Source organism: Buteo buteo, chromosome 19, assembly GCF_964188355.1.
Source record: "Buteo buteo chromosome 19, bButBut1.hap1.1, whole genome shotgun sequence".
In the NCBI taxonomy this organism is placed as follows: domain Eukaryota; kingdom Metazoa; phylum Chordata; class Aves; order Accipitriformes; family Accipitridae; genus Buteo; species Buteo buteo.
In genome coordinates, this window is record NC_134189.1 from 10,081,061 (window position 1) to 10,216,274 (window position 135,214).

Genomic DNA, 135,214 nt, shown 5'->3' on the forward strand with positions numbered 1-135,214 from the left:
CAGCATGCAGAAATATGTAGACACACGTATCTGCACAATCTACATGTACACACATGCATATAGCCATTCTTCATAGTTACCTGCAAAGAAGTAAGATATATAACTACAATGATGTCTTCATTTGATTTTGCAAGCAATAGAGATAACCTTTGAGTATATAGGCACTGGTTTATGATGAATGTACAGAACAACGCACTGAGAGTACACGTACCCTTCCATAGATCCAGAAGGTGTCATTGCTGCTTTATAATGTCAGGTCAGGATAGCGTCCTGACCTCTTCACCACTGGCAGATCAAGTCTACCTGAATTAACGAAAAACTTATCCATAGATCTCCAAGCACTTTATAAAGATGGCTCGGTATTATTTCAACATACAGATATGTAGAAGATAGGCCTAAACTCATGCAGAGAGCTTAAAGTATTTCACCACAAGCAACTAATCGTGCCGTCCTTCACGCAACAACCCTAATTGAGATCTGGTCCTGAAATCCCATTTAGTTTCTCTTTGTGCTGCACTCTCTTAACCCTGAGGTAGTCTTAAATCTGTGCTCACCTCTTTCCTGGCTGCCAAACGTTAAGAAGTGAATTGAAATCCCTCCGGTCGCGGGAGGAGACTCAATTCCCGAAGATAACCACTAGAGGTCAGGCAGGATATAATATAATTTATGGCCACAGAGAGACGGGAGGTTTTTCCAAGAGTGCCTTTAGCAAAAGGAATGAGTGACCAGAGGGACACTTACATAAGAAGATTTTAATATTCGCTACTTTTCATGCCAGAAAGCAAAACTGCGCTCTTGGAAACTAATATATTCAAGGCAGATCACATGCACTGGCATGAAGGCAATGGTGAGGAAATAGTTTTATTAGATAGAAAACAGGTGTGCAGTTAAATACGGGACATTCTATATAAACAGAAGTTGGTCACAGGAAACATCTCACTCAGCAAGTGTTCAAATCTACCTAAAGTTTACTTCATTACTGGATCTTCAGTTGCCACCTGAAGCAGTTTTTCCACATTGCTTTCATTATAGGTGTGTGTGGGGAGGAGAATATGAAGTAGAAAAACACTATAATACTCTATTTTTCTTGGCTGAATGAGAAATGCAGTCCCAGCCTTGGAACACATGCAGAATATCATACTGAAATATTCAAAATAGTTCAGCAGCTCCTGCCCTGAACCACCCACTCAGTTGTCACTGTTTTGGTGAGCTCCTCAGGGACATCTATTCCTTCAGTGGAAATAGATGAGTTAAGCTCAGTGGGTGCACAGACGACCACTTCTTGTCACGAAACCCGTTGCACCACTCAGTGGGAGAGCTGATCTGCAGCTGCCAGGGCCTCCTTTGCCTCACAGGCTTTTCCTGTCCACAAAAGTGCTATTTCTGATCAAAATGCCTCTCCCCTCCAATATACATGCTCATATTCCCTTGCAGCCCATATAGGGCTATAAGCTCAAAGGTTAGGTACCAATTTGTACTTCACAGAGTATGTTTTAGAGAACTTCCTCAAATAATTGTTTCTTTTTCCCATATACCACTTCACTGCCTGGTGTGCTCATTATCCTGCCTGATCTGCAGCTGAGTGCTCTGACAGCACTTCTGTATTTCCTAGAAGCTCATTTTCTTGGAAGCATTTAAAGTAATTCCACCAACACTGACATTGAAGTAGGCTCAGTTATCCAAAAAAAGGCTACAGTGGCTTTGGTTTGCTTACTCACTTGCAAATAGCTATGTTTATCAGATACCATACCCAGAGTGAACAGAAGAAATGATTGAAAAGTCTGCAACATTTACAAAACTTCACATCTAAAACTGTATCTCCTACATTCCTAATTTGGTATAGATTTGTAAATGTATACCTAGAGATACCTGTCTCTGATAGCTCTGTCAAAACCAGCACATCTACCAGAGCTATCACTTTATTCAGGTTAGCCAAAATCTGTATAGGTACTTGCCATCTACTGGACTGTGAGATAGTTGTGTTAAGTATGTAAGTCCTTAGTGGTATTAGGCAAAAAGAGATACAAAAAATTTAGACATACTTGCCACAATATGATAGGAAATAAAAAAGGAAAGACTTGTGTAATATGTATTACTAGTTAAAAGAGAATCTGCTAATCTTTCAATACTTGTTGATTTCTGATAAACCTTTTCTTCCGACAACAGCTGATATCATCTATAACAGATATTAAAACCTAAGTCCTACATCTTCTATGCAGCTGCTTCAATGTCAGGACTGCCCTCACACAAAGCGGGAAAAACTAAGAACCCTTCTGCTCTGGATTTGTATCTGAACAGATAAACAAAAATTAATGTCTAATTGCTACTTGTAATGGTGCAAGCTTGTTTCTGCAACTGTGGCTCATACTGACTTGCTTATTTATAGTAGGAGTGATCTACCTCTTACTACTATGAATAGGGACTACAGAAGTAAACTGAAATGTGGCATGAAAGTCTGTTCTGATTCCTGTGTCCCTATATATTTTATATCTGTGACATCACTGTTTTAATAAGTCTATACCATATGCATAGACAAATACTTACATATCCTTCAGTTTCCTTAGATTTGTCAAAAAAAAACCATAAAAAGAGAGGGCCAAGCGCTCATCAGTTTCCATGGAGAGGAACAAGAAAATATAAAGACACAGGAAAATTCACTGTTTGTCTCTTGTTTTTATTTCTGCCTCCACTGCAAAGCTTCAAATTTCACATCACATAGCAGTTAGAAATTGGAGAGTAACACCTGGTGGATGGAGAGAGAAATAAATGTCACAGCTCTGTGCATGGGACAGTACAAGCTTTATTATTAGCACGTACACAATGTAATCTGCAATCACCTTTCAAATGGGAATTGTAAGAGAAAACACTTCAAATACTCAATAAGGTGCTATTAGTGATTCTGCAATTTAACAAAGACCGCACCAGAAACAGAGGACAGATATGGAATGAGGTATACACAGTACGTGGTCAGTATGTGTCGATTTATCCAGAGAGGCTGTATTGGCACGCTGCTTCTATACTCCATCCCCTCTGGCAGAAACAGAGTACGTATCTTCACAAGAGTAGTGACAAAGCTCCTGAGCGTATTGACTGAATGGAGCAAAGCATGGATAACAAGCAGCTATGCAAACTCATGGTAGAAGAGCACAAAGCTTTATAAACAACTATGGCTGCAGAAATACTCTGGGCATAGGACTCGCCGTCTCCTTTTCCATGTTGAAACTTTATATTCTCATGGATCTGCTAAGAAATTAAACAAAGGTGTTCATTAACACATGCACGGTTAATTAAAAGTACAAATAAACTGTAAGTGGCAGAATCAGGAGGGGCTACGATATATGCAGTCTTTTCCAGGTAATGCAGAAACTTTGGGAGGCACTGACACCTGAGCTGGCTCCGCTGCTCCAGCAAAGCATCTCCTAGGATAAGAAAGAGCAATCCAGATGTTTATGTGTAAAGTGTATATGGGTAATGGAAGAGTTAGAGTCTGTTAAGAGAAATGATGGCTGCATACTATGTCACTGTACCTATCACCACAAACATTAGCAGCTATGTTTCTGAAGTGTGACACATACAGGACATAAGCAATCTGACAGAATACACTGAGCATCACTCAGCTATCCTGTTGAGACTATCGTGAGGCTCCTGCAGGTTTGCCAGGGCCTTCAGTAACTGCACTATTAAGGTGAAAGATATAATTTTAAGCTGTTTAAAGTTAGGATGTCATTTATTCCTCCACTCACCTGCTAAGACCATGGAGAATAAGGCAAAAACATACCTGGGGAGGATGGAAGGGGCATCATTGCTACACAACACCACTCCAGACTGTACTGCACTGGAGATCCTCACCAAATTGAGAGCAAAATGTTTCAGAATCCATACAATCCATGTAACAAGAAAAGATATACACCCACTCAAGGAAGCTATTCCCTTTTGCAAAAGAAGGAGAATCTAGCCCAAACTGTTACATAAATAGATTATGGTAAGAGCATTACCACAGTTCTGCCTCTGTTAATATGAAGGGACAGTCCATGTATTAAATAGCAAATGGACAAGAGAAAGAGAAAAATATGGAAAGAAAGAAATAAATCAAGAGTGAAAAGGACAAAGCTAAAAACCCAAGTTTTTCCTTCAGACTAAGGAAAAGGTTGCCAATTAAAACTGAACACCAAGTCACATGGGTACCTGAAAAACACTGAAAAGAGACCACAAACACAGCATTTTTAGTTGATGTATCCTGTCCATATTTTTACAAGAAAGACACAAATGGAGACATGATTGCAATATAAATGATGTAAGAATATGGAAAATTGTTGTGAAAGAAGAACATTCTTGTTAATGTAGAAACCCAAACTTTTTCAGTGCTGTACCAGTAACAAGTATCTGTAGTGCAGCTAAGGCCTTTCTTACATCTATTTCCAAACACCTATTTTTTGACAAAAACAGCCTGCAAAAGCAGGATATGTTCCATTTTTGTGAAGAAATCTACTTTTCAACAAAGCATCCTAACTCTTTTTTTTTTTTTAATTCTTCTCCAGAGATGAGTCGTAACAATCATAACTGATTCCTTACACTTATCTATCCTGCATCTTGGCGTATGATTGTCAGGAACAACCCCATCAACCATATATTTACAATACTTTTTCACTGATATAGCATCCTTCATCTGAGATTCTCAAGAGTCTTCACAATTGTAGAAAAGTATTGGATTGTGGATGAGAAAATGAAGGCATAGGAAATGATGGTTTGGACAACAGTGTCTCCCTGTGGCACCGTAACTGTTACTGTTATTGCTTGTTGTTTGTTAAACATCACTAGTGAACAATGCAAAACCCAAGAAAATAAGGAAGTTATTGTCCTTGCCCTTACATTTATAAGCAGAGACTCGCTTTATCAAACACATCAGAATATATAAAATATTCTTCAAAGTATTAAAGTATTTAAATCAGTACAAACATACATAACTGAATGAGTTTTGCTATATTATATTGAAGGTCTTTTGTTTATCGTCTGATGCTCACAGGACAACCAGTGTATCTGTGAACAACCTACATAAAGCCAGGACCATACTGGTCTGAAATGGTACATCTCAGGGTGGAACCAGTGGTCCCAATTTTATTATGGTACTGAATGGAATATTAACATACATGTTTCATCAGTGTCTTCAAATGTTCAAATACAAAATTCCCCGTATATAATCTATATGATTCATTTGGACATTCTAAACTTGAAAACTGTGGGTTTGATTAAAGAAGATTTATTCCACGCTTCATAATCACAACCTAGGTACTTCCTAGAACAATGATAGCTTTCTATAAACACACAGTAAAATACACTGTAAAATCTGTGTACAATACTCAGGCAGTTGCATGTGCTTCTGCTGCTTACAGCTAGATCCATAAATATTGTTCCATAAAACATCCAAAGAGCAGAAATACAGCATATTTCAGCTTTTTTTTTATGTGTGATATAAATGCTCATGTCTAATTTTCATTTTGTAACTTGGGATGCTGAACTGAAGTTGTTCATTTTCTGATTTGTGTTGAAAGCGGAGGGTTTCAGACAGTGCTTAAAGCACTAAAAAAATGATGAGACTGTTCCAAAATGAACAAGATTTGGAAGCCAGCAGTCAATGTCTCTCCCGGTTGCAAAATATTGCTACCATGAAAAAAAGGGGGTCTCAAGAAATTCTCAGCTTACTAAGGGTAAGGAAACCCTAACGCATGCTGAATTACACAGTCCATGAGTGGAAAATTGCAGATCTAACAAGCAAAGGCTCCAGAGGCAGCTTTCTCTGCTGTGAAGAAACTCAGAAGGGTTCAGCAGCATCTTTGTAGGTTTTTCAGGCAGAGCTGTTTCCTACTAAATGCAGACCTATGACTATTCTCTAAATAAAAACCTGGAAGATTGCATACAACTGTCTGTTATCTCAAGGCACTGATCTGGACGGGAATGCAAATGGCAACAAAGAAAGGTTTAAGTATAAAATACTTTATTCTGGCTTATCTTGAAACTTTTAAACATTTTTTGTTTGTTTTTTTCTACTTCTGGTATTATGCAACCTCCCCAGACTTTCACTCACTCAACATGTCGGTTACACCAATTTACACTCACTTTCCAAACTGTAACTTTCACACAGACACCCTCTCTGAATTAGGGTAAAAATGCATGAATAGATGTCATTTTTTTCTCAATGGCTGTCATTTCTACAAAAGGCAGAATTCCGCTATCTGCAATTCTTCCCTATAAAGCTGGGCAATTTCAGTTTTCTAACTTTTTCTAAAATCCTTGAATTTCACCTACAGTATTATAATTTAGAATTATCCCTATGCAGCTAAGGAAGTTCAAAGACCATTTATTTTCATTTAACTAGAAAATCACATTGGTATCACTTTTAGTAGTCAGCTGTTTATTGCTTTAACAAGGAGTACTGTGAGAAAAATGATGTTGCTTGTGTTTCCTCTTTGTTAGTATCAGACTCTAATGCACCCAGCTCTCATTTGCTTACTAGCAAAAGATTTCACCTTTGTCAGCACGGCAAAGCCCATACTGTTGTGAAAAAGCAAACTGCAACCTATTCAGACTCTTGCACCATCAGCAAAGCTTTGGGCTAAGTTCTCCTGATTGTGATGCTCAGCTATACTGAACAGTCCCTTGCTTTGGAACAGAGACTGCGTTGTCACTCACACCAGCATGAACTCTCCAGTGTTTAACCCTTCATTGCAACAATTCGCTTGAAGGCAATTTCAGCCTTCAAAGGAATAATCAGTAATCAGTGATTGATCCTTTCTACTCATCACTTGTGAGGCTGCAGATGAAGTACTGCTTCCAGTTTCGGGTTCCCCAGAGTAAAAAAGACATTGACATACTGGAGTCAGTCTGTTAGAAGACGACCAAGATGATAAGCTGACTTAAGCAAACGACATATGACAAAAAGCTGAAAGAAATTGGCTTATTCAGCCCTGAGATGACAAGGTTAAGGTGGGGGGAGAGGGACCTTACTGCTGTCTTCAACTACCTCATGAGAATATAGAGAGAAGAAGAGCCAAACTCTTCTTGAAGAGGTAGGTATAGGATAAGAGGTAACAAATATAAACTTACATCAGGGAAATTTTGATTAGATATAAGGATTTTTTGTTCGTTTGTTTTGTGAAAGCAGTCAAACATTGGAATATGTTGACAGGAAAAGTTGTGGCTTCATCACACTTTGAGATATTCAGAACTTCACCAGAAAAGGCCCTGAGCAACCTCATCTAAGTTAGCCCCGCTTTGAGAAGGGAATAGATCAGATGACCTCCAGAGGTTCCTTCCAACCTAAATTATTCTGCATTTCTATAATTTTATGATTTTAATTTTAGAGAATTAACTGAGATTATCAAGAGATAATTTCTTAAACTTCCATTTCCTGTGAACTGCTCCTGAAAAGAGAAATAAGGTTATAGAAAAAAGGTATCTTCTCTTGCGTGAAGGCACAAAGATTTTAGTTCGTTTTAGTCATGGAGACAGTAATAATGACTTATATCTGTACTCTTGGAAATAAAAGAAGAGAAGATAGAGCACTTAAATGTGAAATAAAGAAACCTATAAAAACCTACTGGCATCTACAAATGATGCTGAAAGAGAGAAAGCCTACAGCCAAAAGGAGATTTGTACTCTGTGTTAATAAATAAGCCCAGCCTGGTTATTTATGGGTCAAACCTCCAAACCATTATTTACCTTCTGATCTTGCTGAGAGTATTTGCCAACACTGATACACTCCTTGCTGCAGTTCTCAGAGCCAGCCCCTTGTTTAGCAATTGCTAAACTGACTGCTCCATCATGTTTACTAAATAGTGTACAAGGAAAAGCCTCACTGGGATTCATGAACAGGTTCCAAAGAACTGGAGCTATATGTCTGATTTTGTCTGCTTCCCCTGTTATTTCAAGTACCACAATGAATACATTCAACAATTGCTGGGTTTCCTTGTCTGCAAGCTTTGCTTGACCTCAGGAGGTCAAAAATAACCCTTATTTCCCTTTCCTTTCCACTCTCTCTTCCTTCAGATACTTCGTATCACAGACAGGCAAAGCAAAACCTGGCCCTGCTTTTCAAATATTTGCACAGATTTTCTAAAGGTTAGGAAGAAATTTATTTGCAGTCATCTCAGCACAAGCACATACTAAACTATTTCACCAAAGATTCACACAGCTAAAGAAAGAACTCTGGGAGACAGAATATACTTGCCTGTCATATCCCATACAATAAGGTTTGAGAAGCATGGGCCAAAACCCACAACTTGTTTGGCTAAGATGAAGTAAAACTGTTGCTGGATTCAAAAAGGAAGAGGAAAATAGCAGTGCTTCTTCTCTGGTAACCTCCACGGCAGACAAACTGCATCAAATAGTGTAAATATGACCAACTAATAAACAGAAAGCCAATCAATTGTCCAATTTTCACCTGTTGTTCCTCGATCTCTTGTGTCAGTTCCGTAACTTTATCTAGTCTGCTGTTAACTTTATTATTTTCTCCTCAATAGAATGCATTCTATATGATGATATTTTATATTACTGCTTGGCTATTGTTGCTGAACTAACAGCTGTTGTGCAAGAGTTATTTGGCATTACACAAAGGGAATATAGTAAGTATGAGATCAAGCATGCGTTTTTAAATAAAACCTGCAAGGGTACCAGTATGTATTCAAGTCTCCTTCCTGGGTTTTTATGTTGTTCTTTTTTTTTTTAATTCGGATAGCTATATTCATTGGATTGTCTTGTATTCTAGACTATTTGTGTTCTGCATTTATGATTTATACAAGCATATGCATTATATAATAGTAACATTGTAAACTGAATACAACAATGAATTATAATTTCTTTGTTGAAACAGATAATGCAAAACTACATTTATATGAAAAAGTATATAGGCAAATATACGAATATACATGCAAAAAATAACGATGTTTATATTCCATGAGATTCACTTACGGAAGTGAAGCTCTAGTCAGCAGACTAGGATGAGTCAATGGGACACTTTAGCAGTTATGCAGGCCTTCAAAACAGGGCTTACCCAGTAAGCAGATAGGTTAATTTTTTCTCAGCAGGAATAACTGGACTAGAGAAGGCACAGTGTGTTGATCTAGCAGTCTTCCTAGACCTTAGCTCATTATCACTCACTGTCTCCTCCAGCCATTCAAATGACATGGGGCAATGCACCTTGTGCTTCTTCTCAAATTTTCTGGAGGATGCAGAATAGAAATAACCAGGTTTTAATCAGAAAATGAAGCACAGATTCATAGAGAACATACAAAGATATGCTATGCTGATTGGGATAATGTCCATTCTTGCTTGTAATACATTTGGCTTATATCTCTATCAAAATACAAATGGCATTTCTTTTAGGGGTCTTCTTTATACTGTAACTCTTCTGGAGCATGACTTGCATGTTGTGTTGAATCTACTGCTGTTGAGACTAAAATTTTATTTTGAAGTGGGGAACATCACCAGGTGAAGGCTTATATACGAGAAGCCAGCGTAAACTCTATGGTTAACAATTAGGACTCCCTCTCAACGATCAACTAATACTCCAAACAGTGAAACTGCAACCAGCCTAGAGTTTTGGCTACTACAGTTAAAGACAGTACAAAGAGGAAATCCTTTCCACAAATGGAAGGTGATTCTACTCTGCTTACAAGACAGACAAGTTAAGCAGAGATATGTAAAAGCAGTTCCTAGTTTAATGATTATAATCAAGCCCAGGTCTCACAGTCTTTGTATGTTTAGTCCTGCATTTCTTTTCAAATACCTGTAACTTTATAGTGCTTTCAAGAGAAAAAATTCTGTTTAAGAAATTCCTTTGCTAAAAGTTTATTCACTGCATTTCTTTCGCTTTTTTTTTCTGATTAATATGTCTAAGAACCAAAGTTCTTACATGTAAACAGACTTCTAGGAGTTGGAACTAAGCTCGAGAAAAGTAAAAGGAAAAGAAAGAGGGCTAAGGCAGTGCATGCACCTTTTAAGGCATATATGATAGCATCCCAAAGTTAGAAAATGGTATCAGGTATGGGTTTTTATTTCTGGGTGCATGCCTGAGAGATACAGTATTAGTTACTAAGCAGACAAAAGCCATTTAGAATTTGGGCCTGAAGCTAACCAATGAATGTACCTCTAGAAAAGGCATGTATCAGGTAGAAGGGGAGAAATGTCCCACTAAACCATGTACTTTAGGTAACAGAACTTGTAGAGAAAGAGGGAAGTGTGAAAGTTTTTCTGCTTCAGTGATGAGACAGGAGTAAGGATAACACAGGCAAACTGTTGATAAAATTGAAAGATTGGATTCACAGGCTAGTGACTACAAATATGGTAACAGAAGTGTCCAGCAACATTTTAAAAAATATGGTCACAACTTGGCTCCTTAATGCATATTCAAATACCTAAGTAAGTATCCAGAATGTGAAATATGTTTTCACCAGACTTATTAACTCAGGATTATTTAGTCTCCTTAAAAAAGGAAGAAATTCGACTTAGCTTATTAAAAAAATCCAAACTGACGTTTCGTTTCTGCAGACTGAAAATTAAGCCCTGAAAATTCATATTTATGCATGTACTGGGAGCATTTACAAAACAATGCAAAGGCACTGGACAGTTTGTCTTTCACAGCTTTTTTTTTTCTTTTTTCTTTAATGACATTAGGAAAAGGAACAAGGACAAAATCACGTGTTTCAAAACTTCTCAGTTTGCAAGTGAAATGAGCAATTACTCCAGCTTGAAAGGTTATAGATTTTTATTTCCTTGCAATTAACATTCTAGCTATTTCAATTAAATACCATCTAATCCCTGACAAAAATCTGCAAAGCCCTACATATTTAACATTTCTGTGGTTCAGAAATACAAAGAAAACACTGAAAAATCACGAGCTGTATGGCACCACCGCCACCCCCCCCCCCTTACAAATTTTCTTTGGCTGTATGGGGGAGTGCCCCCTCCTTCTCGGTAATAAGAGCATTGCTGCCCTTAACCGGTATCTGTACATTTTCATACTGGTGCCAGACTGGGTACGGCCACAGCAGAGCAGCTCTAGCTCCAGGGGTGTTCAGGATGATGCTTGCCAGAGGGGCTTAGGAAGAGCGGCTGCCTGCTCGCAGTCAACACAAGCATGAGTCACACAACAGGCTGCATGTTCCATACGCAAAACATGCGGTTTCAGAAAAACAGATGCAACCACCGAGGGCCAACATATTAATTAATTACCACATACTTCCTTTTATGTCTCCCCACTCGTGTTTTGGAAGCATGATGATAATTATGCACAGCGTGTTCGGTGCCTCGGGTTTTGCAGAACAGCTATCTAGACACTTCGTTCCCTCAGCGGGAACAGATCCTTAAACACTTAGTTCCCTCAGCCGGTTTGGAGGCAGAGGCCAGCGGCCCGTCGCCCTCCCCCGCCGGCAGCCCAGCGCGGCCTGCCGCAGCCTCCCGGGCAGAGACGCAACGCCCCACGCACATCCTCCGCAGGGTCCCGGGCACCGGGTGAGGTAAGCGTAAAGGCTGAGTTTCACAGGGCTCACCTCCCAGCCCGCGGCGGGCTCAGCGGCCCCGCCGGCGAGCTTGGCGAGACGGTCGGCGGGGCCCGGCGCAGGCCGCGGTGCCATGGCAACCCCCGGGCAACCGGGGGCGGGGCCGCCGGCGGGGCGAGGCCGCGGGAGCTTAGAGCGCATGCGCCGTCAGCCCCCCTCCCCCCCCCCGCCCCGCGGTAGCTGCGGGAACACGGGGACGCTTACGGTGGGCGCATGCGCAGAGCGGCGGGCGGCGGGCGGCGCATGCGCCCCGCGCCCCCCCCTCGCTTTCCCGCGTGGGTGTCTCGGTGGGGTGGGGAGGGGACCGCGGGGGAGGGGAGCGGAATGGAAACCGGAAGCGGAAGCGCCGCGCGCAAGTAAACCGCTTTTCCCTTCAGTCAGGCGGATTCTCCGGTGCTCCCCGCTGCCCGCGTGCCCGGCCTCGCTCCCCGCCGCGCCGACTGCCGCCGCCCCGCCCCGCCCCGCCGCCGGCAGCGAGAGAGAGCGCGGAGAGAGCGGCGAGCGAGCGGCCGCCAGCCGGGGGAGGGGCTCCTGCCCTCCGCGCCGCCGCCCTCGCTCCGTGGAGGTGCTGCCGGCCCCTCGCCGCCTCGCCCGCCCGCCTCCCTGCTCGGCGGCCGCGATGTCCGACAAGGAATTCATGTGGGCCCTCAAAAACGGAGACCTGGATGAGGTGAAGGACTACGTGGCCAAGGTAGGAGGCGGCGGCGAGGACCTGGGGTGGGCGAGGCGGCGCTGCGGGGGGGGGGGGGGGGGGGGACGACGTGCAGCGGGCCCCCTCCGTTCGGGGGTCGGCCGGATGGGGACGGGCCTGGGGACGGGCCGTGGGCTTCCCGCGGCGGTGAGGGTCCCGGCGGTAGGGCGCGCTTCCCCTCCTCCTCCTCGCGGCCCGCTCGTCTCCGGGGCTTCCTCCTTCCTCACCCGCCGGCCTGCGCCCCTCCTGCCCCCCGGCCCGGCCTCCTGCGTGCCGGTGAAGTTACCGGGTGTCAGGACGTGGAACTTTCTGCCTCGACGGCCGATAGCCTAGCCCTGCCTCGGCGATCTTGGGTGTACATGCTTATGTGTGGCCTCGGTTTGGTTACCCTTCCTCTCCGTGCCGCAGGGCTCATCCTTAATAGGGTGATGCTAAGCTGCCGGGTGTGTTGAGGCTTAATTCATTAACCTTCTGTGAAGTGTTTTGATATCTAGTTAGGGTGAGTGCTACAGGAACAGTAGGCACCTGTATAGTGGGCGAGAAGCCTGCAGGTACATTGTAGTATTTGGAGGCTGGATTCTGTCCACGTTTGCCTTCAGTTATCAGTGAGGTTTGTGGGAAAAGTGCGTATACACAAGGGCAAGATTCTGCTTCGGTGAGTCCTTCGTGTTCGGGAATATTGTCTAGAAACTGTTGCGTCAGAGCAGAAGTTTACGTGTAATTTAGCTGTAATTACTTAGATCTACGAACAAGTTAATCGTTGTCTTTGGGAGCTTTACACATGTTGACATATCTTGCTGTGATGACTTAAGTTCTTCCTACTCCAGTTGTCAACTTTGGTTGAAAGTTACCCAAACTTGTAGTGCTCTTGGCAAAAAGAAATGTGTGCAAGTACTTCCAGCTGCTTTAGTACAAAGTCCAACGGCTTAGCTTGAATAGTCTTCTCTGACAGTTTCAGCTAAGCTACTGGACTTTGCATCAAAGTGGCTGTGCACTCACATGCTCTGCTCTGTCTACAAAGTGCCAGAGGTAATAACCGGGAGTAATACAATCATCCCACTTCAGCTGTTTGTTGGGTTGTGTACCTATGTCTGTGTAATAAAGTTGGATACTACATTGATGTGTCTTATTTCTTCTCAGCTTTGGGGGCCTCCAGAGTGTTTCAGCAACAGATTTGGATTCTTGCTACAGCTTTTACAGGAATTCCATATATATCTAGAGAACTCGCTGCACACGGATCCTTGTGTATCTATTGCTGCGGCAGAAACTTTGGCAGTAACCATCTTGAGGCAGTTTATATCTACAAGATCACTGCAGTACTAATTGCAAAGCTTTTTTAATATTCCCACTCTTCCTGAGTGGCACTGCAACTCATGTAGCAAATGGATTTATGTGATCACTCTTCATCCTCTTCAGCACAAAGTCAAATACTTAGTTCCATCTGCTACTGAAAGAGGTGTGAGCTAGCCTGGATGATGCTATAGTAAAGAGGCTGAAGGGCATCACCTAACTCCACTAATGAGGTAGAAATCCTTGAAAGACAGATAATGTCTGTGGTTAGATGATTACAGTAAAAGAAGCCTACAATCCTTGAGCATTCTAGAACTGTTTCTGTTTCACTGTAGAAGGTGAATAAACTAAGGGAATTTTCTGCTTATTTGTGACCTAATCTTGTTCATTCTTTTGCCCCTCTTGCAAATTGCTTTCTGCCATCAGCTGTTAAGCATCCTACTTGCCAGTAACGCAAGAAGTCTAATGTTTTCTTTTCAGTTCATTATGTTTTCCTGACATATTGTGGGCTATTAAATTTTTAGCCTGGTTTCCTGTGGAGACAAAGCTTATATGAGCAAGTTTTGACTGACCCCCTTCCTTCCTAATTGTTTGTTATTTTTTTTGCTACTTTTGATAAGTTTTACAGGGGTACAGATAGATACTGGGCGGGTTATGAAACTAAATGAAGTAGAGGGAGGTACATTTATGAAACTAAATGAAGTAGAGGGAGGTACCTTGAGGGAAGAAAAGAGTACAAGGAGCTTATGTTTTACTGCACAACAGGAAATGTGCATTGAGGAGGGGCAAGAGAACCCTATAAATCCTCTGACTGTAGGAGAAACCTCAGTTGGAACTTCACATTTTTGTTACCTAAATTAATGAAATATGCGAGGGCAAATCATGCTTTGATAGTTACAGTTCTCAGAAAAGTATCTGTTCTGTGCTGCATGTTCTCTTTTGACTGTGTTCCTTATCAGTTATATGGCTTCTGCTCCCTGCTGCTTTCCTGTTCTAAGTATGATTTAATGTTCAGGAATTTTACTTATATAAACTTTGCAGTAGTAGAAACTTCCTCTCCCTGTAGCGTGTGAGGTAGTCATACGTCTTGCAGTCCGCATCTTCATAAAATTCTTTCTTGTCTGTCTTCCTGAAACTTTTGATTTCCAACTTCTCATTTCTTTTGTTTCTTCTTCTAGTCCTGTTTCATTGTTAGTTGATTGGAAACAATACAGCCTTTAATGATAATCTTGCAGTTTTGCTGCCAATTACAACATAAAGCATTTGACCTGTGATTTTGTTTCATATCTGAATGGCGGGGCTTGAAATGCTAGCTAGATGACCCTGGGCACTTTAATAGTATAAATGGATTGCATCAGTGAGGCTATAAGAGTTGAACTCCGGTAATCATCCATGGTTTTTCTTCACTTGTGTGTAATAAGCTGTGGAGGTTCTGTCTTTGGAGTCATTATCTTGTTTTGTCATCTCAGATTTGGTTAGTAGGTACCAAGAAGAAGATGGCTTAATGGCTCTCAGACTTTGATTCAGACAGCAGGTGAAACTTAAGGTATAATGTAAAAACCTTCCTTTTCAATAATATAGTTTATTCTCTTTAAGTAGTGAAAGTTTCTGCCACTTCAACAGTTCTTGGACAAAGAAAGGATACAGAGGCAGGAGGAAGAGTCTCCATTTCCATTTTATGTATTTCTATGTAAAGAGATCTTGCATTCTCCTAAAGATACTTTCTTCAGAAAGAATCTTTCACAGAAACAGTAGTTCTGAGGGGTGGCAATGAAACAGACAAATGCCAAATGATACTGCTTTGTGGCTTAGCAAAAGAGATCTTAGTGTTGCCAGTTTGTGCATTTGGAAGACATTGTTGGCTTCTACTTGATAAAAATGTGAAAGGTTATTTGTATAGTTTGAATAGTCCTACAGGATGTATTTCTTTTTTTGTAAGAAACATTTTATTAGTCTGTACATTTCTTGACTTGTAATTGTGTCAACTTCTTTATGGTAAATGTTAATTTCTACTAAAGTACTGTAGTTAGTGTGTTATGCTAGCGGTTAAGTATGGTGTAATCTATTTTTATGATGACTAAATTAAAAAGTAGTTTTTACTGTTTGCTTTCTTTGATGTCTTACTTTTGAATATAGCCGGCATATGTTGGCTTCAGAGGTGTCTTTGCAGGAGTTGAAGGGATTGAAGGAATTCTGCACTCTTCCCACGTACATCCACTCAAATTTTTTAAATTCCCCAAGAAAGCAGAAGCTTTCATGGGAACAGATGAATCAAGCAATTAAATGGGTGAGGAGGACCCACGCAGATTAGAGAAATTTGGTTCCCTCAAGGGAGGGAACAGGGTTAAAAAGTACTAGTTAGACTAAGAGCAGGGTATATTAAGCCTGCAGAACTTCTTAATGTGAATGGTGTTTGCACTTTTTCCTTTTCTTTATCCTTCTGATAAGCTGTACAATTACTTAAAAAGACTTTTCTATCAACATGTACATGTAATGTTTCTAATCAGCGGTGGATTTCTCAGGCTAAGTATAATTCCTGTTCAGTCACCAGGCAGAAAGTTTTTGGCAAGATAAACTTAGATTTGTAAGAAAGAAGTTTCAATAAATGGTTGTTCTTAAGTAATTTCATCTCCCATAGCTTAACTGAGAATTCCTTACTTCATGAGCTGCTGTAATCCCCTGCATGGTTGCTTCCTAAAATTACCACTGCTTATAGTTACGTTTGGTAAATCAACTAACGTAATACTGTAAGAAGGTAGGACAGTCAACAAAACTGGAAGCACTGGATTTTTATTGCTGAGGACTGGGAGGCTGAAGTGATGGTAGGCTGTGAAATGAATGTTTTTAGAAAGTATGTATATGCTGTGCTTGCCTAGGAGGCATTTCTGTTGTGGAGTCTTGTTTTTTAAATAAAAAAACAAACCACCAAAACAAATAAACCAAATCCCTAGAGGACCTTCAATAACTCAGCTAGAAAACAGCGTCTACCTGTGTATCCTTCACAAAATTTTGGTACTTCAAACAGTCTTGTGGTTCTTTGGGATATAATGATGTTTGAATACAAGCCTTGATAAATGCGGAAAACTTGACTACTGCAAAACTAACTGGAGTGACTAAAACAAAAACATCGTTTAGAAATTTCTTTCTGAAATAGAGGTAGCTGTCAGGGTATAGTTAAGGTCTAAGTGTTGCGAAAAAGAGACGAGACTTAAATATGTCTGCAAGAAGAATGATTACAATGGAGAAATAAATAGCTTTTACCTTTTGAGGGGTAACCTCTATTCTTTTGAGTGTCTATTGAAATGACTTCTGTTCCTTCAGGAACAACACAAATGAAAATGAATACTTAAATGGTCATTATATATGGGTGGATTATTTGAGTTACAGATTAACCATACCATGGATACATTGAAATTCACCTTGTCTCACTATGATGAATGCTGAAGTGCACTTCATTATTATGAGTACATTGATATCTGGATTGCCTCTGGTTTGGAAGCAGTTTTCTTGCTCTTAAGTGACAGGGAGCCTGAAAGCCTGGCTGGATTACAGTGCAGTGTGAGTATACCTCAGTAGTTTTTCCAGGAGCATATGAGGGCTTGCACTGACCTGGGAGCTGCTGGACTGAGTTTATCCCCTGTGGGGCCTCTTGGATATCTCCGTATTGTAACTCCTCAGTGTTATGCCAACACTTGTAGGATGTAGGTTTTTCTTTATCTGGAGTATTCTAGGCCTTCTGTTATTTTTCCTTTTGATTACTGTTGAGTGTGCTGGAGTGTGATTGCTAAAGATACAGTTTTGTTTTACTGCTTAGTTCTACTTAAGCTTGGTGTTCAATTTAGATTTCGCAGATTTGAACATCATGACCTAAACCTTTCTTTTATGAAACAAGACAGTTGCTACTGTAACCTGCTGTTAGCAGGTTCCATATTTATGGTAGAGTTACTCTTAACTAAAATGCCATGAATATACTAGAAGAACTTTCAGAAGAACACAGCATGGCAGCTACTTTTTAGTGGGGGGTACAAGAAGACATATTAACTTGATGAAAAACACCTTTTCAGGATGGCTAATTAATTTTCCCAGTCTGATCCAAAAGAGCCTGAGGACATGTGGCAAAGAATTGCTCACAAATATTAATAACTTGTGCATCAGTTCTTTAAGTAGTTTATAGGAACAGCATGGAGTAACAAACTCACCTGTAAACCTGTCATTGTGGTGGAATGTATGACTTGGTGACTGAATGAACATCCCAGAATTCTCAAATCTGTCCTTTTTGTGAAGGTACAGATATAACTGATTCAGAGGCCATTTTCATCTGAAATGTAAATGGAGTTCATTATAAGACTGATCACAAATCTGGAATTGCTAAATGTAGTAGTATCTTACTGAGATGTTGATGTCGGGCCTATGATCATTTTGTTCATTCAGTTGGCTTCTGTGCTCTGAAACTCGGTGGATTTAAGAGATTGCCCAAGTATTTGACTCGTGTTTGACTTTTGTGTGCTTAAATAAAAATCAAGTACTTCCTTATTTGTTTCTGTTTGGGCTAATTGGTGTTTGCTGCAAAAAGTAGAGAGAGTGATCAAAATCAGATTTTAATAAGACAATGAATTTAAATTTTTGTTGCTGAAAGTTTTATTACTGTATTCCATTCCCTAAATTGAAAGCAAATTTTACCTATATGAACATATCCTGTTTTGTCCGAGTTTGTGGTCATTAGCATATGCATTACTAAGTATGACAATACAAAGTTAGGAATAGGTTATGAATAACAAGCAGAGAATTCAGTGGTGTGTGGAAAATATTTACTTATAGTACTGCTCCTTTTCTTCTCACCCTTTCTTATTCTAACCTCAGTTTTCCCTCTTGTATCACTTTTATCTTTACTAAATCCTTGTTTTTCAAGCCTAGCTCTTGCCTTCCAATTTAGTTAGTTAATTTTGATTTCAACAGAAGGGCATATGGAAGATGAGCTAAGCTTTCTAAAAGTCCAAGAGAACAGTTCTGCAGTGGTTTGTATTCTGTCTCCATTTGGAATAATATGTGGAAAGTTGTGTTAGTTGTGAAGGTTATGCATTGAATGTTGACTTGGGTACTGTGGAATTGGTGAGTCATGCAGGCCACGTAAGTAAAAATAGTGAATGAATGGATCTTGCAGCAGTATCAAAGTGTGTAAATAAGGAATCCCCTGGACAGTTCACAATAGACCAAACAATTTCTGTATGCTTACTCTGAAGGAACATATGCTTAGCTGTTAAGATATCAGGATTTGAAGGTCAAATATTCTACCCAAGTTTAAGCAGAACACAGTGGACTCAAACACAGGATTCTCAAGTCCAAGAATTTTTATGAGACTGAAAAGCACTGTAAGGGTGTAGGTGAAAGCTTGGAAGAGAAAATTTAGGAAGGATACAGAAAGCCAGCAGATATATATAATTGTATTGCTTAAGTCACATATTTGGTTTTTTATGTGCATACCCAGCCAAGTGTTCTTAGCAGGTTTTTTATGGCTTTATGTTTATGCTTGTTTGAACTTCTGAATATGCGTCCAGACAAAAGTGTGAACAAAATTACTTCTTTGTACCTAATTTGTACACTTAGGAAGTTGAAAGTTTGTATTAAGTTATTCTTAATTTTTCTTCCCTCCCTAGCAAAAACTCCACCTTGAATGTTGTATTTACCAGCCAATACAGTTATGTAGAAAGAGGCGGTTGTCATTTGTGTAGACAGATTTCCTATTACTAGGACAAAAGCATTAGCTGGAATTAATAAGTGCCAATAACTGACCAGTTGGTTATACAACAATTGTTTTTCTTACAAGTTGCAGTTTCAGCAGTTTTGAACAATTAGATGTTTATCTGCTTTAGCTCATTACGAGGAGGAGTAGGTACAAATGAGCACAACTCGAAGTTTGAAATCTTTATTGGATGCTGGATATGCTATTGGCTCTTTTTACTGCAGATAGATGCTAAACCCTATGTTGATTGCAACCACCAATGGCAAATTCTGCAATCACATGCCAGAGAGGGGAGGGAAACAATAGTTTCCTGTAAATGTTTAAGGGACTAGTGTCTGTGTTACGCTCTCACACAGTGAAGATCTGTAGCTCTCTGACTTAGAAAGCAATGGGTATTAATAAGTCCCACTGAACAAGCTACAGTTCTTGTCTTAGTTCTGTTTGACTGTAATGCACTTGTGCATGGCTTGTTTTTTTGGTTGTGGTTTTTTTTAAATAAAAAAAAAGGACAGCAAATAACTTGATGTTATCCTGAAAGCAGTTGAAATCCTGATGAGGGAGAGTAGGAAGAGAAGGAGAAATATGGTTTTATAAACACATAATGTATATGCATATGAATATGGCTTTTGAAGTAGCTTGGGGGACTTGGGTTTTGGTGTTTTTTAGCACTTTGCCCGTTTTTACAGTCTTTATTAGTCTTTTGTATGCAGTGTAATTCTGTCGTTCAGTACAGATATGTAATATGCCAAGGGTTATTACATTTCTCCAAAGAAAGAATTTTTGTAACTTTCTTGCTGCAACAAGAATTAGAGTCTAGATTTTTGTCTTTGCGTATATACATTGCTGCCTTCCTCACGGGGTACAGGCCAAGAGGGGGAAACGGTGAAATCATTTTACTTAGCCTTCAGCTACACTTTGAAAATCAAATAGAGTAATTGCATGCAGTGGCTAATAAGCTGAACAGACCAAAACATCACTAGAAAGGTATTCTGGAGATTTGCCTGTCATACTTCCAGCCAAAGTTCAAAGAATATTCTAAATTGTATCTAATTATGGAGTCAGTTTATAAAACAGAATTGTGTGTTCAAAGTTTACGAGCTAAGATCAAGTCTTGATAATTATTGTTGAATGACTGATACTTTCTTTCCCCAAACTCCAGTAATTTATGAACTTGCTTTTTAATATGCTTGCGGCTTATAAATTAGTTATTAGCTTCAAGGAGGAAAGATGAGCTGGAAGGCCATTTGAGACAAAAGATAAAGCTGTCCATAGAACAGTTATCATCAACATCTCTTCTAAGCTGATTTGTTAATGATGCTATTAATGCAAATACCATAGGCAATAAACGTTTAAAAAGGATTTCTGTGTTTGCTCAAAACCAGTTCCAGTACTTGATTCAGGTAATGCAATTGGGAGGAGGAGGTTTCAAGTCCTTATATAAAAACGACGGGTCAGGAGAGTTCGTGTGGGGTGAGATCTGCATTTCTATGTTTGCCCTGTATAAAAAAATTTGCAGGATCCTTTGTATTCAAGTGAGGCATTTGAGAGAATCTTTATTTCTTGGATTGCAGACTTCTCAATAACTTCAATAATAGTATTAACTCTTCTTGGCTAAAGGGATGGATATTTAGTATGGTTTAAAAAACTTGAATTTGGCCTGTAATAAAGCATTAATTATCTGTTACTTAAATTTATCTTGGAGATAGTAACTCAACAGTAAATACATTTCATTACAAAGTATGGTTCCTTTAATTAGAGTTTACCATGAAATACAGTCTTTAGTTCCATTCTTGTGACAGGCTAGTAGACTGTATTTACTAAAGCATTTTCAACAGTAATTCCTGGTGAAATCTGGAGAAAATAGCTTAGCTTTTGTAGATGGATTATTTAAATCATAAGAGTGCAATTTCAATATTGGTAAGTTTTAATGGAAGTATTACAGTGAAGCTGAATACTCCAAGTGTATATAATTGGTTTACAGGGCCATTCTGTGCATGTTAATGCATGTGGTTTTTTAAGTATATACTGCTTAGAAAGCAGCATTTATTTTATGGATTTAAAAATAGCTTTTCTGCTCAAGTCTTTTACTTCCATGTTTTGTTTCTCCATGATTCCAATTATCAACTGCTTCAGCATGTCAACAAAAATCTGTGTTAAGGCACAAAACTTCTAGAATTCATTAATACTGCTTTTGATATTTCATATCTTTTTATGCATTGCTGTGTGAAGAAAATGTAAACTCAATGTGCACAGGAAAAGAATGCCTGTTAATCTTACATGAAAACTTATTTAGAAGCTAAGCTTCATTGCTTTGGGTTTGATGGAACAGTTGATCTTGCCTTGGACATATCCTTTGTTCAGATTCTAGAGAAGTAAGTTGTGCTTATGATGCTAAGCCCCAATTATAATATTTAAATTCAGTATTTTTTTAAACTATAGCAGTAGTTTTTGGAAGATATACTCGTCTTCCTGTTTATCCTCTCATATCTTCGTGATGGAGCACTACCTTAACTTCGAGAACTCATATTTATTATTGTGTGGGGTTTTTTTCATTATTGTTAGTTTTTAGGTCACACATAGAAGTCAAAATATGAAGCTGGCATCTACTGAAACTGAAACCCAATAGCTGGTGCCTACTGTTCTCCTAGAAGGAAAATGGACACTTCCTGTGCAATCTTTGGACAGCATGTACTGAGGGTTTTAGTACAGATGTTGATGTTGGTGCTCTTACAGTAAATGAAAATGCTTTAATTCAGAGCTAGCAACTAAGTGCAGATTGGATAGTAATAGCTTTTATTCTTTCCTCTGCCGGTTAACTTTTGGAGCAATGATCTAATGATGGAAATAGCCTGAATCCTATTACTAAACCTTTGGATTGCCTTATCCTTGAACTTAATATCTTACTCTAATACAAACTTAGTGGCACCAAGGAAGTGAAGCATGGTACAGTGTATTTTTATGTGTCCAAATTTGCTTTCAGCATTCTATGACTAGATGATCTGACATATTAAGCTTGAGTTTGTGTGAAACTATATGGACAGGTGTTTTGTAGATTATTCTGTTTTAACAGTGTCATCCGTTGTCAGTCTGCTGATGGTATAGTACTGAATTACTGAAGACCTCATCTGATTTCTGGTTTAAGTGTGGTTGATGTCTGCTGTTTAGCAGTGTATCTGGCACCCATGTGGGCTGGAATATTCTCTGCTTTGTATACCCTTAAAGTGGGTATCATCCAAACCAAATCAAAATGCAGGAGTGTTAAATCATGGAGTCTGGCCAATCACTTCTGGAAGCGAAACCCTTTCAGGCAGCTCAGTGTTACCTGTGAAAATGGACACTGTGTGCTGTGTTCAACAGATACAGTACTTAACACATCTCTTTAGAGTGAACATTGGTTTATGTCAAATTAAGGTATACAGTCATTCAATAATGCACATATTTGACACGTCTCTGAAGCTGGGATTGTAGCACAAGTTTCTAGAAGCAGTAGCTAGGAAACAATAGGTTCATTACTGTTCTACAGAACAACTTGTGTGCCAGGTTTGTTTGTCTCTAAAAATGCTGATACAACAACTGAAGCACAGATGGCTCAGTAGTTCAGTTTATTTAGCAGTTGTTTCTGGAATTGTTTTCTTTTGACTGAGACAAAGGACTTCAGATTGCATTTGATTATGGTGGATAAGCTAGATACTTGTTTACCACTAAAAACAAGCATACTTTTCACATTTTATTTAAGTACCATTTTTTGGCTTAAGCCAGAATAAGCGTAGGGGTGCTTATAAAAGCTTTTCAGAGTACTTTAAATGCCATATCAAGACAGGCAAAATCCACCATCAGGTTCATAATTGATTTTCTTAACTTGTGTAGACCAAATATTGGTGTTACCATTAGCAGGTGAGGCTTCTATCAAAGTAGAGAATTGCAAAGTAGATGCCCATTTTAAACACAGATAGACATCTACATCTGTCTGTTCTGATTGTAGAACTTGCTGCAAAATCCCAACTGGAGAGACTTATGCTATCATCAGGACGGATACCTCTTTTTGATAAACCAGTGAGGGCCTTTTAGCAGGAATGTTATGCTGAAATTCTTTGAGTATCCTTTTTTCAGCTTTTTAAATACTGAAGCTCAGATAGATGTGGCAAGCAAAACTAATAGCAAAGACTAGATGTGGATCCAGAATAGCAACGAAAACTTGCTGCTGCTGTCTGCAGCCTCTTCCACAGAGATTTACTTTCCATATTCAACAAGTTCCCTTGTCAACATCTGTTAACTTGATTTTGCTTTTTGATCTTTATCTACAGGATTTCTTGTGGATGTTTTTGCTATTTCTGTTTGTTTCAGTAAGATGCAATGAGAGGAAGGTGTAAAGACAGCTTGTCCCAAATATTCCCCAAAGCTTACAAGGTAGAGAGAAGACAGCTGGGAGAAAATTCCTTGTTGCTCCACACTATGAAATTTAGAGGACGGGGAATAAAAAAGCCGACAGTGTCAAAAAGGCATTGTTAAATATCTCTTACTGTGACACAAAGATAATTAGCAGAAAGGCTTAGCTAATGCATTGCTCTCAGCTGTTAAACAAAAACCAAAGAAATTCTAGATCTCTAAGTGGAAAGTAGTTATCCCATACAAGAAATCTAGGTCATTTGCTTCTGTTCAGTTGTCCACAGACGACTGTGGTCCACTCAGCCTGCAGCTGGAAAACTACTGGAAGGGTCAGAATTTGCTGAACCACTGAGCAACAGCAGCAGTAGTTTCTCTGTGGCAGGCAAGTAATTTTTGAAAATATAGAGGATTTAAATGAAAACTTGGATCCTGCACAAAATTTTTACAGTTGCCATGGGAAACTGCCTACTTGCAGTTACAAATGAGTTGATTTCTCAGCTTTGGCAGGAACTTTTTCTGGTTTTTAACTGAAGAAATCTGCTTCAAAATCATCAACAATTCACAAGTTACAACACTTAATCTTTTTCCTTCCCTTTCTGCTCTTTGGACTTAACTCAGCCTTTGAGTTATTAGTTACTTCACCATGTTCCACTCTTGTTCCCCTTGACCATGGGCAACAGGGTCATTCTTGTGAATCAGAAGATAGAGACAAGAAAACTTGAGACTCAATAATCTTGCTGAGCAGAATATATAGAAAACTTTGCTTCTCCTTAGGCGTCTTGCATTGTTTGAGTAGTTTTTTCAATGCATCAGGTTGAGTGGAAACGTGGAATTTATCTTTTTCATCTGCTCTGCCCAATCCTTAGTTCTGCAATCCCTGAAGCATCATGTGTCAAGAGTTTTTTCCTCTTACAGGAAAAAAAAAAATATACAAAAGTTTAAATAATATGCTGTACTGACTTGTGTTTCAAGCTGGTAATTTGAATTGTTCTTGTTTCTAGTTAGTAAAGATGGTCAGGAATCTGAAAATGGCATGTTAGTCTAGGGTTATGATGAAATACCCAGAAGCTTACAAAAATGGTTTCCTTGTCTAAAGTACTAGACTAGTGGTTCAGTTATCTTCAGGTTTGTATTAAGACAGCTGATGTGAGGATATTTAATCTTTCTGCTCTACCCATCAGAAGCTCCTTCAAGGCTAGTGTTCCATTTCAGTTACCATGACAAAGTTTCTAGAGAAAACTGTATAACCAGCTTGGAAGAAGGGATTAATTTATTGTCCCTACCACTTGAAGGTGTTTAACACTTGAAAACTAGAAATAAATTTTTTAGGAAAAGCCATTATGCCTGAATTCATTTTAAGGGTGTTTCTATCAGTAATCTCCAAGGACCTGTGAAAGTGCTAGTGTGGATTTCAGTCGGCTAAATCAGTTTATATCTTGACAGGAATGAAAACTACGTTTTCAAAGTCAATGCTGCTTTTTAGACCCTGAGACTATTCTATAGGGGGGCAGAAAACTCAGCTGGACAACAACACAACTTCAAAAAACTGAAATGTTGTGAGATCATTGAACTGAAGGCCTGAAGTGCAGACCAGGTGAATACGTTTATATAGTGAGCTCTGTTAAGAACTGGTGTTCTATAATGCTGTCAGATTTCTTCAATGTATTTTACAGAAATACATATATTGAACAAAAGACACCTACAAATCCAACATTGAGTTAAGGTTAGCAGTATGTGAATCAGCTCTTTGGCAGTCATAAGTTGAGAACTAGGGTTACAGAACAGAATAAATATGGAACCACTCCAGAGGCAGACTGAGGAGGATGAAAGCATTCTCCATCAGGTCATATGAGGAATCTGGGCTCTCTGCACATAAGCCCAAGGAATGTTTCAATGGTGAGAAGATTTCAGTAGTAAGAAAACTGATGCAGTAGCACTTGGCTTTTCAGTGGTAAACCTCAGCTTAGATTCTCTGCTGACAAAAGTAAAAAATGAGAGCGTTTTTGTGTTTGAACTCATAGTGTTCAGTTTTAGTTCTTCTCAAGTCTTTAAAGAAAGTTAATTGAAACCCAGGGTATTTGAGGCTCTGATTCTGTGCTTAAGCAACTAACTGATTGGTGGAAGAAGTCAGGGGAGGCAAGCTATAAAATCCTGTTTCTATGATGGAAGATCAGATTGCCTTTTTTTGGTGTTATTTGAATATAGATGAGATGATAGTGCCACCTGTCTAAAGTAAAGAAGGTTAAGGTATTTCAGGGGCCTTTCTTTGCATTCTGGAACTCGATCATGACAGCATGAGAAATGTTGAGTTGAGAGAGCGCTTTTCAAGGCTATTACTTGGACATACAACTTATGTCCTTGGTCACATGTTTTGAGGAATCTGTAACCAATACACAGAGTTACACAGAAGGTGAAAGCAAAGTGGTCCACTGGAAGGAATGTAGAAACATTGCACAAATGTGGAGGGGTGGAGGTATGACATCCAAAGTTTAGCTGAAGTTGAAACTAGCAAGGAATCTCAAGGGTAGTAGAAGAGGCTAGTGCACTGATAATGAAAGGAAGGCAGAGGAAGAAAGAGGAATGTACCCGATGAATCTGAGAAGGCAAATGTCACACTCATGTTCAGGAGTAGTGAAAAGGAAGATCTGGGGAACTGTAGGTAGGTCAGCTTAGCCTCGGTCTCTGGGAAGGCTGTGGAGCAAATTCTCCTCCTCCTCTTAGAACACATTTGACACTGTAAGGCTGCAGTGAGGGACCAAGTTGAAGTTTGTGGTACGTGGACTGGGTAAGTGGACGGTAAGGTTGGTGGAAAATAGGCTAGGCCGTTAGACTCAAAGGGTTGCTATCAGCAACATCACTTCTTCGTGGTGCCTGGTTACCAGTGGCATCTATCAGGGGTTGGTATGGGTAGTATTGCTTAATATTTTTATTGGTGACCTAGGCAATGGGTTGTCTTTACCAGTCAGGACAATAGAAAGAAGTAAACTCATGCACCTGTACAAACTGAGGACTAGTTGGCTAGGTAGGAGCTTTTTAGAAAAGGACTTCAGTGTCCTGGTGGCCATCAAGCTGCAGATGAGTCTGCAGTGTGCCCTTGCATTATTGAAGGCCAGCAGCATACTTGGCTATATTAGCAAGAAAACAGCCAGTGAGCTGAAAAAAATTTTTCCTTTCTTACCACTTCTGAGGCAGCATGCGAGTACTGTGTCCAGTTCTGAGCTTCCTAGTACAAGAAAGGCGTTGACATATTGGAATATGTTCAGAGTCGAGCTTGGGGGCCATCAGAATTGCTGAGAACACACAAGGAGATGCTGTTAGAATTGTGGTGATTTGGGGGTTTTTGTTTGTTTTGGTTTGTTTTTTCTCCTGTAGAAGAAAAGATAAAAGGAAGATTTTATTGTTGTTTTTTTGTACCAAGGGCAGGATATAGAGAAGGTTGCTTAGAGGTGCACAGTGAAAGAGGCAACAGTTCCAGTTGGAATGTGAGAAATTCCAGTTAGGTATAAGAGCAAAATATTTCACTGTGAGGATGGTTAAGCCCTGGGAAGGGCTTTTGCCCAGAGAGCTTGTGGAATCCTCCATCCTCAGAGGTGTATGGAACTGGGTTGGGCAATGTCCAGAACAGCCTGATCTGATTAGACCTACTTTGAGCAGATGTTGGACTAGATAACCTTCAGGGTTCCCTTTCAGTCTTAAATAGTCTGTGATTCCAGGAGTTGGTGGACTTAGAAGCTTGTAGAATTTAACTGCCCTTGTATTTTTAGATTTAGTCAGGTCTCAGGAAGCATGGTATTTGAGTTTTCCCTCATTACTGCCAGTGTTTATGACCCATGGATTGGTTACGTAAAAACAACATCTTACGTTTTTACTCTTAGAGCAAGTAGAATAAGGGCAGAAGTTTTTGTTTGACTTGCAGTATTCTTAAGTTCACAATTATTTTAGAAATTGTAGAATGATTGACCTTGAAGAACAAAGTATGTAGAAAGGGGCTTTTTTCAGTTTCAGCTGTATTGTTTTTAAGGATTCTTAATCAAGGTGTTTAGATATGCAGTGCTAGAGAGGTAACATTTAGATTAGATGAGCCCCAGAGCTGACATGATATAGCAGTAAACAGTTGAAAAATATATGAACATACAACTGAAACACAGGTTAAGCAGTGAACTTTGGCTTAGATACTTAAAATACAACCATTTTGAGAATATCAGTAGAATGACAAAGATAGCTGCATGTATTTTTATCTTCAGAGTACTTTTGTTTTGTTTTTTTTTAAAAGAAGTCTTTCCAGAGATGAATGAATCTGGAAAAAGTTAATACTGGAGAATGATTGCAGGGGTGTGACCTGACTCAAACTTTGAGAAAAGGGAGGAGAGTATTAGGGGATTATTAATACACATTAGTTCCTCCATACCTCCCACATCCCCATTGTGGAAGTGCAAGATTGTCTGCTAAACCCAGTTTTAGTATATAGCTAATAATTTTTCTCAAGCTGTGGTTTGTCCAAGCTTGCTCTCCCTTCAGAAGGGAGAAGGAATACATTTCTCTTAAGTGATTTCAAAGCTGAAGTTATCTATGTTCCACTTAAACCCTTAAAACTTACTCTTTCAGGCCATTAGTTAGGTGTAAAAAAAAAAAAAAAAAAAAAAAAAAAATTCGTTAGATTGGAAGGAAAGTTTTCATTCAGTGGATACCAATATAGTTTCTGTTATGGCAAAATAGGTCTTCAGATTGTATCCAACAGTGTAAATTACAGTTTACTTCTGCCAGTTTCACTTTACAAAGTTAAAATTAAATTGGGACACCTGACTGGTATTTTCAATCAGAGGGAGAATCTCTGGGTTCAGAATATCACAATGTAAGAAAGATTTTTACATTTCAGTTATGCCTCTATCATTGCTATTGGGTGTGTCAAAGCTTACCTAGCTATCTACTAGGATTTTTTTTTTGGAGAGTTGTCATGAAGACAAACATAGAAAGCAGATTCTGCACTGAATTTCATCTGTTTGTTTTCAAATGTTTCTTTTGCCATAAAATCCTAGGAGGATGATTTTTGTTGTTATACTATGCACTTTAAAGTGAAGAATGTTGCTAACGTTGCATAAAGGAATGTTACACATGTGACCCTTCTGATATGAAGCCATGCACTGTGATGTGACAAAGAAACAAAACCATACAATACTTGAATTTTACTTTCCTCTTTCATCTGCGTGTATTTGCCTATTGTTCTATGCCTGAGGAATACAAATGCTCAAAACCTGAGACATTTCTGCGTTCCACAAGTTGAATCCTTAACATCTTTTGCTATGGACCTGTACAATAAGATTGGTTGGAAATATGTCTGATGAACTATCTCACTTAATCTCTTTGTTGAATTTTTAAAAACAAATACAACCAGCGTGAACAAAGGCCTGAGGGAAAGATAGTAAAATATGAAATGTTCAGAAGTAGTATTCTCAATATGCAGTAAGATATTCCAAATATCTCATCCATAGGACTTAAGTTTTTCTTTATAGAAAGAGGATTTTTCACTCTTCCTCTTTTCCACTTAGACAACAACAATAAAGTTATTGCTATATTTAAAATGTCAGTTATCTAATAATGTATAAGAATGGCCATCCTTTGTATGCGAAGAGATGGAAGGAATACAACAGACTGTACAGTGAGTTCATCTTTTTTCACAATAATGGAGACAGGAATTACCCAGTAGTGTAGCTCCTGTAGGATGCTTCCCTGTGCTCTAAGGATATCTGACTGCATGGAATCTGCTTTCCTTCATTAAAACCGGAATGAAAGGAGTGCATGAAATGGGGAGATGAAGTTATTTCTGCATGGGCAGGATAAGTACAGATGGGGATATGGAGTTGTTTCTAAATCCGAAAGAGCATTTTAATGCCACCAATATTACAGTTACTACTCTACTAATACAGTTAACCTATGCAATAGGATTTAATGAGGTCACAATGTAAGTCCCAGCTACTTATTTCTGGTGTGTTCAGGTGCCAAGGGGTGAATCAGATGAAGGAACAGATTCAGCTGGAAAGAAGAAAATGATCAAGTTAATTCTCAGACTGACTAGTTCCCTTATTGGATTCATCATTCAGCCACTAATTCTGATGCAGGGATGGGAAGGATCGAACTGTTGCTACCAGTAGTGATACTGTAACTGCTACACAGGAGAAAATTGATGCTAAACTGATGGGTGAGCTGTGACATTAATAGTGTGGCAGTAAAGTTCTAGAGCAACACTGCTGGCAAATTACAGTGCCCAAGTGAATAGCTGGCTCAGATTCTGTTTCAGTTGGTGTGCCACTGCAAAGTAAGCCTGTGACTGAAGCACATGGAATATGCTGTAGGGATGCTAGAGTGGCACAAGATGAGTTTAGTTTAGCTCATTTGGCTTTAAGTGTTGATGCCTTTGAAACTGGCAGGAACTGGGAAAGGAGGAAGTTAGCAGGTAAAGTTAGACCAAGAGAATACACTCTGTGTAATAGAGCCTACAGAAAAGGTGAGGGCTGTTCAAAGACAGTGTCAATTTGGTGTGGTTAAATAATCTGCCTGGAAAATAGCGAGCTTTAGAGCTTGTAATTTATGACTAAACTTGTTCATTCAACATTTTCAATGAGCTGATGTCATAATGTGCACTAGGGACAAAAGTCGGTGAAATCTGATTAATTCTCTTAATTAGGGCTGCAAAAGAATAAGGAATTAAATTTGGCAGAACTTATTCAAGGCAGCTGTTAAGGTGCAGATCCTTCCAGATTACTCTGGGATATCCAGCAGCTGTGACAGGAGGGCAGCTTGGCTGTCAGGGAACTCCTCTCTGAGCTCAGGTACGAAGAGGGCGACCATGAAGAGTGCAATTTGGGGTGGGTGCCCAAGAAGAATGTAGGTGCTTTCCCAGGATGTGCAGGGATGTAACTAAAAAAGCCAAAGCTTGGCTGGAGTTAAACTGGAAAAGGACATGAGATACAACGTAGGTTTTTGTGTAGGTATATTGGCAAGAAAATGTAGAGCAAGGAAAATGTTTGAGATAGAGGGTGGTGGAAGAATTAAGTTCAAGAGTAACTAATTTTGACAGTACTCACTTAAGAAATTAGTTAGAACAGATCTTTTTTATGGATTGAATTACTCCGTTATGGAAAGTGGGTGATAGTTGCATTCAGAGGACACTATAATGAACCATACTATTAGTTCTTTAAAATGCAGAGTTTTGAAAGTATTTAGAACTGAGCTTGAAGTTTTTATTTTCCTGTCATTCAGTGAAAAGTTGATAGCCAGCTTTCAACTGAAGCTGAACTTAGTCCTTCTAATTGAATATTCTGCTGTTATCCATGTATGTGACTTTTCTAAGTAGGACATAAGATCAGTGTTATAAAAATCTTCTTTCATGCTGTCTAGTAATTGGGGATTCATAGAGAGGCTTTTCTTTACCTGTAATCAGATTTTAATAGAGGGCATTAAAGCAGACACCTGCTAACTGCTGGTTCTGATGTTTATGTGTTGTACTGGTTTTTAATGTTATTGCATAGCTGGTGCCCTAGGTCTTTGATCTGCAACAAAAAATATTACTGATACGGCTTATGCCAGACTTAGCTGTAAATGTCTAACTTGGTAAACTCAGTGTGTCCTGGAAGGTCATTAAAGAGGTGATCATGTCTTTCCTTTTGCAAGGGCAAATTCTCTTCTGAGGCTTTGCATAAACATTTGTACAATTGTTAGCGAATCTGTAGGTCTAGTCTAGAAAGTGGTAATAAATAATCTTCTTACAGGATAGGTGTGGCCTTTGAAGGTATATTTTATTTTGAAGTTGATATGATTCTTTGATTCTGGCTTAATTACATCTGCTTCAGAGTACCTGTCATGAGTGAATGATTTATATCACTTAATCACTGTCAAAGGTATTAGCAAAAGTGATTTTAATATGATGTTGTAAAAGTGTGACTTAACAAGGTTCGATGGCAAGGTTTACTCTATTAATCACTGCATGGAAGAATCATACAAAGGAAAATGGAGTTAGAATTGATTTAGAATTACTTACACAGAGAACAGAGACGAATAGGCAACGGAAACCATCCTGTTGAGTTACGAGATTCGGAGTGGACCTCCTTCCTTTCTGAACTCCTTCTCAGGAAGGAGTCTAGGTGCAGCTGGATCCAGACTTAGTCCCAGACTTGGTTGATGGTTTATGTCTAATGGAATTAATATAAAGGGTAAGGAGAACCTCCTGTTGAGTTACTATGCCAATTTGTCAGGGAATGAGTGATTATGGATCCTACACAACTTTGAGGTAGCAGCCATTTAAGATTTATTAGCCCTATTATGGTAAATCACAAGATTAGGTCATGTGATTTTTAACAATACTTAATCATCAACCAATTATCAAAGTGATTTAATAAAACTTGCTATAATCAACACTGTAAAACTTCCTAAATCGAATCTCTCACACACACAGATATTGAGGTTAACCCATTATCAAGATTTCTGTCTGCCAATTGTAGTAAATTATTGGTACCAAAAGATATTTGAAACTTCATGAAATCTAATTGTAATGAATCAGTCACTACTGTCCTTTGTCAGCAGATGATCTTTGACCCCTTCTTCATAGGCATCTATCAGTAGACAGTCTTGGAAATCCTTGCAAACTCTACCCTGAGAGGCATCCTAGATACTGGGTCACAGCCTGTTGTGATCCTGGAGAGCTCAAAGGGTCTCACTTGTGATCCTATAAATAGCAATCCTAAGATGATAGACTTTGGTCAGTATATCTCCATTCTGGCCACAATTCTTGTCAGGTAATTCTGGCACCTTCCAGGGCGGGCCACCGTCGAGGCAGCAGGAGTTTCAGGTATGGTTGGGGAGTGCCTAATCATCCTAACTTACTGTACCATAACCAGGACAAGAAAGGACCAGATTGTCCCAACTCACTGCGCTTGTAGCCAAAATAAAAACACAATGTTGGCTGGTCCTGACATCACGATGTGGACCAGGGGGTCTGTACCACTGCAGCACACTCATAACTCTTAACCTTGTTGCTGCTCTGTTAGACTCTAGAAGATGGCAAAAGTCTCATAAAACTTCCTGGGAGAATTGTTCTGTCACTTTTTGTCTAATAAACATAAGATTTTGTTCCTGCGGGTGCAAAGAAAAAATCTTGCTGCTCTTTGGCAGTTCATGTGGGTTCTGAACCATATGCTTGTGCAGGGTATGGTCTTTTTTTAAAGAAAGCCTTTAGCAGCTATTTAGTACAGTTTTAGTTTCAGCCTACCAAAATACTGGTTACTTTGCTGTCTCAGAGGTCAGTACTGAGAATTGTCACCTGATAAGATTGCTGATACCGAAGTTCATAACATTCAGTATGATGTCTTTGGCAAATATTATTCAAAACCACAGTAATTTCAGAAAACTTTACATAGAGAGAACTCCTTTCTTTGAATCTTCCTGTGCTGTTCCTGCCTCAGCCTGTTATAGACCTTGAGAGACCACTTTGTCTCATTCTGTTGGCATAATTAGCCACACTTTCACCTGAGCTGCTGTATTATGAGAGGGGGCTCAAATCTTGACCTTATGCTTAGATTTTCTTTTATCATATGAAGATGTGAATTGGCATTTGGAGCTTGTCGCTATAGTTACAATATATAATTTCTTTGCTAATGTGAATCCTTGAATTCTCTAGTGCTTAGTCAATCACTTTTTAGATGTCTCCATATAGAGAAAACATGTTTCCTATACAAAATGTTGTCTGTCGTGGCTGGGCAGTCTATAAAACTGCTGACATGCATCAACATCTCTCCCTAGCTTAGCTGAACAGAATACTTCAAGTGGAAGAGCAAGAGAATCCAACTTGGAGTGCTCATCCAGTGAAGACAAAAATCAACACTCACAAGACTGGACATCCTAAGCTTAAAGGAGAAGAGCAGCTTGTTTAGATGGTCTTTGACAACTTTATCTAGGATGTTAGATGTGTTTCATATCACTGTCTAGCCAAGTAAAAGGTTTATTGTTGCAGCTGTGGCAACTACTGTCTTTGGCACCAGTGTACTACCAATTTGGATCATGAGGGTTCAAGCAGTTTTCTGACTTTCCCATTTTATAGGTGATTTTATATGAAACTTGTATCTTGGAGACTTATTTAAGCTCATAAATGGCAGCTGGTGTAGACAAAGATTGAAATTTTTAATAGAATTTCAATTAAAGATATAAAGTCGATATTTTCATGTCTAAAGGCACTTTCTTGTTGCAAAAGTCTAACTATAAGTATATTTTTGTGAGTTTTATAACAACTGGTCTTTAATCTGAATAATTTGGGGGGGAGCAGGGTTTAGGGGTTTTTTAGTTGACCTGTAAAATTTCCACTGAAACTGTTTAGTCTTCCAGTTTGAAACTCCCTCTGAAAAAGAATATATTTATTGTTTCCATGGATACAGATAGAGCTCTAGACCAGTGGCCTCCAAACCTTTTTGATCGTGCACCCACCAGTAAAAAAAAATAAATTTGAGCATGCACCACCAGTATCTTTATTTATAAATTATATACATGTACTACTGTTTTATGCACATTATAGAACATACCCCAAAATGGAAATTAAAGATGAGATAAAGATGAAGTAAACACTATTTTTACACTTCATTAACAGGACAAAAAAAATTTTCTCCTCACACCCCAATGGATTGTCTTGCACACCTCTCTGGGTTTTCACACCCCACTTTGGAGACCCACTTTGGAGACCACTGATCTTCCTATGGGTAGGTGCCCCAGGCAGTATAAATAGGAGATCTAAAGGCCAGGGAGAAATTATCTATGAAGAGTCCTGCAAGATTTCTGATGTACATGTGTTAAAGACTGCATTTAAAGCAGGTGCTTGTGCCAGGGTTTGATCCCTGTATGTGAAATAGATTGATTTGTCTTCCTTTCCTACTTCTATATGTCTTGGACTGTGAGTAGGAAAGGCCAAATAAAGTTTTATAACATTCAGTGGTCTGGTTTACAGTGGCTTTTCACACCCATGAAAGAACTGGATATTTGGCTTTATTGCAGAATCTAGGAGTACTTGCTTTTTTAAAATTTTTGTCACTTATAGGATATCTTGATTCTGTTAATTCAGACTAAAACATTCTGATGTTTGATTTTGCTGCTGATACGTTTTCTCAGTGCTGGTATTCAAATCCATGTAATCTGTGCTTGGGACATCTTTGCAGGCTTTTTCTAGGTATTCCTGTATAAACGAGCTTTCATCATCCTTAAGGGAAACTTAGAAAACTCGGTGTTTGGGTGTTGGTTTTTTTCCTTTCAGAAGTTCATTGTCCAGCAGGAATTTATTCCACAACCAGCTTAGGAGAGAACAGAGGGATCTGTGGTACACTCTTTAAAAAGGAAAAAAAAAAATTTAAAAAAATCCTATAGTGTAAACCAATGAGCTAAATCATATTTATAAGCTCAAGGAAGGGGGAGCTTTGCTGGTCTGTCCTAATCTTAAGACATGATCGTTCTAAATTTCTTTTTGAATGTGAACTTTGTAGCTTTACTGTGTGCTGTCCCAGGAGTTAGCTTGCTTGTCCTTCTCCCTTATCCCATTACTTATCATGTCATGCATCGGACGTTACAGGAGTTTTTAGAGCCTGTTTTAGGGTAGTGATTGTGTGGCTTTTACATGTTTGTCTTCCTAAACTTATGCATCCCAATCCTTAATGTATCTGCAAACATCATGTGTTATTTAAATGACAGCTGTTTTAAAATTGATGGCAAGTGGAAAGGTGCAAATAAGAATATGGGTGCATCTTAACTTTCTAGATAAGCTAAGTATATCCTGCTTCCTTGTATGCTTTTCAGGCCAATGTGTCTATTTGTGTGCTGTTAGTGCACTGTGATCTGGATGATTTTTTTTTTAATTGGAACACAGTTGTTAACATATCCCCACCAACGTTTTGTACTGAAATTCAGCAAAAAAGAAGTTACATCACAAGACTATCTGCCACAACTTTGCTGGTAAACAGAGTTAGACCTTCAGTTAGTCACATTGGAATTTTATGTTATAAACTATTGTACAGTGTTGATAGTCCATATAGCTAAAGCTGTGGTGGACTTTGCTTAGAAGTACAATTTGTTGCTGTTCTGAAAATCATAGATAAAAGTAAAACTATCTTTTTCCTGATATCCAGCATGCTTCAGAAGCCATAGCCCTATTTCAGGATCAGTAACATCAGTTGCAGTTTTTTTCGTTGTGTTACTTGCTGCTAGTTCATGCTACTTTGAAACCAGAACCTTCAATAGTGTGGGAACCAGGTGCTGAGCTCTGAGACCACAGAATGTACAGTGTTTTAGTTAAACACCTGAAGTGAAACAGTGTTGTGTTGCTTTGACTTTCAGCAGGGTATATTATGGGGAGAATTGAATGTCCTACTGATAGGAGAGGAGAATTCTGAGGTTGTGTTGTTATTTGGCCAGTACTATAAAATGCTGATAATATAGAACATCAAAGGCAGAATAAGATTTCCTTCTGACAATCCTCCTTCATTCTAAAACGGGAAGTAATGTCTGGAAGATATATGTCAAGCCCTCTGTTCTATGAATATTTGGGAGATTTGGGGCAGGAGTAAGGGAACTGCAGGGGCTCTGTAGAGAAGTACGAATTGGTGCTGCGGCTGAAATTCTTTTGTTTTTCTGTGGAGACGCAGGGCTTTTGAGGTATGATGCTAAATTTAGCCACTCCCTAAAATACTAACACTACTTGCACATACAAACAAGAAGTCACTTACCACATAGCATGTCAGTATTTGATTTCCAGTAACTTCTCGTCATTACTGAAGTGCAGCAAATCAGTTTATCCTTAGTTGCACAACCCAAGGTGAAGAAACAAAGCTGATTAGGCACTCAGTAAATTAAATTTTGTTTACGCCTTAAGAGATGTCTCAATCCACTAGTATGAGTGACATTAGAATACAACTTCTTGTGTCCTGATTTGGTTGACTGTCTTCAGACTTTTTTTTTTGTCATGTAGAATTGGCAGGTGCTATTTATAAAACAGAATGGACAGTTTCATAATTGGGTTTTAAATTATCGATGGTCTGTACTCACTTGCTAGCTGTTATGATGCTGACTTATTTCTATGCATCTGGTTTCTCAGTGTACAAAACTTCAAAATGTGTAGAAGCAGGTAAAGTAACTTAGCCAGATAACTAGGTTCTCAGCTGGGGGGAAGGAGAAGCCAAATGAGGCAATCTGAGCATTTTTTACAAGCTCTAATGACTTTTTAATTTATTTTTTTTAATCATACGAGTTACCAAGTGCACTTGAGTACTCACTACACTTGAGATGCAGTGTGGAAGGAGGGACCAAGGTTGTCTTACAGTCTTAAATGCATAGATGAGGGAAAGGAAATTGAGCAACTTAATTTTTGTTTTTCTTGGGCAATGACTTAAATATTTGGATGGAACATTCTTCAGCATATTTGAAGGTGTTGGATATTTTTCAAGCTCTTCTTGGTATGTTAGCTCTAAAATTTTGCTTATTAGATTATGTTTACATTGAAGGGTGAAGATGTCAACCGGACACTTGAAGGTGGGAGGAAGCCTCTTCACTATGCAGCAGACTGTGGACAGCTTGAGATTCTGGAATTTCTGCTGTTGAAAGGAGCTGATATTAATGTATGTACATCAATTTACAAATAGATATTAGGGTCTTCCCCACCCTCCCCCCCCCCCCCCCCCACACACACATAAGGGATTGGTATAAGTGCCTAAATGGTTACTGAAAGACTTAGATCAAACTAAACAATTCTGTGCGTTTAAAAATGTTTGAGAGATGGTCTCTTAGAGGTTAGAAGCTTAAAATTGTGTTTATTAAATGTTTTTATTATTTTTGAACACACTAGGAAAAGTTGTTTGTAGCTATAAGAAGTTTAAATTTAATTTGACCATGATTAGAAAAATAAATCCTGTAATCACATCTAAATAAAGTTTGCATGAAATAGATATTACATTTGTTGGAAGGGACTTCAGAAGAAAGTGCAATGCATCCTTGGCCAGGCCAGGATCAACTCTGTTTAAATTAGCGTGCTTCTGTTTTTTTGGAGACATTTTTACGTGTACAAGCTTAGTCATTTTGCTGTAGCTTGACATGCATGGCTCTTTGTCCTGAAAAGACTTGGCAGGGCTCGGTTGGCACTTCAAAATAGTCTAGTTCTCCATGAAGTGAAGCTTCTAAATACTTTAACCATACACCCCAAACACTGTGCTTTAGAATACTTGTCTGAAAGTTAATGTATAAGACGTCTTTGTTTTTGTCCTTAACAAAATGGCTTGGATTTTTTCCTTGGTGTCTGGAAAGATTGTCTCTTCCTCAGGAGCTCTCCTAACTAGAGAGGAGGAAAATATGGAGGCAAAAATAAGAACATTTCAGTTGCTCCATTTCTTATTCTTTCCAGGAATATAGTTTAGAGAGAAGACAGCCCAAACAATGTTTCGGCCAAAACTGGTTTCTTAAGTCAGGCTGGCTGAGAAATGCGAGAATTAAGAGTAGTGTTTTTAAATGGGGTAAAATTTGTCAGCTGAAACCCTGCAATTTCTGTCATTGACCTGAAAAAACAGACAAACTTAGGGATACCTAGAAGTCTTATGGAGAAATACTTTGCTGTTACTTGGTTGTTTTTTAAGCAATTAATTTTATTTTTGCAAATGAGAACAAAAAATTCTGAGGAGATGCATTTCTGGATAATATTCTTAAATCCTTACCTTCGCTCTACTGTTGACAAAACGAAATTAAAATGTTAAGTGAAACCTTTTAATGTTGTGTGAAATTGTGCTTCAAATAACTGTGTCTCAATTTACAGGCTCCAGACAAACATAATATCACACCACTCCTATCAGCAGTCTATGAGGGCCATGTTTCCTGTGTGAAATTGCTTCTGTCAAAGGTGAGAGACAAATGTTTAGAACAAGCTATCCATTAGTATATCACTATGACATTTTTTTTCAATAAGACTATGATGCTTGAGAAGTTTAGAACATCAAACAAATGCTATTTATGTTGCTAAACCAGAGAGGGTACTCTGATTACAGAGAAGATAGTTGAAGGAGAAAGTTCAGGACTTCTGCAGTGTAGCAACAGTAATAGTGACCACAAAGAGAGTATCCAGCTAGAGAGCAGTTAACAGCAAATCAGGCAAGAAAAAAAAAAAAATCATTCCTTCAGCACATGGGGAGGAGTGGGACTTAGCTTTGGCAGCTGCTTAAGTGTTTCATGTGATGGAATCTCTACTGTGAAGTTGCTCAGAGGTGTGGTTTCCCTTTGCTTTTGCCAGATGACTGAAAACCCATCTGGGTTGGCAGACTGAGGGCAAGTAAAAGTAGGAAGACAAGCTTTCTCTGTTGTGGAGCTTGTAAATTTTGTCCTGGGGAGAATAAGCTTAATCTGTTTCTGTTCTCCCTTTCATATTACAAATGTGATCCACTTTACAAAGCAGTAGTTAATTCAAGCAATGTTTTGTCTCCATTCATATGTTCTCCTTCTTGTTATACCTTCCTTACTTTGAAAAGAGGAGGTTAACTACATTTTCAGTATATGAACCCACTTAAATCATTTGTCCAAAGGATTTCATACTATGTAATATTTTCATATGCCGCTTTGAGGTAAAGTTCTTCTTAACTGACTTAATGCTGCATGAATTTCACTTCTCTGATCCTGTCTAATGTTAGTTATGCCTTTCTGTGAAGAAATGCTGTGACTGTTAATTTAGGATTCAAATGGTACATCCAACTTGCTTAAATTTGTTGTGAGGACTGATCCTTCATTTAGGATCATTATATACAGGTTACAAAAAAAAAGGTATCCTTTATCCCATGTTGTATTTCTTTCCATTTCTGTTTTGAAGTGTTTTGCATTCTAAATAAGTTGCTCAAATAATAAATAAGATGCCTCAAAACTTGAGTTCAAACATGAATTGTCTGGCAACTAGTAAGGGTTGTGCATTCATTGTACATCTGTCAGCGAGGGCATTAAGGTCCTTCCTGAACCAGCTATTTTTCACACAGCTTGTGAGAATGTATTGATCTCTATACTTGATACAATTTGAATGGCATTGGTTAAGTTCAGCAGTCATGAAGATGAGACAATCTTACAAGATGTGCAGAATGTTATAAGAAAGTGAACTTGGACTAGGAGATGAGGTTAGAAAAATGTTACTGTAACTGGATAGTTTGGGAAGGCTTGTATTATTTTCAGATTTCTTCATGCAGAGCTAAATGTTGTACCACATCTGCTTGCTTCCATTCATATGGGCTAGCTGATGAAATATTTATGAACGGGAACTTTGCTCATCAGCTCACTCTGAGGCAGATCTTATATTAAGAGGTTGTTCTTTCTCTTAATATAGTTATCTTATGACCCTTGTTTGAACATCTGTGGTCACAACTTGTTTGTATCATAGTCTGATTTCATATGTTCTTTGATAGCGGATACCTGGGAGATCAGGTAGTTCAACCCTTATTGAAAATTCTAAAGATTACTGACTATTTAACTTTGTTTAATGTTCTTCCCAGTTACTTTCGGAGTGGGGTGTATTTTATCGTTACTCCAATTGCAGGACAAATGTCTGATGTTAGTGTATGTAAATAGTGGAACTGCAGATGCAAATGATGGACCAATATATTTCAGATTTTTCTTCATAGCTGTTCTTTGTTGCTTTTGTAAATACTATGCTTCTACTTACCTCTAAGAAGCTTCATTATTTTATATGTACCTCATTTCAGCTGCCTTCATTTACCCTGTTAGTTGATCTCTTGCATATGTGGCCTCTGTCACAGAACATCCCTTAAGCTGTTGGACTAGAAGTCAATAACCTCCTTAGCATATTTTTAAAAAGGAAAACAAAAATAATGAATTTTTTTGTACTTTCACAAGTTTTGAGAACCGATGAACAGTGACGCATATCTCCTTAGTCTGTTTGCATACAGGAAATATAAAAACGTTGGCAGTTTGATCAAGTTAAAATTATGTAATGAATAAAAGATTTGTCCTCCTCACCTGCTAAGGTAGATTTAATATAAATGATTCTATGTTGGATGCAGTTGTTGATTTGGAAGTTGAATTGTTTTAAGCTAGCGTTCTGTACTGCCTTCTACAGTATATGAATTGTGGGGATGTTTGTAAATCTTCCATGTGAGACTGTTGAGCTATTGAGAGGAGGGGTATTCAAACAAGTGTTTCAGACATTAATCAGACATAAAATGCAAAAAAATATACCTTAATAAAAGTACCAAATATTAAAAAGGTTAGCTTAGTCAAGGTGACCTCTAGGATTTTTGTAAACTTTCTGTTACTGTAGAAGAATCATTCAGCTGGAAGTAAGCTGGTTATTCTTTCATGTAATGTGACTGCAGAGCATTCTTTAAACAATCTTCCACTGAAAGCAGTAAAAGCATTAACAGTATTTGGGCATAATTCACTTTCAGAGGATAATAAATACATATAGATAGTAGAGACACTGAATCAAGATTCTAAGCTCTTAAACTGACTAGAATGATTAGAGTGCCCACTCGATCTTAATTTGAAGTAGCCTGGGCTTCTGCAAACTTGTGCTTTCTGATGTTGATATTGGTGATCATGCAGTTGCACAGTGAAACACAGCCAAGATGCTTCTAAGTTCACATTAGAAATGGTTTACACTCATAAGAACTTAACTTGAAAAGTACTGGGGGAACTACACTGGCTCCTATCAGTTCAGTCTTTGCAAAAGTTTTTCATGTACATGTCACATGACTAATAGAATTCTCTGTAGAGGAAACTAATAGTTAAAGCCATTACACCAACTGTTGTCCCTTAAAAAGCAGCAATAGCAGTTTGTTTTATGGAATTTCAACTAACTTTCACAAGGCTTTCCTATGATAAAGCACAGTTGTTATTCCTCAGCAAGGAGTGTTTTGGGGTTCTTAGCTAATGCTTTTCACACATGGAACTTGAATGCTGTGAGGATGCTGTGTCTAAAACAGACATGACTTTTTGGAATAGTGAAGCCTGGTGGTTTATCTGGGAATCACTGGCAGCTCATATACAGCTGAACTGATAGAATCATAGAATCATTTAGGTTGAAAAAGACCCTTAAGATCATTGAGTCCAACTGTAAACCTAACACTGCCAAGTCCACCACTAAACCATGTCCCTAAGTGCCACGTCTACACATCTTTTAAACACCTCTGGGATGGTGACTCAACCGTTTCCCTGGGCAGCCTGTTCCAGTGCTTGACAACCCTTTCAGTGAAGAAATTTTTCTTAATATCCAATCTAAACCTCCCCTGGCACAACTTGAGGCCTCTTCCTCTTGTCCTATCACTTCTTACCTTGGGAAAGACTGCCACCCACCTCGCTACAACCTCCTTTCAGGTAGTTGTAGAGAGTGATAAGGTCTCCCCTGAGTCTCCTTTTCTCCAGACCAAACAATCACAGTTCCCTCAGCTGCTCCTCGTAGTACTTGTGCTCTAGACCCTTTATCAGCTTCATTGCCCTTCTTTGGTTGTGCTCCAGTGCCTGTGATGGCTTTACACAGATCTGCATTTGAAATGTGCTGGAATATTTAAGGTTATAAAAAGAAAGAGTTGAGGCTTAGAATTTTTTAGGCATGTAGTTATGATATCTGGGCTGCAAAGCTTTTAATAATCTATTGAAATCTGGCTGAGGCACTGGATGTGATGTGTCAAACTTTGTCCTTCATATACATTGCCCTTTTACTGCTAGGTTGGAGGAAATTTTCCAAGGTTAGCATACGGTGCTAGGATGACTTTAAAATAGTTCTAATTCTGTTCCCCATCACCCTTTTCAGCAGAAGAGTTCAGAATGGACACTGTTAAAGACAAGCTAAAAAATAGCTCTTTCATTGGTCTGGCAAGAAGATGCTCCTTTTCTCCTCAGAAGCTCAGTTATTAATTATAAATCTGATGGACCCATTCGCATTTTTCTTATATTAAAGGAAGAACTGTCATGCATTTATATGCATTTATTGGACACGCAGGTGACACCATTTTCCTTTCTTATGGAAAGCTTAACTGTTAAACTATATTTGGAGTGACTACAGGAAGAACAAAACTAAAGATGTTGCTCTTAGACCTAAACTACTAGCTCTTTGTGCTTTTGGTGTCTTCTCAGAAGCAGTACAAAGCCAATTCCAACTTTCAAGTAGTGTTCCCAGCCATTCTTGTTACAGCCCAAACCAGCTAACCAGTTCTTTTTCACTGGGATTAGCAATGTGTCAGAATCAAATGGTATCACAGCTTCTGAGGAAGGAAACTTCCTCTGAGAACTGCCCACATGTGAAGTTTTGTGTGAAGGCAGTGGAGGGAGAGATGTTTCCAATTCTCAAGAGCTCCCTGAAGCACCGATCTGGTTTGACAGTACCACAGCAGGGTGATACCTTGGACGAGTCCTCTGTCTCAGAAGCAGAACTTTATTCTACAGTATTTGTAGGAATATGCTGAGGAAAATTGTAGATAAATCAGGTTGGACTACATCTAACATGCAGGTTAAATAATTTTTAAGAAGTCTGGAAGGGACCCCGAGAGGTTATCTTCAAGTCATTTTTAAGAATGCCACTGTTGTAGTAGATGACTGACTGGCTTGTTCTCAAAGGCCTTTCATCAGCCAACTTCAGTGTCTGCCATTCCTTAATATATTCAACTTTCCATCACGCTGGTGTTCAAGTCTCTGAAATAGAACTGTACATTGTTTGTCAAGTCATAGTATCACTATCCCCCTAAGAATGCATTAAATTCTGTCTTGAGTCAACCATGGTTCCAAATTATGACATAGTTAACATTTTCTAAACTATCTGGTGATCCTGTAGCATTTGGCTACATATTAAAACTGGAGCAATATGAAAACTGCAGGAGAACTCCTTCCTTAATCTTGTTTGTGTTATAACACTTACTTTAGCTTTTCAAACTGCTGCCTCTGGAGGGATATTAAGAGCTCCCTAAACCAAGTGATTTAGCTCCAAGTTTCTTCTTGGAATCCCTGCAAGCATTTAAAATGTGATTTTTCTGTGAAAGGCAGGTAAATCCTGTAACATTTGGTTTGACCTTGGAAAGTACATTCATCAAAAATGGTGAATTAAGTACTGTGAAGAAGAATAATTTGATGGAATTTCCTGGTGGGTTTTACAGGAAGTATTTGAAATGTGATTTTAATATTCATTAGTGGTTGCAGCTGAGTACTCCATCAGGTTTAAGCAGTAATTTTGCAGCTTCAGAAAGCAGCTCTATAATGCTGCTTTTACTTTTTGGTAGATCCTTTGTTCAGTATTGAAGTTGTTGACAATGTTTTAGATTTTAGGGGTTTTTTTTCCCCAAGTTCACCTATTTTAATGGTTGCATGGATTTAACCCCCAATATTTTATTTGTTTGGGTTTTTTTCTATTCATGAAGCATAGCAAAAAACATTTTGTTGAAATTACAGTTTTATGATTAAGGTACTCTGAACTGTAGCTTCACATACTACCATAATTTGTGTTGGTATTCAAGTTCAGACATTTCTTCCAATATGAAAAAAACAGATATAACCAACTTACTGTTATTTTGTATAAATAAAACAACTTGCATTGTTTTAAACAAAGTGTGAAGTAGTTATATGACTTTGATCTCCTAACCACAGTTCACATATAGGATTACTGATAAACTCCTAACATAATTTAAAAGTAGATATATTATACTCTTCCAAAGCTGGTTTCTCAAAAGGGCCTTTGTTACACACTTTCTTCTGAAGTTAGCATTTCAGTGAGGACTTCCTGATGCCTTGTTCAGATGTTTTAACTTTGAATTCGGCAATGCTCAGTTTGATTTATTGCACTATAAGAAACTTAGATGTAGTTTGAAAACTTAAAAAGTTGAGATTACAAATGATTGTTTTCAAGCACTGCTGTTGTGCTAATCATAGTGATCAGCTGTAATCAATTACTGTCATGATTTTGACAGATTGGATTCATTAACTGGTTTTCACTGTAGCATGGCTGTGGTCGTCTCTGATGGTTCAGGCCTGCCCAATATGAGCTAAAACATTGATAATGTAGTAATTTAATCTTTAAGATCAAAACCAGAGTTTTTGTTGACATGTTTAAAATGTTCAAATAGAGTCAATCCTTCCAAACCTGTGGCGATTAAAGCTCCAATGTTGGTCTGAAATTGCCAAGTTGTTATAAAACTGTAAAACATACTGAAGTGGGGAGAAAAATCAAAATGTGAGGTTTCGTACTTGAAACTTTTCTGTACATTAGAAAAGATCATACCTTCCGTTTGGGTGCAAGATTTGAATGTTTAGATTAACAAACAGCTGCTATATGTATGCTAGATCAGCCTCCAAAAAGCTTAATTAACCTACTATTACCAGTAGGTAATAATAAAATATCATATTAATTCTCAAAAATTGAAAGACTCCAAGTACTGAAATACACGGTGGGTAAAGATGGTTTTCACTGCCCTCCACAAGGGATGGATGAATTTACTAAAGTAGAATGAGTTAAATCTTAAGGTGTTATGGCTACCAGAAGTAGTGTAAACACTCTAGGTCAGAGTTGAAAAATGTTTTTCTAACAAATGCTTTTTTTGGTCAAGCTAGACATCAAAATACTGTATCCTTAAAACATATGTTTTGAAGAATTCATTTTGCCTATTTCTACAAAACTGTTGTTTTTTATAATCCTTCCTTTTAAAACTATCAAACCTTACTTATACAGTATATAGCCTAGAAATAGTTTGGGGAATTCTTAGTATTATAAAAATGTGTGGAATATCATGTTACAATGGACAATCAAACCATTCTGAGTGCTTCAAATGGAAGATGACGTTTATTTGAAAGATGCGACAAATCTCATCCGTTTGTTCAGTTTTGAAAGTAGTTCTGCTTTCTGCAAATATCTAATGCAATTTGATTTCTGCTGTCTACTAAAAACATGTTATAAGAAATATCCTATTGAGTTAGGCAATTCAGCACCCTTTTTTTCTCCTCTGACAGTGGCAAAAGGGATGCCATTTGGGAAGAGTTGTATGACCACTTCTGCTCACTTATTCCCCTCATTCATAGTTGTTGTAGTGAGGGTTTTAGACGTACACACATCTGTGCCTTTAAGAAGTGTTTATAGATTTGTTGTCCATGAATTCATCAATATTCTTTTTGAACAAGCTGACATCTGCCTCTGTAACTTCATCTGGCAACTCGTTCTGGAAGTTTGCTGCTTGCTGTGTAAGCCAGTCTTCTACCAGCTTCATTATGTGCCCCTAATTCTGGTTTCAAAGTGTTTGGTGACAGCTCTGCATTGCCTTTATCTGCTACCTTCATGTTTTTTGTGGTTTTTTTTTTTTTTTTTCTGAACTGCAATTGTACCCTAGTAGCTATTGTGCTGCCTTCAGAGCATGTTTTAACATCTGTGCTTTGCCCAGTGGCTTAAAAGGGCACATGTTCTTGTTTGTTATTACCCTGCCAAAGAAAGAGAGTTTATAAATATATGTGTGTATTTTGAGAAAAGAACATAATGCAAACATAAAAAGTTAATAGCTTTTTACTTTGGGGAAGTAGAGAATACTGTGGAATCATTGTACTTTTATGAACTTTTCATTAAACTTGCTTCCAGGCCCTGTTATCTTGACTTGAACTTTACTATTTCCCTCTTGTTCTATTGAATGCAGGCAGGAATCTTTCTGCCTAGCTAAGAGGCCCTTCTCCTAATTTATTAACACTGAGTTTATTAAACGGTGTCCTGCTTAGGTAGTCATGACCCTCTTATCCTACATTCAGTAAAGCTGTTTTAGAAACTCAGATCTTGCATATCTGTAACTTTCTGAAGTACAAATGTGCGTGAGGGTGGAAAGCAGTCCTTTGTCTAAACTAAAAGTTCTCTTTAAAGTTACTTCAGTTAACAGTTATATCTTTTATACCCTAAATGCTGATACATTGGTGGAGAGTTTTATAAGTTAAGGTTCTTTAAACTCTGATTTGAAGAAGAATACTGGCAAGTCAGTTACTGCATAGTTCCATTTTTCTTCAAGTCTAAGTTCCTTCAGGTTTTCTGAGCTTAACATCAAATAACAGCTTTGAAACCCTTTTAATTTCCACATGGATTCTAATCTGAGAGTGCTATCTAAACAGTAGAAATAATCAACACCTGCAAAAGAAGCCAGTGCTATTTTCATGTTGCCTTTCTTCTCCCAGGAGAACTAAGATTGTAACTGTCGAATACCTGTTAAATCTCTCAGGTTTTTTTAGGGGAAAAATAAATGTTTCACAAGCAATGGGTTTCAGTGTTTTCAGCCTAAGCGTGTGTTTGCAATGACCTTGCACTTCTTGGGAACAGACCAATTCAGCTCATGTTCATACCTAACAGAACAGTGATACTGCAGCATACAGCATACTGTTTGGGCCAAGGATGTTACACAGTGACAGGAGAGAGGTGAATGTTATGATTGCTCCTGTCACTGGAGTGAATTCATTGCATATGCACAAAATGTATGCCTGTATTCTGCTACCTGAAAGGTACTAGAGAAAATGAGCTGCCTGGAAGGGCTTGCTGCGATTATAAGTATTCCTCTCTGAATTCTTTACTGGAGTTCTCAAGACAATTTTATTTTCCCAGGCTCTTTCTCTGACAGCAGCAGACTGTCTCCCTGCCCCACAGCTTATTGCCACCAAACAAAACAGTCTGTTCAGCTCATGTCTTGCACTGAGGGTCCCTAGGGGCTGCACAGAAGATGAACAGCTCCAACAAGATCAGTTTGGCCAGTGGACCACAAGATGGGCACTGCTGCCTTGGAAACCACTGTAAAACCATCTGTTTAGAATGGCAGATTGAATATTTACACGTAATGAGAGCAGAGGATGAGATCCAGTTTATATTAGATTGTTAGAAATAGTTATAATGGGAAGTTTTATGTGTATAATCTTTTATCAGTAAAGAAGGTCTGGAAATTCTAGCTCCATTATGTTCTTAGAAAACTATTGTATGTCCTTAATAGTAACTATTAATCTGTGCACTTCCTTCCTTGTAATGTAATTGAGAAGAGATTTGTACTTAATCTGCAGAGAGTTTATACATAAACTAAAGACAAACCTCTGCAGAACATGCTCTTGACAAAGTGTGTCTGTACCCACAGTGTTTTTCCTATCATTTGATGGAGCAAATACACATTTTTTAGTGAGACTTGCATATCTTCTCAAGAAGAGTTATTCTGGAATCTAATCTTATTTTCAAGAAACATGTCTATCTCTGTAGTCAGTCCTGTGTTCTCTAATAACTTTTATCCCTTTAACTACCCTATTTATAATTTAGTCTGAGTTTTCCCTTTTATGTATATGACTACGCAGTGCTCAAAGCAAACATGACTAGTTAATCACTCTTTGCTTCTCTTCTGCTCTCCTTCCATAATTCTGGCACTGAGGCTGTGTTTGTGCTTACTATTCTGCAGTTTGTCTAGTTGGTGCATTTCTGTTATCCTCTACCCTCCTGTTGCCTCCCTTTTCTGTTTTGTTGCCTTTTAGGTGTAAACAAACAAACTTGATCAGTTTTGGACTTGGAATGATTTTGTGGTGGGGTTTTTTTCTATGTAGCAATAGCGATTTTTTCAAACTGGGAGAGAAGCACAATCCTAGATGGATGTAGTCTTTTACGATATAGAAAGAAAATAGTATGATTTGTTAGTAAGTAAGTTCTTCCAGACATTACCTAATTTAGCATGTGAAAAAGCTTGTTGCACCATAGATTTCATAGAAGTGTGTAACACTGAATTCTTGCATTCATAAGAGTAGTTGCTGGAAACTAACAAGAAAAAATTCCTTCTGTTTCTATCCAAGGTTAATTGATAATTTGATGATCTTGCAACTTGCTGTGTGACAAGTTATGTGACTTTTTTTTCTAGTTCTAAAGTATAAAGTTTGAAACTTAGATCAGCTACGTGCCTAATACTTTTGTACATAAATCTTGCCTGTTTGGTTTCTAAATTAAAACAATGCACTGTACTAAAAAGTTGTATGTAATCAATGTAGTTATCCAATGTAAGTAACTGTTGTGACATATTTAATACTAATACAGCCTGCCTTTATGAATTGACAGTCCTTCTCAATGTCTTTACAGGGTGCTGATAAGACTGTGAAAGGCCCAGATGGACTAACTGCCTTTGAAGCCACTGACAACCAGGCAATCAAAACTCTTCTTCAGTGACGGATGGACTGTTATCTTATATGTCTCTCCTGTGGCCTCACACTGCTGCCTGTCTGTCACTCTTTGCATCTTCCAGCTTCTTCAGCTAAATACTTCGGGGGGAGGGAAATTCTTTATGAATCAGACTAGTTAGGGGCTTGTGTCAAAGATAATCTGGAGAGGGTTGAAAACTATTATGAACAGTCTCCCTCTAGGACTTCTTTTCAGTGCACAATCTCTTCCCATTTCTAGTGAAAATGGAAGAAGGAAGACAGACCATGATCTTGATTTTTTGGCTTGTAAACCTCCTTAGGTTAGTACTAAGATTTTTGTTGAAAGATTCCTTTAGATGGAAGTACTGTGCTATGTACCTGAAACTAATTGTGAAGGAGACAATAGTCCAATGCTATTAGTATCTGCCATAATCTGAAGTGTAGTAATGTAGGTGGCTGAGTTGCTTTTCTCTCTTTTCTCTCAGTGGGTAGCTTTATTCTTCTTCTGCCTAAAGCTTACGTTGCAGTTTTGAGGACTTTTGATACTAGTTATTGGAGCTGTTCTTTATATTGACTAATTGGATATCACACTAATGTTTTTCTGACTCTTGAGTAAACCAGGAAAAATCAGTTGAGGCATGGTGACATTACACTCCATAATATCTGCCAAGGTACTTTTGGATGCTTGAATTTGAGGTTTTTCTTTCCCATGTTTGTTCTAGTCCAGGACAGACATTTTAAGCAACTGGTTTTGAGAGAGTTCAAAATGTCACTGTAGTTATTTCCAAAAGGATTGTAAGATGGAATTTCTTTACTCACCATGTCAGCATAAAATTTATAGACACACGCAAAAGCTACAGGCTGTTTGGTACGCAAGGATAATCAAGTCAAATGTGGAAAACGAACAGTAATTATTTAGACATTCATATCAGATGAATATTGTTGCTAAACTCTTCTGGTAAACTTAAAATACATGTAAGCTTTCTAAGTTCAGGTGTTAGGACCAGGAAGATGTACAAGTAGAAGTCTTAACTTGCTCTAACTACTGGAGGGGAAAAAAAAAAAAGGCATTTAATTGTGCATATCTTTGAATTGGTGTTTCATTGTTGGCTGAATGAACCTCTTAAATTTTGTTAAGGCATGGGACTTATTCTGAAAGTTCCCAGTGCAACCATACCACATTAACCATTGACTTTTAGATAAGATTTACTATACCAGTAAGTGTGACAGTACTATGACAGCCTTGATAATTTGTGGGAAGGAATTTAATGATGTAGGGATTCCCGTCACATCTTATGGTCCTCAGGAATGTCTGAGCTTTTGGCTTTCATCTTGAAAATTTTCATTAGACTGCTGGTTCACCCGAAACTGAACAGGTTTTATAACAGAAAAGTGTATACTGCAGACTATACATCTTCCTCTTTTTTGGAATACAGATTTCAAACTTTCTGATAACATACACAATACAGAAAACAAATGTATATAATGTCTCATGCTGAATTCTTCAACGAAAGTAGCTGATATTATTTTGGTATCACTGTTGAAATTGAGAGGATATGTAGAAGTAGGCTGGTGACTACCACTCATATTTAACGGAGACTTAGTTTTACTTGAATCATGTTGCATGTTATGATTGAATGTCTCAGCTATAAAAGGCCTTGCATTTAGACTGTAAAATGAGGGCAGAAACAGATTTACGTGTACACATCCTGTAAGAAAAGCGATAGAGAAAACAATCAACTCTGGCCATAAACTGTACAGTGCAATTACTCTTTGCTTCTTGGAGATGGGTGGCAAGAAAGAGCAGAAGGGTTGGAAATCAGTGATAAATCAATTGGTGAGCTGCTGATGAAAGAAGTATGTTTGATGAACAATGCTTTTAATGACTATTTAAAGAGAACTCTTTTATCTCTGATCAGTGCTGGATTGTCATGTCATTGTAATAGTGTGAACACAGACTATAGGTTTAACTCTTTATTCAGCTATGAAAGTAACCATCTTTGGCATAAATCTGCCTCCATATTATGCTATTAAATACTTAACTATTAAAATACTAGCCTAGAAAACTGCAATCTGTTTTTATGTGGAAAACTTGATCATTCAAGTATTTTGTGTTGATTAGTGTCAAGTTGGCCATAGTTGTGTTTTGGGTTTTTTTTCCTCTGTATTCTTTCCTGCCCTGCCCCTCAACTCTCATTTAAGTGAGCATTATTGTAGTAAAGAAACATCATCTTTGTACTAACTCTTCTGGTGATTCACCGAGGCAATTTTGCCTCCCTTTTTCTACAATTACGTGGACACCTTATTTTTTCTTACTTCACTTGAGGTGGGGGGGTGGGGGTGGGGTGGTGGAACGTAAACAAACTTCAGTGAGACAAGTGTCAATTTGGCTGTAATATATACCCAAGATGCCTTTCGAGATAGTTAAAAGATGGCATTTAATGTTTGGCTCATAAAGAAGAAATACTTTTTTGCTTTTTGTACTACATAAGAGGTGACTGATCATTTTGCCCAGGATTTAAAAAAAAAAAGTCATAATAAAAGCTTAAGCTTTTGTAATTGTCTAGAAACTGGGCTAGTGCATTTGTACCCTTCTTGTTAGCTATATTGTGGAAAAAAATAATGGGTGGCTGCCTCTATCTTTGAGTAGGTCCTAACTAGGTGAAAATACCAAACTGTAACTTATTTTACATTCTGTAAACAGAATTTACATACTTTGTCAGACTGGAATCACATATACTTGGAAATCCACTCTTCTTAAAGCTTTTCCTTTTGAAATTTGTGTTGAATAAGTTATAACCTTAAGTATATTTTGGATTTTGTACCTTCTGCTTCTTTTTCTTGAGGGGGAGCAAATGGGAAAAGGAGAATGGTAGTTAAATGGAGCTTTATCCTTGAACACAACATTGAATTATTTGCAGAAGAGGCTGGTAAGAATGGAGTGTCCTAGGTCAAGCAATTGCAGTGTTGCATGCAAAATTTCAAAATGAACTTGTCTTAATTATATTTTGTAAATGGATAAACAATCATCTTTCTACGCAGTGATGGAAGAAAATTAGTGCTCTGTGCATTTTGATATTTGACTTCCTCTTTTCACCATTGTTAACTGTTTTGACACAGTTGGGTTCATCATTATCATGGTTCATAGACATCAGAATGCTAAATGATACTGTATTTTTAAGTTTGTGTTGCAAGAATGAATGGAATAAACTTGAATCGTGCGATATGAGAATGTAGAGTTTTATTTCCCTTTCTACTCCTGTGTTTTATTAATCTCTGGCTACAACTTTTTTTTTTTGCCTTGAAGGCATCTAAGCTCCAGCTCACATGTACAGTGATTGAAATGTTCAGGTACTTAGACTTAAATGTGAAATGGAAGCTGCTTTGAGAACTAAATATATGAAGTTGTTTTTCTGTGTGTGTTTTTTTTTAATTATATCCATTTAAAAGAGGGTTTGATTAATTCTGTGGTCATCTTCTCTGCATTTCCTGCTTAAATGGTAATGCATAATGTTGAAGGTCTCTTCCTCATGTTAAAGTCTGAGAGACAGTCTGTAGATAGAGGGATGTGCCTCCCATTACCTATGAAGACTAAAGTAATTTATTCTCTTTTTCATCAAAGAAACTGAAATAATTACTTAGAGAAAGCACAGCTGAAGTATAAATAAAGTTATACAGAAATATATATTCATTACTCTTGTTGCATCTTTATGGTGACTTTGTCAGAACTTCCTTTTATAACTTTGCTTGTCGGGAGACATTTAGCTCCAATTGCTTGAGTTGTTTCATATGATTTATTTTAAAATATAAATTTTTTTCTTTGAAAGTGCAGGTATGTCAAAGTGGGAAAACTATAAATATGGAAAAAAAGCTTAAAAAACCCCTTCATTTTTCTGTGCTGAACTTTGAAAACAGGGACTTCTAATGCTGTATGCACAACCTTTCAGCCAAATATTGGAGAAAAGGACATGTTCATCATAAATACCAAAACAGTTCAAATAGTTGCCACTGGCCATCACACTGATGTGTGTGCTTCAGTTCCTGTGTTCATCTTACTGTTTTTTTGTTTGTTTTTTTTTTTTTTTAAATGGACAGCTTTTCTGTAGGAGGAAATACTAGCTAAAGTTCAGAATGCAGGTTCCTTTCACATTCCTCAGTGACTGGCTAACCAAATTCATCTATACATGTAAAGACTCTTCCTAATATTTGTCTATGGCTGATATTTTGGAAGAAATGAATTTCTAATCTCCCTTCCAAAAGGAAGTTGGCCCAAGAAAGCATTTTTTTCAATTACATCACTTGATGGTTTCTCTCAGTTTTGAGAAAATTATATTAGGAAAGCTGTTCCTCAAAATATTTTTGTTTTATTCCTAATCTGACAGCTTTCAACTGAGTTATGCCATGAACTTACTAGATGAGTTATTTGGAAAGCACTTTGTGTCATGTAGTGCCTTGAAAGGCTTCAAAAACATACAGTGTTTGCCTGCTCAGGAAGTGAATGAGCATTTTTTTCCTGGGAGCAGTGCTCCTCTCTCCCTGCCTTTAGCAATCAAAACAATGTTTCTAATAATTTTAAACTAGGAAAAGTTGCATTTAGATACCATTGCTTGGTCTTGTGATCTAATGTTCATTTGGAGAGCCTTCCTTCAAATGGAAGTCCTGGAATCTCTTGAGTTTTCACTCTTCAAATTGCATTTGGAAAGCACCTGTGTGCATGCCTCCGTTCTCCTGTGTCGTAGAGAATGTCTCTGTTTTCAGGATATTGCAGGCTGCTACAGAATAAAGGATGGTTTTGTACTTTTCAGTGAGTTCCTGTTTTCCACATCATTTTGCAACTTTTCAAAATTAAGAATAGAGGCTTTCCTTTTCATGCTCTGAGGTTCATCTCAGGGCCATTAAAGTTGAGAGGCAGGACAGTGTGCCAAAACCACAATAGACTGCATGTCTCAATTCATCTATCAAACTTAAAATTCATTAAAGGAAAACTTCTTTCATTTGTCTCAAGCTAAGCATAAATGTGAAGGATCCAAAAGTCAATCTCAAAAATAATTTATTGACCAACAATAAACTCAAGTTTGGTGCATATATAAAATTATTTAGCTTTGAAACATTCCTTTGTATGTGTTTATCGTTTTCCTCTAACTGAAAGTAATTCTTCAGCATATTCAAAAGAAGCTTCAGTTTGTTTACCAAAGCTTTTGTTTCAAAGAAACCATTTTCTAATTTGGAGCAATGTTTAACTATTTTGCCTCAAAAGTGTTTGGAGGTGGGAAGTCTTGAAAAGTATGTAACTTTTCATGGAAATGAAGTTATACTTCCTCTTTCTTTTTTTGGAATACACTTAATTAAGAAATGTATCCTATTTAGAGTGGCAGCATATTGTGACAAAAATATCCAAACCACTCATTTCTTTTTTATTTATTTTCAGTGGAAAGCCAACAGCTATGTTCCAGGTTGACACAATTTTTCTTTTTCTTTTTTTTTTTTTTGGCCAACTTCTCAGTGCAGCCATCAAACTAAAAGAGTATTTGTATGTCTCTATGTAATGATTCAACTTGGTTTGTGTTTAGAGTGGTGATAGCCCTGGGAGAGCTGCATGATGCCCTAGACTTTTGTAGTGTCTCCTAATTGAGTTTCATGCTACAGTCCACTGTAGCACAGGGCAGTTGTAAACATTTAATTAGGACTAAGATAAATACAGATATCTGAATGGGGTTGTTATTACCAAATTCATTTTCTGCAAAGCAGAAGACTTCCCAGTATCTGTCTCTTAGCATGGGGAGAGTGAGGATAGCTGCTATTGTTAAAGACTGTTAAACAGTAATTGGTCCTTATAGTGGAAGAGCTATGGCCATCATAACATGGTAGCCTTCTAGAAAGAGCAAGTAAATTCTAATGTTAGGTTCCAAAAGTCTTTCCAGAAGTTTATTCTTGTTACCTGTATATATTTTATTTGTTTGGGGTTTTTTTTTTGTCCTCCATGTGCTTTAAGAAGCTTCCTAAAAGAAGAATGCTTCTGAGTTTTCTTTCATTGCTCCTTTGCATAAAGCAAAGGTGTAACTTTACCTTTTACAACAGAAACTTATCTTTTACATTATTTTGAAATAAAAAATGTAGCCAATGTTTGTATGTTCTTATCTATTATATAAGAACAGTTGTGCCGAAGGATACTTCCTAAATATACTTTTGACAAATTGCTGTGAAAAGCTAGTCCTACACCCGATACCAACATCTACATGTAGACAAATCCTGAACAGTAGGAATAAATAGTATATGGCAGGAAATGGTTAAGTTTTTGAAGCATTAGATGAGATATCATTAGAACTGGGATCAATGCAACAGCAACAGATTTGTTTTGTGACTATGCACAAACCTCTCTGTGTTTCACTTCTCAATAGGAAAACTTAATTTCATTCCTTCTTTTTTTGTGCACTTGGTCTGTAAGCTGATTGAAGGATTATCTCTCAGGACCTGACACACCTTGAAGGGTTTTTTGTGTGTGTGTTTTGCAGTCAGTATCAATAACCTCAAAAGCACAGAAGAGTGTATTTAAAAAGAGAGATGAAGCAGATGGGAAGCACACCGATTTCTAGTTTTAGAGGTTTAAAATGTAAGAACAAAAGAGAAGCTTATAAATTAATGACATTTCTGAAGATAGCTATAAACTTAAATATTTACAAAGCCATATTAAATGATAACTTGAAAGAAACAAGACCCAGCCTACATCAGTAAAGCTGCATAGCCTGTATACTTAATAAGGAGGTGCTTTTAAGGCTGTGTTCTCACTATAAACAGCTAAATATATATTGGCCATTCTCTCTTATCTGTTTTAAAAAAAAAAAAAATAATAAATTGGCACTTACTTAGCAGATGGTTGCTTTGGGGAAAAGAGAATTCCCTTGTTCCCAATTTGCAAAGCTCAGAGGTTGGGATTGAAGGTTTTTTTTACTGTCGGAGGTGAGATCTACAGAGATATACAGTGTGTGAAATGTACTACAAATTAATGTCAAAATCTCCCTGAGTGGTTTCTAAAGATCACATTCTGTCAGCTGCATTTGTTCTTCACATGCCAGAGCTGACCTGTGACATGTGCTCCCATTCTCTCATTTTATCTGCCCTTCCTGAATGCACAGCTTTCAAAAGCTGTACTTTACCCCGTCACAGCTTTCTCTTTAATAGGTGGCTAGAAAGTAGGCAGAAAACTTGTTTGTTGATGTTACTACAAATTACTCCATCTAAGGCTGTCTGTCATCTATAACAAGAAAGGAGGAATTAAAATCACAGGAGGAAAGACTGAAGAGAAATTAAGTAAAAGAAAGACTTTTTCCATCCTATCTCCTTGCTACTACAGGGTTGTTCTCCGCTTTAAATATTACAGTAGTATGTCCTATTTCTTTTTTTTGTCAGATGCTTTATCTCTTTACTGCTTTTCTTCACATCAAATATACCAAGAGTAGTTGTAAGATTGGACTAATATGATTTACTTTCTCCATGTTTTTTTTTCCTGAAAGCTACTGGAAGACAAAGTGGTTGCAAAATACAGTAATATCGGTGGTGCCACAGAGATCCTTGGTGCTATCCTGAAATAATGTGGATGCAACACAAGTGTTTTAACCTGCACGTTGTTTGAGTCCTTGACACCCTTTTGACTGCTTCTCTCATAATGCTACAGGTTGGTAGGAAGTATGTAAATGACTCTATTCAAGCTTTGGAGCAAGATAACTTTCTTAAACCTGCAAGGTCCTTTAAGTACTGAACTGTTGATGGTTAATACATCATGCTGCTGGCAGAAATAGAAGGCATCATGTGTGTTGTGGTCTTACTGCTTTTTACAGTGTAGTTGGCCTTGTGACTCCAATTTTCTTGTTACTTGTGATACGGTATAATTCAAAATATACCTCTGCAAATGCACCCCTCCAAGACTAGACATTTTAATAGCAGGATGAGTCAGCAACAGACATCTTATTTTTAATTAACTAGACAAAACAGCATAGTAAAGATCAGGATTTAAAAGATAAGCTGTAATGCAGAACAGTAAAACGACAGACCTAGAAGCCAGAGAGGAGCTGGAGTAGGCTTTGCAGTGTTTTGGAATTTTGCACCAACAAACAAGGCAGGCAAGTGAAGGATATAAAAATAAGATCCATAGTGACTGAGTAGTTTTTCATAGACCATTTTCTATTTTGAGCTCATTTCTTCACAATTTCCGTTGGAGACAAAACACTTTTCAATAACAGTTATAAGCCAAGTTCATAAACACCTGAGCTTCAGACTGGGGGGGTGAAGGACAGTAGTTGTTGAAGTGCTAAGGCAAAGAAAGGTGCTACATTCAGGTTTTGTGTTCAGCAGACCAGCCTGTTTTCCCAAGCATTTGGTATTTTAATAAGATTTGTGTGTGCATTTGTTGAGATATAACCCATGATCCCAATGACTGAAACTTGTTGGCTTTTCTTGTCATTAATATTTTGACTTAGTGTTCTGTAATGCTTTTGTGTGTTCACGCTGAAGATGTTTATTGCCTTACTGCTCTGAAATGATAGATGCAACATGCTCTATGAATTTTTTTATTTTTTAATTTTAATTATTTTTTTTTTCCAGAAAAGCTTAGGTGTCCGTTGCTCCTCAGTCATTTGGACTGAGAAATGCTGCTCTATTGAACTGGAGTTTTGCTGTGAAGCAGAGGGCTGTGTCAATGCAGAGCTGCCTGCTGCTCGCACAAGCATTTTTGCTGCAGAGAGCAGCTGCGGCACATTGTGGACTTCCAAATGCATTTTTCCTGCTGGTGGCTGTGAAAACCCATCAATAATTTCATGGCCATCTAGGCAGAAAACTGTCACCTTTTAAAAAAGGTTTCAGCCAGCTTGTTCTTTTCATGTAGTGACAACTTACCAGAGTGAGGAAATGATGATTTGAAAGAGGCAACATGAGCTTGACCTGTCTAGTGTAAACCTTCTACAGAAAAAAGTGTATTCTACTGGGTCCTCTCCCAAGGAAACGTTCAAACCATTGCCAAGTAGTAGGTATATGTGCTAGGATACACCTACCAACCGGTCATGTGGTGTCATTCATTTACTGAGGATTTAGAATATTTGTTCAAATGTTCTGTGTTCTGCTGTTAAAAAGCTGATGGGTGAAAGCAGCAGTCTAAAGCTGCCTTTGTCATTCTTGATAGCAGCAGTCTATTAAGAAAAACAATGATACTTGCTGTGGATGCATACTGAGAGGGTAGCAAGTTTCTTTTTTATTTAGTGTAAGAGCAGCAGTGATAAAGGCTAATAGCTAGTAAGAGAGTCGACCTATTAAAGTATTTGACTAAATAAAAATATAAAGCTTGTCTTACAGAGGTTTTGAAATTACACTAAATTTATCTTTTGACAGGTTAATAGTAAGAAACACTGTTCACTTTTTAACATGTTATCAGTAGTTGGGGTTTTTTCCAGCCTTTCTTTTGTCATAATGGGAAATTCAGTCAGGGAGATTTTCCTTGTGTTTGCGAATTCATCTACCTGTAATGGTAGATTGATTGATTGTTCTGTCTCTCTGTTCTCTGTTTTAAAGTTGGGATGTATGCTTTGTATGCTCTTTCATTAAAATGGAATAATCCCCTGTAGCCTGGGGGAAACTTCTGTATATGTAAATAGGCAGAGTAACATCTAGCACAGTTGATTTTTTTTTTATTTTTTTTTTAGTTACTTTGCTTTCTTTTCAGAGAAAGAGAGAGAGGGTAATTTATCTTACTCATGGACCATTGATCACCAGTTAATAAGAGGTAGGAATTTCCCTGATCCCTGGACTTCAAAACAATTTTGTGGTTAAAAATTGATACCTCCATCAGTGTATCCTTGGCAGGGTTAGTATAACAACAAGAACTGATGAAATTTTTCTCCCAGATGAGTTCTACATAAATGGATCACATCAGACATCTTTGTTATCACAACTGATACCTAATATATAAGGATTTCCTCTTGAGAATTGAAGAATTCAGGACAATTTGATCCAAACACTTTCTTTGTAATGAGGAGTTAAATGAATGTACTTGGCTTTGAGGGGCAGGTGATAAGCATGTATGGAAATAGCCATGGGAATCTTCCCCTTCTTTTGCAAAGGCAAAACAAAAAACCACACACTACAAACAAAAAACAAACACAGAAATGCCCCCAAAAAACACGACAGCAAAAATGAGCTCTGTGTTCCTGCCTGAGACAGTTGGGAGATTAATGTCTTGTCCACCAAGGTGAGAACTGCAACTTACTCAACATCTTATCTGTGTTTTGCTAGAGTAGCATATAGAAGGTCTTGTTGTCTCCATACCTGTGCTAGTAGTGGTAGTATCTTAAAGACAGTTTCCCCAAAGTTATGTGACTACACCAGAGAAACATGAGCTATTAGGCCTCAAAGGTTGGTGTATTTGCAATCTGCGCTCTATTTTCCACAGTGTCTTCAGGCAACTGTTTCCACATAGCATTGTGTCAGTTGATAACCAGGCCAAGTGTCTACAGGAGGGCAAGTCTTCGCAAAACCTTTGTTCTTTTCTATTCTATTTCTGTGAGATGGAGTGCTTCCCTTTCTTCAGAAATATTAGGGGAAAATATCAGGGAGAGTGTTAAATAGTTTCACTATTCATATCTGTGATTCTTACAGCAAAGCTATCTTTATGGCCAGGGCAGCAGAAAGAGTTTTTACTCTGTAGGAGAGGAAAGCAATGACTGTCTGTTGCAATGCATTAACTAATAAACTTCAGGTTTACACAGTCCAATAGTTTCTGCTCCAGAGGGCATTAGCTCAGTATAGTAAGGCAAGAGTTGAAGGTTTGGCAATTTTTTTTATGCTGTACTGTGGAAGAGAGCAGAAGAAATAAGTCTAAACTTGAGGATATTAATTAGAACCTATTTTCAAATGAATAAATAATGTTTTTTCATTTAGTTTTTGTTTTATTTCAGTTGCTATTTTAAATACATGAAAGCTGAATAAGTGAATGTTGCAGCTTTGAAGTTCTTTGGCTCAATATTTGCTCTCTAAATGGTGCTATTTAATCCTGAACTGTAAAACCACTGTATTCTGCAGGGTTGAAATAGCATTGTGAAATATGGTGTTGCAAAAAGCACAGGAAAGCAGTTGTAATGTTTATTCCTGGAATAGACGAACACAGCAGCCCTTCTAAAATGCAAAAGTGTGTTTAAAATTGGCAGTATATAAGTGAACAACAATTGTCAAGCACTACTTTCCACAGGCTTTCTACGCTTCCAGGCTCTGTCTCTCTTCTCATTGGGAATGACTAAGTTCCATTTATTTATTTATAGCTGGTTGGAAGTTGTGAAACTTTTTTCTGTTTTGATGTAGGCTCCGTATACAGAAAAGTTGGAGAACCAGTCACCCAATCCAGTAATCCTTAATACAGAAATAAGAGATAAATGTATATTTCAACAAAATAAACAAGCACTAAACTATTTTCATTTTGTAATGAGCAATCCCAATAGAGATTGGAAAGTACAGATCTATTTGGCTGAAAGTTAGCTAATCTGGTGTGACAGAGCTTTGGGTTCTCCTGCTAGAGTCCCATCCTTGAGTCCCATCCCTCTCTGTCTTACAGCCTGCAGTGGCAGGACTGCCTGTGTAGGTTGGCTGTAAATGACTTCATTTTTCACAGCTGTCACCTCTAGGTTTGCTTTAAGCACTGTTAAACACCTTTTTGGTATATAATCTTGCAGGTCTAGGTTGATGAGCTTCTGTGAACTACAGCAGAGGAGGAAGAAAATCCCTATTAAAAGGGTAACGTATTGGGGTCTGGTGTAAACGTCCTTATGCAACTGGTGTCAGATACAGTGGTGTAAGCTGTCATAGCTTTTACAAGTGTGTTGCTGTCATTGCAGCAGCAGTGGGAGAACTGCAGGTATCCTCAGTATAGAAAGACACAGCGGACTGTTGCTGTTCATGGCTTTCCCCTGCTGAAAAGAACGATGTTCCAAATGATTAAGTGGCTGTCTCCAGATTCAGGAGAGCTGCTTTCCTTATGTGAAAGATTTTGTATGATCTTTGGACAAATCATTTATGCTTCAGTTTGATGGAATAGTTAAAGTAGGAAATGCTGCTGAAAAGGCAGATTTTTCCCCCCCACTGTGTTGGGCTGAGCCCCAGCCTCTTTTCCTGCATTAGCACTAATGCTTACCGGTCCTGAAGAGAGCTGAAACAGCAGAAAACGTAGCCTAACAGCAATAACAAAAATATGATAAGCCTGAGACAATATTTAAGCTGTTCTTAGGGAGAAGCAGCAAATTTTTCTTCCTTATTTACAGCAATGACAAAAATTGTACATAGCTATCTGTGGATTTATTGCATCTGGCACATTCCCCAGGCTTGCTAGGTCTTTCCAAAGTTTCTTGTAATCCTCACTGGCCACAAGAATCTAGAATAATCAAGGGGATATAGTCACCTTGCTGCTTACCTTCCCTTTCAGTTCATTAATACGTGGGTTGAATGTCCTCGGTCCAGTCCTAAGGCTGGTCCCTAGGTCACTCTAGTATTAACCTCTGTCAACAGTGAGAAATAGCTACTTATGTCTAATTCTCTCCACTCAGGTTTTAAACTGTGCCATGACTTTTCCCCATGCTGGTTGCCAGGTTTCTTCAATAGCTTCTTGTGAAGGAGGTTGTAAAAAGTCTTTGGAAAGTTTAAACATTTTTTTTATCTAGAAGTTTCTCTATTTAAAATCAGGTGGTGGGGGGCAATAGAGAAGAAACAGTATGGGCAATTTTTTTAGAAAGCATAGTCTCTTAACAATCAGTGATTATCTTGTAACTTTACAGTCATTCAGGGCTCTGGACTAACTTCAAAGGGAAGAGAGGATGGAAGCATCCCAAACACGTAAATAGACAGGCAATTAAAATCCAGCCAGAAGTCCTCTTTTTCCCCAAAGTCCTTGTGAAGCATCTAACTCTATAAACTGCTCATTACAAGGGTAAACATATGCTTAGGGGAATAATCGATTCCTTTTCTGAATGAATTAATTGATTCCCTGCCCCTGCCTCTTGTAACAAACAACAAATTACCAGCTACTGTTAAGGCGACTTCATCTCCATCTAAACTAAGTTCGGACAGATCGTTAATAATGCAGATCCAAGAATGTGGTGAACTTGTGTCTCTGCAATATTTTTCAGAAATCCATTGCAACTGAAAATCCAAGGTTCGCCAGCAGCCTGACAGTTCAAACAGCCTGTGACAAGCCATCAGACTGTCTTGTATTTCAATTCTTTATCATCATTCTGTGAATAGACTAGACAGTCCTTTAGAATTCAAACAAACACTTTGAATGATATGTAATCTTTGCTAGAGCTCACCACTATGATGATAGCACAGGCAAACAGCTGAAAAATATAATTAGTAATGCCTGGTTCTTACGAACCATTTTGCATGTGGGAGGTTTTGCAGAGGAAGCAGACACTTTGAGATAAAAGCATCAGGGTCAAGGACAGAAATAGAAGAAAAATTCATGTCTTCAAATTCTCGGTCTGAAGCTCCACTGGAGCTTGCTGCAACTATATCTATTTAATGCATTATGGTGGAGTCCAGAAGCCCCAGCCAAAGACTGGCATCTCTCTTCTTCTGTGATACAATGCAACAGGTCAAAAGGCTATAGCAAGCTAATGTTTGATATCTACTGCTATTTCGAATAGCTCTGAGAGACCAAAAGTCCTGAATTTCAGTAAGATAAACTCTGGACATTCTTCACAAAAATAGAGGAGAGCAGCAAGAATGATCAAAGGTCCAGAAATTGGATGCAATAACAGACCTTCCAATATGTAAAACACTTGCAAAGAAGGGAAGCTTTCCCCGTGACTGTGGTGGACAAGATAAAATGGGTATAAACTATAGTGAGGAGTCTGACATCAAGAAATAATGAAGTTCTGAAAGTGATTTCCAAGAAAGCCTATGGAGTCTCCATCACTAAATGCTCTTAAAAACAGATATGAGGGAATTTTTTATTTATTTTTTTTTTAATCAGAAACTACTCACGTAAACCTTTGGGACTCGGTGAGGTCTCGACGACTTTTTCCAAGCTCCTCCTAGGCCTGCAATTTTGTGAAGTTTCATGTACTTGAGGGGTATATATATTTAATACTGATAAGTATATCTAGAAAAAGCATTAAAATACATGTCTAACAAAAAATTGCATACAAGGAATACATATTTATGCAATATTTATGGATTTAAACATTTTTAGTCATATTAAGAATGATTAGTTAGGTTGTCTTCCTGGGCAATTTAAAGGATGAATTGGGATTCAGTGTCCTCTGAAATCAAGTCATTCAGTGTACTTCATAGGTGTCTTCATCAGATATTGTGCTTGTTGAAGGCAACTTCTCTGTACAGCTTATTGAAAAATAATGGACTTAAGTACGAAAAATAACAAAGGCTTGAAATTCTGAAAAGAAAATTATAAAAAAAACCTTGGGTTGGTTTTTTTCCTTTTTTCCAAGGACACATCACCTGCAACTGTTTGTTTTGATCCTAACACTGACTACTCTGCAGAATCCTACTGAGTCACTGTGGCAGCTCAGTCTATGAAAACGAGATTGCAAACAGCCCGAAAAATACCCCAAAAATGGCTCTGAAAACCATGTTGGATGTTGAAGAGTGTCAAAATCACTAAGCTGTTCAATCACTCGAAGTCCAGTTCTGATGCCTTACTTAAGCACAGGCTAGATACTGGTGTGATTAACAGTTAAAAGTGTAATACTTTGTTTTATTTTTTTATTTGTGTTCACACTAGCTGTATTAGTACTCTAGTGTGAAAACAGCTTATAGCAGTACAGTTTATTTCCATTACCACATCTGCCATCACTAGTCCCTTTTCACTACTTTCATATTTAACCACATCCACAGTACTAAGGTTGTGCTTCTGTAATTGAACAGATCTAGATAGGGCTAATTTTTTTTTTAATAGATTTTAGTTTCCTTCATCATGTAGCATTGCTGATTAATGGATCTTTACTCCTAGAAAAATAGGATTTATAGAAAACAAACTGCTTGCAAGTGGCTTTAGAGATTTCCCCCATTCATTTTAGTTAATTGAAATTATGAAAATTCTGAAGCTTCTTAATCAGAGATTTCTCTGCAGAGTACCACTTCTGATGATGCTTCACAGCTGTATATGACTTCAACAGATTCAAATAAGATATATCAAGAAAAGTGTGCTTACAGGCCCCATTAATTTGAAATAACACGGCCTGGGGTATTGTAGTATCCCTTGATAAACACATTTGGCTTGTAATAGACCTTTTCCTCTCTGCTATGAGGCTGTTGTTCCCTGACTTCCAAAAAATGTCATTTCAGGATAATTTATCTTCTATTATTCATTTGTGCTTAAGGTACAAATCCAGTAATATTATGTTCATTTGTAACAAATGATGACCAAATAAAAGAAAAACTTCATCGTCTGTATGTAAAGTTTACATTTTTCAAATGTGAAACCAAATGATAATTTTAGCTGTAGGACACGTCTACATTACCAGGACTACTAGTGTGCTATACTAGTAAAATGCTGCAAGAGTGAATACAGCTACAATAGGAAAGCTATCCTTTGTATCAGTCGAGCCATCACCCTGAGCAAAAAATACCCCACAAAACCAGAAAAAGATCTAGTATAGCAAGATTTACTTCATCAGCTTCAATGGCCAAGTATGTCCATTAGAGATCACATCCCTCCTGGTTGCAAAGATGCATCTGCATCAGTTTGTAGTTTGAAATTTCTCATGGAGGTTGGACTAGATCTACTGAGGTCCCTTAGACCCACAGGATAATTCAGATTATATGTTGCATTTTAAGGGAGTGCTAACGTTTCATCTGTTTATGGTTTGAATTCATACGCACAGAAAAGAAATAACTTGTAAGGTTCTTCATGATTTTCCTAGTTTTTCTTCATGTGTTGTAGGGTGGTATGCTTTCCCTTCAGGTCTTCAAGTCAAATGCAGGCTATAATCATATGATTAGGGAACAATCCTATTCTTACAGCGGAGAAAGCAGTCCTTTGTAAATGGGCTACAGTGGTGCACGTCATGCTCAGTGAGTCAGTCAAACACGTGCTTCCAGTTTTAATCTAGGTTGTCCATTTTACAGGTGAAACAATCACAACAATGACTTTAAATAGCACTTTGCAACTGCAAGTGGCCAGGACCCCACATGCAGTCTGATTTTACAGCTTTGGCAAACCGCAGTGGCTTGATTGGCTGCAATCATCATCTGCCTAATTTTGTAGAGTGACCAGAGATTTGTCTAAGGGGTTATACAATTTCTTTTCAAAGAATATGTTTCAAGACCCACATAAAAATGCAAGAGGAGGCGAAAAGGCAGAGGCAGAAGCAGCTTGCAAAAGCATCTATTTAAACCTCTTTGGGAAAACAGAGTGCAGTTGGAACAGACGTACAATAGTGTGGAACAGATACATTTCTGTAACTGCACGGCTGTTCACTGGTGCGTGGGAAGGTGCATAGTCCAGTGTTAGTTGCCCAGGTACTCCCAGGAGAAGAGCAAACATCCACTTTTCAGAGACTGGGGCTGCAAATTATTTGCAGAGGTATTGGTGCTGGGAATTAAACCCAGTAGCTCCAGAGGAACTCTAGGCAGCATGGGGAGAAAACAAGGGGAAGTAGATGTCTGAAAGTAGCTGCAGGGCTACGATGTCACTGGGGTCACAGGGATGTGCTGCGATGGATGGGTACTGGCTTTTTAGGAAGGACACTGGGAGCTGCCTTTGATGTGAGAGGGCAGTGGCAATGTGTGCAGCTCTGCCACAGGATGGGTGATGAGCCCGTCAGCAGCTTATGGGTCAGCATTCGAGATCAAGGTGGGCCATGTTGTAGTGGGTGTCCGCTGCAGCCCGTCTCATCAGGAGGGAGGAGGTCAGGTCTTCTTCAGGTAACTGGAAAAAGTGATGGAGACCCTGGTCCTTACAGGAGACTTCAGCCACCTCAGTGTCAGCTGGAGGGACAAGACAGTGGGATACTAGCTGTCCAGGAGGTTTCTGGATATTTTGTTTCTTAAATAGTAATGTCAATATAAAATGTCAATATATAATGTCAATATAAAACCTGAAGAGCAACCCTAGTTACAAATTAGTATCATATCCTCAAAGGGCTCCAATATGAACAAGCACATCAACCATAAAAGCGGGCTTCCTTGAGCTATTCCTACATTATTAGGGAGAAAAAGATGAGCCGTGAATAATCAGAAAGGTCATTTTTCCTGTACTTGCAACAAAATAGCAGTTAATTCTTAACTTTATTGTGTTGCAAGCAAATCCACACCTTTTCTTTTACACTTGCTAGGTTTTTATTAAGTTACAAAAGAGAAATACAAATAATTACAGCTCTAAGAATGCCTGGAAACACAATAAAGTTTTGATTCTGCAAGGCTTTTAGCTGGACTTAATTTTAAGCATCTTCTCACCTTGCTTGTCAACAGATAAACCACTTTTTTCAACACCTAACAGCTTCATTGCTGTAACATATTCCTTCCTAGAATAATCTTCTGTGCTGTACTTGCCTGTGACAGCTGTAATCTCTTGAAGTGATAAAATGCGGCTTTTCAGTGTACATGTTCCATGCCACACGTTATATGATCTGAAACTTCAGTGAATGATCTAAATCATCTAGCTCTTTATTACAGGTTTCTTCATTCTGAGGCTGACAAAGGAGAGGACTATCAATGGAGAGACAGGGAAAAAAGGAGAGGAAAAGAGAAAAATGGGAAACCCATTTCCCATAACCTGGGAGAAACGGTTATGAGACCCTAGATAAGCACATACAATCTGTAGCAAGCTGAGAGCATTTTGGCCTTCGACAGCAGACTTGTAAGTCAGTGGTTGATCTGTGTAAGAGAATGTTTTTTCCAGTATTCTTGATTTCATATCTTAAGAAGTTATTGCATCATTTTTTGAACTGTTCCATATATCCTCATAATGAATAGTTAATGCTATGATATTAAATGTCTGATGGCTCTGAAGTGAAAGTTCTCTGTTTCAGTTATTATGAGATATGCCCTTTTCATTTTTAGACAGCCCTCTTAAAAACGCACACAGAAAATCTCAAAGGTACCACAGGTACCTTGTTTATCCCAGGTTTTTAGCTTTCTGTTAGCTTGGACGCTTTTAGTTTGCTTTTGCAGAAGGCCTCTGTGGGGGCACTAGAAGATGTCAAATAAGACTGAAAAGGAAGAAGGGACCTCCTATACCTCAAGGGTAAAAGGCTCACTTGGTTAACGGGCTTTAAGGGAAGGTGAACTTCCCTACCTGCTGAAATCGATATTTTTGATGTAACTAAGATTAAAAGAAACAAGTAGGGAGGGGAGGAAGGCAAGAGAAAACCTTAGAATACCTCAAAGTTTTAGGATATCTTGCTTTAAAAAAGATACAATAATGAAAAAGCCTTTTTTTTTATTAAATTATTATTATTATTTCCCTGGGTGTTTCTTTAATTATTTTTATTCCTGTAGGTTAAAGAAGTCTGGATTACTTCCCAAAGTGTCTGAGACTTCTCATACCCATGGTTACCAAAATAAGGAAAACAAAAGCTGATTTTAAGAGTTTACTTTATTTCTACAACTGTTAGCTGTGTGAAAAATGACATGGGCTCTATTAATGACTTACATCTAAAGCAACTCATATTTTGATCTGGAGAGGATTCTCTGTATTTGCAGTGCCAGGTATTTTTCTATGCAAGGCACATCCTGGGTTGTCTTTTCATGAAGTTTCTCCACTGCCATGGTTTTGAGTAGAATATCTGACAATGAGTAAACTTTGTTAGGTTTGGAGATTTCATTTGAGTAATATTCCTAATAGCTGAGTCTGATTTTAATTTTCATCTGAACTTACTGAGAACAGTGTTGCTTGGTAAACTTTGGTTTCCGGGTATTTTTGGCTTGGTTAGAAATAGTGTAGCTTATTTTGTACGTATTTCAGCACTTCATATTTCAGCCAACGCTAGAAATAAGCAGCACAGGAGCAAACAGCTATGACAAAAGAGTTATTTAAAAATTAACCAACTTCATTTTGCTGTCTCCTTTGCTTTTTGGAATAATGGATAAAGCTCCTTTTGAGTGCAGCCATTGTCATCGGTTACAACATTAAAAGTTTGTGAATGACTTTAAAAGCCAGTCTCAAAATATTTTAGGTAACCTGGCTGTCCCTTTCCATGAGTCAGTCACACCTCGGAGCTTCAGGATACATCATGAAAGACTAAAATGCAAAGAGGCAGAACTTTCTAAGGTAAAACCTTAAAATAATCTTGTTTAGGGCTCCAGTACTACTCCTCCTTTCCCTGCCCCAAGTTGGCTAGTCCTGCTCCCTTCTCTGGTCAGATACTGGTGCTTGTGTGACAGATTGAGGAGAAGACTATAAAGCTGCTCAGCACCTGAGCCCGTGAAAACTCTTGACTTTTTGGGGAGGATGCCAGGCGATGCTGTTGGCTCCTGATGGCCCAGACACCAGGGCTGTTGCAGAGGAGTGGGTTGGACTGGGTGACGCTGGGTGACACCTCCAAAATGAATCATGCAAAGCCTCTGTGCGGGTGCACAATGCATTAAGTGCTATTATTAAAGTGGTTGCAGGCTAAGTATGGATTAGAGACAATACTTGGATTCAGCAAACAGGCATGACTTTCAGATACTCAATCAGAGCTCCTAAACACAGCATTAAAGAATGTTGTTAAATCACTCAAAAATTAGGAAAGATAAGGATTAAGATGCAACTTGAATTCAGCTTCCTACTGCATTATTTTGTAGTTTTGCCTAAAATAATCAGTCTGGAGCACTAGGAGCACTAACAGCTCTCTAACACAAAGTCCTGTACTAGGTTATCGAACCACAGCTACATGATGGGGGGTTTTGCTTATGTTTTTTATCTCATTTTATTTTGCAACAAACCTTTATTTGCAAAGTCTTAGAAAAGGCCTTCCCTTGGACAGCATTTTGAATAATGCCATTTATTTCTCTAGTGAAGATTTCAGGCAAGTGGAGCACTTCTCAAAGACACAGACCCTCTGGCAGCATCCCAGTTCTGCAGCAGCTCTTTTCGGTCATGCACCAGTTCCACATTTTCACGGCTCTATGGGTGACAGTATGTTTCATATCCCAAGTGAATCAGTGATGATAAGGGAAAGCAAGAGGGTGCTTTGCTGTGCACTTTGCATTAGACGTTTAGAAGGTCTGTGGCTGAGGAACTAATATACTGGCTGCTGGAGAGCTGTAGTCATTTCACTGTGACTTACAGACCAGGAAAATGAATCTCATTAAAGACCTGACCTGCAGATGAATACAAATCTTGTCTCTCATTATAAACAACATCTGTGAAATGCAGCTTTGCTTCCCAGCAGGAGGAGGAACACTCCAGCTCAATACTAATTCAGCAGCTCCATCCTGTCCTGTGATGCACAGTGATCAATTGCTTGTTCCTCTGCTGTGGATGTAACACATCTTCCTTGAGCAGGGACACACTTTAGTCTAATGTGTGGATTTAATTTTCCCATCATTCTTTCTGCTCTGTAGAATACATGTCTGAGCTATGGCAAAAAAAAAGTGAAATTTTTGCAGGAGGCTTTGGCTAGGAGGACTGATTGAGAAGTAGACAGCTGTAAAGAGCTCGTAGCATTAATTGCTTCATGTCCTGTTCAAGCTATTCTGTCTGATGTTCCGTGGTGTGTAAGAATTATTTGCATGTTATGAAGTCAGGGGCTGGGTGCAACATGAAAACTCCTTTTTCTCCTAATTCAGAATCTGCCTCTGGTGGTGCTGGAAGATTTTAAGCACTGACTGGAATTAGAGGCGATTAGATCAACCTATGACTGCTCCTTTTCCTTCAGGATAGCTGGTTCCTCCCTAACATGGATTTGGTAAATGATGAGTCACATTTGCCTGTTACTCTTTCTGGACAAAGTTTTGATGTTTTCTAGAGAATGTCAGACAAGAATTTTTCTTCCATTTAAGCAAAAAACTCAGTGATTTGGCTAGATAAGACCATTTAAAGGAAAAACAGAGGTCAGTTAAAAAGCATAGAAAAGCACAGTTCTACAGGTTGTCTTTTATGGAGACCAGCAAGAGCTAGCTTCTAAACTTAAGTTTCAGTATTACTCAGTAGAGTGTTTGCACAGGCTTGCACAGGGCAGCTTGACTTTCTGAAAGCCTGTCAAAATTGTCTTACATAGGGGAGTGGTGCCTTTTAAGAGAAAAAAAGTGTCCTCAGCCTTAGAAGTGAAGCGTGCAGGTGGGGTTTCCTTTGTGGTCACATACCTCGTTCCCTTGATCTAAAAATAAAAAGTGACAGCAGATTTTGTTGTAGTTGCCAACTTATTCTCAAGTTCAGGCAATTTGCTTGTGCTTCAGAAGTGATGGGACACCTTGAACTGGATCACCTGGCATCTGTCTTGCAAACACATTCTCCCTCAGGGCTGGAAAGCTGGGCAGAAACTGAAAGCAAGGGTTAATTAGGAAAGAAAGGATAATTATCTGGGTTTTCCTTTTTTTTTCTTCTGTTGCAACCTTCACTGACCTATAGCTACGGTTAGTTCATTTCCCATTCTGCACTGATACCTCTGTGCATTTCAAATGGCTCTGCCCATAGTCTCCCTGCTTAAATAAACCCCTGGGGATTCTTCAGCCTTTAAAGAAAATTACAAAAGCCTTTGCATATTGTGCAATTACCTCTCCCTTTGTTTTCCTACAAAATGGATTCGGCACCTCCCTGGCGGGATACCAGAATTAGCATGTCAATATCACAACATCTCTCTGTGGGAGTAATGTTGTGTATGTAATATCCTGGTCCAAGGTCATATGTTTATAGGCAAAACCACATTAAAATGAGTTGTTTGCACTAGTACCTACAGGGGATGTAAACAGCGAGTAGGTTGTTCATTCCTGTCCCGATTGCAGAATGTATTACAGGCATTAAAACAGCTGCGATTCAGGTCAAGAGGTTTTAGAAGAGGCAATCTCATTGCCTCTCCAACACGCTACCCACTGCTGCTGCTCCCCAGACTCCTTTCACGTAAGACACCCTCTTCTGCACCATTAGCATCACCTGGAAACTGATACCCCTCTTCTAGCTTGGCTTTAAGCAGTGGAGCCCTAGCAATGACATCTTCATTTTCCCACTCATTTTTCAGCATTTGCATCTTCACTAATGAATGCTTTTCCTGGCATATATACAGTGTGTAGATAGCGAACTCCTTCTAAGAAAAAAAGAGTGTGTGTATATATATATATGTAACTTCAAAAATACATGTCATTCTGTGAAATATCCTAGGGCAATGATATGTTATTGATATAATGGTGGTTTTGAAGGTTAAATGTTGTAATTAAAGCCTGTCGCCAGTTCTGAATCAGCTGACTTGCACTAGAAGTCAGAAATGTGTCTGGTTTTTTCAGCTTGCATACCGGAAAAAAAAAAAAAAGAACACTAGTTTTTAAAGCTCTGATCCTGTTTAGGTGAAACCAAACAACCAGTACAATAGAGACCAGTAACACCCAGAATCTGGTGAGAGAACAGTTTGCACCAAGCAGCCCTCCATCTCTAAGCTCTCCATCTCTAACCTCTAAGCCACAATTCTGCAGGGAGATCAAGAGAAGCTTGGGAGTTCCTATGTTCATAGCGTTGCTGCAGAATAAAACCATGGACTAAATGAAAACACCTTACCTTCCGTTTCTCTTTGAAATTGTTAAATATCATAACAAGACTATCTTTTAACAGGATTGTACTCTGCCCCTTCTCAGCTGATGTAGAAGCATTAGCTCTGTTTCTGACCTGGCTGGAAATTTTTGTCTCAGATCTTATTTTTTTTCCTTTCTTAATGCACTCAGTTGATTTTAGAAAACTTTTTACCCATCCCTTCAAACCATACCCTTCAGAAAAGATTAGCAGTACTGACGATATTGCAGTTTTTGTTGCTGATGAACCAACTAAAGGGAGTTTGGGTTGTGCATGCCTAACCCCGAACAGCATGGTTCTCTCCTTTGTTTGCACAAGAGAACAGAAGCAGCTTGAGGGAGCCTGTAGCTGGATCAAGCTGCATATTTGGCCTGGTCATCTCTCCTCGCGCCTCAGTTTCCTCATCTGTAAACTAGGAATAATGACACAAACCTCCTCTTCACAGTGCTTAAACAAAACAGTTACAGAGAGCTAATGAGCTTACCAGGGCCTGTACAAGAAGTCTGGGCACCTAGCTCAGAGGTCTGCTCTGGGAGCATCACAAACTTACTTTTGGTACCCCAAACATTTTTCTCAGCCTAGATCTGCATGTCCTTGGAAGATCTTGGTACCTCATCCCCTTCAGTTGCTGTTGATCTTCTTGTTCATTCTTCTTCCCTCCTGCCCTGCTAAGAACTCATGAAAATGAAAGTTTGTTTATCCCTAACCATGTTTTCTCCTCTGCTTTGGTGTTAACAGCTTCAGAGGATCCTCAGCCTCAGCAACATCCCACTGCCACAGCTGCTGGACTTGCTGCTGGTGCTGCTAAAGGGAACCAGGACATTAAAACCAACACGGTAGCTCCTGGGGGCTCTCGTGGAGGCAGAGGGTCCCCGACTGTTACTAGACATGGTTCAGGAGCAGAATGAGAGCGTGGGTGTCCCAGCGCCTAAAAGTTTACAGCCTGACCAGGCAAATCAAATCACATGAAGAAATAAGTATGCCAGCAGCTATCTCCAGATAGCAGATGGAGACACAGCAAATTAAAGTGGTTTGCCAAGAACAGAGGTGGGGTTATATTGTTGTACCTCCTGGGGGAGAGCTGGGTATGTTCAGACAGAAGACGATGTACGCTCTTTCTAGATGACCAGATACTTTGGATTTTGAAGTGTTTTTATTCCTCCCCCCACCCCTCCCTTTCGGTCTTTTTACCTCCTTCATTCTTTCTTTCTCTTTATTTTTTTTCAGGCCTGCTCTTCATATCACTATATTTACTTATGTTCTCCAGGATTAACTGCTTCTTCCTCGCTAAACACCTGCTTCTTTTTTGTGAAAAAGTGGAAGACAGAAATGCAGCAAGGCAGAAATCGGAGGGAAGCCCGTCCCCGGAGAGCTACAGCCAAGTGCCCGAGGGGGCCTTGTGCACAGAGATGTTTTTAGGCTGGACTCCTTTTGGTGGAAACCCTCAATAGCTCCAAAACGCTGAAGGACTTACACAGACCCTTTGTGGGGCTGTAAACACTCCTCAGCTCTCCTGCCCTGTCTCCCAGACATTGCACATTTACGAGGAGAGAAGGAGCCTGGAGCAGAGAGCTACAGCGTGGGGGTTTGGACCGTGGTATTGAGTCATTTATCAACAGCGGTATCCCTGCTGGAAACAAGTCATCGGCAATAAGAAGGGTGCGTGATCTTCCCCTCTGAACTCCAGAGCAGCAGCAGGGCCCCGCGCTGAATGCTAATGGCTTCGTGTAGGGCTCGTTGTCCTCTGTGTTCGTTCTGAAGTGCAAGAAGAAATCTGCTTCTGCAAGCAAGCGTTTTCAGCGAGGTCCACAGAGGTGTGTTTACAGCCCCACAAAGGGTCTGTGTAAGTCCTTCAGCGTCTTGGAGCTATTGAGGGTTTCCACCAAAAGGAGTCCAGCCTAAAAACATCTCTGTGCGGCTGGTGCAGTCCTGTTGCGTTGTGCCGTACTGGTGCTTGCTCTTGCTGAGGCCAGACGCTCTTTGCTGTTGCAGCACTGAGGACCACAGCACTCGTGTTTGTGAAGCACATCTCTGAGCCTGCATTTGAATCACAGCTGTCCAGGTTTCTGTTTTAGTCACACAAGAAGAAGAGAATTTTGTTAAAACTTTGTTCCTGCAAAGGGGAGCGGGGGAAGAGCCTGCTCCTCCTCTTTTGCTAGAAGTGCATTTCTGCAGAATACTGCTGCTGATAAACTGCCACGACTCTTCTCTTACCTCGTGAGGTCCCTCTCCCATAAATCCCACACAGGTATGTCAGAGTCCCCCACTCCAATGCAGCATAAGGTATGTATAGCACAGATGTCTGGAGACCTTTCCTATAAGATCCAAGTCCTATGCTTTAAAGGGTGCATTGGCTTTCCATTCCATACCACTTGATATTAAAAGTCTTTCTGTTGATTCCTCAAATGTCTAATTGACTGTACTTGAGCTGTCTCATACACTTGTGCTGCTTCGATGACTAAACCCAGCCTTGTTGACTAGAAGATAGAACAACAAATTTTTTTCTCTTCCTTTTTCAGAGAGGTGCATGGGACTGCAAGTCTTCAAAGCCTGTGGTCTGTGGTCCAAGAGCTAAAAACAGTCACCAACTTCTCCACCATCTGGATGAAAAATTACAGCTCATCTTGCTACTGTTTCTTCTTCAGTGGTAAGAAAAATAGTCACTTTTAATAAGGTTTATCTATTTAAATTTTTCTCTGCCTGTAACAGGGAAGAAGCTAAAAAACCACAGTGGGATCACAGATTTATACTAGCTACCAGATTTACAGTCCTGAGAAATGTTCACATAACTGAGTGATGTATCACTCAAATATGTAAATAACTTTTCCATGGGGAGCTCTCAGACTCTGCCTCAGAGGAAGAGTTTTGCTTAAATAAGCACAGAACAGCTTTGTTGCTGCAACTTTATGGAGCTTGTCCCTTCAGGCTGCTAGTCCCAAAAGCTGTGCAAGTCCTGGCCAGGCTCGCTGATGAGCTAGCAAATGAGTTCATCTACAGACACTACCTTTCTAGCCCTGCCAGCATTCCTCTCCCAGCTCTGTTAGAGGCTGCTGCTGCCCTTTACTAATAATAGAGCACTTGTATTTTTTCAGGGAAGGGACATAGGACATCTGGGTTGTGCACAGTGAGGGTGATTCTCAAATGCATTTTTCGTGGGACTAAATTATAATAATTCAGTTTTTGGCTTGCTTTGAAGTTAGTGCAACCATGCTATGACAGTTGTGGTTCCTTACTAAAAATACAATGTGAGTTGTCCCTTAAAATGGCAATTCCTGCTCCTCTGCAGCAGCCCCCTTCCTGACAGAGAACAGTGGCATTGTTTTGCCATTATTTTTGATAACTCTTCCACCTATCCCTATTTCTTTAAAACAGGGATTTGGAGAACTTCTGTGCCAGCATCGAGAACTAGATTCAAGGGTAGAATTCAAAATTTTAGCTAAATTATTTTCAGAATATTTTAGAAGCAGATTCAGGTCAAGAGATCCAGAGAAAATAGTCAGGAAAAAACTAGTCTTGTATGGAACAAAAAGGAGGATGAGGTGGAGGCATAAGAACAGCAGACAACATAGAAGCAGGAGAGAGGGAACAGAAACTGGGTGAAATCAGGATATAAAAGCTTATAAATCTCTTTATTTTAATGTACAAAAAATACCAAGTTCTAAAATATGACACTTCCCTGGCAATGACCACATTGTTAAGAAGTTGCCTTTTGCGGAAGAAGGGGTGGATATGATCGGTGGCATTATCCCAGCCTTATGCTTGAGATATCTTTTCTTCTACGCCCATTTCAAGCAAGTGCTATTACAAGCCAGAGGCGCACAAAACAACTAAGAAAATAGAAGTAGGCATTATTTCAGACAATGAGAACAGAGCAAGTTTTGCATGCAGATGGCCTTCTTTGAAATCTGGCTTGCTTTCAACACACGTCAGCATGGCTATCTATCTTTCTGAGTTGCTGTGACAAGAGCTGAGAATGGATGGATGGATGGCTGTTTTACTGCAGTTTTTGATAGCAATTTTCAGAGATTAGGACTGGTTTGGAAAGAGAAGTTTTAGAGACTACTTTCAGAAGGTGCTTGAGATTAGCAAGTAACTTTAGCTACTCTAATGTCTCCTTCAAAGATGATAGAGGTTGAAGGAAAATCAGTCATAAAAGAGAACTGAATTTGGTTTCTTATCACATTGTGCTTGTTTAGGGAGGGCTTTTTCAGAGGTTTGTCAGAGCCAACTTCATAGCATGCGTTTTAACGACAAAGGGCTGTGATCAAGGAAATAAACGTACTCCTGAGTGCTATACATCTGCACTGGCGTAGCATGTGGCTTCTTGCATTGGTTGGAGAGAAATGGGATCAGCAGGCAATAAACCATGCAAATTGTCTTTGATTATGCTTATACTAATTATTCGCTTTTTAACTCTTTTTTTTCTTCTAATTTTTTGTTCCTCTTGTTGGCTTGCTAGTGTCCTAAATTTATCTTCTGATCTCAGTCATTAGTCTCCCTGCCCCAGTGGGAAGTCACTTCATTCAGCCAATGTGGTAAATGTTGTGTGGCTGCTTTCACAATAGAATTATAATGCTGCTGCTAGTATTAATCGCTGTATTCTTGAATTAGTTTTGTAAGGCAATGCCTGGAGAAAGGAGAAGAATCATATTCACATGACAAACTGCCATAACTCTATCGACACCCAAAGAGAGTGACTGCTTAGCATAGCACTGACTGGGGTCTCTTATTTTATTTAAGAATACATTTCTCTTCCTTCTGACATTCACATCTGCTTTATGCTAAGGAAAATTATGCTTTCTGTCAAACTTGGGTCACATCCACTGAATCCAGTGGTAAATGAGGGAGTGAATCTATAAAAGATGTGTTCCTTAAACACTGCTAAGAAGGGAAAAGTTAGTGTGCCCATCAGCAGTTATTCTCTTTCTCTTATGCTACTCACTAGTGGTACAGGAACTTCCCTGGGCCTCACTCTTTCGATAATTTAATTGTGTTATAACTCCTTATGATAGATAACTGCAGAACAGTATTTCCAGGAAAGTAAGACTGGCAGGGAGAGGCAGCATCTTTTACTAGCCTTGCTGATATATTTGGAAAAATCAGATGTGCTGTCAGGTTCTGAGACCCTGCACATAACTCTCTGCTTGAAAATTTTTTATATCTGCTCTGATAAATGATGTTAGCTTTGCTCCAAGCCTCACTTTCTCTGGCCATCAAAGCTGCAACACTACTGCTATTAAAAAACACACAGAAGATCACTCTTTCCCTCCAGGTTTCTATAGGACAGAAAAATGGTTATTTTATGTCCTTTAAGATGTTGGGAGGGAAGAAGCAATGTTTTCTATATCAGTGGTTAACACTTTCTCTCCAGCTGTTGTCTGGTGTTGTCCTTCGATCACTCCTGCTTCACACCAGTTGTGATATCTCAGTGCTGAAGCTGGGCACTGAATCCCCCCACTCGCTTCTGGACACAGTCCCCACGCAGCCCACCGTCAGACCAACAGCTTCTGCTCTGTTTAGACCAACAATTCAGAGATACACATTTCATAACCGTCAACTTCTGCTGTCAGCTTTTAAAGACATACAAAATAGCTTTCCTTCCCCCGGCATCCATATGCTGAACTGCCAGATTACACAGATGCCCTTTTTTAAAGTTTCAATTTGCAAAGTCTCATTAAATTGAGAATTAACTGCAAATAAATATTTTAATCACTTATGTGTCTTAAGCAATGCTACATTGCTATGCAAACTGTTTTCTAGGACTTTGACAAGTCATTTTAAGGCTGGGTTTATCCTAGGTAGTGCCTGGTTGTGAACCTGTGAATCCTTGACCTAAAATTAACTTTTCAGTTACGTGGAACTAAATGTCCGAATGGACTTTCCAAGGAATCTTTGTGCTTAACTTCTGCACCTTTGATTGTATACCTTACATATTGAAGGGAAACAGAAGACAAGAGAGAAAACAGAGGCCAGAGAAAGGCAGCAGTTTGCCCAAGGTCAAACAGAAGGTGGGAGCCAGGGCAGAGTTGCACCGTCTCAGCTCCAGCCACGTGCACCAGGTGCTGGTTGTGAGCTGCATCCCTCCCTCGTATTTTCTAACAGCAATTTACTGGGGTTTCGCAAGCTGTCTGTCTGTGCTTCTGCAGGGTGAGGATATTTGAAAAGGAGAATACAGAATCATGTGTTTTTCTCACTATAAACTAGAAGAATAGAGTTTGTGCTTGGATTTGTATTTATTCATGACAGTTTTTCCAGGATGATGTAATATATCTAAATATTTATACTAATGCACTTTCATAGTTCCACTTAGACCAGGAAGATGAAGAATGTTTAACAAAAGTGTGAGCTGGCTATGGCTGTTATTTTTCTCTAAGGGTTACCACAGGGAATTGTAATGCTCATTTAAATACCAGGAGATTCCCATCTAAGACAGGCTGGCATCCTGACTTCACTGACCTGTTCGCACAAAAATCAATCAGTGTGTATAGGCCTTGCTATATTTGCACTTAACCTAGATACAGCTATGCTGCTGGAAGTGCAGTGTGACACAGCTTAAAATGTTTTTGGCCAGCACTATGCCGAGCTATATCAGCAAGCATACACATATAGCTTCCTGATGTTTTGATCAGTGTGGTTATAGTTATTCCAGAGCAAAGAAATGGTACAAAAATCACATACAAGCACCAAGTTACCAAAGCCAATATTTGTAATATGGGCCAAATTTGATTGACGTTAAAATGTATTAATTAACAACAGACGGTCTAGCACATCTGCTAATGTTTCATTTTTCTTTAGACAGTAAGAAATCAAAAATCTCAGTGTTGGATATGTTCACATTTCTTGTGCTTCGTTAGCTGCCCTGTGTGTGGACACTGTAAGTTTTGCCATCTATCACAGTATCAGTAATGCAGGATGGCTTATTCTTAGAAACATGAGTTTGTATGAGCAGGGACTCTTTATTTCTTGGGCTTTCTTCAGTTTAAACATTCAAGTTTGCGCAGTTCTTTTCTGTGGTTGTACGTCCTGAAGAAAAAGAAGGTAACATCTGTGAATGATACATTCTTTTGCTGACCTTGTGTTCATCCCAAGTTGAGGAGCTTTTTGACTGATTGGCCACTGTATTTCCATGTTTGGATTTGACACATCAAGTTAGGGCAGAGACATAGCCCAGATCAGGACTGTCTCCAGGTAGAGTCATCTGTTTTCAGGCTGTAAGATTTCAAAAGTTAAAATGGATTCATATCTGAGTACTCCTTGGATGCCATTTTGTGGTAGCTTTATAAAAGTATGTCTCAGAGCATGTAATTAATTTCTGAAGTATTTCATTCTTTGACAAGTTTTGCAACAAATGTGACTTCACAATAATGATGCCAACATTTTGTTTCCAAAATGGCAGAACGAGTTCAGCTGTAACATTTCTGCTGGGGCTATAGCAACATGTTTATTTCTGTGCTCAGGAAAAAAAATCCAGTAAAGATGGATGTATTTCACTTTAAAGCAAGGAAAGAATTGTGAGATCCAAAAATATCTGTGCATATATATAAAGTTTATTATAGACTTCTGTCATTAAATTTCTTCATGATTTGTTAAACAGGGAGAAGAGCTGGAAGATCTATTACCTTAATGATTACTTAATGGGAGAAGACTACTGAAGTTCTGGGACAGTGTTCACACAATTATCTACACTGCTTGAAGGTAACTATCCATATTGCTTTCAAAGTCTGATTCACTGAATATAAGAATGTCAGTGCAGCATCAGAATAAAGATTAGTTTAGGTAATTTGCTGTCAGGGCCAGTAGCAGATGCTTAGAAATGAGCACCAGCTTATGGTTTCATAATACAGCTTGAGCCAAGATAACAGCTCGCTACTGCCAAGAGGGAAAGGTCCTGCTCTTTCTTTCAGCTTCTGCACCCTCAGCTTCTGGAGTCATAAACCCCAGCTTGCCTGTGCATTTCTGGTGCTCGTCCAGACACACAGTAAGCCAATTCACTGAAATGGCAGAAAACTCACTTAAATAATAATAAAAATAAGTGCTTTTGTCTTTGGCGAGTTGAGCTGGCTTGCCTTATGATCGGTCAGGTCGCAGAGGCAGATGGAGAGGTCGCGCACTTGGGGTCAGTGGATGTGGGAGGAAAGAGCAGGGAAGGCTGGATAGGAGGAGGAATGAAGGAAAAAACTAAGAAGGAAGGGTAGGGGGGAGTGAGGCCTCCCAGTTGTGTCAGCAGCAAGACATTTATTTGGCTAAACCATCTATTTTTGCCTGTTTGACACCTACTGGAAAATCCAGCTGATCTTCACAGAGAAGCATTTATAGCGGATAGAAGAGCTCTTTCCTGAATGGAAATAACTAATTTACAATTTATCAACAAGTCTGTACTTAGGTTTTTTTCCCACATGTGCATTACTTACACTCATGTCCTTGAGTTTCATTGACCATTTTATTGCTTGGTCATTTCACATCATGCAATCCTTCTGTGGCAGTTCACTATAGCCAGAGCTGTAGGCTGCACTAGATCTCAAGATCCAGAAATTGTTTTATCATCTGAAAACTTTGTCATGTCACTTTTCAGCCTTTTTCAAGTTACTTTATTTATATGTTGAAGAATACAGATCCCAGCACTGAACCTAGGAGGATCACGACAACTGCATTTCCACTGTGAAAACTGACTGTATATAGTTCAGTGCTCTCTCCTACTTTTAAAAGCAGTTATCAGTCCTTGAGGGAATCTTTCCTTCCAAACTGAGAGGGCTGAAGGGCTTTTGATACGGAGCACTGTTGCCACCTTTGTTGGAAGGTGACAAACTGACCACTTGAGCATTGATTCTGTCCATATGATGGATGACTTCCCTGAACAAAAGTCATGTTGATACATATATCATATTTACTATTCATTCTCTTCTTTGGCTTGGCGTTTTTTCTGTGACTTTCACCAGAGGCAGGGAGCCCTTGTTAAAGATTGGTGCCACACTGCCACCTTCCATTCCTCTAGCACTTCATCGGTGCTAAGCTATAGATCACACGTCATGGCAGTTCCATAGCTGAAGTGCTTTAAACTCTTGAATGAATATCATTTGATCTGGGTAGTTTTTCACTGTTCGGTTTCTCAATTTGTTCCAAGTCATCCAGTATTGATTCGTTAAGTTGAGGTAGCTCTTTCTGCGGAAGAATGGCTCCGGTGTAGGAAATTCACAGACACTTTTAGGGCCATTAGATGCTTCTGAAAATCTCTGAGGTTCTTTTGTAGCTTAGCAATATGTCCAATCACAAACATTAAATAAATAGTCACTGCGGTAGGCAAAAATACCCCTGTGAATGCAGGAGGGGTGGGGTTTTTTTATAGGTAGCAGATAATTGTGTGCATGTGTGTGTGTGAATGTCCAAACATCCCAGCTGAAGGAAGGTGTTGGAAATGGGGGAGATCAACAGAGACAAATGCTAGGGGATGCCCAGGAACCTTGGCGGTAAGACTGCAGACTGACAACTGCAGGCAGCTGCAGGGCAGGAGCCAGCCTGACTTGCAGCCTGACCTTCCCAAGCCAGGAGGGATCTCCCGTTTGCGGAGGGAAGTCAAGACCGAGGGAAGATTGTGCTGATGGGAGAGTACAAGCATGGGAAATAATCAGTTGGTTCTTAAATAGAAGCCAGTATCCAGATCTACTGTGGGTTGTTGTTTGCTCTGTCTCACCCTTGACAAGCATGCGTCAGACCCGCTATATCTTTTCTTTTTTTTTTCATTTGTCCTATACTAATAAGGTGAGGCTTCTTTTTGTCCTTTTTTGTTCTGAGTCTTGAAATGCACTTTGACCATATTTTCAAGTGTTGCTTCTCAATTAGTAATATAAGAAATCTACTATTATTTTGGGGAAAGGTTGTATGTTCCCCTAAGTGGAGAATAAATTAAAAGCTTCATTGTTATTCATCTTGCTATAAAAGTTGAAGAACTGTCGATACTGGACTAAAACGACAGCTATAAATAAAATCAGATCTGGCACTATTATTATTTAAGCTGAAAGTGATTTCCTGGGATAAGAGTACATTTAATTGATCTTCATTTTAAATTCATTATGTTTTATTCTGTGCAGTTAACTCTCAACTTGTAAGCAAAACTTATGTTTATTCTACCACAAAACTAATCTTTAGAAAAATAGTACTGCTTTTTCCTGACCTGAAATATCTAACACAATATAGATAGGAGTTTAATATAGTGAACTCTAACCTAAGTCAGATGTTGTGAGTGGTCAGCTCTCCAGCTATTCAGCATGCTGGTGAAAGTAGGACACGTTCCCTAGACAGCTGGCTTCAGGGCAAGGAGTCTTGTACCCCAGAAGCCTTCACTTTGAGCTGTTGTTCCTGAGGCTGATAGGCACCTGACTTTCTTCTTAGATCAGTGGTGGGTACCCAGAGTCATAGGCAACCTCAGAGCATCGGTTATTTTGTTCTGATAAAGCTAAACCAGAATGTCACTTTGATTTGTCAGTTAATTACCAGCATTTTGCTTTTTTTTTTTATTGGAACATTTTTGGGGTTTTGTTCATACTTATTTACAGAACTGCTTACTCACTCATTTATCTTTTAGTTTTCTTCCAGTCAGGAACATAATGAATAGCAGCCAACATCATTGTAACAGTATTGCAGATATCTCCAAACTTGATGCCGAGCCATATATCAAGATTTCACTGTGGAAACCAGAATTTGATAAGAATAGCACTCTTCAGTTTTATGGATTGAGATGTAATAAGAATCAATATGGGAGTTAAATCTAAGCACGTTCAGGAGAGTGATAACATACTGATTTAAATGGTGAGAATGATTGGTCATGGAAATAAGTTATCTGTTGATTGGAGTGGATACCCTGCAAACTAGAAATATTCAAATCACTGTTGCAGAGATTTTTGGAAGGGTGTACTTGCTTCAGCCTCAATGAAAAATTGTTACAGGAGAGAGTGATGGTAGGGATCAGATTATATTACCACAGTTTTCTGTTTTAGTCTTAAAACTCTATGAATTTTATTTCTTGGACCGGAAATGTTTTCCTTCTGAATTATTTACCAGTTTACATTTTTATCATCTTTCTTCACATCTTTACTAGGGTAGTAAAAGAGTAAGTAAACAAAAGTTTGGGGCTTTTATTTCTGGAAGGCAGAAAAAAATTTATGCCTTTCAAGTCACAGTCAGCTTCCCCTCTTCTTTCACCTCGCTGTAGTCACCGATAAGGGTAGATATATTCCTCTCCCTCCCCCTAAGCATGTGCTGAGCTCAGATATTCCATGTTTCATAGCTATCTTTGGAGATAATTGTTGTATGCCTAAGTGCACAGTGGAAAGGACTGGATTTTTATTGTATTGGGTATTTTTTCTGCCTAGAAAGATGGGTAGAAATGTTAGCAAAGCAAACAAAATTAGTGTGAACCTTAAGGTGGAAATAACCTCATCCAGCAGACTGAACATCTTTGTTATAAGAGTTTTCTTCCTCTTCAAGTCTCTTTCGGTTGTGGGAGGGATGCTGAAGCCCAAGTAAGAGCTCTAGGACTTTTAACATGCTCAGACAATTTTACCTCTGTGTCATTACTTTGAACCTGTGGCTAGTTCAGTGACTCACGAAAGGAAATGCTAGTTTCGGTCCAGTTCCTAGTAAAAAGCACGTACTGACCTCGCACTGCCAGCTGTCACAACCGGCTAGCACCCTTGCCTTTGATCTCTCCAAGCCCACTCAACTCTTGCTGTTCCATGGAAAGCTTTGCTTTCATACTAAAAAGTGATCTTTACTTAAATGAACAGGATACTGCTTCTGTACTTGTTCTGCGAGTGGTTCTGATACCATTAAATGTTTCCTTTTCCACTATTTTTATGTTTACAGTGGTCAGTTCTTTGCCTTCCAGGAGTAAGGCAGCTCCTGGAAAGCAGCACAAAACATGGCAAACGCCACCTTGACATATGAGCTTGATCCTAGCTCAAGCGAAGTTCCTACCAGGATTCTCTAAAGAATTGTGGTTTTCACTGCTCGGTGTCATTTGATTGACTCTAATTAAGGTTACCTCCCTAAAACTTATTGTTTCAACCAAGTTTTCCTCGTCAGAACGCAAGATTTAATCAACACATTCAGCGTTAAAGAATGCGCTGCCTTCCTTACCCTTTTGGCCCAGGAGAGTAATCAAAAGATGCATTACACTGTACTTCCAGTGGCAATGAATGTTTTTTCACATACTGAATTAAAAATGAGGAAGTGTGTGCATATGCACATCTTCATGCGGGTTATTTCCAACAGCCTGGTCTCTAACCAGCTGTTTTCTCTGTTCCCTTCTCGTGGCTTTTGCAGCAAATGTGTTATTGTGAAGATTAAGATTTTGATGAGGGAAAATGGGAAGTCCTTAAGTCATTGTTTTCCTGCAGCCTGCATGGCTGGCTGGGGAGCATAAGATGTGCCTACTTGACAATTTAGTGTAAAGGGGTAGAACCAACCAATTCATTTTCCACTGATAGCTGAAAACCTCTGGTTTCTTTCCCTTTCCTGCCTTCCTTTTCTACGCTTCTGATTGCAGGGGTCACTACAAACTAGTTCCAACTAGTTGTTAACAGCTGTGCTGTTAATTATTTTATTGGCCATCACAGATACCAGCAGATAACATTTTTGCTTGATTTCCCATCTCTTCTTTATGTTTCTCCTTGTCCCTGCAGTGGGTATCAACAACTTTCCCAATGGAAGAGGTGAATGCTTAAAATAAAAATGTATTTATTTGCAAAGGGAGGTTTGAAGGGAAACAAAGTGCACTCTTTCAGACATGCTTTGGTATTTCTTTTTGAATTACAGCCTAAAGGAAGGCATTTCTTCACCTATTATGTCTACAAAGCATCATAGAGGGTGGGATCATGGTGTCTGCTGGATTGTCTGTTTTATATTGATTACTGTCTTCCATCTCCTAGAAAGCCAAATTTTAAAGGGTTATACAGTTATAAAGTCAAATATTATAGACTTGTTATAGGGATAAGTTCATGAGTTATAGAAGGTCTATGGTATAAAAGCAGATATAAAACAAGATTATAACTTTAAGGCATTCATTCATTTGAATGGATCTGATGAAGTACAGTAATGTTAGAGCTCACACTAAACATGCCTTCATTGTGTGATGAGCCCAAGTACCAACTTAATTTTCTCCCTAGTTCTACTATCTACGTAGAAAATTCTGATAACAATGAGCCAATAAATCCTTCCCAGCAAGGCAGTGGGTGACTACCCTCTGGGCTCCAGGTGGAAGCAATCTAGAAACCGGTTAGGAGGCAACAAGGACGTAATTCTCCAATGCCTTTCCTACAAGTCCCCTAGGAAGACAGGTAGCTTTTCACCCAATTAATAAGCCCTATATCTGTGACTGGGGTTGTAGGAGCTGCTTTCAGAAGCACAAAGGCCAGCTACTCAGGTAGGGTTTTACGATGAATATATTTCTTGCCTGTATTCTACTACTGCGGGTGCTGGGTATCCATGTTCACACTGGTCGTAGATTCCTGTGTGAGATATTAGCCCTTTTCTAACGCTTCTCTTCTCTAGAAGCTTATAACTTAATTTTTTTTGTTTAGACAATAGTTGAGATATTTTCCAAGGAAAACCTTAAAAATAATACACCACCCCCACCACCCCCCACACACGCACATTTATCAGTAAATAACTGAAACTAATAATTCAGAATGGCAGCTACCCTCTTCTGGTACTCTGTAATGCAAATTCCTTCCCAAACAAGAAAAAAGGACCATTGAGGAACCCAGCAGAGCCTTCTGGTATCTCCATGCCCTGCTGAAGTAAAATTAGAATTTTCCAGAAGTGATAAAAGGGAAATGAAATTATGTCTCCTGAGAATGAGTGGGATTTCTTAACAATACTGTTTAAATTTAACTTTAATTGCATTGAGAAAGATGGTGATAAAGCTTCTGGTAAAATGTATTGCTAAAAAATGCTACTAAAAATATAGCAAAACATAGGAATAATTTGTCTGGTTGTTGTGGTGTGCCCATTACCAGTAGCTTTTAATAATACCCTAAAGTTAGATAAACATCTGTCAATGTTGCAGTAGTGCAGTAGATCCCGCCTTGAGGCAGATGAATAAACTAGTTCTTTAGACTGAGGTCCCTTACAGCCCTGATTTTCTATGATTGCACACCATCCCAAGGAAAAAGGCTGCTGTGCTTGTCACCTGTGCTGTGAATGGTGAAGGTACGAGGTGCTGTTCTGTCTGTCTGAAGCTTTGCTATGTGCCCCCATAACAAGTGGGACAGTGGGGAGGTGAATACTGTTTCTGCCTTGCTATTTGTAGTGGCTGATGCTACTTTTACACCAAGAAAACCAGTGTAATCCTGCCCCTAGCAATAGGCTGAGCCTGAGCTGCGCTGTGGAGTAGAAACCCCTGACACCTCCTCAACAGGCAACGGATGTGGGAAGGCAAGCGTTCGGTGGGACACCTGTAGCAGTAATTTTGCAGTATGTTTGCTCTGGGGAAGAGAGCTACAGGCTTGGGGAAATACATCTGCAGGTGTTGCACCCTGCTGTGCTACTTATTTATCTGGCTGGCAACACAGAAGTGTTCAGAGATTTAATTCATGGTTTGATTTCACTTTGAGGGGGTTGCCAGAAGGTCCAAGAAAACCTGTTCACTTCCTGTTTAAAAATTCCATAATCTGTGGAGTGTAAAACCATTTGAAGCAAAAAAGAAATCCTTTAAATAGTTAAAATGGTAAATCAGTCAGGCTTTCATAGGATGTTATTTTTTCTTCTATTTTAACTTTGATTTTGTATTCCCTATACATGTTAGCTAGGCCTACTAAAAGCTTCTTAAATACATGAAATGTTTTACCTACACAATTTCTGAGATGAAGAATGGATAGATACTGTTAGTAGCTGATAAAGAACATCTCACTTAAGGTTCATTTGTATTGTTTGTGTCATCCCAACAAATTGCTTGGCATTTGCTTTAAAATTTGTACTGGAAGACAAACTAAGTAGAAGTGTAGCAGTAATGGAGAATTGGGTTTTGCTGTTAGATAAAACTGCATGACAAGGAATGTACAGCTGGATGGGCTCAAACTAGAAATTTCTTCATGTGATTCTTTCATATGTTACTTTTTACTGAAAGAAGTGGAATCAAATGAAAATTAATTTTAAAAGTGGTGGGGTTTTTTGGTCTTTAAGATAAAATTGTAGGGTCCAAGATGATTTACCACATAAATAAACTGGATTAGCAAAGATTATATTAACTCCTTACATTTACATAGGGCTGCTTATCTGGAAGAACTGCATCCTATGCTGATTTACATCCTATTCAGTTTGTGTATGTACAAAACTTCTAATTGAAGTAGCAGACCAAATGCTTTTTACCGCTGCAGAAAAGGATTAGAAAGCTAAAGCACTGCCAGGAAAATAATTGTAGGTACATGAATGGAAATGTTTTCTTTCATAGTCACTTAGGGTCTCCTTGTGTCCACTGCTTGAGGAGAGGTTAATCTCCCTTTACTCTGCTTGAGGAGAGGTTAATCTCCCCTTACCCTTGCTCTTTAACTCTCAGACAGCTAACCTAGTCAGTCTGGGCTTCTCCATACTGCAGAGAGCACCAGCCATGTATCTGGGGAGTGATGCAGCTCAGCTGTCTGGGCTGCTGCCACAGAATGAAGGATGCTCCAGGAGAACCGCTTTTCCCTCCCCACAGATGGTCTTTTGTGACTGAGACCAGGCCGCCTAGGTTTTGGAGAGATAAGGGGTAGTCAAATGACCCGTTCACAGGTAAATAAGACTTGTCCCTTTCTACACTCGTACTCACAACTCTATGTATACTGGAAGGACTGTATCAAAGGAGGGTAAATCAGACTATGTGGAGTTTGGATTGGTCAAAGTATCTCCTAGAAGCTCATTCCAGGAGAAACCATCAAAGGTTTAGTAAAAATGCAGGTATAACTTTCAGTTCCAATGGGCCTATTTTCAAGAACAGGAAGACTTTGGAGACAAAACTTTCCTGTATTTGTCTTGGGTTTACTCTAAATGTCTGCTACCAGTTTCTGTCAGAAAAAGGATAGTGAGGTACATTGATGTGCTTGTATTTGAGGTAGGTGAACCATGCAACAACCACAACCTTCTATGCTGGCTCCTTTTCTGCCTTACTGAAACCAGTCATTTGCTAGAATAGAAAAATGAGGAAATTATGGAGCTTTGAAGATATTGTCTTCTCTGCTTCCCTCTTGCTTTGCTGTTCTACTAACTGCATATGGAGCTCTGTGCAGGAGAGTCCATACCACTCACAAAAAGCAGGGAAGTATATTGATATCAGTGCTGAGATAGGATCTCTAGGGGCATGAGGACCAGTGGAGGAGTGGAGTCAGTGGAGTGGAGCCTGAGAGGACGGGCTTTCTCTCTTTAAATCTTATTTTACTAGGTGCTTTAGCAGATATTGAACTTTAAATATGAAATATGCCATTGAAACCATTAGAGTATCCTGAAATGGGACCTTTGTCAATAGAGCTATTTATGTAAGGAAGCTTTCCAGAGAGGGCAAGTGAGTTACTGCATGCAGTAAAACAGATGAGCTGGTAGCCTCTGGGTCCCAGAGGGGAATAACTTACAATCACTGCATGAGTCATGGAGACAGGCAGATACAAATACTCTTGTTAGCTCAAAGGAAAAAAGAGTTCTGCTCTCAGAGATCAGCATTCCCATCAGGCCACCACCCTGCCACATCTTGTACACATTCTTAGCTCAAAGCAGATAAATAGATCATTTGGGAACAATGGACTCCAAAGAACTACAAAACTGCAGTAAAGGGCATACGCTGTCACACTACTAATTTTTCTCATTACTTTCAAAGATACTGTTCAAAGGTTTGGGTCTAGATTTAAATATACTATGTCTAATTCAAAGTAGGAATTCTAAGGTAATGTAATTGCAACCTAGTGAAGGGTTGCGCGTCCTTTCACAGACACCTGAGTGTAGAAAGCCATTCAGGATAAGAATTGTTTGCTCTTTTTCTCTTATTCTCTGAAAGGAAGTCTTTTTGACTTCTCAGAGTGAAGCCTAATGTTCCTGCCAGGGTACAGAGCAGAGAGAAGGAACAGGAAAAGACTGATGGAGTAAGTATTCTGTGAATTTCTCATCCTTTCTGTAATCTGCATGTACCTTTGACCTCCTGAGCCCCCAAAGGCAGAGATTTCTACAATGCAGTATGAGGTTCGTTCTTTTTTGTGTTGCCAAAAAAAAAAAAATAAAAAAAAATCTTGTTTTAAAGCCTGTGGAGATGTGTTTACTTATGGTAATGTTCATGCAGCTCTCCTGTTACATATCTGTTTAACATGTTTAACGATGGATGGATACAGCTATTTGGACATAGCAAATGATGAATAGTAAATCATTCTAGCTGATTACCTGATTATGTATCTCTGAACATTTGAAATGCACACAGAGAAGAGAAACTGATATAGAGTAAAACAGTACAGTCACAGGCAGGGAAACAGGAGAAAGAAATCAGTAAAACAAAAGGAGTTATTTCTCCAGAGTTTTAGTTTCCAGAATCTTTTGTTAGAATTTGGTTTCCAGACTTCTCAGAGGTTGGTCTGTGATTCCTGTTTGGGTCACGTCACTTGTCCCTAGAGCTGGTCAAACAGGCTTTGACTGTCAGCAGAAATAGTCAGATGTTCCTACCTCTGCTCTGTTTGCAGGTTACAAGGAGCATAAGGAAATGCTCCAGGCTAATATCAGAAATAAGACAACAACAATAGTCCTAGCACATACCCTCCAGGTGGCTTTTATGGGAACCAGTAGTTCATGAATGTGGATAGCTCTCAATATCTTTCCTTCCTTCACCACTGCCTCTTCTGCCCCAGAAAACACGACTACTTTTTTCTCTTCTAATGACAGAGGGAATCACTCAGCAGCTCTTCTAAGATGAGAGACATGGTGGGTACATTGAAATACTCACTGTAGTGTCACCAGAGCTGGAGGCTTGTTTGGAAGAAGAGTCTAGCTCGGGTCACTGAAATACCTGTTTCCTACTTACATTTTGTACTTAGTATTCACATGTGCATATATCAAATGGCTTGTGAGATGCTGCAGCCCTACATCTAAGTCAGGTTAAGAGGTCCATAAGAAATACTTTAGAGTTTATTCTCTGAGGTTTGGTCTGACTACTTTGCAATTGCTGTAAGTAAAAATGTACAAATAACAGGTTACAACAGTAGCTTGAACTAAGAGGTTGTCTTGCTCTTCTCAAGTTTCTCACTTTCTTTGGTTGTTCACATTTCTAGAACCTACAGACAGAAAATGAGATCTCTTTCAAGAAAAGCAGAATGCTGCCTCTTTTTTCCAATTCCTGTGTTCTTCTGGGGCAATGAACTGACTGCAATCAGTCAGTACCTAACACAAGTACGGTACAGTAACATAACAGAACAGTCTCTTGTGCTGTGCAATTTACTATGTAAGCACTTGAGTACCACACAGAATATCTCAGATAGGCTCGCTTCCATTCCCACTCTTCCTGTTATCATGTTTGCCCTAGAAATATTGTTCTGAGATTTACTGTTATACCACTGATGAGAAATGAGCTTGATTTTTAGACTTAATATCGCTGAATTCCACACACACAGCGCCCCCCCCCCCCCCCAACCTTTATAAACCTTATTTCTTGAAGGGCTCTACTTGATTTTTCACACTCCTCAAAAAATGCGTGGCACCTTCCTGAATGAAGTAACCAGGGCTTCTGTCCCTGGTAATGGCAAAATAAAATTAAACAAAACAAAGCCTGGACTTCTAGCCATCCTCAGTGAAAACTTTCTCTGTACCATTTCCATGTGCTATTCATGGAAGGTAGTAGAGAAGTGGCAGTCAAAAACCACAGCATCCTTCAGAATCCTTGACTGTCGTTAAATTCCAGGGAAGGGTTTCTCCTTGACTTTCTCTGGACCAATAAGTTTCCAGTCTCATCAATGTTCATTAGTCTTTGCTGAACTGGCTGTAAGGAGAGGTGGATTTTCCACACTTACCTCAGCCTGAGCCAGGCAGAGGTTACTGTCTCTTTGAAATACCTTCTGACAGACGTGAATTCTAATCAGGCACAGATGATTTTTCATTGACTGAAGACTTGAACCAAAAAAGCAAGAGGTGACAGAGCTCAATCTTGCTAATCTCCTTTCCTTACTTTGCTAAACTTAATGAGCAGTTGCTGACACTGACCTTTCTTTCTGTGACACCAGGAAAAGGATGGTCCTACTGAATTCATCCCTTCCAGCCTGATGAGGAAGCCTATGCTTCCAGTAAAGTTATTTTCTCAGGCACTTTTTCAAGCCTAAATAGAATGTGTGCAATTTTACAAATGAACTAATAGAGAATTTGGCCCAGTCACGTGTGTTGCGATGATTCCAGAAGAGCAGTGTACACTAACATGTCACATGCTAGTGATATAAAGCCCTGCTGACCTGTAACTGGGAACTGCTGGTGGTGGAAGAAAACTTGTGACACACGGTTTGCAAAATGTTATAATGTAGGCTTATAATTGGAATTAGTCTGACTTTCTGAAAAAAATTAATTAGAACAGCATAAAAACCCTGATATTCTGAGGTCCTACTTTATTCATAAGAGATTCACTCTCAAATAAACATAAAGTTATCTCATTCCCCTTTTCTTGGATGCCTGGCAGCTACCTAAAAGACCACAAGACCTCATAATTGGGGAAGCAACAAGGGGAGAGAAAGGGCTGAAACAGCTTTGAAATACATTTGCATTCAAGAGGAAGGAAAACGCCGGTCAAAAGTGGAAATGAAGACACTGGGATAAGACCTCAATCTTTAAGGTGGTAGCCTGGAGAAATGGTATTTTTGCATGGGAGTTGTATGTGAGTCCAGTGCAGCTGCTCTCCCCCTGCTCCCCCTCCCCAAAAGACATAAAAGCAAGCTGAATCAGGAGATTAAGCTATATTCTGAGTATGAGTATTAGCGGGTTTGTTTTTCTCCTTCAAATGTGGCTTCAGCTTTGTAAACAACAACACTGAGATTCTGACTTCATAATGACAGCAAATCTAAATAAAGACTTGTTGCAGGCAAAACAAACAAACAAAAAATTGAGATGCTTAGCAAGCCAAGGCAGTTTTTTGGATTCCAGCAATTAGAAAGCATTGCCCATTAAACCCCAACTTGGTTTGGTAGCTGTTGTTTTTAGGATCCAGGAAAGGTCTTCCTGACAAGTCCTACTTGTAAGCCTTCTACATAGGAGCAACGGAGACAAGGCTATCAATAGTTGCAGGAGTAATCCTTATTGATGCGTCATGTTTCTGTCAGGTCCAGACACCCTTTGTGGGATTTCATTTAAGTTGTTTACAGCATAGGCATTTATGTCTGGCCTCTTTATCTAACCTCCCTGTGAGGTTGAGAGAGAGAAAAAAAGACACTGACTAATTCACTTAAACTCAAGGGGACATTTAAGCACATCAAGACTATTTGCCTACTAAAAATGTCAATTTCTGTCCAGCAAGTATAAAAAGAGCCCAGGGCGACTACCTGGCAGGCATCTAGACCTAAGCAAAATTAATCTCACCCCTCACTTCAGCAGTAATTATGAATTAATAGATCACAGACATAGGAATAACCAGATTCTGTCCCCTATATGCCTCCAAATGTGCTTGTGTGGCAAACCAGGGAAAATACTATTCCATAGTTCCAGTATCTCCCCACATTTATGCCAAAAAGCCTCCATCTGCTGATGCAGCCATAAAACAGCTTGCTGCTGCTGCAGAGGAGGAAGTCAACAGTTGCTGGATGTTTGCTGGCTGCTGTATGCTTTGTTTGTGGCAGCGTACCAAATGGAGCACAGAAACCCAACAGGCTTTTTTGGCTTGCAGTCATACTATGAAATGGTCCTATAAACTCGGCTGTAGCCAACTCTTCTTCTCATGTCAGGTATCCAGGGAAGAAATCAGTCAGGCCTGCAATTTGTTTTGTCTTACCTATTGCCACCCTCTCAGACTGACAGGCACCTTTCTTGCCCTGCTAATGTGGGTTTTTTCCCCATATAAATATATATATATGTCCTTTCTCAAACATAGCAATATGAGTATTATTAGCATAGAAATGATATCAAGAAGTATATGAAAAAGCCATTTCCTTTACCCTCTCCTTGCAATTATGGTTTAACAGCTTCAATAAACAACAGAATCATTCCTTGCACACATCATTACCATTGAAAAGATTAAAATAGCCTGGCTATTCAGAAAGAAAGAAGAAAACCAACCCACACATCGAGGAGTAACTTCTGCATGCACCCATCCAACCCAAATTCCTGCACGTGGCCCTTCCTTGCTAAGAAATGTCTCAGGATGCTGCTTCCCTCCCTCTGCCCAAACAGCCCTGGAGGTGCTGAAGAAAGAGGAAGGAAAAGGAAAAAAAAGTAATTAAAAACCAACCAACCAACCAAACAACAGTGGAAAAGCTCTCTGTGTGCAACCGGCCTGGAGCCCAGGAAAATCGAGCAGTCCCTAATCTGATTTCCAGAACGAGGGAGGAGGCTGGGAAGAGCCAATACTTTAGTGCCTGAGCCGTTTTTTAGTTGAGCTGTCCCTGTGTTACTGCACCTAAGAACGTGTTATGATTTGCACTGGGGAGTGCTAGTTTATTATCCCAAAGAATGTGTTGGACAGCTTCATTACACGGACAATAGATTAATTTAGCTGGTGCCTACCTTTTGTGAGGCAAGATTTAAGAGCAGTCTATTGCTTCCTGTACATTTGATGAAAATACATTCAGGCTGTTTTCTCTAAACATAGGTTTATTTGATAGGTTCTATGTCCTAATTATAACATTTCACTGCGCATAAAATTGAACTCAAGGAAGAGCTATTATCCCTGGGTTGTTTGGTGCTTGGTACAGCAGGGTCACTTTCCTGATCGAGGCCTCGTTGCTCAATTGTGATGCAAATTATGTTAGAATAAGAATAGGAAGAGCGTTTCTCATTGCTTATGAAGTTTAAGCTATTTTGTAAGCAATATATGATGGTCTGCATTGTGTCATATGCAGCTATACAGAGCACAGTTGCAATAGTACCTCTCTTATGTATAATGCAGCTATTTTTCTTGAGACTGCTGTGTCTTTTTGTGTACATCTACACTGCATGATAAACACTCATTTGCTAAAATAACCCTAGGTGTGTCATCCAGAGCTATGTCCTTGGCAATCTCATGTTACTGCTGAAAGCTCTGCGTCTCTTCTGGCAATCTTTGATTTCGCTCGGTGAGTTCCTCGACTTGCGGGGAGGTTGCTAGCTGGCTGGCAAATCGGCTCCAGCAGCACTCACCAAAAAACCCAGGCTGCACAAAAAGGACTCCTCACCCTGCACATCTACCTTCACCGGCCCAGGTCAAAGCCACACAGGCCCCAGTTGTTGGGAACTCTGCTGTGTCTCTCATTCTGCCTGCCTCTTTTTTCTCTTCTTTTTTTTAAAAGCAGCAAGATAGTGCAAAGAGATGGAAGTTTTCCCCTGACCTCATTTGGATATGAAGGCCAGCCCTCACATCCTCAGGGAATAGACGAGTGTGTGGGCTGAACATGCTGCTTGACACAATTTGTCTTCATGAAAACACTGGACTTGTCAAAAGTAAACACTTGGAAGAAACAGTTTGTGCTCGCTGTAATTCCATCACTTGACTGGCCCTTTTAAGTACATTATTAAAAAATTAAGTTGTCTCCCATTAAGTTGTCTCCCATTACTGCACACTGCTTTGTTTTTATAACTTGTGTCTTTCTTATGCTATTGTGGTTGCAAAACCTGCAGTATTAGAAAACCCAACTATTAATGTGTTGGGGTAGGCTAGGCTAGGCTGGAAGAGAAGTCACAAAGCTGCTTGAATTGGTTTGTAGCTTCTTTTGACTTGGAGGTTTGAGGCCACCTTTCTTTAGCATGTTGGTAACTTGACGCCTCTTTCTGTATTTAGAATGGGTTTGGGAAATGAAGATGAGCCACAAAGCTGAAGTTGGAAGCTTGGTTTCTCTGCTTAACCATCATGACCAGATTTGTTTACTCTCTTGCGATTGCAGAGTCTCTTATTATGGGTGAGGCTGTGTACGTCAGAAAGGATGTGATTTAAATTTTATATTCCAGGGTAAATAGGGATTACTTTAGACACAATAACTGCACAAAGCCATGTTTCCATCATTCTGCAGGTGTAATTATGTCAGACTGATACGAGAAACAGACACAAGAACTGGATCATTCAGAATTTAAGGTGATTGTTCATCACCAAAGTGGTGATAAACACCACTGATTATGATAGAGGTTCAATATTTGTGCTTCCAGAGGAGGTAAATATATTTTCCAAGAAGCTATTTCTGGGGCAATGATACATTTTCCCTGAATAATGCTTTGAATAATACTTCCATACAGTTGTTTGAGTTAAAGTTGTTTAAATGTCTTCTATTTCTATATGAAAATTTGTTAACTTTTTAAATACAGCTTACACTCTGAATTTCCTGGGTCTGAGGAGAACTACAACAATAGTACAATGATTTATTTCTCAGCTTTTGGGTACCAGCCCACACATTCAGTTCTATACGAAATGTTCTTCCTTTACTTTTTTAAATATAAAATGTTCATATTTGAGCACTTCAAAAAGCCTAGCAAGATGCATTTTATGTCTTGAATATGACAGACACCTGTCAGTATTTCTAAGGATTTGCCGATACTTACATTAATTTCTAAATCTTCTTTTAAACTCCCTTCTAAGAGCGGAAGCCCCTGGGTCAAGCAAAGTCAATGGTACATGGTGGCCAGTGAAGGTGAGTTCCCAGCAGTATCCCATCACGTGGGGAGCTCAAGGCAGCCAGTGGCGGAGCTGCTGTGTAATTTGCAGTTGCTTTCTTGTCTGAGTAGGGTTTGTGGTGGGGTGTGATAACACAGTAATTTCAGGAGTAGCTGCAGAGGTGTAAGAAGTGACCCCATCTGTGCTCCTTAGCCTCTCAGCATGAGGCTCCTTCAACCGCTTCCTTTCAACAGGGTCCTTCACAAAGAAGGTCTGCAAATGTCTCTAATCCAATTCACTGCAAAGTCACCTGGGTTATGACTTGCCCTTGCTAGTAATCTACCTGCTATTACTCTGAAATGGAACAGGAGTCCTTGTGTGATCCTTCACAGCATCTCATAATCTCCAGCCTGGTAATGCCTTAGACCATTCTGTTTAGACCCAGAAAAACTCCATTAGGTGAGACTACACTGTATAAAGGAGGTGAAAAGAGCCCATATGCCAGAGAACTGTATGCTTTAAAAACCTCACTGTTCCTACCATAGCTCTGACAGTTCTACCTTATGCAACCAAATACCAGTTACATGAAAATTTGTGATAATGTTTCAGAAGCTGCCAGAGCTCTGAGATGAGATTTTGTACAAGTAACAATGAACAACACTGACAACGAACAACACTTTCTTTCTGCTAGGGAAAAAGAACAACTCAGAATGGGCAACTTTGGAAAGAACGAGCCTCCATTGTGCCTACCTTGGAGCAATTAAAGGTGCTTATGAGCTTTCTCTGTCCTGGCCTAGGAGACACCTGCATCAAAGAAATTAATGCTCCTCTCCCACTTTTTTCTTAGTGCCTCCCTGGTTCAGTTCCATCCATAAGACAGAGGGGAGACATGAGTACAAGTGTACTCATGTGGTCTCAAAGGTCACCATATAGCAGAGTAATGCCCTGTAGAGGGACAATGAATTTTTGTTTTGGGGAAATCTCAATTAATCAACGTATCAGCAACCAATTCACTACTAAATACTTTGTTGTAGTCTTACCTTCAGCCTCTGCAAGAGCTGAGGACAGGACAGGACGCATCTGACTATGATAGGTCATCAGCATGCCTAACACTTGAAGTGGATGCCTATAACCTGGAAATTTTTGTTTAATTCTATGAACATTGGATAAAAGCTTTTAAGCTGCTGCCAAGCTCTAATCAGTTCTCAGACCCCAGCAACAGTACTTACCCCTAGTCAAAAATATTGCTGTGCTCTTCAATGAAGACTGACACCAGTAACCACAGTAAAAAATATTGCTTCCCTTAGAAGGTCAGATTGCTTAGATTTGGCATCCTCAAGTGTTAATGTAACACTGCTACAAAGCAAAGCTTATATATCTACCCACTTACTGGCAGAAGAAAATAGTTTGGAAATGTGCCTTCTTTCTCTCTCTGGCCCTTAAATGGACAAAAGCAACAGGGACAGGTATAAGCAGCCTCCTAAGAGTGAGACAAAGAATAATCTCAGCTATACCCAAGTTCTTCCTAAGAAATAGGTGCTGGTACCCATACATGGCTTTAAAGTCAACTGCTGCTGCTGTGAAAATTGGTGACCTGGGTCACAGCAGCCCTGGGTCGCGTGGTGCTGGCTTGCAGTTGGCTCAGGACAGTGACTCAAACTCCTGTGTCTTAATGAAGATGGCTGTGGTTCTCGGAGTTACTTGGTGTCTCTCCTGTCTTCTTCTGTGTAACACTCTGGACCACCATACCCCATCTTTCTCAGCAGCTTCCTCCAAATCCCCTGTGTCCCCAGCCCCAGCAACCTGCACCTCTGTGAGCGCAAACATTCTCTCATCCTGCTTTCTGTCCCCAGATTCCTCCCCTTGAAGGTCCAGCAACACTGAATCTGGCTCTCCCCACCTGTTTCCTCTTCCTTGGCCCCACGTAAGCATTTTGCTTCTGGAAAGTTGGGAACTTTCAGAGTGGAGACAAAAGTGAGCAAAGGCAAAGGCAAGTTGGAAGTCCCCTGCAGCTTCTCACCTTCCTGCTCTCCAGTCCCAGGATACACCTTGAGCTGCTCTTCCTATACATCTCATGCGCTACTTGCTGACTTTACCATATTGATCCAGTCATCCAGCCCCCTAATCAAACACTTCCAATCTCTTTAAAGGTAAACTCTGTCAGGAGGCTGAGTCTCCCTCCAGATTTCCCTCCACCAATGTCCGTAGGGTAAGTTTTCCCTGCCTTTCTGCTGTCCCACTCCTCTGACATGCATCTTGTTGGATGCTGGGCCCTGCTACAAACTTGAGGTGATAAGGAAAAACAATGAAAGAAGCATTAAAATAATAGAGTTTTGAAATCCTCCTTAAAACAGTTTGACATGCAAAGGCCTCCCATTGTATAAGTATCTCACAAGAGATATTCTACAGAAACCCACTCAAGCTGCATCCCAGCGACACAACCCAGAGCAGCGCGGCACAGGCTGGAGCGGGGAGTATCGCTGCACGCACACAGCTCTCTCTGGATTTCTCTGCAGCTGCTCACGCCAGCAGACTCTGGTTTTGTTCACCTCCAGGCAGGATGACTGCACAGACTGCTGGACTGAAATGTCTGACTGAGGTATGAATTAGCTTATCTTGCGTGTCCTGACTACTCTTCTTCAAGGAGCGGGTATTGTAGGTGACAGTGAGATATCACTCTGGTGTGAAAATACACTCATGGTCTTCACCCTTTGTAGAAGAGGGAGTTTCCTTAACCAGGCTTGCAAATGGGAAGTGCAGTAAGGCAATACTCTTTCACCTTCCCAAAAGCAAGCAAGAAAGAAAGAGTTGTGATTGTGTATCATTCCCTTCTAAATTAAGCCCATTTTGTGAAATTACCATAATGAGTTGGGTATGCTGGGCTGTGTCTGCTAGTTGTTTTCAATTCTACTGCCTTTAAGTAACTGTGCATTGGTCTGTGGCTCAGCTGTGGGAGGCTCACTAGATCTGCGGCGCAATTCATACCTACATCAGCCTATTCACAATTTTCTCTGTGTTTCTCAGTGCTGCTAGTTTCATCTTTAGTTAATATTGGTGCAGTAATGATTGCTGCAGTTCAAAGTCTTATGCGCTTTTTCTCTTCTGTCAGTCAATCTGTCACTCATTTTTAGGCAGGACAGTAGCAGAGGTTAGAATCAAATTATTTGTAATGCTCACTGACAGAGACAGATTGGATCCTATCTCCTTTTGGAAGTGGACGCATAAAGGTTATACAGTGAATTACTCTAGAAACAGACAGAAAAATTCTTCCTTTGCCTTTGTAGCCCTAGTTGTGTGATTTCTTCTCTCTTTCTGGCAGTTTAATAACCTAAGTAGATGCCCACAAAATCTCAGCTCTGTAGTGCGGGAACCTCTTCTGCTACACCAGCTGAGACCTCACTGAACTTATTCATTCTCATTTGTGGCTTCGCAGGGAGACTTCGCTCTCAGAGAGTCAGAAATCCTTATCTTTGTGAATAACAACACCTCAAATGACTCACATTTGATTTTCCAACTGTTAGTTTGCTGCAGATTCTTAGCCCAACTTCTGCCTATTCTTGTACTTCATTGGCAGTTCCCTAGTTTGCCTCCACTAGTACAGAGCTGTGGTTTACAGTCAGGCCAGGCTGAAGGGCTTTAAGTAATCATTTCACAGCACCCTTAAATAATTTCAAATCATGTCAAATGATGCAAAACAATTTCAAATCATGTCAAACTTTTTTACTGCTTGCTTTCTGTAAGTAGTCTACCTAGCAAATTTTCCTGTAGGAATATTTCTAGTCCCAACACATTTTATGCATTTTTGCTTAATTTTCAGCAGGGACAAAAAAATATATTTTTCCTATGAGATACTTAACGTGGTAACTGATGTAAAATAAAATCTTTGTAAAGACAGTTCTGCCTGCAGGTGCCGTTTGAGTTAGTAGATGAATGTTGATACTTAGTAGGGGAAGATGTAGTTTAAACTAGCCTATTAATTTCTGCGGTGATGATATATTGACTTGTCTTCACCTCAACTTTTATCTCATGTTACTTCCCACAGTCCAGATAAGAAGGTTGTTTGGGTTTTTTCTTCTTTTCCTCCTGAAAAGAAGACCTTATGTTCTCCTTCTAGAGTTGTCTGAAGCCATGCAGTAGGTCAACAGCAAAGTCAGAGGTTATTCTTCTTGATTTCTTCCAGAGTATCCACCAGATTTGCTCAAAGCATACAAAACCAGGCAGCTCCTCCTTTAAAGAGATCTTAATGTAATCTGCTGGCATTCAGCAAAGTGTCCTGTTAGCTTACATGCTGTGAAGATGGTGAATGTTGAAGTCTTCAATGCAGGTTTTGTTACCTAAATTAACATTAATGAGTAAATATGTGTACTGACTGAACACCCAGGAGCACCTAGCAGGATGCAATGCACTTTCATTACCTGCTGTGACAATAAGTAAGGGGTGTAATTCAGTTGCCTACACATATGTGTCTATTGCCATATGAGGCTCCACAGGATGCCTCACTTGGCCTCCAGTGACCTCTCCATACGGTGTCTAGGGCTACACATTCATGTAACATGAAAAACACTTCAGACTCGATGATCTTAAAGGTCTTTTCCAACCTAAATGATTCTGTGATTCTTGTCTTACTTTTTTTAAGTGAATGAGAAAGCGCACAATTATCAAATTTAAAACAATTATCAGAAGCAAAACCCCTCATCAAGACAAACCAAAAAAACTCCAAACCCAAACACTGCTAATCATCTCTTGCTACCTGCACCATTATTAAACTTTGACCATATTGGCAGAGGAAAGCAAGGGGTACAAACGCTTATCAAGGAAACAGAACAGGAAAAATACAGCCCTGCAGGTCAAACTTTGACTTTTCAAGAAGGATGTCAAAGGCAAACTGCAGTAGCTAGTCTCTTTGCTCTAGTGCGTGCTCTGCAACAGAGCACAAAGCTTGTCTTCAATTCCATTTCAGAACAAAAAAAAATTATTATTTCTCTGGAAATGAAAAGAAATTTCCTTTTCCATAGGAAATATCACAATGTGTTTCATTTTGATATGTAACCTTGTATGCTCAAAATTTCAAAGTTGCCATGGAACAGAAGTGTGGGGGTTTTTTACCATTGCTAGTCATGAAACATAAAGGTGTTCATTGACAGACATAGAACTAACCTGAGTTTCAGGAATGAGAAAGTTGCAGGCAGAACACTGATAAATTTTGATATCCCACCTTACAGCAGCAGAGAGATATAAATTGCTGCATTATCCTCGATATTTCTAATATAAAAAGCATGAAGAGCAAGAATTTCAAAGCCGAGAGCAACTTTACTTTCTTCAGCACATAAGATATTCTCCCCTTCATAAGATTTTCACTGTGGTTTCTGTAATATTGCTAAGTTTTCCCCACTGGGACAATAAAAGACTGGATTAGCATTTGGGCTGCAGTCTAGATTACTACATTGGGGATGTTACAATGCAAAGCATTTGCTGCTACACCAAAACCTTTTTTTTCCTCTTTGGTTGGCTTGGTTCTAGAAAGGTAGCTTGGAAAAAAAAAAGAGATGGAATATAGTTTTGATTGTAAAACTTAATTTAACTTCACTATAATCCTAGGTAGAGCAGCTCTCAGATTGAGCATCTGATGGGAAAAATAAGAAACTATATGGCAATGCATGTTCCTCAGCCTATAGAGGGAAAGAGAAATCAGAAATGTGTACTCTTTAAAGGTAAAATCCCCAGGGAGAAGTATTAGCATTTACATTATTCTGCTGCCCTTTAGTTGAGATCCAAATTTATCTTACTAAATTACCATCTTTAGACAATCTATTCTTTCTGCATGTCTGAAAGTGCTGTTTTGTATGCCCAGTACAATGTTGTTTAGCCATTAATGTTCAAGACAACGTTCAAAAAGTAATGATGGTTATTATTTGACACAATTTTAGTCATCTTCCTCTCAAAGTTGAAGTCACACTGGAAAAATTGGGCTGGCAGTTGGGTGTGGTCTGTTTCACCCAGTATCCAAATGCCAAATAATAAACTTCATATAATGTCAACTTTACACAACTTAACTCACCACAACTGGCTTTTGCAAAAATTTCTTGAAGGTACATATCAGCACATCTTCCTTCCAGATAAACATAGCATTAACAATAATTAACAACCATCAGTGATGTAACATAGTACTCTAAGTGTGGATCAACATTTCAGTGCTCCAATGACTTTTGATTTGCCTCTGAGGTGCTGCCGTGACAGTGTAGACCTAGAGCTCTTCCTTTGGGACAGGAGTTCCTGTGCTGCCAAGTGGCCACCCATCCACTACATCCATTCATCTTTTGCTACAGCATTGCCCAAATGTACCTACAAATAATTTGTCTGCGTGGTGCCTGCACTTGAAAACTCAGATAAAATGAGGTTATCCAGTGAGGTCTTCCCAGTTGTAAAATGAAGTCATTAATTTAGTCACCACATTAGATGATGTTCTGCACTCTCTGAAATCAGGTTTCATACTCCTTTCTGCCTCAAAAGTTAGTATTTAATATAGTACTCTGGACGCTCTACCAAGTTGACAATGCCAATGCATCATTCATGCTCCGTGAACTTCGCTTGAGTCTGCCTTATTTCCTCAGCTTGGCAGAGTCTAGTTGCTTCATTAAGTGCCTTTCAGCAGTCAAAACTAGATCTCAGCATGGACCTAACTTTTCACCCTGCAAACTGGCCTGAGGGCAAGATGCTGATCACTCTTCTTTGTGTTTAAGCATTTTGCCTCTAAAATCTTATCACAAAGAGATTTTTCTTATGTTATTAAAAGCAACAAGGTGGTCTGGAGGTTGGCTTCCCCCAGCTGCAGGGAAATTACCAGGTCCCATGTCCTAGCTACAACTGATGGCTGCAAGAATTGAAGCCCCTGCTACCCACCACGTTGGAGGAAACCTTACAACTCTATGTTTGGCATCCCTGAGGGCAGACGTTAACCGTTGCTCCTTTCACTCTGCTCCTCCTCTTGAATTCACTGGCTCATTTAGCCCACTGTTTCCTCTCCCCATTCGAGCTGGCATCAGTGGTCCATCAGGAGAGCCCCTAGCCCAGCTCTGCTTCCCTGACCCGGTGGGAACCAGCCCTGCGAGCTGACGCAGCCTCTCAGTCGGAGTTGAGGGGCTGCCTCTTGCAGTCGTCTCCGATGGCCAAGGGTTCACTGGAAAGGCTGGCTGGTAACCAGGGAAAAGGTGCTATGGAAATGTATGTTTCTTCACAGCAGCGAGTGCTGCCTAAAGGCCTTCCTGTGGTATCATCTGTGTCCTACACAGTCTTTCTTTCCTTGGGCTTGGGTAGGTACAGAAGGAAATCGGAAAAGCAGTGCAGCAGCCTGGGGAAATGACAAGGACCAGCAGTGTGTGCAGAGCTGGAGTCCAGAGGTTATGGGAACACGGGGGCTCTCAGTGTGCCTGACAGGTTCCCCATGCAAGTAAATGAAATCTCTCTCTTTTTCCCCACCCTGAAAATAATAACCTTGCTCAGGAGGAAGGTCGCTGCTTGTGCTTGAGAGACAGGAGACATGATATTACAATCACATTCATTCTTTTATCTCTCCATGACTTGAATACGTTTAAATCCCAAGTGATTAGAATGAAGAGCAGGAAGGAAAGATTGTTTAAGGCAACTTAAAAAAAACCCCCGCAACCTCCCTTAAGTTCAGATACTTTGAAGAAAAGTTAAAAATGGCATCTTATCTTCTCCACAGCCACCATTCTCCTCTAAAGTTTGCTGGGAAAAATCATGTAGTAGCAGGAAGGTAACTACTTGTGGTGGGTTGACCATGGCTGGACACCAGGTGCCCATCAAAGCCACTCTAGCACTCCCTTTCTTCGGCTGGACAGGGGAGAGACAACATAACAAAAAGCTCGTGGGTCGAGATAAGGACAGGGAGATCACTCACCAATTACTGTCACAGGCAAAACAGACTTGACTTGGGGAAAAATTAATTTAATTTATTACCAATCAAATCAGAGTAGGATAATTAGAAATAAAACCAAATCTCAAACCACCTTCCCCCCACCTCTCCCTTCTCCCCAGGCTTAACTTTACTCCCAATTTTCTCTACCTCCTCCCCGCCAGCAGCACAGAGGGACACAGAGGGGGTTGGGATCAGTTCATCAGTTGTCTCTGCCGCTCCTTCTTCCTCAGGGGGAGGACTGCTCACACTCTTCCCTTGCTCCAGTGTGGGGTCCCTCCCATGGGAGATTGTCCTCCATGAACTTCTCCAGTGTGAGTCCTTCCTACGGGCTGCAGCTTTTCACAAACTGCTCCAGCGTGGGTCCCTTCCACGGGCTGCAGTCCTTCAAGGCACAGACTGCTCCAGCGTGGGTCCCCTGTGGGGTCACAAGTCCTGCCAGAAAACCTGCTCCAGTGTGGGCTCCCCTCTCCACAGATCCGCAGGTCCTGCCAGGAGCCTGCTCCACTGTGGGCTTCCCACGGGATCACAGCCTCCTTCGGGAACCCGCTTGCTCCAGCGTGGGGTCCTCCCCGGGCTGCAGGTGGAGATCTGCTCCACCATGGACCTCCCTGGGCTGCAGGGGGACAGCCTGCCTCACCACGGTCTTCCCCACGGGCTGCAGGGGAATCTCTGCTCCAGCGCCTGGAGCATCTCCTCTCCCTCCTTCTTCACTGACCTGGGGGTCTGCAGGGCTGTTTCTCTGGTTAGAGGATTAGATGGTTCTGTGGAGCAATCAATAAAGGCCAACGCTTCTCTGTCCCCTTGACTTCTGCCTGGCTGGCAGATTTGTGAGGGTGAGGGAAGGATGTTGCTTCTCTCTTAGGCTGCTCAACAATTATTATTCATCTCAAAAAAATATTCAGGAGGTTGTCTGGTGGTGGCTCATGCCTATATAAGTGCCAGAAACTATTAAAACCTGGACTGCTGACATCATCTTACCATGTGGCATTATGCACAATCAGTTGGTGGCTTTGATGCTGTCTTCCATATTTGACCCTCAGTAGTGGAGGGCTTGAACAGCAGGGTTCTTTAATATTCCTTCCCTTGATTTTGCTCAGAAGGTCTTTTTCTCTCTCATTCACACACTGACTGCCTTTGCCATTAGATAGACTAGACTGTGAATCACAATTTCCATTCCAGAGGAATTGCTGATATTTTATCATTTTTTGAAATAATTTTGAAAAGTTGACATATTTTGTTTTAACATTTTTGACTGAAATGAATAGTGTTGATGTTCCCAAATAAGAATGTTTGGTTTGCTGAACTCAGCTGAAACTTTATTTGAAGTCAATTCAAAATGAACATACCTCTGCCAATCATGCTGCAGGTCCCTGGCTTGCCACTTGCTTTGAGATGAAGCTGCAGTGACCTAGGGGAAGTACAGGGTGGGATAAAGGAGCTTGGCCCGTAATGGAGCATGAGAAATAAGTCATGTGAATTCTGTCATAATAGGATTTGAATTGTTCAAGTAAAGCATATTTCTGAATAGATGATTATGCCCTATAGCCGTTCTGTCTGGGAGGCAGGATGCATTGGCATAACAGAGGCAAAGGAATGGGACATTCCCACCCGGCGAGGAGCAGTGCTGAGTCTCTAACAGTGACTCAGCAACCTGTTGCAGCAGGTTGGTGTGTGTTTTGTTCCAAAAGGCATCCATAGCAAACTTTAAGGAAGAAAAGACAAGTTCATGATGCGTAAGAAAAAAAACAAAAACAATGCTACAAATAGCACTGATGGTGAACCTGCTTTTCAGCAACTGTTATCAGTTCTGAGGGAAAAAAAGAAAAAAAGACTTGCAGACAGTAGGAGAGTAGCTGATTAGCTGGCTTCTTCTCCCAGGTCCTTCTCCTCCAGCTACTGAACATACTGATTCAGTGTACTTATGCACTGAGTAGGGTGCTGAAACATTAACTCCCTCTTTCTCTCTCCTTCCATCTGATTTGGTTACTATAATCCTATGTAGCAATTGCACAGATTTATTAGTATGTTTATGATGCTGCAAGCATATGATAGAAAATATTTCAGCTAAGTTAATAGGGTAGGCTAGAAGCTTATTTTTTGATTATTAAATTGATATCAGTGAGGTCTGTCTTTATTTTCTCTGTACAACAGAATGAAACTGTAGTGCCATTTGCCACATATTAAAAACAGAGATATATGCCCAGCATATGAGGAGTGTGTACAGTAGAAGCATATCTTGCATTATGTTTAATTACATAATATAGAGACAGAGCTATGCAGGAAAAAATGGTTGAGGCATGCCAGTTGGCCATCTCCATTACATTAAAAAACTAAAAGCAACCAAACTAACCCTCCACCTAAACATCTTAAGACTTCTTTTTAAGACTTAAGATAGACTTTAAGAGCTAAGATAGTTCTTTCTTACTTGATGTAATTGACTCTTTTTGTCAGTGAAAATTAAGTCTTTCTTGAGACTAAAGCAGGGGAAAAATGCAGTAAACTGTTTATGTAAGTAGAGGGGTTGGGGGATGTAACAGCTCTCTTGAATACTGACACAATTGCAGGGTTCTGTATTTGCTGTAACAGGGCTACTCAATGTACATGACTTTGGTTAATAACTTGTCCTGGTTTTGGCTGGGATAGAGTTAATTTTCTTTCTAGTAGCTGGTATAGTGTTATGTTTTGGATTCAGTATGAGAAGAATGTTGATAACACACTGATGTTTTCAGTTGTTGCCAAGTAGTGTTTATACTAAGGCAAGGATTTTTCAGCTTCTCATGCCATGTCAGGAAGAAGGCTGGAGGGGCACAAGGAGTTGGGAGGGGACACAGCCAGGACAGCTGACCCAAACTGGCCAAAGGGGTATTCCAGACCATGTGATGTCATGACCAGTATATAAACTGGGAGGAGTTGGCCGGGGGGGATTGCTGCTCAGGAACTAGCTGGGCATCAGTCGGCGAGTGGCGAGCAATTGCACTGTGCATTATTTGTTTTGTATATTCCAACACTTTTATTATTATTGTCATTTTATTATTATCATTATTATTTTCTTCCTTACTGTTCTATTAAACTGTTCTTATCTCAGCCTATGAGTCTTACCTTTCTCTTTTTTCCGATTCTCTCCCACATACCTCTGTGGGGGGAGGAAGTGAGTGAGCGGCTGCGTGGGGCTTAGTTGCTGGCTGGGGTTGAACCACAACACATGCCCAGAACAGTGTCAAAGACTCACTATCCTATGAAACATTCAGACTATTTTTCTTCCATTACGAAGGGAAAAACAGTTTCTGAAAGTTCCTGTAGGCATTTTCATGTCACTAGCGCAATGCTTATTTTTGAAAATTTTAAAACTAAGCCGAGCCAGCGATTTCCCACTGAGAATTTCCTTCCTTGGCCACAACTCCTAGGACATCTAAGGTGTCTAACACCCAGTCCAATTGTTTATCTATGATGATACATCATACTTTTTGTTCATGGGGTGGTTCAGAGTATTAAGCTAGAAGGAAACAACTCTAATGGATGCTTTATAACAGAAACTAGAAGTAATTTCAAATCTATTTTTGTTTAAAGTAGAGAATACCTAAAAAAAATTCCAATTCTGTCAACCAAACTGTGCATAGATCATTGTAAAAATACTGGATACCAGTACCTTCCTGTGTAGATTGTAACTAGTTTGCCAGTAAGCCTGGAGTATGTCAAATACATTGCCACGAGTGGGAAATAAGGGATAACTGGTGGCACATTTTGCACCACCCCCCCCCCCCCCAAATCCCAAAACTAAAAAAACCTCAGAAACTAACTCCAAATTTTCTAAACATATTTTGATGAGAAACAGTCTTGTCTCTGCCCTTCTCCCTATGCTCATCATGGAGCTCAAAGTATTCAGCTCATTGAACTCCAGAAACGGTTTGTCCTTTACCTACAAGATGAAGTGGTCATCAAGCTAAAGGGCACGGTTCCCCGAAAGTGTTCTTCAAGCATCCCACAGTGAAGTTGGAGCCTGTGGGAAGCCTGCCTTGTGATGGCAGGGACACAGGCCCTCGAGGGCTGGGAGAGGGAGCGATGGGAGGAGAATGGGAAGTTAAGAGAGAAGGCAAGATTCTCTAAGACAACTAGCCAGGGTAAATCAACTAATTATGAGCAAAATAAGCAATGGACTTCCACAGAGTAAGTTGATCTGCCTTATTACTGTCATATGCAGAAAGTATTACTCTACCATTTTAGCATGCACTGTACAGCTCTCATAAGAAAAGTGTGCCATCTTGTGGGAAAATGGGGAAAATATTAAACCATGCCTTCACATACATTTTGCATACATTATGCAAAATGAAGGGTGGGTCCCTCCAACAACAAATGTTTGGGGCAATATTCAGGAGGTCACTATCCAAAGGGAAGTCCCCAGCCTGCACACTGAAGGACCAAAACCTTCAATAGACAAGTTTACCTTTCTGATCTAAAGATTTACGTGGGCTTTGTAATTCTAAGATTGAGAAGATAACCAGGAGATTTATTACTGAAAAATGCCAGACTGGGCAGACTCCTCCCAGCCAGCTGTGGACATCCATAGCAGGCTAACTCTTACCCAAAATAAATCAGCATAGCCCAGCTAACTCATACCATTCTAACCTGTGAGATTTTGAAGGAAAGTATATGCAGGTTGATCACAAGAGATGGAAATGAAAATTAAGGGAAAAGGAGAAAATCAGAATTTGCGGAACGAAACTTGTATCACCAAGGCCTCAGCCTCTGTGATTCTTGGCAAAGAGCAAACCAGAAAGACTTCATGTCCGAGACAGTCCAGTTATATTAGCAGTACAAGATGAAAACTAGACAATAGCAACAAATGTCTTGGTCAGAGATCAAATGCTGTACAGCTAATCCCTGGATTATTTATATAGTTTGGAAGAGGGATGCTTTTCAAACAGACATTTGGACGTGAGTATTACTGGGCTGCTCTTGCTTAGGAGTCCTGCTGCAAGAGGCACCATGAGGCGGAGAAGATGAGAGAAGAGCAACACGCATCTATGGGGTCAGGGCATAAAGGCAGAGAAGAAAGGAGGGGGAAGTTGTTGGCTACCAAAGAAAAGAGTAGGTAGTAGAAATCTGTGTGAGGAAAGGGCTGTGCTACATCCTTTCCCTCCTTGGTGGGTGGAGTGAGTGCTTTCTCCTCTCCTGGAGCCTGCCCATGGCCCTGCTCTTGTGGAGGGAGCTCAAAGCCACCTCCCAGCCCCTCTGCTCACAGCTGGTTCAGTAATTGTGGCACACAGCTTCTAGAGTATGAGGTTAATGAGCTCTTACAGCCCAAGCTGCTCAAGCTTCACAGGTGGGCTTACCCTTTGACAGTAAGAAGTGTCAGATGTGTCTCATTAGCTGTTCTGCTCTCCCATAGCCTTTTAAATAACAAAAAATATGGAAGAAAATTCCACTGACTTGAATACAAAAGAAAAAAAAACACAACAAAAACACAGGTTAGGACAAGATGCGTTGCCATGAAATCATATTTGGGACGCACATGCTTTAAATTTAAAAATGACTGAGAGATGCTAGACAGTGGAAGGAAAAAGGATATTAAAAAAAAAAAAAAAGACTGTCGGAAGTCTTAATAAGCAACAAAAAAGGAAGTCTGAAAACTTTGCTTTTTTGCTGCTTGGAAAGTTTCCTTTGTTATTAACAGTCCCTTCAGATATAACAGTGCAGCAGGGAGATAATTTTTACTCTGGGTTGTTATTTTTACATTAAGAATGTTAGCTACAAAATAAGGAGAAGGTCAAGCATCAAAACAAAGAGCAAGTTCATGGCATATGTTGGCAGAACCTATTTTGAGTGAGACTAGGTCCACAGAGCAGGGCAAGATTCACACCGCTGTACTTTAAGCTCAGGTGCTAAAGCATGGAGCTGGCTTCTTTCCCTGGAAGTCAATAAAGAGAGAGGGGCTGCAGAGAGAGAAGTTAAGGAGTTCTGTTCCATGTCTGAAGTTTGGCAGGTTGAATCAGGACTTTGATGTGGCCATATTCACATTAGGGATGTTTGCTTCAGGACACCAGACTATATCTAGTCCAAAGTAAAACTGCAGGTAGTATAATTAGAGTGCCCTCAGCAACGTATTCTTCAACCTATTGATCTGCCCTGATTGTGCCAAACTGTTGCTCGTGTAAACATTAGCATGTTTGCTGATGCAGCACTCAACAAAGTCAGCCTGGACAGAGTGCTGAGTAGACACAGTTACCCTGTCCCCAGGCTGACTCATGCAGAGATAGCTCAGAAAATACTTTTTTGCAGAGCATCTTCTTTGCCTGGGATGGCTAGGAAGAGCAGGGAATGCCAAACATCAATGACAGTCCCCTCAGCTTAGCCAAAGCGGCTGTCCAACACCCTGCCTTGTGGCATGCAGGCTTACCCACTGGCTGGCATGCAGAAAAAGCAAAAGCAGGGCCAGTGTTGGCAACAAGGCTGCCCACAGCTGCAGCCCTAATCCTCGGGGCAGCCGTGAGGGCTGTTGCTTTTGCTGGTGCAGAAGAATGTCAGCCTCTAGCAGCAACAAGTCCTTCGCAGCAGAGTGCAGCAGGGCTTTGGTAAAGCAGATGGAAGGGAAAGCAGAGTTGGGATCTGGCCCTGATGAAGAGAGGAGAAAGAAGTAGCAAGGCGTCAACATCAGCACCATGTTGCGGTAGGCTTTTTTGCATGTAAAGATGGATTAGGTAAATCTATGCTGATCACATCATGTCATTGGTGAGCTTCGCTTGGGAAGGCTCAGGCTTTTAGTGTTATTAATTGGGGCTTTCTTTGATGACAGCCTCAACTGCAGTGAAGGAAAGGGAGCTGTATTTGAATAAAGGCCTAATCGGGCCAGTAGGAACTGCATATTCCCACTGCTGAATGGCCTTTTTGTGAGTTCAGCACAGATGTTTGATTGCACCCTGGTTTCTTGGTTTCTTTTTTATGCACAGCCTAACTGGTGTCGTAAAAAAAAATATTGCAATAACATTCTTGCATATGTACTTGAAATTCCTCCCAGTTGGTTTTGACCATTCTAAAAATATAACTTAAATGTGAGTTTTGACTAAGGAACATTTCTAATCCCTGTCCTGACTAGAACAGGACATTGTGATCACTGAATTTAGGGAGCCCATGACAAGTTCTAGCAGTGCTGGGGAGCAGACAGAAAGCTCTTTGGAGGAAAAAGGATATTTGGAGGATGGGAACCCATCCTTTCTTCCATTAGCATAAGCTGTCATGGGTCAGTAGGTGATATGCACTGGCTACACCACGTACCTCTTGTTCTTCTTTGTTTCTCCTGGCAATAGACATTCTACTGGCCCCTTTCCCAGTCCGAGCTATTCAACTTGAGACAGCTCCAAACCACCAAATTTGATCCAATTTTAATTTCCCAAAGCTTGGGTAGGATTTTAGTCCCATATCTTGTTAGAAGGTTGCTTCTCCTAACAAAATAATTTCTTTCAAATAGCTAGAATATATAAAATGTTGCTGACAAATCCACATATGACATTATTTCAATGGGTTTTCTTTGTTTTTTCAGTCTAGCCCAGACTCCCAAGAAGAACTGAGGTATAATTCCACTGATACTTGCCTCCTCTGACTTTCAGCTGGATTTATTGCTTAATTTCCTCTGGAGCCTTGGAAACTCCCAGCCATATGATTTTTAACAGGCTCACTTATAAGGCCGGTCATCTCTCCTCCCTGTCCCATCTCTCTAGGAAATCTCCCCTCTACTCTTTCTAGTGACAAGTTCTGCCTGCTTACCAGTTTGCTTGAAAAAAATAACCACAAGAAAACAACAGCAGATGGACGGTGTTTTCCTCCTTGCACGCCCGTGCAGTGAGGTGGAGGAGGGAGGATATGAGACCCTCCTCATACCCCATGCTCACAGTGCAGGGGAGCCAATTAAGGTCCCAGAGAGTGGGTAAAGGGGTGTTACTAATTGCCTTGGGCCAATACAAGCTTAGACCAACGACCAGCAGATGAAGGAAAGCAGTTATTGTATGGTTTAAAACCAGTTCCCAGAGGTTTTAGATCAGAACTCCAAAACCCTGGCTGGCAATTCTTCATCTTTTTTATTATTTTCCAGAAAGAAAAAGTAGGTGACCTTATTTCAGCTCCTAGAAGTTTTCACAAGCCACAGCACATTGTGTAAGAAAGCTTTTCCCTTTTCTACACTGGTGACGGCATCTGTTTTCTGAACCTGGATCTAGTTGGTGCTAGGCTGTGTTATGGATGAATTGCACAGGCAGTTTTCTGTCTCTGTCCTTTAAACCACATCGGTTTTTAAGAAGTAGCCCACAGTATTTCTTTTGGCTGGAGTTTTCCAGACTGTCTTGAGATTTTAGTCTTGCCAGGTATTGCTATCATGATCAGTGACATTTTTCACTGCACTTATTTCCCTCTCTAAAGAAGCAAGCTCAGAGCCTGTGCATTTCTAAAGACTGAATATTATGTAGGATTTGTGCTGGAAATTCTATGCTAGATTTATATGTCATATGGACACTTTTATGGTGCCACATATCCTCATTTAAACCTTTGTGTTATTTAGTGCTGTTCTGTGCCATTCCCCAGACCTCCTCAGACACCATAGATTATAGTATTTCCTTTCTGTTCTCCTATCAAGAGATACACTCCCTGCCAAATTTCTTGCTTGCTGATTAGACCTTTTTCCTCTGGATCCATGTTTCTTCCACATGCTGGTTCTTTGAGCCATATCCATCTATAGATGAGTAGAGGAAAGAAAAAAGACTGCACAGCAGTGCTGCAACTGTTCCCTTACAAAGCCCTAAGATGATTAAAGCTAATGGGAGAAGCACTCTCCCTCTGTGTCTCATCACCGCAACAGAAGTAGATGCTCTCAAGGTTCCCCTTTGCATTTCCATAGCCTTTGTTAGAGGCTGAGGTTTGGCCAGGAGCTGGCATCTCAGGTATGGTTGAGCTCCGAGCCTCTTTGAGGGACCCAGCAAAGAAAGATGCTGGAGGAGCAAATAAGAAGAAGCTACTAGAGGCATTGCTCTGAAGCACACGCTGTGGAACTCTTAACAGGGACATAAACAGGGAAACTCTGTGACCAGACACTTAGCAGGGTCACTGATGGGCAACTGTCCTTTAAAACCAGGCCAGTCCCATTACAGCTCCTCCTTCATTCCTCTTCCCATGCTTCCTGAGTGTTCAGGTCAGCCTGACTTATAAAAATAAATGCATTCAATTGTGCCTTTGATACCACATAGTCAGGAAGGAGAGAAGAACTGTCATGAAAATCCTCTTGCTAACTAACGGCAAGAGTCAGAATAGCCAGTCCAGTTCAGGAGCTGGGGTAAGGGAGGAATCTGACAGAAAGCTGCAAATAAGCTACATATTTAAACTGGAACTGACTTCAGTGGGAGTCCAGCCCAAGGAAGAGCTTCTGGATTTGGCCCAAGCAATTTAAATAATGCAAGACAGCTTGGTCAGTTTCTCATCTTTTAGCTAGACAATCTCTTTAGATTTAACCCAACTTCATCAAAAAGCCTTTCTCAGCCTATTGCAAAGCCTGGTAATGGGAAATGGGACAGCAAAAAAACACTTTGGGGATGTTCTTTCATCAAAATGTTCAGTGATTCTGATTCTGATTAGCAAATCTCTAACAGACACTAAAAGCAGTGTCCAACCTTGTTTAGACAAGACCCTGAGCCACCTGCTCTTGTCACTGGCACTGCTTTGAGCAGGTTGAACTAGGAGATCTCCAAGGATCTCCAACCTTAACTTTTCTGTAATTCTATGAATCTAGTGTTATAAGAGGGCTCCAGCACACCATTAGTCATTCTTTAAATTTTATTCATGAATTTTAAATGATGATGACTACACAATTTCAGAGCCTGTTCCAGGCTTCAGTACTTGTGTGAGTTCAGGAATTTCTGGAGAATCACCAGGTAAGATGATGCAGCGTACATGATGTACCTGCTCAAACTTCAGTGGGATGAAAGAACAGGCCAAGTGTATAGGATACTAAATACTAGTTTCACATAACCATTTTTAATTTACTAACATGGCCATATATAAAGCATGTGGTTTAAAGAACATGGTCACATTTAAAGGCCTTTCTGAGGCTTGCCTGGCTTCAGCTCTTCTGTGTACTTTTTCAGTTGTAAGAAGCAGATGACAATAATAATTTCCCTGTTGCTTATTCACTTGACTCACTGTCCCTTTCACCAAAAATGACACAAGCAGTGATAAAAATTATTTTGTTCACACAGAGATGACATTATATCTTCTCACCCTAAGACACTGTTAGGCAAGTGTCCCAATCTTATAAATGTTCCTTAATATTTTCACATGTGTAATTCCCCAATTTCAGTTACAATGTTAGTGAGGTGGATGTTCAGCCAGCAGGATCAAAGACAGTCATGAGTTGTGTGACAAATGAGAAAGGGTGTTGTTGAAACTGTTTACATAACTTCAGGCTGAACTTGCTAAGTTATTTAGATACGTAAACATGCAGAGGAAAACCAAAGAAATTTTCGAAAGCCCCTTTATTGGTTGGGAACAAGAACCCAAGTTTTTAAAGGTCCAAGTCTGCAAAAGGCTATTGATATGTAAAGTGAAATTTAGGTACTTAAGTCCAAAAGTTATAGCCTGATCATCTGCTACCTGTTTGAAAAAGCTCCAACAGAGTTTCCTGACAAGTACGTGTTAAGGTACATACTGCACAGTCGATTTAGTCAGTTCTTTCTGTTGAAGGTGTGATTTTGCTTGGAATAACTGAACTACCCTAGGACCAGAGAAAGACAGCAAACATTAGTCCCCCAATGAGTTAAAGGGGGCAAAGTGAATCCATTGAGGAAAAAAAACAGACTTCCTGCCTAAAAGAGTGAATGCTGAATCCTTTTGATTACTTTATAAAGGAAGAACTACCTCATCAAATTTGCCTTAGGATCAGTGTGAAAGTATAAGCACTCAGCTAGAAGAGACGAGTCTCCAGTTCCTAACCCCAGGATTAATTCTGCTTCTTTTAACAGTTTAAAATCCTGATGGCCACCCCTTGGCTTTTGGCTGGGTGAGCCAAGGAAAGGCTTTTCTGCCTGCATGAGGGGAAGGGCACGTGCCATCCATCTGCCTGTATGACAGGACTGCTGGTGTGCTTGGGGCATGATGAGGCTTCGCACCCAGGCTCAGAATAAGCGCCCAGCTCACACGCAACAGGCCTGCCTCTTCCCAGAAGTGTTGCTCTTTGACATGCATGCAATAAATCAGCAGTCCTCACTTTGAGGGTTTATTTTTGGCAATGTCAACAAGCATATCTTTATGGGACTTACAGTTAATTATTTATTGGTTTTCTATTTAGTTCCTGAGGGGGTGAAGTTGTTTATTTTCTCATGGCTTAGTGTCACTGAGAAACTGCTATTCTTGAAAACCTTATTAAAAGTTTTTTCGTATCTTTCTGTCTTTGTTTATAATAATACTTACTGTAGCAGTTAATAAGGCAATGCCTACTTAATGTTAAGGGCTGCTTTTTATTGTTGCTTTTTAAACTACAGCCAGGTTAGCAATCCACATTTAACATCCAGTCTCTATTGTCCTGATCTCAGTAGGCAGAGAAAGTGAGAAACACCTGCCTCGGAGAACTCAGGTCTTTCACATTAGTTACAGACTTACACAGACCTGGTAATGAGCAGTTGTAACAGTGAGGGGAAGCTGGGGGTTTTTTGGTAATTGTTGGTGAGGTGCTGTAAAGAAAGGAGTCAAGGGCTTATTATCAGTGAGCGCTCACAAGGCAGGCTGCTGAGAAATGTGTGTGGGTTGGAGTTTTTTTGTTTGTTTGTGTTTAAGAAGCAGCAGATGTAAAGTTCAAATATTAATTTCCAGCCTAATCCGTGCCTGGCAGAGAGGATTCAAGCTCCTGGCCTGTCTTATTGCCCTGCTAGATGAAACCTCCCTGTTGCTCCCGTTCCCGGGAGAAGCTGGCAGAGCCACCCTCTGTGCTCTCCTGGCACGGCGGTGCTCCCGTCCTGACCGGCACCGAGAGTGGCAGCTTCGGAACGAGGAACTCTTGGGACTGGGGACCGTGGAGGTGGCACATTAAATCCCGTTAACGCTGCTGCTTGGGGAGCAGAACGAGCTAAACTCTCCTGTCCTGCGGCAGTTTAGACTTGCAGTAATTGCATGCTGCAGGTGGGAGGGATGCTTTTGTAATCGTGTGGAAACCCAACACTAGGAAGGGAAAATGTGACAAAGAATAATCCTCTGCTAAGGAGCTTGCGATTTAAATACAAGCACATTGTTTCGGGATTTAAAGAGATCAGTGCAATGTAACGCGGACACTGGGCTGGCTAACTCTGCCCTTCCCAGCTCACCCTTCCTAGCCATCACCTCACTGAAGTGACCGTGGGTGGAGGGGGGGGCACCACAACTTTCTTTTGCTCTCTGACAGGTCTATGCATTGCAGTCCTTGTATTATTGACTGCAATTATCTCAGCAGATCCAGCACAGGCTGAGCAACGCATTTCTCTTCTCTCCGGCAGGACTGAGTGAGATTTTCAGTAGCAGATGGCTTCCCCAAGCCAAAATGTTCAGAATGAATCCCTTAAAACCAGTCAGTCTGTATGCTTAGCTGATGACCAACGACTTGCAATTTCCTGCTTTTTGGAGATCTCAGCTCCTTCACGCTACCTCTGGGTCACAACAGACCCCTGCAAATCCTGTGCCCCCCTCACCCTCTCAACAAGACTCCTCAGCTTCATGGCCTTTTCGATGACTGATTTCAGTACTGGCAGAGCAGATGTCTCACTGTGGTTTGGTACCTGACAACAGACTATCATCCTGCAATTATCCACACACACTCCTTCTGTCAAGTTGCTGAGAGAACTTTTCCATAGCATCACATTTTTCCAGCTTATACCTTTCTCATCCTCCATTAAGGCAGAAGGGCATATTCACACGACAGTCTTTCAGTCTTTTATAACTTTATCAGCTAAAACATGCACAGTATTAAAAATTCTCACACTCTGGTTACTCCATAGTGACTCCATGTCTGTCATGGTAAAAGTAGGTATATATGTTTTTATAAATAGATCACACCAGTCTGTTGACTACAAGTATTGTCCTGTTTGGGGGGTGGCTCTGTTTAGGTAAGAGCTTCTGTCACTCATACTATCCAAGAAGCTATTCTTATGGGAAGCCTCGAGTACCATTTCTATGAGAAACATAGAAGTATTTTTTTCAGGATGTGAAAATGAGAATATTTATGTGTTCAGTTACATTTACAACTCTATGGAAAAAATAAAATCTACCAAGAGTCACTCTGTTCTCCACGTCTCCCCTCAATGTACATGTACCTGCTATTATTTTGTATCTTTTTCTAAGAAGCAATTATGGGTTATGTTTTCTGGATTGATTGGCTCAACCAAAATAAATAATCTTGTTAAGTTCTTGTTCAAGTGTCTTTCCAGCATGTTTGGGTTTTTTTTTGCAGATAGTGGGCTTTCAGAGTTTGTTTGCTCTTTAATAGGTAGAGTCAGTGCTCTGTAGTTAGCTCCCAATGCAATTAGTTAGTTTGAGTTGGAGTGACCACCCGAGAAAATACAGCAATTTTTATTAACAGTGCTTCAATTAAAAGAGTGACTAGGTTCACTACTTTATGAGTTTTTGTAATGTAATTACCAGCATGTGTATCAGCAGCACTTGAATATCAGTTCACATCCTCAAGCAGGTGAGCAAGTCCTAGGAGAAAGCCCCTCTAAGCTCAGGTCCCCACCTGAGGTGCAGTGCAAATTAGTATTGCAGCAAAGACAAGCTCTCCATGAGACACCAGTGCAATAACGCTTGTCCAGCCCATTAATTTCCATGTATTTGTCTGTGTCAGACAACAAGGCATGGATTATGACCTAACAAATAATTACTAAATGACTAAGTACTTTCGTATATAGCAATGGATGCATATATAGCAAAATAGCAATTTATGTAACAATTAATACAGTGAATTACTTCTATATGTATAAAATAAATTACTAAGTACTGAAAGGTAACAACAGAGATTAGGCTTCAGTTCTTCCATGCACAGAATGGAGATGTTATATCTAGTTTCATGTAAAAGGTTCATGTTGGGCTTCCCAGTGTAACTTCCAAATGCTTGACAACACATAGCAGATATTATATCTTCTTTCATTTCATTGCTTCATTTACTGAAACAAGAGTTTTATGAGAATTTGATATTGTTGTTATTGACCTTTCCTCCTGAAAACATTTACTACCATGTTCACTGTCACTATTCCTTTCAGTGGCATCTATGTATAAGGAAAAATAAATCTTTTATTTATGCTCTTTATATAACAATCTTTTTTTCCTATGATATTTTGACTTAATAAAAGGCTTTTTAAAATTATCAGTAAACCATGCCTGTGACATGTACCATCTGGGAGCAGAAACAGACCTGGAATGCAGATGAGTCTTAGAAGAGGGGAAAAAGGGAAGTATAATACGAAAGAAACCAACCAAACAAAAAAAGATGTTTTTTCATTCTACCACATCAAATATGAAAACAGCAGGCCTAGGGCAGGGGTAGCTGCTTTCCATTAAATGACAGAAAGGGCAGAGAACTAGAGAAGACACTACACTAGTAAAAGACAAATAGCCATCTCCCTGTCACAGGAACATAATTTTCAGATTATTTGCCATTCTGCATCTGTGTTTTGTTCTTAATGTGTTGTGGAATTTGTGTCAGCAAAATTTTCCCACTAAGATACTTCTTTAAGACAGCATTTTCTAGGAACTTTAATTGCTTCCAAAAAGCAGTAAGATGTTTTTCAACAAATGGTTCAGAGGCTAAAATAAGAGCGGTTTTGAGGATAAAATTACGCTCATGGCTTAAGCTGATCTAATGACTTCCTACCACTGAGATGGGCAGCTCTCCTTTCCCTTCCCCTGCCTCCTAACCTGCATCCCCCGTCTCAGCTGCAGACTCTCAACCCCATGACCAGAGATCTCATTTGACTCAGCAAAGGGTCCAGTAGGCACCAGAAGAGGCAGAAGAAGGGGAGCAAGGTCACCCACTCAGAAGCAGTGGGAGTGGGAGTTGGTCCTCCCCCCTTTTTCAGCCTGGAGTGAACTGTTGGACTGACACAACTATTCACACTGTGTAACTTACACTCGAGGTTATGATGCAGGAAATACTTAACCCTGCTGTGACTCAAGGTTCGTATGAAAACAAGCAAGCCCTCTGATTTAAAAAGAAATAAATCACTTTTTAATCCCAGGCTATGAACTATGGCAGTAATGGGAACATTCTCCCTTTGTTTCTGCATTTCTGATGTTTCTTTTACATCACTATAAAAGAAATGTTAGCCTATCAACATGACAGTATGTGGCAGGCAACAAAAGTCATCTTGGAACACAGAAAGACTATAGGGAAAAAAAAGCCTCATGTGAAACTGGCTATTACATCCCAGATTTCTGTTCAATTCTGCGGCATCTGAGACACCCCTTAAGAAGGTCCACCCTTAATGCTTTATCATAACCTAGTCCCATTACAGTCTGAGAGCTCTGAAAATGCTCTTCATCCCTGTGTGTTCAGAAATTACTGCTATCGCTAAAAGGCAGCCATCCTGACATGAAACACTAAGGTCATTTTGTGCCATAAAAAAACCCATCTGTTGAGTGACTGGAAGGGATAGTAAAGGTTTGCTACACAGTGCAGTTAGCCTAGGAATGATTGTAATTAAAAGCAACTTATTTACCCTGTGGAAAATTATTAAAAACTTTTGTGCTTACCATCAGCCTTATGAGTGCTGTCGTGCACTATCATGAGAAGAGTGCCTTTAAATAGCTCATGAGATTTCCTGTGTTTGTGGCTATTTCCCATGTTTCAGAAGCCATGTTTCCCACGTTTCTGAAGGATCCTTCTCAGAAACATAATGTGAATCGTTCACTATTTGATGGGTATCTTGATAAAAGGGGCATTTCCCGTGCAGGAAGTATTTATCTAGGAAATGTAGTCATTTGTTCTTCTTTGTGCTCATGTGATTCCTCTATAATACAGAAGTGTGTACAATAAAAAGATTTACCAACTACATCAAAAGCTAAAAAGTCAGAAAAATGGATGTGTAACCTGGCAGTTTAGACACTCTAAGTTGGGTCTTTCCTCATCTAAAAAAATGAGGTCATAGACTCATAGAAAAATTTAGTCTGGAAGGGACCTTGGGAGATCATCTAGTCCAATCTCTTGCTCAAAACAGGGATATCTTCAAAGTTAACTCCAAAGCCTTGTCTAGTTAAGTTTTAAATATCACCACAGGTGGAGATTTCCCAGCTTTTCTGGGCACTTCTTCCAGTACTGTACAATCCTTAGGGGAAAACCTTTGTCCTGGTTTCCTACCACCATTTCCCTTGCTGTAATTTCTGCTCATGGCTGCTTTGTGGCCTCCCATTGAGCACCTCTAAGAGGTTGGCTCCATCTTCCCCATAGCCTCCCTCTAGGTGGGGGAACCAGACTCATTTGGGGTTCTCTAGATCCCCATTTAGGTTTCTCTTCTGCAGGCTAAATGAGCCCAGTTTCCTCAGCTTTTCCTCATAGCTCATGTTCTTCAGCCCCTTGACCCTCTGGCTTCTCTCCAGTATACTGCTTTCTCTTCTACTGGCATGCCCTGAAACTGGACACAGATTAGATGTAGCTCCACTGGTACTGAGAAGGAGATAACCATTTCCCTTTACTTGCTAGCTACTCTTCTGCTAATGCAGACCAATACATAGTTCAGTGTGTATCTCATATTTTTCTTTCAAACCATCAAAGTTGGAGATTTCCTATTTGTGTTGGAGGCTGGTGTTTCAGGCTTCTTTATACTGCCATGAAGACTGCAGAAATGGTGTGAATTGGTTTGGTTTTATTTTCACATTAAGCGAAGCCGGATTCTCAGGAAAACTAGCCCCTGGCAGCTTGTGGATTACGGGAAGGCATTAAACATCTCAGCGATAACTATTGGAGCTGGCACCAAGAAACATCTGCTGCTGTAGACCTCATAAAAGGGAAAACCAAAAAGCAACATGGAAGGAAAGTGAAGTTATGTATGTGGTTTGAAAGGTGTCATTCAGCCACTGGGGACGCCATTTGATCCAAAAGAATATTGTCCCCTAGGATTCTGGCCACTCAAGCTGTTCCATGCAGGGGTGAGTGTGTCTCTGGATCCTGACACAAACCCCCTTGCTGGGAGACCAAAGAACATAACAAGTCCCTTAACTGTTAAAATTTCTCTTCACCCATTCTTTGGCCCATAAGTAATGTGTCTTTTACTGGGAACTGCATCAAAATGCTAGTACTCACCAGGAAGAATGAACTAACAAACGGAAAGCGTAACATGAGGCTTGGTCTTCAGCCCAGCATAACAAAAACTCTTCTCATCAATAAAATGTCCCTTTTTCCTAACACAGAAGTGAACAATCTCATTTTTTACACAGGCAGGTGTACTGTTTCTTACAAAGTTTTTCAGAGCCTCAAAGGCAGTAATAAAGTAGTTTCACGATGACTCTCATGATGTAGATCAATACTGGAGCATCTGTTCAACTGAGGCATGAAAGGATTAATCCCTGTCCTCCTCTCACCTACCAGTATGCCACCTTTTCCATGCTCTAGCGTACTTACAAATCCTTATGCTGAGGTGGTTTTCCATAGTGGTCGTAGCTCTACCGTGTGGCTGCATTCATCCTGTCTTGCTGAAGAGTCCCAGGATAATGATGTATTAAAGGCAGGACAAGATGTCTGAAGTCATGTCTATGGTTCCAGTCCAGAGCCTTGATCACCACAAAATAACTATTCCCCCAACTTGACAGGTAACCTCAATACAGTTTATCTGTGTTAAATGTACACCTTCTTCACTGAGGATAGTTTGCTACTCAGTTTCCTTAGAAAATTTTTTGGCTTTCAATTAAACTTTTTACTTATTGCAAAACAAAAACTAATTTACCACAGAAGTCCTAGTATACCAGAAATGCATGGTAAATTATCTCTCTGCTTAAATGGTCTTAGTAATTACAATGCAATAAGTAAAAAGAAAATGCAGGCTTTTTGTGTGTATGCTACCCAATTATAAGAGCAGTTAATCAACTTGAGAGATTAAACATAAAGAATTTACAAATTAAACCGTGTATGTGGAATGGAGAAAAGCACCAAGTGCAATGCTTGCTGCCATTTCTGTACTGAACCATTTCTAAGCTTAACTTGCCTGTATTTGAGTCAGCAATCAAAGCAAACATTAAAACACTCGACAGCTAAATTATCCAATAAACCAACATGAATTCAGCCTTTTGCTTGTCTGCTGGAGCTTGTGATTAAGACATACTCCATAAGAGTTGCTTCCTGGAACAGCCCCGGGAGTCTTCATTTAGGCATTCCTTTCCTAGGAAACCTTAGCAATCTTGGGTCAAAGATAATGGGCAAAAGTGAGAATGCTCTTTTAAAAAAAGGATGTGATTGTTTATCATTTTATTCTTTCCTGGGTGGCTTCAGATTAAAGCACTGCAGTCTTGATAATGAAAGACAGTTTTATGAGGTGAATTAGTCTCAGCTGCATCATCTGAACGTACACTAGTTGTGGTTAAGGTTGGTTTGCTTTGCATAGCCATAAAAACAGTACAAAGCTGGTGTAAGATATTGTTTATATGCCGTGGCAGAGCCGGAGGCACAGAGTATGCATTCCTGTGAACTCAGCAGGTTTTGTGGTATCGAGTTCATCCTTCCACTGTACTATGGTGAAGGGTACCTTACCTGCGCCCATTTGCTCATAGGACTGTGCTCTGCATCTTGGTGTCCTCTTTAGCCTTTCATTTCAATTTAACACCCATAGGGCTCTGTAAGTTCCATTTAAGCAGTGATTTTCCTCATTTTCAGAAAGGTTGAAAGCTTTTTCATCATGACACCTATTTGGCATGTATGAGACCAGATATAGCCAGAGATATTCTGTTAGATGATATGTTCCTGTTATCTTTAGTGCTGCTTCATTTTGGCAAGAACTTCTGGTTACCTGGAGGATATACAGGGTAGCTGTAACAGTGAGAACAATGGATTTTGGAACAAATTTAGAAGAGACTTGGCAAATTCACCATAAATTTGCGTAATTTTACCAAGACAGGACAGCTTCCCAAAGGTTTAAGTCAACCACATCTTTGCTCAGTGGAGCAAACATAGAAATGATTGGATCCAAATTTGTGACTGGTGCTTTGCTATAGCGCATTTTTTATGACTTCCACGGTTCATTTTGATGTTTTGATAGAATAATTAAATTCCAAGCATGAAGATGGCCATTGTAGCACTTTTACTTCTGGTCGCCATCCAAAGATGTCTTCTCCGGCTGCTCAGTGGTTTGTCAGCATCTGTGGAGAGGTACAGAGAGCAGTGGGGAATACAGCAGGGATGTGTGACTGTGTCGGTCGTTTTCGCACACTGACATTTCGTACAGCGGGCTCTACCTAGAACACTAGTACTTGGTTGCACAGCAGTGTGGAGAGCATCCTCGAATATGTAGTGTTGCAGCAATGGGTGTGTTTGATCCAGCTGCAAAGCACCACGAGACAGCTGCAATACTAGTCAATTAAGAGTGGAAACACTTGAGTATTATTTAAAGTTCCGTTTTCTTTGTAATGACTTGCTTTTTAGCTATTTTTTAGATGGTGTTTATTATTTCTTTTCATTTCAGAACACATTAAGGCTTCAAAAGCCTTAACAGATGTCATCTGTAGCCAATGCACACTTTTTTCTGTGTTTTAATCCAACCATAAGGAATGTAGGGTAATTTCTTGCCTCCTTTAAGTGTTTATAAAAGAAATCATACAAATCTGCAAATTTAGCAGAACAGATATTTGTGGTCGAAATTCCAGAATATAGATTATGTTTCATGGCAGAGAAAGTACTTCAATTTAAGTAATTTCACATTCTAATTATAGTATTTTTCAGAAATACTTTTTTAAAAGTTTTTTTTGTGTTTTCAGAAAGCATGTTTATGGTGGTGTCCAAAATAATAATTCAAATAGCTTTTCTTTTCTCTTTTTTATCCCCATGGCTTCAAACTGATGTCTTAAAGCTTACCTAAACTTTGAAACAGGACAAACACAACTTGTTCCTCCTATTTCAAGAAAAAGCTAGAAGAAGTCTTGGTACAAAAATTGAAACAAACTTTAAGGAAGTCCTAAAGTCTGACACTGTCAGAAGGTGGGAAATGCAGCATTAATATGAAATGTGAACCTCAGCTCGATCTGCGCTGAAATTCGAAGTCCAACCTCTTTCTTCAGTTTCATCAGGCTTTGAAAATTTCAGAAAAAAAAAGACAAAACATTCCTGACTCTTTTTCTCCATTTTTGGGTAACTGGAAAGCAGATGTCTTTCTGGCAGAGCAGAGACTTTGTTGACTGGACCCAGCTGTGCTGTTCTTCACGGCCCTCAGCCCTGCGCTGGGTTGGTGGAGACAGGAGCAGCCCCAGCCCCACGGCCACTGGGCAGCCCCCAGGGCCAACTGGGAGAGCTGCCCACCTGTGGGCAAAATCCAGTCCCGTGCCCTATATCATTCCCTGGATACAGACAGCGCAAGACCTGGGATGGAGGGGAAGAGGTTGCAAAGGCTGTGGGTTCCTGTGTGAGGTTTCCTCCTCCTCTAGTGCCACAAGATTCAGGTCTCTACCGAGCAAAGTCAGACCTGAAATCTTAGAAGCAGCTACTGAAAGTGGTACTCGGGTAGCAACACCAGCATTTCACCTTTTTTTGGTAGCAGCCATCTGTCCCAGTAAGGCATTCAGGAAATATATTCCCAATGCAGTACCTGCTCACTTGAATTTCACTAGTTTCTTTCTACCACACAGTTTGAGATTTGCTTTTACAAATTTTTCACAGTGTACATTAATTTCTTATTTCTTAACCTTTTCCGGTGCTTCTCCAAATATTGATCTGTACTCAGGAAATATTTTCTTTCTTCTGATTATATGTAGCCCTTACATATTTACAGATCCTGTTAGAAGAGCTTTTAACCTGTAGGCAGAATTTTAGTCTTGCAATCAGTCATACACTGATATTTTTCTTTCAGAAAACACGAATTCTTTGCCTGCAATTGTGGGACAAGGCATTTTAAATACAAAAATAGCTCCAGGCCCAGGATAATGGTTATAAGGCTCTAAAGAATAAGACATTAACTTTCTCAAGACAATTTAAAGCAAATGCAATTCGTATCAAACAGCAACATACCTTCCTAGCTAGCAGACACCAAACATCAATGGTGTCATTTTCTTACCACAAACTGCTAATTAAAAAAAAATAAGTATCTATGTAAAGCTCCCTTGTTAAGAGCAAACAGCGCATTTAAATAGGATTCATAGCTTTCATGCCAAGTCTGAGAACCTGAAAATTTAATTTCTGTATGGGAGGAAGAAGTATGCTTTTTTCCTTGCCTAAATACAACTCTTCTCGTTTTAAAAAGGGGGCTTCCGAATCACAGTGGGACTTCTTCCCGTGGTCTCCCAGATGACGTACTGTGGTGATCGTGGGAACATACACCGTGTGTTCCCTTTCCAGGTGTTACTGTGGCTGCAGAGCACCGGTGCACAGCTAGCTTCTTCTGAGAGCTTCTGTTTTTCCAGTACAGACTGTTTCGGCCACGGAAGGGTTACACCTCTCCTTCCACCATTGTATACCCCAGTTGCACCAGCTGAGCTGGGCCATGGTGTAGCAGGACACAGCAAATGCTCAGTGGTTTGTTTGGACTCCGGGGTATGTAATTCTGTGTTAGACTACTATGGGTCTCAGCACCCCTCAGCAGCACCCGTGGTCCTAACTCCGTGTCTCCTATAGGCGGGTGGTCTAGAGCGCTTTCCCAGCTGATGGCAGGAAAACTATTCTGCCCTTTGTGGGGACGGGAGTGGGAAGTGAATTGTTGGGAAGAGGCTTGAGGGGCTGCAGATGTTCTTCTGCACTCATGTAGGTCAGTCTGTCCCCTCAGAACAAGGAGAGGGGATGCCAGCCCAAGCCCAAGCAGATCCCCGGGTATGACCACCAGGCATAGAAGTCTGCTAATCCAGGTCAGAGGCTGTTCCACATAGAAGCCTGCTTTAACTGTGCAGAGAAGACTCAGGCTAAGACACAGCCACAAACTAAATAAAACACATTTTTCTTTTCCCTGTCACAATGGTGAAAACTAATTTTAAAAGAATGCGTTCATTATAAGCCTGACAAAGAGCTTGTTGGGCGTCTTCCTAATTATTTCAATAGCCTTGGGTGGGGTCTTGGACATTTTGGTTACCTTTTTCTGCCAATGGGGTCAGCTGCTTCCTCTGTGGTGATGTGTGTGCATGTCGGAGAGAGAGACAGCATTGGGAAGCCATAGGCACATACGTCTTCTCTGCCTCTCCTGGAATTCAGTAATGCCTCAGCAGACTATTTAGCAAGCCACAGGGAACCGCAGAGGGTAGACACTTGTGGATATTATAATTAGGAGTAAACTGATGAGAGCATTTGGACAAAGAGGGAGGCAGAGGAAACAACCACAGGTAAACTGCTCAAAGCCACAAACTTGGCATACAGCACTTGGCTCCCAACTCTCCTCTGCTCCTGCCATTCCCCTACCCCAGGGGCTGATACCAGGAGGAAGCAAGACACTGGGTCACTCTAAGAGGAGACTGTGGGACAAGGAGGTAGAGAGAGGTAAGGACAACAGGGAGAGCAACCATAGCTGCTGGAGAGAATGTAAATCCTCCCTGCTTTGTGGCTGCTAGTGGGTCAACGCACTGGGAGAAGCAGTCTCTGCTTCAGCATCTGAATGTCCTATCTCCTTTCTGGCAGTCAAACACCAAACATAAAGTTCCTCCCCATTCAGCTATCCATAAAGACCTAACAGCTCTGTTGCAAGTATTGTTCTGTGATTAAAATGGGACTCCTGAAATATGTATGGGCTCCTCGCCTGAGAGGGTGTTTCAGGACCAAGCCCTAGTTTACTGGGAGAAAATTAGAATAACGTCAGAGCTATTATCTCCCTGGGACACATGCTTGAACCCATTTATCTGCTAAGTTTCTTTCTGCTTTCCAACTAAAGACAGCAGGACATGCACATCCCCAGAGGGAGGGGGTGGAAGGAATAAAAGAGGTTATTGTCACAGAGGCAGTAACCTGCAAAATCTGCAAAGCTGCCTTCATCTTTTCCCTTTGCTGTCCAATGTTTCAGAAACTTAGCTCAGCTGTTGGTGTTTTCCATTAGGCTTACTGTCAAAATAAAAATAATAAAGGAAGATAGTGGCTGAAAGAAAAAGAGAGAGAGAGGGAGAAGAGAAGGGATCAACCATCTTTATCTCATAATTTCAAAAAGGATTATGTTAAATTCCTTTTTTTTCTGCTTCACCAGTTTGCTAACATTTACATTTAATCTCACTTTGATACTTAACAACATTTGCTTCAGCATAATCTGTCTCCTTCCCTTATTCTCCCATTTTGACTAAAATGTGGCATAACCATTAGATCCAGCTCTTAAAGGTACAGGGTCACATTTTGCATTTCCCTCAGTTATGCTGGCAGCAGCCAGCATTATGTGAGGAGACAGAGGGACTTTTACAAGGGAAACGTACATAATTTTGAAATATTTCACTTATCTGGTCCAGCTGTTTTTGTTTAATGATCAAGAAGTTATACAGGTCACAAAAGGAGGTTATCTAAAAATGACCTTAATAGTGATACAGACTCTACATTCAGAGATTAATGGGGCATAGAAGTGGTATCAAGGGAACTGTGTCTGGACATTTTTTCCTACTCTTTTTGCAAGTGCTGTTTGGTGCCTAAACAACCTGCTAGCACACACTATGCACAACACTGTTGTTATCACTGTAGTTGTGCCTCCCCGTTTTCAGATAAAATTTGCCACGCGTGCTTTCCAGGCTGGTGAGGCCAAGCAGTTCCCAGCTGCACCAGCCTGACCAGCAAAACATCCAGGAAGACAGACCAGTTAGGAGTCCAGAGTTGTAACGAGGCTGCAGGAGCGAATGAAGACGTGCTGGCCGGAGCAGGGGAGCCTGTCCTCATCCCCCAACGGGGAGCACAGGCTTCCCCTGGTGTCTAGGCGGGATGGGGATGTTCATGGCCCAATAAATCCCTTGATAAATCAGCTCCTGTAGTAATCAGTGGAAACACCAGGCTGTGAAAGTCCAGTATCCTGAGGCTATAAAGCTCCTGAGTCATGATGTGACTAAATCCTCAGAATGTTGTGCTGAGATGGATTTTCTGGTTTTTGGGTTTTTTTCTTTTCTCATCTCCAGCCATGCTCTGCAGTTTGGCTCAAACCTTTTCTTCTATGGCATAACTGCATATGCATCTCAGGATGTTACCTCTTCCACGTTCCTTCTCCTGTGCTCTCTTCTCACTTTTACTGTCTGCCCTGGAGCACTGCACCAGTGGGGTTATTCCTTATCTCCCATTACACCTCTGCGTGCTCTCCTGACCGCCTTATTTCTGCATAAGAGCACTCTAAGAGCTTCCCAGCCTCTGCTGCATCAGTCAATCCCACCATGCCAGTACTGTTGCATAGCTGTCTTACTGTGGGCTCCTACAAGTGGGGACCTAGTACAAACAGTGCGCCACTGGTTTTGCCCAGCTCCCATCATACCTTCCTCTGACTCTGTTGATGGCACCAAGCCTCTGCAGCCTTTAGGCCAGATGAGTTTGTCTTTCCTGCACTCTGGATAGCGATACCGATGCACTCTCTTGATGCTGAGCTCTTCCAGGCAGATCCACATTATGAGAGACATAAATTCTGCTTCGCTAAACCTAATATCTGAAGCCTGGTTTAAAGACAGGATGTCACAGCCATGTGAACACAGAGGTATGAAAGAGAGACAGACAGATAGGCAACTTGTTTTGCATTAGGCATTTGCACGTTTCTCCGACAAGGATATTCATAAAACCTGTATCTGTAGATAAAAAACTACCATTGCTTTCTGTGGAGCCTGACATAATGATTTGGCTCAAAGAGAAGCCAAACTGGAAGCATTTCTTCAACTGTTTGCATAATCCTTTTGAGCTTTGTGAGCTAAACTAAAAGAAGTACTAAATCCAAGCCATTCTTGGTTTGAATTTTAGTACCCAAACCTCACTTGATAAGGTTTATTAAGCCTAGTTCTGCTTATCATATCTCCTGTTACAGAGGCACAATTAATGCCGAGTGGAAACCAAGCTTCCTGCTCTGCAAAGGTTTTTCCATTGTCAGAAATGTTCTGTGTTAAGATAAATCCAACACCTTTCAAAAAAAGAGAGAGGTTTGACTTCGCTCCTCTTCTTTTGTTAAAGTGGTTTCACTTTGTATAAGTAATTATTCATTAAGGAGAAGAGTAAGGAAGGCATTAACTAGGGTTATAACATTCTCATGGGATGTCTAGGAGCCAAGTTGGGATCCCTGACTCAGTTAATATTGGTTTGCTTGAAGGAAATGGAGTGTTTACGATGGAGGAGCCTGAAGAACTCTCTCCTCATGTAGTCAATAAACAGATAAGGCTCTTGTCTCAGATGTGGGAGCTGTAAGGACTTGAATCCAAGTTTTCCATACCTTGTAGCAATGCACTGTAAGATTTCACTCATCCACTGAGGACTGGGGGCTCTCTCAAGTTTGACCAACAGTTCCCTCTAGAGCTTAGGAATGATTCCTCCCAGAATTGGGATACACATTTTCCCATACCTTGGAAAATTCCAGTTTCATTTGACTGATGTTTTCCAAGAAGAAACATACTCATCATACAGTTCCCTACCACCTCTAGATTACCTGAATCTCATTGATTTTACTGTTTAGAAAATGAGACAATACTTTCTCCCTCTTTTCTGCAGTATGGCTATCCTTATGTGTAAACACTTCTCTTGTTTTAGTCACAGGTGACGTACAAGAAATGGGATCGGTGTGGCCTTCATTACAGTTTTTGCTGTTGTGTACTACAGAAACAGTTGGGAACCACGGTAATGGTTCAAGTTCCACTGAACTAAAGCAACTTAGCAGTAGGGAATTGTTCAGCTTACAGATATGAGCTAGGTGTCTCTCAGTATGGCCAGTACCATTAGTTCACTGAAGGTTTGGCGTAAGTCTGGAGCTAATTACTCTGTTCTCTTGGTCTCTTGGCACTTGATAGCACAGCCCAGGATGCAAGGAGCAGCTGATACAGCTTCTGACAAATGACAAGTGCAAATATCAAAGAGGTAAGGTCTCTGCAGTGCAAGCAATTCTGTACTACCATGCTTTGCAGGTATGAGAGACAGCTTTCCCTCTTGCTGAGGGAGCTGCTCTCAGCAGTACGCTCTCTCCCTCCATATGCACACACACACACATGCATACACACTCACATGTATAGTTCTTCAAGGAAAAAAAGGAGGTGAGAATTTGCTGTTTTTTCCATTACATTTGCTTTCAAGCTTTTGTGCCAAGCTAAGGAAGGAAGAAAGTGAGAGTACGTCAGAGAGAAACTAGCCCACACCCTTCTCAGCAATGAGAAAGGTAATTTGGTTGTGTTGTCACGCGTGCACTGTGCCGTACAATCGAGAAATCTTGGCAGATAATAAGAACACTATGCTATTAATTTTGGTGGTTTGTGGGTGCTAGGCACAAGAGAGGCAGCCTGTTCTGGAAGGGATCAGAGAAACGTAGCAGGCAGCAGCACCACGAGCTAGATTTTCCCCTGAGGCAACATGTCTGACACAATTGGCAGCTCATTCCTCCTGCCCTTGGATGTGAGCTGCTTCTGAATGCCTCCCTTGTGCTAGGGCTGGTACTGAGCTAAATGTAGGCTTGGTGCCAATGATTACAATTCCCATTAGCTGGAATATACATTAACTTCAGAGGTTGTGGACCTCTCCAGCAAGGGAATAGCTTGCTGTATGCATCCATTATTTTTCTGGAGGAGAAGGAGCTCTGTTATGTGCCTATTATTCACTCACACACTCTGCTTGTTTGGCTTTTGGTGGTTTTTTTTTTTTAGGAAACTGGCACTACTGAAAACAGTTTTATAATGGCCTTGGGCCAGTTTCATCACCACACTGTAGCATTTTAGGTTGTCAAAGGAGCGTGGCACTGGGCGGCTGCAGCCCGCTGGGGATGAGGATGTACCCCAGAAGCGGGCAGCTCCTCGAGCCTGGCAGGATGGCTGGAAGTTTACGTCTACCTCTGCCCCACCATGTTTGTACACATAAGGCGAGAGGACGCCCTGTGAGACTGAGCAGAGAGGGAGGGATCACAGCTGGGAAGAAAGTCTCTTGAAAGCTGCAACGGTTTAAGGCAGCTGCGAGAGCTCTTTTGAACCCAGGGCATTACCTGTGGTTTACACTCACCTTCTATCCTTGAACGAATCTGCCATCCTGGACAGATTTTTGCTATAAGCATGAGGTGTTAAATCAATGAGCTGTCCCTCCTCCTGAAGCCTAAGATACAGTCTAGGGCTTTAAGATGCTCTTCACTTTACAGCTGTTTATCAAGAAAAAACCTGGTTCACAAGTGGGAAAAGTGTGTCTTGAACAATCATCCAACACTTCATGTGTTCATCCAACACTTCATTGCTACTTTAGTCAGTGCAGCCGAGGAGATTTAATTGGTTCTGACCTCCTTTTCCTCTCCAACCTGTGTGTTATTTTCTGTGCTGTCAGTAAAACTGTGCATCTCAGCTCTTATCATTATGATCAAGTTGCTGTTTCACAAAAGGGAGCTGAGGAAAGGCCTGGAGAAGTGAGGAGCTAGTGTCTGCTGCTGCTTTTGTGTGTCCTCACAACCCTCCCACCACTGAAACAGGTGTCTTGATTTTTAACTTGGAGGAGCTGGTCATTTTTTGGCCCCTTAAGGCTGCTAAAAAAATATGTGTGCTAAATACCTCTGTCAGGTCATTCGGGAATGAATCGGGATGTGACCTGTTTGAATAAAGTAAAGTGAAAATCCCTTTCTCTCTTCCTTCGTCTTTATGACTCACTACAGTCAAAGGCACAGCATATTGTATTGATTGGACACCTAAAGCACCCCAGGGCCTCAGCAGAGGTGAAGGCTCATGTGTGCTTCGTATGGCACAGACAGTCTCTGGCCAAAAGATTTTACAGTCTAAAGAGATAAACAAATGAGGAGCAAGGGCAGCATTGTCTTCCCTTTCCTGCACATAAGGATGAAGGCAGAGAAAAGTCAATGGTTCGCTCAAAGTTTGCCTTTTGCCTGAAGCCTACACTACACAGAGAAAGAAACAGAAAGGACCCTGAATTCCTCTTGAAGACTTTTGCCATAAAGTTATTCTCATATTTGAAAACTTTGCTGCTTCAGCAAATAATTAATTGCTTCTCTGAAGATCTGACAGCCAACATACTGGAAGCATGGAAGAGTAACTCTTGCATCTGTGAAGATCTGCACATTCTCGGTGGATCTGAGGTGTCAGGCACAAGTCAGGCCTCCCATTTTTTGAGGATGTTTTGACTACCTGCATCGATCCCACCTGCAAACTGGTTTAAGGAGCTTATTTAGGCAACTAGAAACTAGCAAGATTTTACTTTGTAGCAGAAATGCAATTGCTTTGTGATTTCTCAATGTAAAAAACCTTGATGGGGCAGGGAATGCTCATGTTGCAGAGGGGAATGTTCTGTCTACAGACTAGGATATCTTAAGGTTCAGACTTTGCTTTGCAGGTCACCTGTTGCATCTCTCATTGCTTTGCCCACATGGCTGCTCAAGGAGAAAGGAAGAGCTGGACCGCTTTACTGCTTCCATCTGGAGGCAATGGGCTGAGTCATCCTCTCATCTCACTCGTGTTTGAAATCACCCACATGCCCCTGAAGAGCCCCACCAGTGCTACACTGGAGTAAACCAGTGGGAGTGTCAGTGTGTTAACCAGCCGAAGCAGTAGGTGGAAGAAGTTTTCAGAGCAGGAGCAACTGGAATCTGACTTTCACATTGCGCTTCCCATTGACTCAAGTTTTATCTCAGGCCTTTTACAAAAGAGCCCAGGTCTGTTCAGTTCCTGTGCCTTCATGCTGATGCCATAACCTCGTCTGCATCTGGCAATCATTCTTAATCCCGCCCCTCTTCTGTCATCGTCTTCGTACGATCCAGCCTCATCCCACTCCCATTTGACTCTTTACGTAATGCCACTGCACTACACCTCTCTACTAACACTATCACCACATAATCCATCTTTACTGTGTCTCTAATCTCTTATTTATAGTTATTAGCCAGAGCTTTTGCCTCTTTCTTAACCCCAGGACAATTTCCTTCCACAATTTCAACAGATTGATGACTCTAGGGTTATACTCTAAACTAAAAGATAGAATCTGTAGAAAGCTTTGGTCTGGCTGTTCTTGGTAATGACTTGCGGTAATGAGCTTACGTTTATCATTCGGTGTTTCTTTCTGCTTCAGAGATGGCATCAGTTATTCTTGGTTTTGTATTGTCAAGCTCTGGTTTTGTTTTGTTTTGGATTTAATGTTTCATGGCTATATTTACTGAAGAGACTATTTTTTCTGCTGTTCTGAGGATTTAGTCATAAAACTCCCCCTGTGAATGTTCACTGCTGTCATTATTGACTTTCTAGGCTGAAAGGCAGGAAATTCTCTGCATAGCTGACCTTCCTTTATGATATTAGCAGTGATTTGTGACAGAAAATTCTTGTCTGCTTCACTTCAGACCTTGTCCTACAGTAGCACTACTAACAGCATTTTATGTTGCTTAACTGCAAGTCATAGCCTTGGTGTTTGCATTGGCTTTGTGCCACTGGAGCTTACATTGGCAGCCAACAGGTTGCAAAAAAGCAGAAGTGATGGAATCTTTGAAAAGTTTCATTTTCCAAAAGGGTTATGCTGCATTAACCAGCAAGGACTACATGCTTATAAGCTGATATAAATCAACACAGATTCTCTAACATAGGTGTAGCTCTAGTGATTTACATCAGCAACTGCCCTAGCAGCCACAAGGAAAATTAACAATCTGTATTTTATAAGGTGCAGCAAGAGAAAGAAGTCAGACTCCCATCAGTGACTTTCCATGCCAGCTTCTGCTGACTACTATATCTCCATGCTCCTTCCTCTGTGGGTTGGTGTGAGTAGCACCACCTTGACTGATGCTTGAGGAACTGAACAAAAAACCGGCTTGCACATTGTCTTGAAAATCTTTGGGGAAAAAAGTGGCATCCTTAATTTTTATGTAGTGCAACACACATTTGACCAAAGCAGCTTACTAGCACATCACTTTTATGAAGTCTTGATTTAGGAGGGACCCTGGCTCTGCATTGCTGGGCTTAGCTGTGAGCATGCTTAACTTTGCTCCAAACTGTATTCACAGCCCCAGTTTCAGTATCTAGGCTATCTGTACAGTGCCTGGGGAGAAGCCTGATGTCTGAGAATGATTCACATAATCCAGGCTGAAACACAGAGACTATCTAAGCTAGTCAAGAGGAAATACCAAGGAGAAAGGGGCATATTAAATTTTGTGTCTATTTGGAGCTTAAAGCTAGTGGGAGTTATTTGTCTCTGCTCAGGTTTTCATTGTAAACATGAATCCTTTCCTGATTTTTTTATATCTAAACCAGGAGAGGGATCTCTTCTTAGTTAATCAGTTAGTGTACTTGATTAGGATCCAAGAACTTGGATTCAAATGCCTCTTCTTCCTGAGACAACTTGAACTTCCATTTTTATATGAGTCTGGTGAATAATGAAATATCAGTGGAATGTATCCTGCTTCCAAATAAAAAAGATGGGTAGGTAGTAAGATCTGCATCTCATGTGTGAGTGCTGTGCTCACGGCGAAAGAGTCATCCTCGCGTTCCTTCTCTCTGCTACAAGGAGTATTTAATTACCTCCGACATATAGTAACAGATTCAGCAATGGAGTTGAAAAGCTCTGTCCCAGAAGATCCTGTAATTCAGGTCTTAGAGTCATCTCCTATGGTATGTATTCACATCTCCTTAGGCAGAGAAAGGATCTGAGCCAGGACACCTTATAAAGCAGGCAACTTCTCAAACAATCAAGTCACAGACTAAAATATGTGCCCCATCTGCTTCCTGAGTATGTGGAAAAAACCTGAAATGTGCGACATGGGACTTGAGAAGGGACATCTGCAGTCATATATTTTTGTAAATATTAAGGCAAGTCTCAATATTTTGTTTGAAAGATGAAATAGGATGTGAGCAGCTCAATGTTTTCAAGGTAGATACAGGCATTTAAGGAGCCTCACAGGGAAGCTTAGGCACACAAGGAATTCAGATATCTGCAAAGATGCATGGGCAGAATTTAAATTTTGGTTATTTAAGTGTAGATCTGTAAAGTATCAGCTCAGCATCTAAGTGCTCTTGTGAATGTGAGCCCAGGCAGCTCGATCAAGGTGGCAAGGGAGCTCTGGGGCAGAAGGACAACTAAAAGATGCCTCAAAGTCCCTTCCAAGTTACAAGTCCATTGCACTGTATGGCGATGTTTATCCCGGCTGCTGTTGCTTTGAGGCTTGGTGAGATTCTGCCATCCAAACTGTTGCTGCAGCCCTCAGAAGCTGCAACCTCAGCTGAGGGGCCAGCAAGAGTCATCATGGATAATGAGGTTCAAACGCTAGTAGTCCAGTTTCAGTAGAACTTCTTTTCTTCTTCTGGGAGCTTGTGTAGAGATGTTTTTCTTTTTTTTCTCTTTGTGCTCCTAGTTATGAGGGTACTTCTTTGCCTCTTGTGGAAGGTACTTTCTCATTTTTGTTGATGGCACTGGTGCTGTGCGAGCTGCTGCAGTGCCAGATTTGGGCAGAGGAATGGATCAGCTCTTGGTTTCTGGCCCCAGCTCTAGCATCGATTCATTCAGTGAGTGAGTCATTTTGCGTGTATGTCTCCATTTATCCATCTCTATGGTGGGAAGGAGACCAACGTCTGTGTCATGCATCAATATTGTTCCACTGTGCTGGCATACTGGCAGGCAGATGCCGCATGGAGCAGGGCAGGGCTCTAGCTGCAGAGCAGAGTTTCTGGTTCAGAGGAACTTCCTCCCCACACACGCTCTGTTTTCAAATTGAACCAGGGCAAATCTAAAAAATATCCGTCTGTTTGACAGAAGATTTGCAACCACAGCAACGGAGGTGC

The 135,214-nt window shown here is 40.1% G+C and overlaps 1 protein-coding gene and 1 long non-coding RNA gene across 5 annotated transcripts; both read left to right on the forward strand.

Annotated features, from left to right (window-relative positions):
* The first annotated feature begins 11,867 nt into the window (after positions 1 to 11,867).
* Positions 11,868 to 52,035, forward strand: MTPN (myotrophin). The gene is made up of 4 exons (XM_075050904.1): positions 11,868 to 12,243; positions 37,183 to 37,296; positions 38,481 to 38,564; positions 48,753 to 52,035. The coding sequence occupies exons 1-4, from the start codon at positions 12,172 to 12,174 to the stop codon at positions 48,837 to 48,839; spliced, it is 357 nt and encodes a 118-aa protein (XP_074907005.1). The 5' UTR covers positions 11,868 to 12,171; the 3' UTR covers positions 48,840 to 52,035.
* A 17,326-nt stretch (positions 52,036 to 69,361) lies between these two features.
* Positions 69,362 to 115,638, forward strand: LOC142041760 (uncharacterized). 4 transcript variants are annotated; one of them, XR_012653544.1, is made up of 5 exons: positions 69,362 to 73,749; positions 74,021 to 74,148; positions 79,096 to 79,196; positions 97,398 to 97,456; positions 97,657 to 97,736. It is a non-coding gene; the product is annotated as an uncharacterized LOC142041760 (long non-coding RNA). The 4 variants fall into 4 exon arrangements; XR_012653545.1 differs by lacking the exons at positions 97,398 to 97,456; positions 97,657 to 97,736 and adding an exon at positions 115,025 to 115,638; XR_012653542.1 differs by lacking the exons at positions 97,398 to 97,456; positions 97,657 to 97,736 and adding an exon at positions 88,540 to 88,754.
* Positions 115,639 to 135,214: the final 19,576 nt, after the last annotated feature.

Bases quoted from the DNA above. Each gene is read 5' to 3' on its own strand.
- MTPN (XM_075050904.1), top strand. From the start codon at position 12,172: ATGTCCGACAAGGAATTCATGTGGGCCCTCAAAAACGGAGACCTGGAT. The intron at 12,244-37,182 runs GTAGGAGGCGGC...TTTACATTGAAG, and splicing joins TGAAGGACTACGTGGCCAAG to GGTGAAGATGTCAACCGGAC. The intron at 38,565-48,752 runs GTGAGAGACAAA...ATGTCTTTACAG, and splicing joins TGAAATTGCTTCTGTCAAAG to GGTGCTGATAAGACTGTGAA.